Raw genomic sequence first — 137,616 nt, 5'->3', positions numbered from 1 at the left:
TACACTGTAAGCACATCCTCAAGAAACATAAATCAGGACCAATCAATTTGACACAAACTTTGAAATGGTATGAATAAATTTAACTGTACACGTTTGTGCATACATTTGATTGGAATTGGAAAGACAGCAAGTATAGTTAATCTGTACTTGGAGCTGAAGACAGACAAGGCAGTTTTTGAGCACTGGGGGCCATGAGGGGTTAGAATAAATTTGCGGAGAGATTTTCCTCAGTCACTTCCATGCAGCTCTAAGGAGAGGTCAAAGTTCAAGGGTAGTCTGAAACTGTTCATTGCTCTTTCAAACCCACCCCAGTGAGTGAGAAAAAGAGGCAACCATTTATTCAATTTTACTTTGAGTTATTGATTACCATACTTGTGTGCATCTCATCGTAAACCTACTGGCTCTACAGTGATATTCTACTTATTGAGCCAGGCATTGTACTGTACATGATAAATGTCTAATACCGGTATGATTGGTAGTGTGTTGATTAAGGCGTTACTGATTATCCCTGAATATGAATGCAGTTCCTAGTACTACAAATATTACCTGACATTGATGTTTTCTTTACCAACAAAATAACTAGTAATATGTTTACCTAAGGAAGCTTATAATTAGGAGCTATTAAAAAATTGCACAAGTGCTAATCAAGTTTAGCCCGATACCGTTCTTCTACTTGTGAAGTAGATTGTCTGCTACGTAAGAAACTCTGCGGTACAAATATAATTTCAATTTCAAATTCAATTCTTTTATTCATCCAAATTCACAAGAATACTTGGAAATTTGTTTTGGCCACACATTGCTAAAATATATGAGACTATATCTTTGTGTTTATAATCATAAAAGAACCTTCAAAATATCAAGGTAGACAAAGTAGAATAAGTTCACTCAATAGAATGATCAATATAAATGTATTCATTATTTCTGGTATGTGTCTTGTCCTTGATGTTTTATGGCTACTTTAGAATCCTAATTTGTTAATAAAATCATGCAAATGTAATTTATTCTAACAGAAGAAAAAATATAATAGAACTGCCTGCACTACCATACATTTAATAGTCCTCTTTTTCATTCAATGTTTTGACTTAATTGCGTATGATAATGTAATTATTATGCTTATTATTATTATCATGACAAAATATTGTTACCGTTTAGGTCTAGATAAAAGAGGGAAATTTTAGAGAACAGAAATTGGATTGTTGGCCAATCTCGCAATGTACAAGTAATTCTAGGCTAATAATGCTAGCAGTAACACTAATTTGAATGTACAGTGCGCCTTCACTCTCTACAGCCGTGCTCTATATGGCATTGAATCTTGTGATAACTCAATCATAAAAAACTGCCTCAAGAAGATGAATATGGCCTAGTCATTAACCTCCACTCGTAGCAATCTCAGTCTCCTCGTTACTCGGTAGTAACAATTCAAATAAAAATGATGCGGAGGAAAAGATGGAAGGTGGGAAGAGATAGAAAGAGAAGCAAAATTTAGATAGAGGAGAAAGATGAGGGAGAAAATAGTGAGAAAGGAAGAGAGAAGAAATGATGAAAAGGGAAAGAGAAGAGGGAGAGGAAGAAAGAGAAAGGGGGAGAGAGAGAGTTTAGAAGAACTGTAGGTATACGCTTTCTCAAGAGCACCCTTCATTTGATAGAAAGAGGAAATTCTATTAGTGCATCTGTAATTAACTGTTACCCGGTGATTGTAAAATCAATGCTGAAGAGTAGGGGTTCGTATTAGCGTAGGGTCGGTGTGCTAATTGCATATGCTCCGCAATTTGGAGCGCAACCTTGTGATTGTCTGAGAAGGGAATGTAAGTGCTAATTAATTTACTTCATACGAGACAACCACTACCACTTTAGGCCTAGATCACTCCCGATTGAATATAGGTATTCTTGCGGAAACACAATTACAGATTTTGCATTCTAGATGCATCCGATGATAAGAAATAGATAGAAGCATGTTATGTTTCGTCAGGTTAAGTCAAGAGCGTGTTCACATAATGTTTTACATGGTATTTTGATAGTGTTCTGCCCTCAGAGTTGAGGGGACACTTTGCCATGTATATGTATTATGTAAATAAATTAATGTATTGCTTCCTTGGTATCTTCCCTCAGGCCATCTATGGCAATGAAAGAAAATATAATTATAAAAGCGATTTCTGACACCCATGCTTGAGGTGTTCAAAATCTTTACAAACCACAATACTTCAAAAATTCCCAAAGCTGACAGTGCATTGTTATCGAGAATTATTAATGTACAAATCTTACCTAGAATATTACTTTACTTTCTCGTCATTATATTATTTTACCGGTAGTTGAATGATTTTTTAAAAATAATGTTAAATTTGTATAACCAATTTCTTGAAACAGTGTTGAAATAATAATTATTGTGCATTGTACTGTATTACCCCAAGGTTGATCTTGTGGAAGATTTAATAGTTCATTTTCAAATGTGAGCAGGGTAAAGTCTGTTCGTTTCAGGATATGATGGTCATTATTAGTCATTAAGTGGATCTTGTCGGAACCATAATCTAATTAAGATGCGGGCTGTAACTTGTCTTCCACACCAACACTACAAGAAACAATACAGTGATGGGCATCAGGTGGAAACAAATACTTAATATTGTCAAGTATTTATTCTCCATTACATAAGAGTAAATAGAAATTATACATTTGTTACAGGGTAGATACGTGTAGAGTAGGTGTAGGACTACTTGTTAATGTACATTAAAGAAAAGAAGAAAAAAAATGTTTTTGGTACCAATTTGGTGATACAGATTTACTGATGAAAATTTGAGACAGACATATTTAAAAGTAAACCATACATAATAATAATAATAGCTAGTTCTTATATAACACTTTTCAGGACCAAAGGCCCTCTCAAAGCGCTTTACAGGACGGAAGGCCCTCTCAAAGCGCTTTACAGATTTATATATTACAAGATGTATACTAAACAAACTTTTATTAAGCTCTTGGGTTTGGTGCTGAGTTTGTGAAGTATAAAATGAGAGGTTGCTTCATGGTGGAAAGTTAAAGTCCTTGACAAAATGTAACTTACCTTTGTTAACGTTTATGTGTATATTCCCATCATATTTCTTCTTTTGATGAAGAAAACAAACAATTGACATATCCAATTTTCATTCCAAATTCGTAAAAGGTCACATGCCAAAATGTTTCTTTTCCAAGTAAACCTAATTTCTTTTCTTGATGTAATTTTGATAAGGTCTTGAGGTTATGATTCAAATCAATAGTATATTTATGATGTGAACCTACAGATGATTTCAAGAACAACTATGAGAGATTTTGATCAGAAGCAATTAATTATTGCCGATGACGGGAAACACATTTATCAAAAGCGGCAGGAAAAGGCTGAAGAAAGTTATGCCCGTAGAGCGCACCCTGCCAGACAAGGAGGATTTTATCTCCTTCATATCTTCCTCTACTTTTCACTGACGACATTCATCTTCATTACCTGCTTCAAAAAACCCATTTTCCTCCTCCCAAATTGTCATGACACATTTAATTTCCTAATTGCGTCAATATCGATTGTGATGCAGGCTGAAAACAAAAGAAATACTTTTTGTTGTATTTATAGGAATGTGTCCCCAGATACCTCGCACAACATGTGAGGAGACTGATAGTAATCTCTTAACATAACACGGAATGGATTAGTTTTCTACATTTGTAAAGAATTTTTTTGATTGCTTCCGTACAATTTATTTCTATTTGGGTGGGTTCCGCAAACAGTCAATCTCCAATCAGATAAGATATTATCTTTAAACTTCTCAATTATTTTGGCTGTTGCACATACATGTACATAATGACTTGAGATAAACTCTGGATAGGTTTTTTATTGCCTGTTCAGTTTTCTATGTTCTTTTGTCTGTAATCACCTTCCCTTTTCTCCCGAAAAATGAAGAAAATAAAACTGTTGAGTGCCAAAAATATTTACATTTAGCCTAACATATATTTTTAAATAAAGGATTTGCTAAACTTTTAATTCAGGTCCTGACTACGTTTCATTTTTCTTCATCGATCTGGCTAAATAAATATAGGCCCTACATGTAATAAAGCAAGCAATGATAATCACACACAATAAAAGTTCTAAATAATTGTCTTCATGGAAAGACTACCTGTGTACAATGTATCATTATAAGGTACATTTAGCCTGCTTATAACTGATTTTCATACGTTGCCCCACATGTAGCCATACATGTATGGTCACACTGGTCACAGGTGCATAATAAATATGAAGATGATGTAGGCTGCTATCCTAAGTAAGGACCCAGTGATATATGGGATTACCAAGGCCATTTTTTCTGGACGCTTAACCGGGTGTAATAAATCACTTTTAATGTCATGGTGATACAAATACACTTCAAGTTTTACTCCCACTTTGCTATAGAATAGAATAGTATGCCTTCATCCCCACCCATAAAGATTGGCGTGTGTGTATACACTAAACAGTAGCCTGTGTTACAGGATTTTTTTAATTTATGCAGTAGCTAGTACTACTATTAGTGCATGTGTACTACGCACAGTAGGTTGCTCATATACAGAGAGAGATTGAAAGCCTGTCTACCGTTCTTTTGTAGTTTTTGTGTGTGTATGAGTGTGCGCACATGACATTGTGTATGTGTGCGTCTGGCGTACGCGTGCAAGGAGTCACAGTCCAGTGTGTGCGCACTGTAATATTGTGTGCAGCTGTATGCAAATGAACCCCCTAAAGTCTCTTTTTCTTTAATGTCCTCATAGTCTATTCCCCATGAATCCCTTTTTATATGTTTCATTATAATAAGCCCTTGATTTGTTGCATAGTGGGTCAGGTTAGGGTTATTGTGTACAGTGATTGTCAACCAGGGTTTGTCTCTACATGAGGTCGTCCACTTATAGCTTGTTTAGCTGAATGCTGCCTGTGACTGTGTAAGGTGGAATCAATGCTACAGGGGCTTTCAGTGGGATAAAGAATCACCATGGAAATGGGAGACTGTTTGAATAATATGAAGTCAATAATGAATATTGTTGGACTGGCACTGTATATTTTGAGGTTATGATTCATGCAGTTTAGATGAACTTTGAATACTTAGAGACTGCAGTGGTATTATGATGTGAATATGCGTAATGTCCATGTCATATCATATGTGAATAGTTATTAAATTTAACTGGTCATGTACAGCAACAATCAAATGACCTGTCAAAAATATGATCCTTCTTCATTGTCTTTGAAATTGTTAGAAATATAGTCCTTAGCTTAAACCAAGGGAAAGTAGATAAGGGTGAAATTATTCAAAAATTAAACTTCAATGACACACTGGAACTTCTGGAAGGAATAGCCTAATATATGATTGGCAAAAACGTAGGTTAAAAATATAACAATAAGCCTTCTTTTAGATTAAGAAGTAGGAAGTTCTTTTTTTCCTATCAAAAGACCACCCAACGTATTTTTAAAGATGCATGTGCAAAAAAAGGAAGAAAAAAGAAAGAAAGAAAAAGGACCATCAAATTATTTATTTTTCAAATCATGTTGATAAGAATTAACAAAATTGAGATAACAATGATAGTTATATTTAATAAATTCCTAATACATTGACGTTTATAATCTCGTAAATTTCAGATTGTGACACAAGTCATTGAATCTACAGTGCATAATAATCATCCAATATCAGTGTATTATTTTGCATGTCTGTCATCACCTCCGACTAAAATCCTTATACAGCCTTGCCTAACCCCTTGGTGGATAAATAGCGCTCTAACAGGGCTCTACTAAAAGCCCTAATTTGATTAATTTCCCTCTCGCCTCCGAAACTTTTTCTTTTGTTGCAGTCACATTCAGGCTGAGATCCCGCAAACATCGTGATTGTAGAGTCTTAATAGCTAGCCTCCTTCCTCCTACTCAATATCCTTGCTGCAATCGTGTTGACAGAAAGCTAACATGCTCTCAAACCTAAACACTAATTAAAGAAAGACTACAACTGTAGCTACATGTACTGTACATAGATTTTAAATGACAGTCCATCTTGGGTACATAATTCATTTAGGCTATGATGTATTGTGTTTGATTTTATAAAGTTTGACAGAAAGACAGAGAGTGGGGATTTTTTCCAGTATAATTTTACCTTTTTGTATTGATTTCAGGCTGAAAGAATTCTTTGACTACCGTAGAATGAATATGATGTACTTCACATATGTACGTAGGAAGAATATGGTTCATAACTTCATGTGATGTACAATGAAAGAGAAGCAATAATATTCTCTTATTGTAAAAAAAAAAAAGGATTTTTGATTTGTTTGAAAATATTTTTTTAAGCAGTCAGAAATATATCCAGTATTGATTTTTTAAATTTATTTGTAATGATATAGTCTTATTTTATTCCTTTCTTTTCTAGATATCCCTTAAATATTCTTGTACAAAATTAATCTTATAATTGCTGTACATACCGGGTACCCCCAAAATCATGGTATATAAGTATATCTGACAAATTATTTACTTTAGACTTGTAAGGAAATAACCTCTGATAACATTCGTTTAATTGTAAACAAAAAATATAGATGTGCAGTAGTCCTTTAAGTTAAAAATCCCTTCGGTAGCAGCATGACTTTCCTTCTCTCAGATGAGCAACTTACAAGCTGTAATATCCGGGATAATAACTTATCTCAAGAAATTCGTCCTTGTTAATTTCAAAGCTTATCAAGAAGATTTGTTTATTAGCTATCTGTTTCCTCTAATCAGATCTTTACTCATTTACCAGAGAAGGCAAAATTCATTATAAAGCTTTAAAATATTTCTCTTTGTATATTTATCTCATATTATTTTTTAAAAAGGAGAATAAAAAAGTGTGCAAAATCTATCACAATATTTAGCATCTCATGAAAAGATAACTGCAAACTTAAATCCCGTGAGTTTAATTCATCAGCATTTACTTCATATTTATAATATTATGTATTATATTATGTAGTATAAAACAGTGCACAAAACCTATCACAATAGTTAGCATGTCATGAAAAGATAACTGCAAATTTAAATCCCTTGAATTTAATTCATCAGTATTTACCTCATATTTATAATATTATGTATTGTACAACACCTACGTGGATCCTTGTCATTTGATTGGACGATTGTTGGTCACATGATATTCAATAGATGGTATATTGCACGGTCGTGCATTTTTGGTTATATGCGCCGTGCATTTGTGGTTATATGCAGACTGCGTACCTCTCTGCTGCATGTGCGCGCGCGTATCCCTGCGTGTATCTGACGCGAAGGCAAGATCAAGAAGGCTTGACTCGAACTGTAATTTATCTTTATAAGGAGTAAAGCATAATTTGTTGATTAACGTTCTATTAGGTCTTCTTCGATGTCGTATAAAACAAATAATGAATGTTTTTCATTCGTTTAATAGTGCAAATATTTTCATTCGTTGAAAGATTAACGTTAATTCTATTCAACTCGGCTGACGCCTCGTTGAATAGAATGTTAATCTTTCAACTCATGAACATATTCGCACTATTGAACTCATAACCATTCATTATTTGTATATTATATTAAAAATGATACATGCAATAGTACTAGAAAATGGCACACATAGGAAGAGGCTGAGAGTCGAGAGTAGGATTACTTGGTCTTGCGGCTCAACACTTCACTTCAAAGTAAGCAATCAGCATTCCATTGATGCATTGCATGATGGGTCAGCCGTTCAGGTTCAACGAACGGTCCTGTATCCCTTCCTCCCCTCTTGTATTTATAGTCTTCTTACCAGAGATTCATTTTTATTATATGCTTCTGTTTAAATAGAGAATAATACTGTGTGATCATTCTGATCCATATCTGACTACTGAGTGGATTGAAAAGTGATTAAAAAAATGATACAACAGGAACGTTACCTCAATAATGTTAACTGGATTTGAATTTAATATTCACAATTTCTAAAGAGTTGAGTGGTATGTATCGAAAACTGTAATACAGTTGTCCCTTCACTGTATAGGATAATTTTGGCCTTCTTTAAATGTTTTAAATACCAACTTATTTTGGGGATAGATTAAAAAGAAAGACACCTCCTCATGTCACATTTTTAAAATTAGGTCATTAGTATCTGCCATCTCATCTGCATCGGGATGACTTTTTCTATATATTCTCATTATCTGTACCGGTATGTATTTGTTACATGTTTCCCTGCCTCATAGCAACGTCTTCCCGATGAGTGTTGTAATCACATTGAGTTGCAACGGCAAGCTCCTCAGACCCATCCTAGCAGTTTACTGCCAACCCGAGGTTTAGGTTGAGAACTCTCTCTATTGTCAGAATAGAAAGACGGTCACAAAAGCTTTACCTTTACAACGCTTGGGAATACGCATGTCATTGTCATGGCAACCGTTGTTTCCCCATGTCCCCGAGAGGATTTCTTTTGCTTCAACTTCTGAGACCAGATTGAGGTGTCTTAAATCTTGCGTGGCATGCAGAAGTTTGTAGTTTGTGAGAGATAGCTGAAGAGGGGGCTTGAGGCGTAATTGAATTATCCAAGACAAAGAAGACTGGCTGAGCGCAAAGGTGTGAATGGTTTCATTATACCCCGGCCGCATTCTTTCTCTGAAAGAAGCTTTGCAGGAAATCAAAGTGCCTAGAGGCAGTATTTTAGGTTCTGAGTAAAAACATAAACGGTTTTAATACTTTTATAGTTCATGAATACATTTTAATGTCTTTAAAAGAGTACATTTGAAAGTTTTTGGTGAAAAAGTTATCAACCACATGTAATGTGTCAAAAGATAATTCTGGCTGTGTTAGTAAACACACTTGAAAAATATTTCAATCTTACAGTACATCTTTTTAAAAAAGAATTTATCTGGTGCTTGCTTTTGTTGGCCATCTTACTGTCCCAATGCTTAAGAGAGATACACTACAGTGTTCAGTATGTCATATTCCCTAAATGTAAACAGCACCTTACAAAGTACTATTTGAATTCGTAAGTAGCATACTGGTAAGTGACCAAACCATGCCAGACTAGGAAGAATCCTAAGAAAAGCAGGGATTTATCTTCTTATTAATAGGCTTATCATACTTTATTTACAGAATACTATATAATTATGCAAAATATTATACTCAAATGTGATCATATGCAATGTGTGTCAGCCTTTACTTTCAGTAAGTTGTAGCCTTATATCGATTTGAAAAGGTGAACACAGCATAATATCTTCTACCAATTTGAAGGTAGGAATAACAGCATGGGGCTGCATTCCATTCCACACACCTATGCTCCGACTATACAGGTACCTTTACCTGTGCCTGGGCTAGCTGTGTAGGGGGAGGTAACTGGGACTGTGTGTCTATGGTATGCATTCTTTTGTATGGCTTGCAATCCTCCCATCTTTTGAGCCACATCAAGTGGGGCCTTTTGAAGAGACCTGCCTTTCTTTTGTTGCAGAGGTGTGAATGCATACTCCGCTGGAGGATTGAGCAAACAAAAGGTGGCACAAAGCGCCCCTTTTGCACACCTTTATGACACCTTGACTCGTTCCGTTCTCTCTGCCCTTTTGATCACCCGGGCGGACTACAATAGGCACATTTTCACCTGCATCAGGACTGTAGTGCCCAGACCAATAGGTGCCAATGGGTGTTGTTATGTAACAGCTCTCTCAACTCAAGAATCAGCTCAACACTCCAGAAAATACTTATGTGCTCTGAAAAGACCGTTGCTTGCCTCTCAATCTCTCATTGATGCAATCCTTGTTGGTCGGTCTCCACCTTCTTTCGTAATAACAGATTAGCATGACCAGGGTGTTCTCTTTCTAGTGGTTAAGCAGTTCTTCCTAGAAAATTCAATACTATTCATTTTGATGAATCATGCTCATACCTGAAGAAATACACCAAATGTACTTGTGTTAGCATTACCAAGTAATTCAGTAGAAAGCACTAAATTCATTTTGCTGTCCTTTGGTTACAAAATTAATCATAGCTTTTTAGTCAATACAACTCCATCTTTACACAAACTTATTCTGCAATATCCATACATCAAATGTGCTATCTATTCAGGTGTAACGCAATACAGAAGAAAAAGAAACACTTTCAAAATATCTGGTACATCAAATTTTATTGCCCATTGGCATTGATTGATCATTGAAGTATAGGAATTTTTTTGGGAAAAAGTTATTAGTTTGCATCTCTTTCGGTAACTATGAACGTGGAAGTGTCACAACTGTTATTCAAAAGGTTTGATTGCTCTGTAAGGGGCTACTCGGTATTTGAGTACATGTGTATATCAAGTCCAATGATCTAATATTGATTTTGATCATTTCTGTATTAAACTGGTGATAAAAACAAGTTGTGTGGCCGAAAGATAGAAACCAAATAGTTCAATCAGAAGGCAAGCAAATAATAAATGCACTTTCCTCTTTCATAATCCAGTGAATAAATTTGTGAAGAATTCGGTCTGCAGGGCCATGCTGTTTACCTAATGTTAAAGCCTCGCAATGGTTGTCAAAAACCAACATTCCTCATGTTACAAAACTACAATGGTGATTGTGCGGACCGAGGGAGGGAGTATCCACTTTCGAGAGAGAAATCAAAGACAAAGTCAGGGTTACTACTGGCTCAAGGTCTGTCTTCCGCTGGAGACGGAGAAGGGAGTGAACTAAGATTAGGAGAGGTATATACAGGTATCAAGTTCTTGATGGTTTTGGTAGGAGAAGGCTCAGCAGGAATTTGTTGTTCATGATGTAGCAAGCTCAGCAAAGTCGCTGCCATTTAAAGAATAGAATGTACTTCTGGAGTTGCTTTGTGACTGGGATGGATTGATCGATAGAGAAGAAATGAAGCAAGTAGCAAGATGGAAGTTTCACGGTGAGTGAGTTCTTGTAGATGCAGAAATACATTAGAATGGATAATAGCAATTCTCTGTACCAGTAATGCAAAGAACTATGTAGGAAATGACTACATTCACAAAAGATGATTAAGTATTTAAACTGAAGAATAAGTAAGGACATCCAGGAATTATTTTGTTTACTTTTATGCATATTTTTGTATTTTTATTGCAATAAGTGCAACAAGAAGATTTTTTCTTTTAAGTTTGTCATTTCAGAATATTTCAGTCTAATCCAATCTGTTATTTCACTTTTGGCAGGGTCATATTAAAAAAAAACTTTGTGAGGGAAATATCTTAACACAATCAAAATGATTTATTAATGAGGATTAATTTCAGCCATCTTTTCCTTTCATTTTGCATGAACCTACCAATTTAAAAATAAAAACATCTTTTTTATGAAGCCTTGGACCATTCACAAAGCTCTAGGATGTAACGTGGTACCCGGTTCACCCCATTTCTAGATCGTCTCCCTAAACCTCAAATTCAGGGATGATAAATGGGTTCCTCTGTCTGTTGTGGGAGCTTGACTTCCATGACCCGACCTCTAAACATCTTAAAGTGATGGTATGACCCCTACAATACACACACAAAGCTATGTGCTGCTTCTTTGTTTCTCTCTCAAATCTGTCTAATCTCTGTTTCTTAAATGTACGTGGGTTTACCCTTCTATGTTTGGATTTGATTGTTTTGCTCGTCCCCAACAACGTTTTCAGTTAGATAGAGCATAATATTATGAATGTCAATTGTATCTAATTTATTCTCTCTATAATGTATTGATACTTCTTATTTGTTTTATTATTTGCACATTATTTAAAGAAAACAACAATATCTCAGTATTTATACTGACATGAAATCATTGGTAAAAATGTACTGCATGTTCTCTGCATGATAATGCAGCTACATTCTATTATCTATGAATCTTTAAATCATGATTTTTCTGCTTTCAGAAGAAATCACATGCTTCCAGTTTCCTATCTGGTTATTTGCATATTGACCAAACACATTTTAAAACAGATATTTTTAAGATTAAGTAAGACTAAGAGCAGAATACCATTTGCTGTAAAAGTAAAGGGGGATGAAGAAAGAACTTTCTTACAGTGCACTGTATGAAACTGATCTAAAGGCCTGTCCTCATCAGCTCGAGATTGCCAAATAGCCTGCTATTTCTGATTTGGGAAATAAACCGGAAATTACAAAGTACGTCTTCATCAGCTCAAGACTTGACTTGAAACTTGAAACTCGAGCTCGAGATATTTTGCTCAGCGTTCGCGCATAGTGCGAGTCTTCGGGCTGGTGAAGACACAACGAATAAATAGCAGGATAGTTTGCCAAATAGCGGGATAGTTTGCAAACTAGCCCAAGATATCTTGGGATGATTATCTCGACCAAATATCTCGCTAACTGCAACTTGCGATGGGGATAGTTCAAATAGCCGGATATAAGGCAATCTCGAGCTGATGAGAACAGACCTTATGTGAACTCCTCAAAAGAGAGCGCCCCCAGAATTGTTGCCATAGTTTTGATTACTGATACCGAGAGTGTGTAAGAGAATGATCAGATAGAAACAAGTCTTTGATATCCCAAACCAGGAAGCTATCACTCATCATAGTTCACCCGTTGACATTCCTTCTCCTTCTCTTCTGCAGCCCCACCAACACCTCTATGCGCTGCATTTGATATCAACTCCTAATTTGTTGTTAATTGTTGCCTGTGGAGGATGCCTCCTGAGTTTTAATTATCGAAATCCATTAACTTTTAAAGGTTTTGATGAGCTTCCAGTTGATTCGTTTGAACAAATAGTTCTCAGTTTACTGTAAAACCAGAAACTGATGTGAATCCTCAGTGACGTACATTTTCCTGGTGAGAAAGTTTTGTGTATTGCAAAAGGTCAGTGTTTTTAATCAATAATTTTTACAACATTCAGCTTTCATGAGAGTTCCAGATTCATATCAGTTTTCATGTTGCAAAAATAGCTGATTAATGAAATATAATTTTTAAACAATAATACATCGCAAAATATTAAATCACCTACTGTACAGGTGTAGATATTTTCATTTTCACACACAAAGGCTTGGGATTTACAGGTTTGTGTTCATTCACTACCATTAACCAGGACCTGTAATCAGTGTACTTATTTGTCGATGACATAATGAATATAAGTGCAGGTACTACTATTTTTGTGATAAGATGATGTGACGTGTGTGGGTGTACATGTAAGTGTACAAGTGTATTATGCACTGTAAACAAATAGACTTTGGCTTTGGTAGAGCAACTAGGGGTACATTTGTGGATCTTTTGACTCACAAAATATGTGATTTTCTCCCCCCCCCCCTCGATTTTGAGAAGAAATCATTGATTTAATGACCTTTCTTAACCCTCTTACGAGTATGAAAGGAAAACAAGTCTTGAGGGGTATACTCTCACTTGATCGTGAGGCTCATGGAAGCTAAGTTTGACCAATTATTACCTCCCACATGTATTTTTCTTTGTGATTATGGGCGCTTCCTGACGAAGCACCTCCGCGAAGAGACTGACTCTGGGGCAGGTCAAAGGTGAAAGGAGTATATCCCATGGGTGATAGGGGTATACACATCCGTCTGGGCCGGGATAGGGTGGGATCACGTTGGTTGTTGTACTGGTTTGTAGAGCTATATCATCTCAGGTTTGTATACGAACTAAGGGTGGTGATGATAAATCACACTCACTTAGTCAAAAGAATGAACTTAACTTTCCAAGAATGAATTAAGAATATTCTAAATGAAAATAATTTGCCTCACAAACAAGATGTCCATTTTAAAGACACTAAGATTAGAGTCATTTTTGTCTGTCACTTTGTTTTTTTAGGGGAGGAGCTTTAAAGATATACAACTTTCTCAAACCGAGAAAAATCATAAGTTATGTCAACAATGAAACAAAGCACGTTATGTGCATATAATGTGCTTTGTTTCATTTTCCCTGTCATATATTAGAGTTAGTTGAGGCATTTATATTCTTTGTCAGCGTGGTAATATGTGGTCATACCATGGGGATTGCTTACAGTACACTTTGTCACCATGTAACTAATCCTACCAACCAAGCAATTAACTTGATAAGAAAGGTGTGATATGTAGACATTCTGTACAAGGATTAGACACATTAAACTTTATTACAGGTATCATTCAAGGAATTCAACAACAAAAACAACAAAAACAAATACTTGTTGATAAACTTTTAGTGGATGCGTAACGTGAGATTATATAGTTTCCTGTATATGAGGCCTTCATGAGATTGAGAGGAAAACACAATCCAAAATATTTTTGTATGATATTTGAATACTATTTCTCTCTATGAAATGTACATTATCAAATCAGTTTCAATTTATGAGGCTGTTTTTGCCGATTTCAATTTCTAGTTTGTTATGGACATGGGCTTTGGGTTCAATGACACCCAAGAAATTCCCCATTAATCAAAATGGGGAGTTATGGCCCAGAAAGGCCAGTTAACCTTTGACCTGATCTGAGAGGGAGGGTGATAAGCCCAGTCATTATTACTTGTGATATATGTGAGTAGGCATGGACATATAATAACAGAGAAGTTGGGTTACTCTACAGCAAGACAGATATTTGTGTTCTGGGACTGCATCTAATGACAAGTTGATCTAACCGGATGATGACATTCTAATTTATTTACTAAATTTTGGCAAGTGGTAAGTGCATACATGTAACTCTTTCTTTGCTATTGCTGAATTTGATGAGTATGCTAGGAAAAGCTTTAGAAGTTACTGCACTTGTTACACATGGTCATGGATATTGAAATTTAGTATTGATTGAGTAGTTCCTTTATTATGGTAGATCTATCAGTATAATATACTGGAGGCATTTAACAGGTTATTCCACACAGTTCACTGCAGAGGAGCAATGCAGTGTGTTGATGTGAGGTGCAAGTACAGTAGTAGTACACTGGAGGGTTATGTGGTGAATCACAGCTTTTAATATGTAATCACCCGTTTGCAAGACAATACCACCGATCTTAGGGTTCAAGTAAAAGCCTTCAGCTATTTGTGGCTTCCAATCCCATCATAGTCCAAACAATTTACAGCTAAGATTTGTGGCAGGGTTTGTCACGCTCACCCACCCCTCCCCTGGTTAATTGCCCGGTAACCCAGTTATCGGTATCGCTGATTTCATTACTAGTCCGGCCAACGTTTACGCTGCATCTCCCAAATAGGATTTGTTGTGTTAATTTGAATAATCGTGCAAACAGAAACCCCCTTAACCCCTCCAGCACCAATTTTCTTTCACCCATAATCTGAATCGAATGACCTTTTGAGCGGAGGGGATGCTGCGGAGAAAGAATAACCAACTTTGGGTCGGCAGTATTTTTTCAGATTTAATATTGCTGTTTGAGAATTATTGATCAGGCGGTGTTTAGTGTTCTCCAGGGCGACAAGCTCATTGGTATAATCTAATCAAGCGCACTTGAGGATGCCTGTTTCCCCTCTTGCGCTGCTTTCCTTCAGAAATGCTAATTTCGAGCCATTCTGAACAATTTTTGCTTGCAAATCAGTTTCCATTTCACGACACATTTTACCTGGTCACTTGCTGCACTTTGGGTAGAGTGAAATTCGCATCTATTTTTAGTAAAAGATGTGAAGAATTAGATGTGTTTGTGAAACGTGTGAAACCTAATCTGGATGATCTTTTTAATAGTAGCAGCTAATGACTGAGAATTTTTATATTTTATCATTCACGTATTCACAAAGTCCCTATTTATTCCTATGCTGATATGAAATGAGTATAGAATAAATTTTTAATCATATACAATGCAATATAAATTGCAAGATTATACAAAGACTGAATTCATGATCATGTACAATGTATATGGAGTACATACTTTATAGTACAGAATTTTCAGAAGAATATTACATCTTTGATAAAGTCTCTATAAAATACCAACTTCATACTCCTATTAACACGATCAAGGCATGTTCAAGGACATTAGGATAACAACAATCAAACATGAGTAGTTAAAAAAAAAATTAGTTTTAAAGCTTATTTATAAAACAGTCCGACTCTGCACATCACATGAAAGAACCTGTGGCAATTGGTTTTGTTTACAGTAGGTACTTGGTAATGTACTGGTACATGTAATATTGAGCGTGGGCAAATTAACTGATCCCTTTCTTTGTATGTTAAGTTATCAGGAAATAAGCATGCTAAGTTCGTGGAATTCACTGAGTAGATTTTCACTCCCAAATTTTAACTTGTTTTGGCCAATGACCTGTAAAAAGGTTTTTATACAACATTTGATGAAGGTGGTTTGGTAATATTCATGGGGTGATAGGGTTTTATATGTGGTAAAAATTAGCATTATATTTAGTTTTAAACAGAGTAAAATTATACTAACTCTTAAAAAAATATAAATATCTTTCCATAGAAAGTATGTACAAAATATGGACCGTTCTTGAATTCTCTTTAACGTCACAAATTGCTGAAAATGATACTTGAAGATGGGTTAATAGGGAAAAAAGGGGGAAAATGTTTTTGACATTTTTCCTAGGACTGATTCATATGCTGTAGGCTTAGTCTTTATTACAGGATTGGATCATTTGAGAGATAAAAAAAAAACCTCTGTTTTACTTACATTTATGTCAGCAAATTTATAATGATAGAAGTACATTTTGTAGAGAATTCTTGAACCTATCAAGGGAATGGAGTAAATCACACAAGTGTAACACATATACTGTATTTCATGAATGAAATTCAAGAGCACTGGCTCTAGTCTAATTGTTGCTTGAAAACCGAACTTCATAGTAACCACTTTGCAATCAATTTAGTTTGCATCTCATAAAAGCATTATTGTTAGACAAGATGTGCAACATATGCGGTTTGTTTTTTATCCCCGGCCCGGCGCTAGCTGAATTCAATCCTACTGCGGTAGCGATGTTTGGGAGTATTGAGTACCTCTGTACGGTAATCTTTGCCTTCCAACAGAAATCAATAGAGGCAAGATGGGGGTCTATAGTATAGCTAGCTGTTCGACTGTATCTTTTCAGGGAAGATGTCAGAGCCATGATGTGTTCTCATTGCTTTCTGCCAAACTAGTGGTAGTCAGAGTTGTATGCATATACATACTTGTATCTTAATACACACACTGTCAATGTTGCACAGATTTGTCTTTGGGATAGAAAATGCTTGCTGTTTAAAGCTGAACTTGTTATGATATACATGTATGTGTATTTACCTGGAGATTTGTATTTTTATCATAATTTAAAATATGAAAAATCTAAAAGACTGATCGTTGTAATTAAACTCAGAAAATATCTGAAAGTAATTTTCTTTCTTTAATTACAAATACAACTGTCGGAAATGCCAAACCAAATTACAAGCACTATTACCTTATTGCTTTAAAGATATATAATTAAATGAGAAATGAAAATGTGTTTCTAATGAACAGGGTAATGGTTGGGGAATAGAAAAACGAATAGATAAATAAAAAAGTAAGTTTTTTTCTACTCAGTTTGAATAAAAAGGAAATGAACCCTGATAGGAGCACTGAAAGGAAAATCACAAACAATTAATGGAAACTATAATATTGTGCTAGTTTTTCACTCAGCGTATAGATTTTAGACCTTGAATTATGACTCAAGAATAGGGGTTTGTCATAGCAATAGAATCTTCTTACACAGCTAATTCAAGGGCCCCATTTATTTTGAAGGCAGATTGATTTGATTTAGGTCTAAGTCTTTTACAGAAGTAGGGTAATCTCTACCCTAAATAGTAGATAATGCATTCTCTACTCTAGTTACATGTCAATTTGCAGCACCGCCTTATTACAATGTATCTAAACCTTTGGAATGAGGTGAATATATACAGTCTCTGGCAATTTCAATTTTATGTTCATGGTATTATAAACTCATTTTCAACTTTTTATTAATTTTCTCATAGTAATGAATTTATTATCAGATGCTACTCAGCCATGAAATGTGATTATGAATAGATCTTTTCAAATAATTATTAAGGGTTTGGTATTTCTGTTCATTTGTGGTTGGAATCTGTATGGGAAATAACTCTTTTCAGCTTGAAGTTGAATAACAGGATACAATCTAAGATTCAGCTTTTGAATCGTAAAGTTACTGATGAAAGAAAACAAGCAGTATGCGTTAGGATTATTAGGTTAACGCTTAAACTCTACAATATTGGTCTGGTTTGTAATGAGAAAATTATAAAACTTTATGAACTAGTCTAATGAGGATATGGATGCTTGATCAAGTTTGTTTAAATGAGCATGAGAAATAATTCACTTGTTTTTTGACTAGTTCTAGATCTATATGAAATGCATGTTTTTACATTTGATCATATTCTTTTATTTCTTCTTCTTTAATTTAATCATCTTGAATGCAGTCTTTAAAGAGAAGGTTGAGTTCTGGGAAGAGGTGAGAAAGAATTTGTGAGCATTATCATTGTATTATGCAAGTGTGGAAGAACATCAGATAAAAAAATGTTCCCTTGAAAAGCATGGCTCTTCAAATGCCGTAATATTCTAAATATGGCATGTAACATGATAAAAATCGGGAAGGATTATTATGCCACATGTTTGTGTAGTCCCACATCTTTCTGTGTACAGTGCTTGTTAATTCATGAAGACTCGGCCAAATTTCTTATCATTTTGATGGTTCCAGAACCTTGCAGTACACACCAATATTTATAAGGTAGATGATCAACCTTTCTGATCGATTCCACAACGTTTCTTTAACAATGCAATCGCATGACCAGAACTCAACTTTATCTTTAAAGAATAGAATCACAACTGTTTGAGACGAGACAATGCCTTCTTGCTGAAGCACTGTCTGTAGCTTACCTCACCTGAATTACCAGGGAAGAGGCATGAAATCAAACAATGATAAGTCAACTATTTTGGGTGCAACATGTAATGTTGCTGGTACCTGGAAAATACATGGATAAGAAAGATATGGACGGGAAGGGTGGAGAAATGATCAAAAGTTTATCATCTTTGATGTAATGAAACTGGAAAAATATCCAGAATGAAGTGATTCTGTAGCCCTGGAGATGGTGAAGCGATTCTGATGCACGTTTCTTAGGCAGATACGTTATGTGGTGGTTCTAACCTAAGTTGAAAGATGTCAGAACACATACTGGTGAATAAATTTAAACTCTGCTATTATTAGTAATCATTATACTTGAAAACCACTGGTGTATGAGACTATGGATGTATAGTTGACCTTTGGCCTGATTACATAAGGAAATGGATTTGTCCTGATTTGAGGACAAGGGTGTGAGACTAGACACCCTCCAGCCTTGTTATCATATGCTTCATTAAATCTCAAAAATCCACCCTGTATTTCCAGGTGGAGATATAGGGACTTAGAGCAGATCATTCCTTATGTATGGCTTCCTCTATTGTTTACTCTGGCAACAGTTATATGTCTAGTCACTTGCTTGATAGGAGCTGTATGGTAGCTTTTGAAGTTTTTATTATGAAGAATAATCTTATTCTTTAATCTGTTCATAAGTCAATCCGCTCATCTACATGTAATTCAAACTACTGTACCTAATAGAACCAAGTAAGATGAGTTTAACATCCATTGTAATGCTTGCAAAAGTACTGGTCATTTATAGGCCTATACACTTTTCTTTGAAGCCACACAGTGGAATACAATGTTTGTTTGTCAAATGTTAGTCATATTTGTCCCTACACAGGACTACAGATATTACATAATCATTTTAGGTGAACATACTTCATTCATACAGACACATGATTATTAGTTATTAAAATAAATATCATTATTTTGATTACACCACCAATGCATGTGAATTTAATGTAATGCTTTTCATGTCAGAAATCTAGCTTGACATCTTGTTCCAGCAGTGTAATCCATATAGCTCAAGAATAATACCAATAATGTAGTGTTGAGTAGTGTGCATGGTATACCACTAGCCCGAGGCCTGGCTGAATCTCTTTCTTCCTCTCCTAACACCATCTCTAATACCCCTGCTCATCATGGCTCACATCCCTGCCCGTCCTATATGCAATATTAGGTGACATTTTGCGGTCATTCGCTCCATCTAGTAAGGCGATCCCTGCGCGCCGCTCGTGGGCACAGAAATACCGTATGGTTTTGGCCCCACGCTGTTGAGCAAGCAGAGCAGGGACTCCCGAAGGTCATATCTGGTTACTGGTCCCACATCATAGGCCAGCATCACTGAGCCTGCTCCTACACCCCTCGGCCAGGCGATCGGCCCTATACGCTACCCCAGCTAGGGGGAGAGAGAAGGAGCGCACCTTTCAATACCATGGGTGTCCCACTTTCTGCAGGCAGACAAGTTCACAGGGCCTTATTAGCTCAATTTGGGTTGTTTTGAAAGCAGGAGCAATGAACTCAAGAGAAGATTTGGTTTAGGGAAGTATGCGAGATGGGCTCTTTCGGTGGTCTATTGTTTCTATCAGTGATATTTCCTTTCTACTTTTCTTTTCTTGATCCCAGTACACTTCAATTTATACCAATCATCCCTCGCAAGCCGCAGTTTCACCATTTTCTCTCACTTTGTGGGTATTGATTTTCGTGTTTGTTTCGATCATCGCTTTCTCTTGCCAACAGGGCGCTGGGTGCCTTCTTTCTCTCTCTTCATGGTGTGGAGTTGTGGAGGGTGATAAGAGATATTATGCTCTGATGTTAGGCACTGGAGTAATATTTATTTCATCTGAAATGGCTTTCAGAGTGCAATTCAATTGAATGCCAGGAGGAAACTCTGTAGAGTTTGGCAATGGATAGACAGGGATTTTCTTATGTATTTGAATAGATATCATTCACACCTATAAATTGGCTGTTAAGGAGTTGGAATGCAACTTTGTCTTCCCAGAGTATAATCAGAGGTGTTTGTTGTGCATTCTATTGTACATGTACATGTAGGTTAAAATAGTTTTTCAGTGTAATCTACAACACTTTCAAACGATAGCTTGAAATAAATCCAACTATTCAAATGATAAATCAATTAAAAAGCATTTTTATTCAGGTAATATGTCAAATATAAACAAATTGCACATTTTAATCACTGTTCCATCAGATAAACTATACATGGGATACATTCACACAGTGGTAAAATTGTCTAGCTATGATAGAAAAGGTTTGTCTTTATACAGTGTCTGCCATGGGGCACACATCTAATACTGAAGAAGCAGCAGCAGTAAAAAAAAAAATGTTGTAGCTGATGTTTTTTATTGTGTTCAGAAAAAAGAATTTTAAAGAGACCATAATTTGCCTTGTTGACGAGCTGAGAGTAATGACCTTACTGAGTGTCCCTGCACCTCAATTCCCATGGTGAATATTCTAGAATTACAGATTTACAGTCCCATCATTCATTTTTTCCATTTCTAGGGGAAAATTGTTCTTTTATTTCCTTGAATACAGTCATTGCACTGTTTTATCAATACTCTTTTAATAAATGAGGAAACCATCACACAGTCTCATCCATAAACCCAAGAAAGAAAGAGGACAACAAAAATCAAATCATTGGGAATAGTGACAAATTTCCGTTTGTAATCCTAGCCACTTCTCTCTCCTAGTAACTCTGGGCTAATCTAAATGGGATTGATTGCCAATGATGTCAAATTCTCAGCAGATAAGAGAGCCAATCGAAGGCATCTTGAGTGTCAATATTCTGTCCTAAGTTTCATCTCTTGGTTATCATATTACCGGGGTCCATCTCATCATATCTCATCATATCTCAACCTCATACCTGAGAGCACAAAGCGTATCCCATGTCATGCCTCTCATTCTTTTAATGTTAGGTTTAATAGAGCACACTCCAAAATCCAGGTCATTTCATGACTTTATTCCTGCGAGACGTACCATTATTTTATTAATGTGTAATTATAAATAAAGATAAGAAAGGAAGTTTACTGTTTATTTGCAAAGACAGACTTTTTGCTTCTTTTTTTCTTTTTACTGCTATTGCATTTCTAAATATCATTCTCACATCCTTGTAAGTTGATATAAATTTCAAGCATAAGTTTGAATGACATTTGCTGTGATAAGTTGATGTTGTGTGATATGAGCAATTGATGAAGTCATGAAAATTAACTTTACCTCTTTAAATTATCTCTTTTAATTTAACAAAAATTGGCCTGCTCACTTTAGTAAATAAACTTAAGTTATGTTATAAATCAGGCTCCATCTGACATGTATCATCTCTTTCCAAGTCCTTTCATCTTCATGGTTTAAACTTTAATTACATTCTTGTACTACTTTGAAATGAATATCACCGGTGGTTCCTCTGTCTTGTCTTGGCATGCCTGTCTCTTCAACCCTAGCTAGCTACTCCATCTCTTGGTGGTTCCCATTGAGAATGAAGCATCGCTGCTGCATTGCTGAGACCAAGTCATAGCTAAGTGCTGTTTGCCCATGCCAAGCTGTTCAAACGATCCAATCACCAACAGGGGTAAAAACACATTGGCCTGGAAAGCATAAGTGAAATGAAATCCCCCACTGACTTAGCTGACAATCTTGTAAATCATGAACCTCGCTTCTTATTACTTCTCAACTATTTTCATCTCTCCCTGATCTTATATTTCTTTCTTAGCGAGAGCTAGAGCATATTTTCTTCATGATCGAGATATCGATGATGATGGTTGCCATGGGAACTGGCTTGTTCTTTTATCATAGGGTTAGAGAGCAGGTACCGAGATAGATTCTGTTGTTGAGGAGATGATCTAGTAGTGTATCCTTTGCCGTGGAACCATGCTGATGTATTCACCAACGCTCGGCCTAATCAATATTGCAGCTTATGTTAGGCAGCATATACTTCCTAGATATTTTCGTAAAAGCTCACGAGATCCTTCCAGGCGTTTCACAAAGAGTATTTTAGATCTCTCTCTCTCTCTCTCTGGCTACCGTGTTCACTCTCTACGTTTGGTGTGGTTCCACAGAAGATTGTGCCTGGTTTTCATGAGGCCGAGCTAGGAGAGGTAGAGTACATTAATGTATTTCTATGTACTTTGTGAGGTCGGACATCATATTCTTGATGTGACATTTTGTATGGCCTTTTTAGATTACATTTGCAATTTTATCTAATTTTATCTAAAAATCTAAAAATAAATAAAGACATTATTCTCATGTAAATATTGTGCTAGTCTGAATGTTCATGTGTACTTATGAGAGGTTTTCATGAACACTTACATGTATTTTGCCATCAATGCAGATAAGCAACAGCCATTGCACATAACAATTTTTTTTGCCATCTTAAAAGTTAAAAGTGAAATGAAAAAGGCTATATAAACACATCATTACTAGGTATAATGAATTGTTCTTCAAATATAAATCCAGTAGATATAGATATTTTCTATGACCAAGAATTTGCTTCTTGTCAAGTAATTATAACCCCTACATAAATCTTTCCCCTCTAAAAATTAATATGTTACCTGTCCGGCTTCTCATCCTCTCTCTTTCAGGAATGCAAAATCATTGAAAAGATGGGAGCATGTCTGATGAGAACAGGACTTCCTCTCCCTACTCCTCCTCCTCCCCTCTCGATTAAACCTACCTCACACCCCCTCTCTTCATTCAGTTCATATTTCTCAAGTCATTTTGCCCTCCAGCCATCCATCTGAATGGGATATGCCAGGATATTACCCCAATTACTTGCCAGAAAAGCAGCTCCAAACCAGGGGCATGTTTATTTCCGAGTGTGCATGTTTTCACAAAGCTCGGAAAATATGTTTTAAAAATGAAGAAATATTATATTTCCTGTAGTGCGTCCCTTGACCTTGCTCTCATTCCAGACTGGATTTTCAAAATTATTATGTCTTTCTGTTTTTTCAGCAATTAGTCTCCTGTGGATTTTCTTCATCAGTTAAAACATTTATTTAAATTTGTCTACTTAGGGATTATATGAGTCTGCCCACTTTTTGCATGCCTTATCTTTGTGTTTTGTAACAAACAAGTCAATACTCCTCGGTGATTGCGGCTATTATGGAAAAACAGGGATTTACTTTCTACCCTTTTCATTGTAAAATATTTGTGTGACATTGTTTTGTGGTTCAACAACCTACCAATTAACCTATATATTGGTTTGAGACACCCCTGCTGTGTATAGCTATAAATAATGTTTTCCTCTTATTAACTTATTTATCATGCTTTCACTCTCTCCTTTTAGAAATGCAAATCTGTAAAAATAACCTTTTGTGAATGTTGTTATTGTTGATGGGGGGGGGGGAGGGGTGGGGTTGTGAAAAATGCTGGAATTTTCATCATAATAAATTTGCTATTTCACCGAATATACCGTACATGTAATACTTATTGTAAAAATTTTGTGTAATAATTGCTTACGCTGATTGCATTTATCGAACTCCAACTCTTTTTCTAAAATTTTCCAATCTATTGATTTACATTGTAAGTTCCCTCTTTGATGATAAACTGGAAAGTAAAGTCGAACACCTTTTTTTGCATTTAATTGAATACACTAGAGATCTTTTTATTTAATGACATACTACATGTAGCTCTGTAATTCAGATGTCTACTGTTCAGCAAAGATGATACATCACCTTTTTTTATTTTGATTAGTCATCTTGAAAGACATTTAGAAGCAATTAATACCAAATTTAAGAATGCTGCAATATATAATTCATGTTAATTTCTGATACATATTTTTGTTGATAAAAACATTGTTTCCCTATAAATTTCTCTTTTTCGTTCAAGCTAATCAGGCATTCTCTCTATAGATAGTCTAATGTTCATTAAAAGTTTGTGCTGTGCGTGAATGGTAGCAAAACAAACTAACGTGCTATACATTTTGTGTAGCACTGATGTCATGTATTAGCAGTTCTGGTGCTCCGATAATGCCCAGTCTTTAGCCTGGTTTTTACTCTGAACATTCTTGGAAATTATCTACTACACCCGAGTTAAGAGAGACAAGTGCAAATGAAATGCCTTTCTGTGCATGTTAGGGGCAAAGGTAGTAACGGCTTTCATTTTTTTGATTGAAATTGAGAGGTAAATGAGTCAACCTTAGGCTTAGCGCTGGACAATGTAACTCCCCAAATGTAGTTCGATCCCTTTCACCTCTATGGTGTGATCTTGGTAAAATGTGCACTTTATATAACCCCCCCTGTCTGAAATATCTCTCAGATACTGGTTAAATGGTTAAGTTTGGAGGTTAGAGGTTATCTACTGGTCAATTTAAAATCTAGAAGAGGTGTAGAATGAAAGACTAAAACTGATTTCTAGTTCATCTTGAGTAGAAGAAGAAGAGGTATAAAACATAAGACTAGAGCATGGAGGGTAGAATTTGAGTTTAACCTCAGGAGCTGGAAATGGCAGCCATCATTGGCAGGAATCCTGTCTGCCAAACCAAGTTCATGTATGCATGTAATTGTTTTGGAATGTGTGGTCATTGCCATTGTACTGCACTGCGCTCACACACACACACACACGCACACACACACACACACTCACACATCACCCACTAAACCATCTCTCACAATCCAGTTTGCTCCAACCTTCACATTTGAACTTACGCTTAAAGTGACGGTCTAGTTTTCTTCCATATCCACCAGATTGGTAACCACATACACATGTATAACGTTATACAGTCTACTCAACCAGCAGTTAGTAGATTGGAAATTATAAAGCAGCCGAACACAAAGCCATAGTTTAAACAAAATTACTGATCATGATGAGAATAATCATATTGACATCGATTTAAAAAAAAGAGACATTTCAACAAGATTATAGAAATTATAGATATAACCTGTAGATGAAAAATTAAATGTGAGGAATAATTTCGTGAAAGAAAACATGCATGTATGATTGAATGCTCATGCAGGTATTCCAAAGGAAATCTTAGAAGGATAGTGTTCAGGGCCCGTTGCCTAAAACTTACCATTGATGGTAACTTTGTCATCAATGGCAACTACCATGGTAACAGGGCTCAACAGCCAATCAAAATCAAGATTTCCATGATAGTCACTTATTTATATTTTCAGAAAATTAGAATTTTGTTCTTACTCTTCAACATTTACTCTCAACATCACCTTTTTAAAGTCATGAAGAGTTTCCCAATGACAAGATCTTCTTGTAACCTGTGTGGGGGTCTCATTGCTTACTTTATAATTAAGCAATAATGATATCATTCTAGCTCTTCTTAATTTCAGTTTGTTGTCAAGACCATAGAAGCGAAGGAGTTTGGTCAGTGTGTTGTTACTTGAAAGAAATGCTCAAGATCTTTGAATGTACATTTTACTTTCTACAGTGTCTTAGATTATTCATCACACTCTTCTCAAATTCTTTAGGCTTCCTGCCTCAAGTTCATGGTTTAAAAGTCAAGGATAAGAATGAAGGAAACAAAGCTCTAGTAGAATAAAATAGCAAATTGGTTTAATTGAGGAATGGCAAGGAGGCGATAGCCATGGCTAGCCAAGCCTGAATCCCGGGCTATGACCGCACATCCAAATCACCGCTCGCTCGCCTAAAACTAAAATTGGAGATTTGTAATTGAAGTTGGTAATGATATGCCTTTGAATATTAAACCTGCTGTAGGGGAAAAGGAAACTGTGCAGAGTGCAGCATGTGGATGTCCCAAAGGGGTACAGATAGATGACCTTCACACATCATACTCTCATTATGATGATACTAAGCTATGACACTCTCAACAACACACATTGTTAGTAAAAAAAAAATTATCTAGGGAGTTCAATACATGGTGTAGTCACTATAAATTCCCTCGCACTGTTATCTGTCATAAATGAGTCAGTTTGATATTATAACTTGAAAATGTGTACCTCTACATACCTTGACAATATTTGATGAATCTTTTTTTTTTAAAACACAAATTTGTCATTAGATTCATTTGGCTGAGCGTTTTTTTTTAAATTTTAAACACAAATTTGTTATAGATTAGATTGATTTGGCTTAACGATTGACAGTTTACATGAAAATTAAATGGAAATGAAGAAGAAGAAAAGGCTATTATAGAGAATTATGGAAAATAAGTATACAAATTGAGTTAGAAATCTATCCTGAATAGCTAGGAGATAGATATTGGTTGATAAAATGAAGAAGAAAAAAGATTTTGTGGGAAAAATTGATTTGCTTTATCTAAATTCTGTTTGATTTAAATTTGATTAGATTGAAAAATGCACTTGAAGCAGATGAAAATGCAAACAAATAACGGTTGAGTAATGAGGTTGGTCCTCTTTGAATTGCTTCTGGCAATGAGCTGTTTATGCCCTGATGATGGTTAATAATAAATGAGATATAAGTGGTGGTGGACAGTGGAGACAGGCTAGATGGTTCACTGGTCATCAATCTTCCATGTCATCAAAGCACCCAAGAAATACCACTTTAATACTACCGGTATTCTACATCTTCATGCATTTACATCTATACAACACTGTTTTCCTGGTAACTGTGGTATGATATGTTACCACATATACATTTGTCGGCCCTTGTGAAGAGACTTGTTTACGGGAATGTTTGAATTATTATAAGGCAAAGTGTTTTGTTGATACTCTGTAACTGTATAATTCAGCCCTTAAAAAGATTCTTTAATGGGGCTCTTCAAATTTTCAACAAAATTCGCTCCTACATGTATAAATCTCAGGTAATTTATAGATCTGCAGGGTTGGGGCTTGTCATTTAAGTTTCTAGGTAAAGTCAGATTTTGGCTATAGTATAGCAGTGTATAACTGGAAGAAATCTGTACTTCTTGCAGCTTGGTTATTTCCTTTGTTGGTCTAAAACTATCAAGAAAATGATTGAGCACCACATTACCTATGAAATTGAAGTGAAAAGATCTAATGTTTGTCAAATCTATGATATGCTTTAAAATACTTTTCCTCATCTTGCAATGAATAGGGGGGGGGGGGGGTAACAGGATTTATGAAATTGGAAGATGTCGTGAACAAAGATGCACATGTATGTAAATGAATAAATGAGGGATTTTGATTTATAATACAAGTTGTTTGGCAGTAAGTACCAGAGAGCTTCCGGCGACTCACACGATAAAACTGAAATGTTTGATGGAAAGGTTGATGGTGGGAGGAGTTTGATGATCATTACCTTATTACCCGTTTACACCCAGCTAAACATTGATTGATTCCCTGCCCTCAAACCTAGTCATGCTTCATTTCTTAGCAAGAAATTACAATTTAAGAAATCGCTTTCCATCTCACTGAGAATGGGGACGATGCAAGCAGTTTAGACCAAATACGTTCGTGCGCCACTCTTGGCATGGTTGCATATGTGTCGTGCTGCATCTCTGCCTTGCAGTGAAGCGAGTGTCCCCTACGTGCATGATCATCAATACATGCGACACACTGTAAATCATCTTTGATGGAGTGATTTTGTTTTGAAATGTCCTTCTCTGATTCATTTTGGCTGGTTCCTTTAGCTCATAAAGCTCATTTCTATTTCAAAAAGATGATATGCCTATTTTACTGCTTTCCAGTGTAGCCTAATATTGTCTGTTTTATTGTGTTAGCAGTCAAGGCAAAATAATGAAAGTTGAGACTTCACACTTTTTGCTGCTGTGATAATTATATTGTTGTTCAGTGGTGTATCTGAAATTAAACACTTCTGAAGGGTCATTCCATTCAATAAGATTTCAGGACTGGCTACTATTATGACTAGACACCAACAATTCTTAGTCAAGCAACATAAAATGAATATCATATACAATATCAAGTGAAACATACATGTTGTTCCTGCTCTTTCTAATCTTCATCTTGTTTCTGATTATATGGTCTGTCCGACTTACAGAGATCCATGTAGGGCATTATTGCCAACGATGGCAACAAATTTGAGAGGAAACTTTGTGTTATAGCTGTTGAGTGTTTTGTCACCACAAATTTCTCTCTAGTGGCGGCTACTCATGGGGATAGAGCAGAGAAGTTGTTATTTAAGAGTAACAAGTATGAGCTCACAGGTTTAATTGCTATCTGGCCAGATTATCTCTCGGTTGACCTTTTCATTAACTCCCTGGAGCTGGGGCAGAGAAATACTTCATATTTTCAAATAATGAACTAAACTTCGTCCGAGTAGCCCGGCCCCCTCCATAAATGGGACAAAGCTTTTTTTAAACAAGTGAAAAATGGGTTTACTGTTTTAATGACAAAACTTGTATGTTGAAATATCCTCCTTCGTGTTGGACACTAGTTAATCTGTATTTTCCTTTAATATTGCATACAAATTTAACAAAATCTTTTGCATTTTAATAGGAGATTGAGTGTTGTAAAATAAGTTAATAAAGAGAAAAACATTAGCGTCTCTTCTAATTAAAGCTAGGCTTCCAGTATGTGTTATTTCATATTCTAATTTGAAGGGAAAAACGAGTGAGTAACATCCATTCTGCTATTGGTAGTTTGTTGAGTAATGAATATAAATGAAGTTATCTGTTTCCACTTACTTCTCATTTCCTAACCGTATAACCCACTCAGACTTACAATCTGCGTTTAAATCTATAGCAAAATTGCCAAGTCTATCTACATGTATGCATGATCATAATGCTTCTATACATTTAACACAAATACATACAAACTTTACAATGTGTGGATTCACGTAATAACAGTTTTCAAGCAAACATAAATCAATTTGCAAAGTGTGCTATTTCTTTTCTGTACATCGTTTGACTTGTAAAATAATATATTTTTTTTTGACAGATAAAGAGAAACCATCCAGATCGTAATTTGATTTGTTATTATTCATTGGCAATTTCCTTGTCTGTGATTTAAGCATTCATGACTTCTGTATAAAGAAGCCAGATAAAGTATGTTTGTTATGTAATGTGCCCCCAAAGGAAATCTTTGATCTAAGGGTGTGATAATGGTTCTTAAAGGTGTGATAATAATATTTGAATTCCCGATTAGCTTGAAATAATCTTGCTTACATTCTGTTTGCATAAATCGGCATGGTTGCTTGTCTCATTTTGGAAATGTTTAAGCATTTCTGACTGCCTCGTAGCGAGATAACAATCTTACCAAATCACATTGCAGCATTCTACCAAATCACATTGCGGGGTTCGGTAACAGTCCTCATCCCCACTGTAAATTGAGCATTGTATGTTTGTTTTTAATGATATGGATGGGTTAGGAGTGGAACCTTTAAGATTAGTCTTGACATTTGCGCGACACTGTTAGTAATGAAGCGGCTTCACACCGTTCCTCAGCAGTGAATCACTCCATTAGCATCATCCCTCCATCCGTCATAGCAACCGCATCACTAGGATGCTGGGGATGCTCAAGGTTTAAAGGGATAACACCACATCTCATTACATACATAGTGATCAGAAGGTTAGGGTCATGCTATCTTTGTAGCATGCAGGAATCGGTTCAATTAGAAGCTTGCTGCTAGATCATGCAGGATCCATGCTTGCTTGGCCTGGTATGAAAAAAATCACTTGAGATACCCTGTAATAAATGTATTGTATGTTGTTAGGTATATACTGCTTCAATGTGAATGAATTATTTTAATGTATAATATTCAGCAAGAACGAACATAACGATGGAAGGTTGATAAAATACTAACAGTGTTGTATTTCGCTTTACACATTAAAATTGTGTACATGTATGTTGTATTTTGTAAATAGGGGAACTTGTATGAAATATTCATTGATTTTTGTTGAGGAATGGTGAATTGAGTGCAACTTATTTTGTTTGAAAGCTTTTAATGTTATCCATGTGATCTATTCAATCATAAAGAGTGGTGTGAAGAGACACCTATTAGAGATGCCCTTTTAATAACAACAATGCACTGCTTCTTCTCTCTGACTGTTTCACTGTTACACATGTAAATACAGGCACATCCACAGATATATACATGTAAAAAATGATAATAATTGTTGATTTAGAAATGTGTACACCGGGTACTCTGCTTTCCATTTACAGTATTACCATATTTTGCAGACAGGTGTACTCTCTTTATATGTTGTGTTGTTTTCTAATTTTGATGACATACACTGCACGCACTGTATGACAAAACCAGAAAACATAACAGAAAGAAAAGACATTTTGTTTTGACCTGAAATTAAGTTTTGCAGAATGAATGGTCTTTCTGTCATTTACACCCAGATTCTGAAATTGCTCTTTCTAAATATTTCATTATTTCTCTCTATTTTTTGTATTTTTGCTACAGGTATGGATGGCAGCAGCTCAGCCTCTAATTGGAATAGTCAAGGCCCAGCATATGATACAAGGGTAAGAGATACATGTCAAACAAACTTTGCTCTTTGCTTAATTCAATTGGTTAAATATAGAGGTGATTGATAGTGGGGGATTTGTACACAGATTAATCTCAGACATTTGTCTGGCAAATTTATATCACACATTTCACCATACTTTCGGCATTAGGGCATGTGGCTATATGTATGATATGAATCATATTCAGGGAACATGAGGCGTAAATCGAGCCAATGAGCGTAACGGGTACATATTTGTGTTTACCTTATACAATAATATGATAACATAATAAAGCATAAAGATGATAGATTGAACCATGAAATATAGTTGTAGTACAGATGTATAAAGCTTTATATACAAAAAAGAAAAAAAGAAAATAGTTTTAAAATTATACATAATTAAAGAAAAAATAATTCATAGTGATAATTAGGTATTAAAGAAGTATGTTGAAGACACAAAGTAAAACTATTAGCATAGAGTTGATAAAATGTAAATTTCCAAGATATGATAATTTCAGACGTTCAAGCTGGCTATCGTATGTTTAATGTTTCCATTTTTTTTAAATCAGAATATATATATATATATATATATCATTAACAGAAAATTAATCAAGAATGCTAATATTATGTCAATGTAAAGGTAGCTTGATATTTTCTAGGACTATATGCAACATGTGTATTAGCAACAGTATTGAATGTGTAACATCCATAGAGAGATTGTATCATAGAAACATTTTTAGAATTATATCTTCAGGTGGATGAGATGCAACATGCCTGAATGTAATAGAAGCGTCTGTATACTCTAATTGGCCAGCTCCATGGTGAGGCAAGCCGTCATAATCGCAGATTAAACGAGCCCGTTCCCTTGCCACACTTCTCCATTTTTGCTGCTCGCGGCCATTTTTCTTGGATTCCGTGTTAAAATGAGAGATTGCATATCTCATCTTCTCGGCTGAAGTAGCCATTATTTATCCCCCCTCGGTGCGAAAATCCTATTTGCCTTTTGTGGGGCGTAATGGCGTTCATTTAAGCGCCATATTGTCAATGACTTCCCAGGGGAGTCCCCCTTCCCCTCTCTACTGCATGGAGAGGGGGAGAGAGAGGGAGAGAGAGAGTGAGTGTGCCACACATCTCAAATGCACTCTTCAAGATTAGATTTAAATCCTGTAAAACAACTAACCTAATGGGCAGACTGGAAGGAGAAGGAGCCAACCTTTGTTTGATGAAGAGAAGAGAAGAGAAAAGAAGAGAGTGAAGAAAGTTCAGTACCTGTCAGAGTACCTCAACCGTCATTGATCGAATTTGATCCGCCTTTTCTAAGATTGTCCAGCGAGGTGCGGATATCATTTAATTTTTACCGGTCAGGCCCCTTTGGGCCCTGCCACCTTACTCCATGAAGATTGTCTGTATTGAAGAGTTGATGCAACTGGCTCTTCACGCTACTCCTCTGGGATGGCTGACAATGAGGAGATGGGAATTAAACAGCCACAGCAGATTTGCAAGACGGTTTATCTCAAGTAATTTATGCAGTCTTTCATGCAGGGTTCAGCAAGGGATAACGATAAATCTGGCACAGAAAACTGGCATGTTATCCAGCCTTGTAAATTTATTCAGTATGAGGCATTATACATCTGTAATTTAGAAATGGCATTTCATGCACGTAGAATCATCGCATATCAGAAAAATGTCAGTTACTGAATCACTCAGAGAATGTTTCTGTTGTTTATGGTTTGTTTAAAAAACAAATCAGAAATTTCAACAATTCAACACAAAAGACATAATCTTATGCTGTTTGTTACTGAGACATTTATTGCACAGTAAAAGAGAGATTCTTATAGGCTGACATAACTTCACAAGTATCTGTGCTACTTGTTTCCCATGTGGAGAATGTTGGTTTTAACTTTTAACCTGAAATCAACTTTTAACCTGAAATCAACATGATAAATAGCTTAATCAATAAATTGCTCCTGTGGAGTATCTATTGTATTTAATATCACACAAGACTGCAAGTATGTACGTTGCATCTCCCAGAAGACGAGAATTGCATGAGGCCTATTCCTTTCCTGTACTATGCCACTCCATTCAGGCAAACACGATGCAAACCTGAGGCAAACAATAACACTGTCCCTCACCACCTAAATAAGAACTTGGTGAAAACACCCCCTCCCCCCCCCCCCCCCCCCCCCACCTCACATCCTCATCTCTATCCATCCAGTCTTGGAGGACTCATGAAATATGAAGAGGACTTTGAAGTAAGATTAACAGCGTCACACTTGAACTTAACAAGACCTCGTCAAACGGAGCATCGCCTTTTACTGATCACAAAGCGTGCAGTCACGAACGTGATATGTGGAAATTAATTATGCTGTAGCATGAGTTCAGGTGGAATGAGCTGGCACTAATTGCCTAATCTTACTGTTGCCCACAGACCCTTGATAAAAGACATCTCCTTTTTGTAGAAGCCCTGGAAGAAACCTCCAGGCTGTTCTTTGTTTTTAAATTCATGGATGACATAGCTTTGTTAATCTCCATTTTTTTATTAATTAGAAAATAAAAATCCTTTCATTGTTTACCTACCCATGAAGAAGTTGAAAATCAATTTATTAGGTTTGATACATGTTAAAATGGGGAAATTATTGAATTAAAAAAAGCGATATGAAAAGTGTAAAACTGTTTTGTATCTTTATTGTTGATATTCACCTCTTGTATTCATAATGAAAGTAATAATGGAAATGATTTGCTTCATTACTCAACTTACTCAACTCAACTAGGACTCAGGAGGGGATAATGGAAAAAACAAGAAGTATTTTTTTAAGCCAGAAAAAGTAAGAATACAGAAAATGAAAATAACCGCATTGAAAGTGTGGCATACTGTATATCTTGGTATGTGCAGTTTTTTAAATGTTAATTGAAAAGAGTTGAATGTCGTTCTAAACAAAATATATTACATCCTCTGCATCATGTTTTGTATGTCTTTTGGAAGGGGTGTGGAAGTGAGTGTAGGCAAAGACGTGCTGACGTGGTAATCATGCATTGATCAATGGAGAGTATGCACATAATGAACATTTCTGTATTTCTCTTTTTGTTTTTCATGTACAGGTACCATATGAGCATGGGCGAGCACCGTATAGTGACAGCATTAGTTCAAGAGGGATGGAAAGTAGCTACATGGATTCATCTAGCTCAATAATGGGTAGGTAGAATATTGGAAGAAAGATACATGTATGTCCCGTAATCCTATTATATGCTACATGGAGTTAGGCACCACCAAATGAAGTTCAACTGAAATTGGACAACATGCATAAATTGCACCAGGCTTGAAAGTTGATAATCTAGACTGCATATGAATATGTAACGTTTTTTTACATCAATTTGCATGCAAAGTACATAGATTATGGATAAGCCCTTCACAATCTCCCCCAGATATCTCGCATATCTCACATGACAGTTTTCAAAGCGATTATTTTAAAAGCACAAGGATGCCATTCCTTGGCCGGTACAACATGTTGCGGGCAAAATGTAGATATTTTTAGTGATACATAGTATCATCGACAGATCACACACCAGTGGCACAATCCTGTTTAGGAAACCAATTATCTTCCAATGACCTCCCGGTACTTCACGCACAGTATGCTGTAAGAACACATGTTAAAATCCAAGACAAAAGGATCCAGTTCCTTGTAGAAGCTAGACGTGTTACTATTTCCCCCCCAGCCCTGCCCTGCCTGGCTGCCGTAGGTAGATGCGTCAAACATGCCAAGTACCTTGTGAGATTGGGATGAGGGACCGCTGTGAACATCCTTGTAGGGTTAGTAGGGGGTACCTTAGCCAGCTTAAGGTTTGGTGTGACAGTAGAAAACACCAGGAATGGTCTTAATTACTTTGTGGGTAATTGATTTGACTATATACCCCCCCTGGGGTGATTATGACATGCCTATCATCTAGGTTTAAACTAGTCTAAAATCTGCAGGCATTCTCTCTCAAGATCAAGGGCGAAATCACTTCTATGGCACTAGAACTGTCTGGAATGCTAAGCTCAGTAAGTGTTAAGGCCTAGGTATTACATTGTGCTCATAGCAGAAGATAACCGGTAGCTGGAAGCAGTGTAATTTATGGGTAGTCTGTCAGGTGAATTTAAATGGAAAAATCACATCATCTGCCGATTTACCCTATTAATATCTCCTGTTATAATTTTTCAGCAGTCCATTTTCTTTTATTCGTGAGGTCTTATGTTTTGTTGAGCATCTCAGAATTAATTGTTCTACTCAACCAAAGGGAAAAAGTCTCTGATCCGTGCTTTGCTCTGAGCAACCCCGGACGGAATGGTATCCCAGCCTGAGTGAATGTGATGCAACATTAAATGTAGGCATTTCTTATTGGAGCTCCAGCAAAACTGTTTTACAGAGTACAATAATCAACTAAGATGATTGCTTGTTCTGTCGTACAGTACACAAATATTTGTGCAACGTCTTCGCCATATTTTACAAGAATTTGAACAGTCTAGAGACGTGCTACAATAGATTTAGGATACTGAGCCTTTGTTGAACTAGAGAGTGTTATTGTAACCCTGTCCTGTAAAAACACATCTTAATGGAACGAGAGAAGAAATACCTCACAGGCAATTCATTCTAAGAAATATGGATTGGTATTGGGGGATTAATTCCTTGTTGATCATCGTATGATTAGAGTAAGGGGGTGTCGGGTTTGTGATTTCACAAATTAATCTTTTCAAAACAAAACCTGAAGTACATATATATTCTGAGGATAGCTTGCACTGACTGTACTTTCGGTTGGTCTTCGTGATGGCAAGTGTGAAAATCAATATTTGGTTCATGGGAGCTAGTCGTATGGTATGGTAGTAGACAGCCTAGTTAGGACCATGGAACAAGTTTTTTGTAATTCCTGCCTTCGTACTACATGTATCTTCAATATTTACCATGTCATTTCCCATATACCTAAATCAAAGAGAAAAAGAGAAAGTATGAAAGTTTCTATTAATTTATTTCTTATTTTAGGCAGCGAAATGTTCTGCACTTCCTTTTCCTTGATGATTTTTCCCCCTTATTTAGGGGCATTTACACTTTAGGCAAAATAATATTGGTTTTTCTCACATTAAGGAGTTTTGGCAAAAGTTGCTCGGCCATAAACACAATGCTAATGCGTGCAGAGCAGTGACAAGTAGCGCATGTGCACAACTCACCAAAATCCCAGAATTATCAAACACCAATGTTTTTTTTATGTTGTTTTTTTATGTTGTTTTTTCCCCCTGTAGAGAACATGTAAATGTTTTTTTTAAAAAGAGGGCAGAAGGATTTTCTGCAATGTTAATGGTCCTATTACAAAAAGATTATGACATGTAAGTAGCCTGAGTATACTTGTCTTGGTTTGTTCTACTGGACAGGGTGGATTGTGTCCTTTGTACAATTAGAGCATGACTGTGGCTGGAGAACTCCTGCTGCTAGAAAGGCCATAGGCTGTTAGTCTACCCTATTTTATACGAAATGTAGTACTCTCTGAAATTAATATCTAGTTTTGAAGATGGTTTACGTTACTCTTATGTGGGATTAAAGGGACTGTCAGTGTATTTTGTCTGTAAAGAAGAAAGTATTTCATTTGCTTATAAATTTTCAGTTAAAATGCATAAAATTGCTCTGGAAAGTTGAAGCAAAATATAATGATTTTAAAGAGCATAATGAGATCATCTGTCTTCTATTCATACTGTAAGAGTTTTTATTTATTGGATATTTTTTCTCAAATGCAGGTGATATTATGCCAGAAATATAATTTTTCCCTCGTTACATAACTGGTAAACAATATCCCCACATTTATTGACATGATTCCGACAATTGAAAAGCCATACAACAAAAAGCTACGTTACAAGAGCCTTTCAAATCCATTTTAAAATGCTAGGTAACAAGATCCCTTCCAAATCCATTCGTTCAAAATGGTGGCATTGCATCTTTCTAATAAATCCAAACTTTCTTGGTCAAAGGATTTAACGGCTTTAGGAGGCCCAGCTCATCTTCCATTAGACAGCAAGATCATTGTATCTAGTCTTCTTGGAAGATTAAGCAACACTCTCTTGAACTTGAAGTGATTATTAAGATGATGAGTGAATCATGTTGACCTTCACAGGACTATCAGTGACATTATGAATCATCAGGGCTGGCTTCTCATGTAGTATACACTCATGCTCGTGCTCTGAGATTTCTAAGATAAAAGACGACAACAATGAAGTAATGTGTTTATTGCTGTTGATCCATTTGTTTCCTGTGTGAGTGTTGTCACTGTTTTTCTTCTTTCTTCAATCTATTTGCTTTCCATTAAACAACTTATTTCAGTTTCATACTGAAATAATGTTGGGAATTTACAACCCTTTTTTTTTGGGGGGGGGGGGAGGGGTGGAGGGACAGTTTAATCAATCTCTTGATTTCAATTTAAGTTTTATGATTTAATCTTGTGGAGGCTCCAGCAAGCACTTACAGTTTATTATGTATAGTGTATTTCAGGAGGTTTCATGTAATGTTTCATGCTTCCAGCCATTTGATGTGGACAGTGGGCATCATTTAAACATGAAGTTTATTATTACACCTATAATTGTGATTCTACTATTGAGATATAAATATCTAGTTTTTTTTATTAGACAATAAGAGATTTCCTGTAGGTTTATATAGTGGCATAATTTTCCTTTGTCCAATGAATTAGGCAGGCTCATGCGGTGATTCATTGCCCTGTGAATGCTTTACCAACCAATTACATCAGCAAAATTATTGATCTGTGTATTACCAATTCCGCAGCAAATAGTAACCACGGTCTGTTACCGTGGCAACATAATAGATGATGAAAATCCATTACAAATCACACAAATCCGTGCATCACCCAAAAAGTGATGAAAAGGAACAGAATTGTTTTCATGTCGTCAAATTCTTTGTCTGATTAGAATTTACATGGCATGAAAGACTAAAACGGATCAGATTAGAAAGTGTTTTCATGAGTCAATTATATTGTACACCCCATGTCCGTCCCTTCTATCAATTAGTTGAAATGTACTTTCTGTCAAAAAGGATTTGTTAGTACGTGTTATCTTCATCTTAGACCATCCCCCTGGCAATTAGTGCTCAATCAAACCACTCCAAAGGAGTTGCACTTTCCTCAAAAGTCCGACGGAAATTGTTTGTGATAACATCTTAATTAGTGCCATTTTTGTCTACCTTCCTGGGAATTTTTAACACCAAACAGTCGAACCTTAGCTGGGTCATGCTGCCCAAACAGCAAGGGTCTAATGGTAATTAATTTGTTTCTCCCAGTGACCCCAGTGAGTTCTCTCCGTCTCTTTCTTTCGCTCTCTCTTTATTTGTTTCCCTATTTCTCTCTCTTTTTCTCTCTTTCTCTCTCTTTCTCTCTCTTTCTCTCTCTTTCTCTTCCCTTCTATTCCGTTTACTCTCTATTTTTATCTTTCACTATCTGCTCTATTCTCAACTCCTTCAAGTTTGACAAAATATTAAAGGGGTTTACTTTAAACTTTTTCCTCAAGCAACCTTTTTAAAATGCAATTTTACGTTGAAATGAATAGTTTAGCATAGTCAAGTACTCTCTGAAAGTGAATTATAATTCTTCAGAAGATTTGAAAAATTCCATGTATTTAATTTGCTCTCGAGTTTAATTCCTGACAATAGCATAAAATGTATATGTTACTAAAAAATTGCTCTCTATCTCCAACAAACTTTACATGCATGTTCTGATGAAATATATGCTATTATGCTTTTCTAGTATTCTGTAAAGTACAAGTTCTATGTTTAAAGCTATCTTTGTAATACCACATCCAAATACTTTTGGGATATGATGTGTGATGGGAGGTAGTACAAAGCCCTTTTCATGGTAGATGAATTATTTCTAGCAGAGTGAAAACGGGACAAGGCGAGTAGTTTCTCACTCGGCTGGCATCACGCATAAGTGTTGTCCTTGGATGGTTAATGGGTTAGCGAGTACCTCAATCCAAATACCAGCCAATAGCAAGTCCCCAGACACCCCTAGCCGCGTGTGAATTTAGCCCCCTCCTTACCGTCAGAGCATGCAAGTGGCTCATTAGGACGGCATTAAAACTTAATTAGTTCACTCACTTGGGGGAGCCATTCACAAGGAAGAGTTGACCAAAAAAAGAGGCAACTTTGATGTGGTCACTTAAAAAACTTCAAGGAATAATAAATGACTCGAGTATTGCGTATAGATCAATTTTTGTTCCACCAAGTTTTTTTAATTATTCAGCATTTATATAGTTAAGTTGTTGGCTCAAAAACAAGATTAGGCCTTTATAAAGACCTTTAACTTTCCATTTGGGAATTATTGCAATTCAAGCAACAATAGAAATACATTTGATTACAGACATTCAAACTAAAAGCTACAGATCACATGAGATAGAGAAAGTTATTCGTTATCAAGAAGTAATGGCGCCATATTAAGATACTAACAAAGATTCCAATCTGTGTGCTGATTTATAGATCCTGTACTTCTGCAACTCATGCTCGTAGTAAAGTACTTCACTCATGCTGATATCATTAACTGTTATGATACTTGTCTTACTCTCAGTCAGTGTGAACGATAAATAATAGAGATATATAAGTCAAAATAAAGGGCACTTGTTAATTGGTTCCTTGGGCGCAATCAAAGAAAAAAAAGTATTTAATCTTGACTCCAATCGTTTCCTGCGTTGCTCCAAGAAACAAACAACAGGGGAGCACACCTGTGAAGGAACGCTCAGTTATTGTACCTAGGCAGATCTTTTTATAGAGTCATCACATCATAGACAATTTCCCGAGTTATGGCAATGTTTATCCAAGAGCTTTAGCAGTCAGGATGTTTTATTCAACTCTATTTTGATTGGAGGAAAGCAGTTGGTTGTAGAAACACTTGTCAGGCCCTCCTTTATCACCCGTCATCTTACCCCCTTTTCTTGTTGTCTCGCTCCCCTGTGGACCCCGCACGTTCCCTCTGTGTTCGGCAGGGTTATTGTGTATATCCTCTCGGTGCTTAGCCGTTTGCTCTGAGGGAAATGAGACATATAGAGCTCCCATCTACCATACAATCTAGGTTGGACTTCCAATTCTAATCATTTCCCGCTTTCCTCTTACTATATTTGGGCAAGCATATTTGTTATTTTCACCCAGGGCCATAAGCAGATAGGTGAAATGGAGATAGAGAGTTAGTTTTTAGATTGATTTGACTGAAATTATAATTGAAAGGAAACATGGAAAATGAGTTTTGACTGCATAGAATCTACCATGTCTCCAGTGCTAGGAGTAGAGATGTCCTATTAACTATAAACATTTCCAATGCGTGTCCTTCTCATGCAGGTTTCACCAAAATTAGTTAATTTGACATGAATCCATACAAAGGTGTGGTTCATTATTAGCATGTTGTTATAAAAAATATACAAATTGCATAGGCAATCATGTAGTTTTAATGAATTTTTCTAAATATAAATCTGTTGGGACCAAAAATATTTAAAAAATAATTTCAAGCCAGGTCTCTGCATCCTCAGAGAATGCCCTCAAATTTTGAAATCATTTTTCTTTCCTGATGCTCTTTTGAAAAACACCATTTATATTCATGGTTAAAAAATCCCAGTCCATTCAAACTTTAACTCTTCCAAATACATATCTTTAAATACATAGTTATGCAATTCATTTTTTGTTGTTGTTTTGTTTGTTTTATTAGAAAAAAATAGTATGTCTTTTGCCATTTTACAGTAAGTATTCAGTTCTTCTGCTACTAATGTTCCTTTTTTCATGTTCTTTTTTGTTATGCCAGGAAATTGACATAAGCTACTGAAAATTCCTGATTCCTAATCTTTCCATGTTTCTTGTTTTGTATTCTCCGTATCCAGGAAAATCCAAGGATCTGTATTCAATGCCATCATACTCCTCAATATCAAGAGAATCGGTAAGTGAAGCTGCTTTCCTTGGGTAAACCCATGCAGGCTCAGGTCGAGTCTATCGTTGGAGAGGATTGTTGTTGAGATGGTCGTAGAGGAGAAGTGTGTTGGACACTCACTTGGTCAAGTGGGCATGGAGAGATGGAGTGGGATGAGTGGTAAAGAGCGGTAACTCCATTTTGGAAGCCTGGAGAGAAAATGGTGATTGAAATGTTAGGAATGTGTGACGAGCTAACAAAAATAGGGAAATAATATTGTGGTTTTGAGAAAAACGTTCGTTTGCATGCATATGCTTGCATGTAGAGTGGAAAAAAGATACTGATATATGTGACGAAATAAAGCGCTACTGAGCAGAGTGAATGGTGGTTTCTTGTTTTATGATAGAGTCAGGAAATATTAAATAAATTATTCTAGCACATTTGAGCACGCTTAAAAGAGAAATGGCGGTAAACCAGGAAAAGAGGATGATGAAATGTTTTTTTTATAGAAATTTAGAACAGGTAGCTATTTTTAGTTGATATAGAGGTTATCAAATTTAGCCTTTGTTCAGTCTTATTAAAAAAGAATAATGCTCTGCAAATTTCCTTCATAGCAAAAAATTGTAAGTTTAAATAGAAAGTAAAACAAAAAAGAGGTGTGATGCAATAGAAACATAGCTGAAAAGAGTGCAAACAGAGTTATAAAAGCAAGAAAGGACATCTAAAGTTGAACCACAGAGAGAGTGCTTGTCTTGGGGGTTCATAACATTCTGGTTACACTCGGAAACAAGAAAAGATCCAAGCAAAACAACATGTGTATCACCGGTAAAAAGTTAAAATGGGATATTTGACAGCCGACGGAAATCTTAGTAGGGATGTAGTTGGCACGGCAACAGCCCGCGGCCGGCCAGCCTCAAGTCAGAGTTACGGAGGAGAGGAAGGGTGTTGGTAGCTCCAGCTGTACAGCGGTTGATTAGCTTTGAATTTAGTTGCCTGTTTTGGAATGTCACTTCTTCCTAAGATGTGAAGTGAGTTGTCAAGGCTTGTCTTACTAGTTCAATCAAAACTAGGTCCAACTCACTTTTTTTCTCTCTTTTCCTCCTTTTTTTTAAGCTGTAGAATTGTGCTTAGTGACTTCCGGGAACTAGGAGGGGGTTAAAAGGGTAGTCCATCTTTGAAATGCTGTGTGCATTCAATTTCATTACTGAAATTTATTTTATATGGAAAATGACCTGTTTTTTTAAATGCAATCATTCATTAATCATGTTAATTTCATTTTTTAAACTGATTAATCGAAGAAGACAGGAAAGTAGGCGAGCACTGTATCATTATTGAAGATAATAACAGTTGTGGTAAAGATGTGATATTGGAGAGCTACATGTAGAGAGTGAATGCTGTAGTAGGTAAAGTGATTCTGCTTCCACTTCTACATGTATATGAAAGGAGGTTCTAATTTCTCTGTGTTCTTTTTAAGATTTAAGATTTGCCTCTTTGTAAATATTACTTGCATCCAAGAAGCGATGACTCTTCGCTGACTAGCATGTATGTAATGATATGCAAGTTGAATTGCATGTTGTGGTATCGTGGAAAGTCATTAGCTGGAGTATTTGGCAGCATGGTTTATCATGTTGCCATATGGATGTTATAATGGTTGGCCTGCTTTCTGTTTTAGTTCTGTCACAGCAGCTCGGCATTGACACTGCAAGCATAATTTGACACTATTAATGCATTAAGCAGGCTTAACTGTTACAACCACACAGCTTAAATACTCACAGCTGTACATTGATGAGATACACAGAGTGGATTAGCTCTCTTTGATGTGTATGGGGCAGATGGTTTGGGTACAGGTGTTCTAGAGGGGGATTTCCCACCCAGCTGCCACTGAACTCTCCAAGCTAATTTAACTTGGCATGTGGTAGGGGGATCCCCAACCAACACATGTGGGCTACAAGCCAGGCCTAGTAGCGATAGTGTTTATACTGACCTTCTACTATCAGCTGGACATTGTAACTCGGAGAATCAACATCTTCTTCACCTACATGTAAGTAGGTTGCAATGACAAATAGACTGTTAACAATTCTTTGCTTTGTAACTTTTGCAATTTTTGTTGTTGGAAGAACAATATTCCAGCTAAGAAAGTGTTTTTGAAAAAATATTGCACAATGCTTTTGATGTTGGAGGACACATGCTTGTAACAGCACTTTTGGTTGTAGGAGTATTGATGTAATGAAAGGCAAAGTTAGAACGACTTTCACACTCTTGATCAATTATCCACTTTGTTGTTTTTAATTAGAAAGTAAAACTACTGTGGGTTATTTGTTAAATTTTGTATGCATTTTAAAGGAAACTGTAGGGAAACAGCCATGGTAGAGTCCATTATCCAAATATCTTAATCAGGTTAACACTTGGTCTATATTGGGAAACTAGAACCTGTCACTGTTTAGATATTCCCTGTCATATTAAACACACAAAAAGCAACATATTTCAGGCTGTGATAACACGATTATAGAAATGACAGCTGGGATCATTTTCATGTGGAGAACGTGGATACAACTGTCCACAAACATTGATATTTTTATATTATTTTACCAATATGAACAGGTGGAGGAGATACACAGCAGGTTGTATGGGATTTTTTTAAAACTCTCTTCCATTCAAGTATCAGGAGTTTTAAAGTTATAAAGTTTATTTCATTGTTTGTTTCATGACTACAGTCGGATGTAATACATGCGGAAAAGTATTACAATCCCTCATCAATTGATTACTCTATTCCGATGCTCTTTGATTGATCATATTTAAACTGTTTATGTAATAATCAAAATTACTCCAACAATCCATGCAGCTCTTTTCTGTAATTTTGAAAGTTTTTGTCTTTGAAATATTCTCAAAGGGTCTTATGCAATTTACACATATGTTTTATGAGCAAAAGAGATTTAGGAAGAGGGAAACAAGAAGAGAGAGATGGATAGAGAGAGAATTGAAAGAAGAAAATAAAGAGTGGAGAGAGAGTGAAATAGAGATAATAGGATGAGATTAGAGAGAAGGGATAGTATGACCTTCTTGTAAAAGGATTTTGGAGTTCACTCAAAGCTTAAGTGACCTGATGAATGCAGATGCATGCGCTAGCTCCGATTTGACTAATGTTACCGAGATGAGAGCAGGGGTGAGAGATGAAACTGTATACATCAAGCCGATGAAATCTTGCTGAAAAACTCCCCATTCTCTTAAGCGGTGACCCTAATGCCTGGGTGATGAGCTGATTGTTGATAGCAAAATGTAGTGTGTGGAATTAACACCATATCCCCCGATACCCCCCCCCCCCCTCCACCAGGCTTGAGATACCCATTATGCAAAGAGCTCTCTCTCGTCTTGGGTTTGGTCGAGAATTCAGTCATACCATGTCTTAGTCCCTTTGATTGCCAATTGCATTTATGCGTTAGGAAGGCTTGAGTCCTGTCTGTAGAGACATGTTTTGGGGGATTGGATTGCCGCAGCGCTCAATCATACGAGTGCACCACCTGGCCAGGTGCGCTTTTTGTTAGCACAGGGACAATTGCTTGGTTGACTTTTGACGAGGAGGGCTTTCAGAGGCTCCTCGTCACGCGACCCTGGCTCGCCGAGAAAAGAAGTGCAGCTTCATCTTCGTCGCCGATGGTGATTGACTTGCCCATAACTGTGTAGATCTGGTGCTGATGTGAACAGAGTGCTGCTGGCGTTCATCGCAACGCATCGCCCGGAATGCCCGACAGCTAGCCCTGCTTCTGGTTACCTCACTGCAAAGCAAGATTGTGCAAGAAAATAGGACTGATGGCAGATGTAAATGGGTTACAGGACCGTTACAACCGTCATTTGGGTCAACCTTTTCGTAGGATAAGTCTTTTAGAAATGATGTTATTTGTTGGAAGGAGGTTTCCTGAATGGACAAACAGTTCAACTTTGATGAGTCCTGGGCCAATCTAAGATGTCAGAGGAGACAGGTTGACTGTCCCCGCAGGCTTCCAATACTCACTCCCACTGCTACCCTCTACAATTTACATGTAGTTAAACCTCCCACTGTAGACCCGTATACATAATTCATTGAACTTTTATCTATTTCAACCTCCTACTTTTGTTCTCTTCCTAAAGAGTTCAACTTATACCTGATTTTTTAAATGGCAGAAAAATTCTGAGATACATTTCAAGACCAAATCTATGACGCAATCGTCAATGAAACACCAAGAGAGTGATATTTGAATATGAACATGAATAAATTGAAATTGAAAATTGAACTTGAAATAACAAAAAAGAGGTCTTCTACTTTTGCATTATTATTATTTCTAAATTTGCTTGCAGTTGTCATTGAAGTATATTTAATACCTTTGACGTATATGTAATATTAATGCTGAGAGAAACAGAGAGAGAAGGAGGGAGGGAGGGTGGGAGGAGAAAGAGAGAGAGAGAGAGAGAGAGAGAGAGAGATAGAACAGTCAATTACTTCAGTGTCTTATGAAAAAAAAAAAATGTCTTCAAGAATAATTATAAGACTTAAAGCTCATAACTACATTTAATACGGAAGTTTGATGCTAATGATCTTTAGTCAAATTCCCAATCACAAGATTACACCTGATGTCCGCATTAAATCAATGATATCTCCCCAATTGTAGATGACTTAGATACATGCTTGCTAGTAAATCACCTATAGCTTAATGAACTGCTAGAGTGATCGTTAACTCGCCTTTTCTAATGAAAACATTCAAAATTGTTGAAAGCGTTTTGTGCATCAGGGTTACAGGAGAGAACATATCATTTCTTTTGAAAAAAAAAACAAATAGAGTTAGAACCATCTTTACGATAAGCTTATCTATATCAATTTGTCAAAATATAAAGGTCATGTTTGCTTGATAAAAATAAACCACCACAACAACGACAAAGCAGCAATATACTTATGCTATTTGAAATTACCCTTGAATTAGCATCCCCATTTAATACTGTTTAGTCCATTAGAAATTCTCTTTTTTTATAGAAATATATAAAGATAGTGGAAGGGACGATTCAAAATTCAATATTATGAATTAGTGTCTGGTATAACATTTGACATGTAGAATTCATCTTCAATGGAATGAGAAACATTTAAACACAAATGCTTACACTCTATACAGATTGAGCCAGTGCCCAGCCATCCCTGTAATATTGATGTAAAAAATAAGGCAATGTGAGAGATGCAAGAGAGAGTGAATGGCATAGACTGTTTGTTGGAGCACTGCCTCGCAAACACAGCTGGGAAATCAACAGCTATTTCTCACGATTAGCAAATCACTCAGGTTGTATTGATCTATTATTCCTGCGTTGCTCTCAATACAATTTTTTCCCTCATTTTTGCTTATGATTCTAATTCTAATAAGCATATTTTGATTGTATATATATACATTATACCAAATCCTAGCCCTTTCCATAGTGTCCTATTCCCCCTAATGATACGATTGGTGTTAAACATTGATATTTGTATTTATGTCTTTCTTTATCAATGTACTCTGCTCTGATAATATATATTTGGTAGCAAGAATAGAAGCATGGATAATAATTTATAAAGCTCTTTGAAAGCAGGAAGGGATTGTATATCCTAGTACATTGTATGCAATATACAAGAATGCATCATCATCATCATCATCATCATGGTCGTCGTCGTCGTCATCATTATCATTATCATCATCAATATCATCATCATCATTATCATTTTATCATCATTATCATCATCATCATCATTATCATTTTATCATTTTATCATCATTATCATCATCATCATCATCATCATCATCATCATCATCATCATCATCATCATCATCGTCGTCATCGTCATCATCATCACCATCATTATGATCATTATTATTATCTTATGAATTGTTACAGTGATTCACACCTTTATTAATTCATTTGCATTTTCTTTAGCCATTCCTTCCACAAGACCCCCCAAAAGCAAAAAGGAAATTTAATGGGAGTCTATTCAAAGCAATGAAAACATGCAGTTTAAACCTTGTTTATTGTCACTGAACCAAAGCGACATGTATTTAAGCAATTATTTGTACAGTCGCTTTATTCATAGTCCATATTAAATAGATTTACATTTGAATACCTTGGTAATAATTTATTACTATAGTGTGTGTGTGTGTAAGAGAAGATGTGCATAGTGTAATATTTGGGTGTGCGTATATATGGATTGCAGGAGAATACAGCAGCTGTGCAGTTCCCATGGTAATGCAATGTATCGCTACACTAGCTCAGGTTGTTATGGGTGTTCTATACAGTGAAATAACCTCTCACTTACATCAATTTACATAGCAATCAATGACCACTGTGGTGTTATCCAATATTCCCCAAAAATTTCTGAATAAACAAATGGCTTATATTTTTAACATAGAACACAATTATATATTATTAAGCGAATTGACATGATTTTGAAATCTTGAACATGAATGCTTGAACATTAGTGATATGCATTGAAGGTAACATTTTAATAGTACCATGTCTATTATAGAATGTGGTTTGCATATCATTATGTCTGCACATATCAATGATTGATCTATGCCCAAATTTGATAATTGGATAGGAAAGTAACATACAAAAAAGTATTTCAGGTATTTTCTGGTTTCGTCACTTCCAAAGTTGTACAAAAAAGGAATAACGTTCTCAATAAACCAAGACTACTATTCCTTCTTTTTGTCTTAGTAACCCCGTTAGTCAACATTCTAAATTTTCTCCATGAGTTTTTAAGGCTGATCACGCAAGGAATTATATTAAGTTAGGCTTATGAATTGTAGTATTTATCATGAGCGAACAGGTTAAAATCTAAATATAGCTAGCAAGATTTAGATTATTATCATTTCAACTTATAATTGACTGCATGTTATGTGAACAAATGTGATTATATGTTGTGTGCTAAAGTTTGTTGAACTGTGATGAGAAATGGATTTTTATGTATTGCACGTGTGAATGAATATATGAAAGAATGTGCGATTTGAATGAATTTAAGATACGAATCTGATTCCCTTTTTTGTGTATGTGAATGACCCTATTGTGTTACTCGGCCCTCTGTCACACACACATGTATTCAATTTTGAAAGCTTGCTTGGAGTGTTATCCTCTCAATCTTAAGATTACCAAATTCCTGAGTTTCTTACCTGGTCTTTATTACCCCAAGCAAGCACCAGGTAACTCCTGTTTTCGTAAACCTTCCACTACTTCCACTAATACCCCCAAGGTGTTGTTTTCATTCACCTTTCTTTCTACACATACCATCCCTTTTCTCTCACTCTGGATTGAGGAGAAAGGGGGTGGGGTGCTGGTAGGGGGTGGTAGTGTTGGTAGGGGAAATTTTTACCTGATCCAGAAGTTGGTTACAGAACTAAAGGCAGGTAACTTTGGTGCTATTCTGAGCCTTCACAGATTATTTTGAAAGTTCTGAAGTTTTGAAACAGGTTTTTCCTATTCTTGTAAGAATTGATTTCCAAAACTTATTTAACAAGTATCCTGTTGATATAAAGCAAAATTATATGTTTTCCAATATATTTCATTGTGCACTTGTGTTGATTAGGTGGAAGAAATGAAAAGTACTTTCTCAAGGTTCATTCCCCTTTTGCAAGCATCTTAACTGTCCTTTCACTTGAAGTAAGAGACTCAAATAAACAGCCAGGAAAGGATCTATAATATAATTAGTGTTTAAAACATGGATAACCTTAAGGGTGTATGAGGAGTTTTCCTGTCAAAAAAAGAAAGTTGCTATTGGCAAAGACAAAAAAACAAACCTAGATGAACCTGAATGTAGATGATTGTCATATGAAGTATGACAGTTATCACCACAAGCTAGAAGGCAATTTGCATCTCTCTGTTTTGTAAATATTATTCCTACTTTGTAGGTTCAGAAGAACCGGCGATGAAGGGCACTTTAAAGTACAGATCTGGGTAAATTGGAAAGCCATAATCTCATCAGCACACAATCTTTAAGAGCCAAGACAAAACATTTACATTCTAGATTGCTCTAAAATTTGTCAAGTGAGTGACAATTGCGGAGAAAGAACGATTTTTGTTTCCTTCTCGAGAAGAAGTTGTAATTAAGTTTGTGGTTAATGGCTCATCATCACGCTCTCTTGGCAGTGAGGAAACCAAAATGAATAATTCATTCACTCTGTCTTTTATTCAGGTCACTCGCCCTAGATCTATCTGTGAGGAGGAGACTCATAGACTCTTTTCATTTCTATGTTTGCTAACATTTATTGATTTCACCTGATTTTGAGCAGTGATTACTGCTAATTTGATTATAAGATGAACAATTTTAGATTCTGTGTACATTTCTTTTGGAAAGAAATTATAAGGTACATGTAATGAGTTGAAAGTAAACCAAAGTACCTTTGTTATGTTAATGGTCATGTGATGACAGAAATTTCCAGAATTGGAAAACAGTAAAAATTAATTTGACAGGGAGGACTTTTCTTGTATAAAACTTAAGAAATCATTGAACAAATTCATAAGGAAAGTATGATAAATATCAGCTTTAAAAAACACTACCTGTTTACTTATCATTTTTATGGGTGTTTTTAGAAGTGCAACTCTTTGCAGGTTATTAAGGTGTAAGTGTGGATTGAGAAATTATGTGATAAAGACTATGACCATCGTGGGTTCTTTTTTTTTTTGTAGTGAGAAGAGAAATCTAAATACACGTAGATTTGATTTGAAAGGTAAATGAAAGCAATGATTCATCGGGCTTTGTTTCACTGGATCCAAGAGAGAGACGGGAGCCTTGTTTATAGGGACGGACGGACGCTGCTGGAGAGAGAGCAAAGTACGAGGGGAAGTAGACTGCCATTGTGATAGTGAGAGGAGTCCTTGAGACGTGTCTGAGTGATGCAGTGTGGGTTCGGAGGAAGAAACCAATTCTGGTTGGTGGGTTGGTGGCAGCATAGAGAGAGAGAGGGAGGGAGAGAGAGGGAGGGAGGGAGGGAGGGAGGGAGGGAGGGAGGGAGAGAGAGAGAGAGAGAGAGAGAGAGAGAGAAAGAGAGAGAGAGAGAGAGAGAGACACACACACACACACACACACACACACACAGAAAACGACAGAGAGAATGACAAAGAAAGACAGAGAGAGAGAGAGAGAGAGAGAATGACAGAGAGTGTGTGTGAGAGAGAGAGAGAGAGAGAGAGAGAGACAGACAGACAGAGAGACAGACAGAGATAGAGAGACAGAGACAGAGTGAGAAACAGAGAGAAGTAGAAGAAATCTTTCCATTCTATTTGTGAGCACATGTACACAATGTTCACTTTTTCACTATATTGATTAACACATTTGTTGTGATTTTGTATCAGCACCATTAATCAGTGAAATTCATCCTGAAGAGCTATCATTTTTTAAAGATCTAGAACCAAACGAATCCCAGAAGATGTAATTAGAGGTAGAGTAAGTCAAAGGGAGTAGACTAGACACTTGGTTTTTCCTTTTAAATGCCATTAATTCTATATTGAACCAATTTGATATTGTAATAGATCAAAGGGAATACAGCTAAGAATAAGAATCAAATAGCACAATCATACTCATAAAATAGAAAGAAAAGAATGGAAAATGCAGCAAATATGAAAGTCCCATAGATACTTAAAGAAAGGGAGACGAATGAAGAGAGTGGGAGGAAGGAAGGGAGAGAGAAAGAGAGAGAGAGGGAGGTGGCTGGGGTGTTTGGTTAAAATCACAAATGAATAATAATGAGATAACAATGGAAAGTAAAACACAATATATTAGTAAACAATGGACAACAGATGTGAGATTTGCTATTGGTCAGGAACTTACTGCTTGTAGATAATTTTGACGATCATGCATTACAATTTGTGATTGCTGTGCCTAATATTTCTACATTATTTGCTGTCAGTCTGACTGAATTGGCATTGTACATTTAGTTTATCTTGTCAAAATCTTTTTTAAAACAACTATTAAACATTTTAATGCCATATAATTAGCGAAAAAATTTGCATTGATGCAGGGCTTGACACTAGCAAGCGCCCATGACACATGAGTGCCCAAAATCTAAGATGTGACCCCCAGAATTTTGAAGTTATTACATAGGGCACTTTCATACAGGCTGTCTAAAGTTCAGTTGGTACCCCCATTCCAAAAAATATTCATGTGGAGCCCTGATTAATGCCATAACAAGTTTTGTAGTATGGTTTTTATCTCAAACATGTAAGAAACCACTTACTTGTTTATATTGTGTTGAACATGACCCAGCTCATATTTGTTTTTAATGGATCCGTGATGGGTTTAGACAATAATATTCATGGATAGGAAGTGATTTAGAAGAGCATAATGAATACTTGTATAAAATTTAATTGCAGTAATTACATTTAATGAGCGTCTGAACCCTCTTTACTTTTCCAATGAATTCTTTTTAGACAAATTCATGAAGTGGGTGAATGGGGGATTTAGAGGAATCAAAATAAGGGTTTTTCGCTGCAAGTCCGCCTAAGCTTTTGTGTGTGCCAGCAGCAGGATTTGGAATGTATTTGTTCTGAAAACATGAGAGCCCTTACACTTTGTGAGTGTATGCCACGCTCTGTGAGAACCAATGAAACTATCATAGATCGTTCATCTTTATACTGGTATTCGGATGAAAATCCATGTGATTTTTCTCCATAATTTGTCATTATTCCTATGTTTTGCATGGCAGACTGCCCATTCATGGAGATATAATACCTGCATTGACCTGTAGTTGTACATTCAAGGGGTTGAGTATTTTGCCTCGGGTTATATACAAAATCCTGGATTTATGCTGCAATCATAATTATAAAACCTTTTGGTCAGTCAGGAATTCCATTACTTTTACAAGCCTATTGCCTGTCTGATTACCGAGATATTTATGATTGGAAATTAAGATTTCAATAACCGCTTTCGTAACGTTTTTTTATAACACTACAGTGTATTGAGGGAAATGAGTATGGTGAAAACGGTCACTCAAAGATTTTACTATTTTGAGGCACTTTATGATCATTTTAAAGCGCATTTTTTGTTAAAGGTAAAGACCAGTTATGGTCATGCGATTGCATTGTGAAAGAAACGTTGTGGAATCGATCAGAAAAGGTTGATCATCTAGCATCTAGCATCTGCAAGGTTCTGGAATCATCAAAATGATAAGAAATTTGGCCCATTCTTCGTAAAGTTACAAGCACTATACACAGAAAGATGTATATGGGACTACCCTATATCTCTCACAGACCATGAGAGAAACAAATTTACCAAATATATGAATTAGTAGGCGGTTTCCTGGCAAATTTTTTATCATCATGTATTAGTCAAAACATATTCTTTCACATGATTGGTAATGAGAGCTTCCATTTCATTTTTTGAAATTAGGGCGTTTCCAATACTGGTCTTTACCTTTAAGGGCTTCAATATTACATCATATCACAGACACTTGATAACACATAGGGCCATGCATCTCAGATTTAACATTGTCAAACAATGCCTTGAAAGAGAAATTGCAGTGAAAAGGCAGAGATTCTTTGTTGTGTGGTGATGAAGGTAGTTTGTTCATTGTGTGTGTTTGAATGAGAAGTGTGCTGCTTAGAATCAGGATGAGGAAGATGAAAGAGGAATGGATGTTGAAACCATGAGAATGATAAGATACAGGCTTCCAAATATGCATGGTTGGTATTTTAATGAGCAAATTTATGCTGGATATGATGAAAATAGAAAGTACATTGAACATGTATGTGAAAAGTGTGTAAAAACATAAAGAAATGGTGTTTGTCATAATAAATGTTATTCTAATTGTTTTAACAACGTGATTATCATTATTAGAAAGTGCCATCATTAAATTTGATTTGTATGTCATTTCTATAATGACAGAGCGAATGTCCTCTAATATTGTAGTTCATACATGGCAGAAAATGAAAAGTAGAATTAAGTTCTGGTTAATTAGTTCACATTTCATTTTTGCATTTTGGGTGCACTACAAAGAAAATTGATTTTTAAAAGGGAAATGGCACCTTTTGAATTGTATTTTAAGGTAGCTGCTATGAAATAATTGATTTTGATTTTCTTTCATTGCAGAACATGGGCGGTCAAATAGGAGGCAATGACTTGTCCATAACCAGTCCCAGTGGTTCGGTTTCTCCGCACAACAAACCGGGCTCACCTTATATGTATAACCGCAGGCGGTCTTCACTCATGCCCGACCCTCCTTCCTTACTACGTAAGTATTTTATTCTCATTGAACGAAAAAATATATATGATCAAGAAGATTATGATGAGGATAATTCATCCATCTATCTTGTAGTGTTTATTAAATTCAAGTTTATTCAAATACAAAGTAGATATATTAAATTTGATAATTGCTTTACAGGTAATTTCTCCAATTTAAGAAATTATCAAGGGTAGTTTTTATGGTGGAAATTATCTTAACTAGTTAAACAGATCAAAACAATTCATAAACCCTCTCTTTGATGCACAAATTAATTCAACATAATTGATGCCGGATAAACTCTTTGATAGTTGGGGGCTACCAGGATGTAGCTGAAACCACCCACCTAAAATTCAATATGTGAGGGCCAGCCATTATGCACCTATGATGGAGCATACATTTTATCAGAGAGCATCTAGGTCTTTCTCAGGAATCTCATTCCTTTGACACTTGAATAATTCATCATAGATGATAGTGGGATAAGACCTATACTTTGCACTTCCCAGGGAGATGCCATTTCATGATAATAAAACGAGATTTAGATGTACAAATTATGGCCATACAACAAGTAGAAATCATTCAAGAGAGAGGGAGAGGGGGAGAGAGAGAGAGAGAGAGAGAGAGATTTTTGATGGAGATTTCCAGTAATAGAGGCCATTTATAAAGAGTGATTGATCCTAAACGCATAGCGTAGGATGAAGATAAAGGAAAAGTACGGCGAACAGGTGCATTTGAATAATCAACGTTTCCCCCTAACTGCTACCACAGAGTCGTTAAGAATGATGCTATACAGCATGGACTGTTCAATATTTAATATATTCAAGGATGGGCACAAAAGCTGAATTCTTTGGGCTTTGGCAAGCTGAAAGACAAATCAATTTTTTTTGCACATCTATGAAGAAGAATTTGTTTTATGTGCTGCAAGATATTTCTAAAAGCATAAGTGCTTGAAAGCAACCACCAAGTGTTGCTAGTTTGATTAATCAACACATAAAAGGAAAATAAAATCTCTAAAATGGTTTATGAGTGTTCCTGCATCTTTAACAAGAAAATACTAGTATTTAAATGAAAAAAGTATCATTTTTTATTGTTGCTTTTGTAAAGGGAATGGTAAGGATTATGGATGGATTTTAAACCAAGTTTTTTTTGTAGGTTCTGAGTAACTGTTATTTTGACGTCATGAAATTTATCAGCGATGAAAATGTGCAAGAACAAAAAAGGAAAAATTCATCCATCTATCCAGCCAGCTAGCCAAGAACAATGACTTGATTGTCTGTACTGTAACTATAGAGGGCACTGTTCAAGAAAGGATGATCAGCAACAAACTTTGTCATCCTGTCTGCTCAGTCTTTGCAAATCAAATTATTACTTATTTCAGCCAGCCAAACTCAAGTTTGTTCTCCTTCTTTTGGGTTTTCTTTTTTTCAGCGCACAAGAGAAGGAAAGCTCCCGGAATGTCGGTAAGTGCATTTTCCAAATGTTTGAGATCGCTCCTCGGGTAATATATTGGTGGATGTAGTGGCATTAGATGCATCAATGTGTATATTTAGCGCTGTGTGTTTTGTGTTGTTTATAAGAGCTCTGTTAAGCTGAAGAGCGAGAGAGAGTTTACCAGTGATGACAGTGTCGTAGTGTACAGGGCAGTAAATCTTTCATGTTTATATCTCCTAAAACGTTATATTGTTATCTCAATATCATGCTAAACGCCCGTGGCTCACTGTAGCTGTGTTGACATGTTAAAAACACTCTAGTGATAGGACGATTAGCTTTCACCTTGGTGTTATCAATTATTGATTGATTTACCTAGGAAAGATACTTGATATTAAAAATATGTCTTTGATATCTGCATGCATTGATTTGAATCCTCAACCCCACCCCCCCCCCAACCTTTCCATTAGCCGTGCATTGTTTTTGAAAACTTGATCAGTCGGTCAGACTTGCGTAGTGGAGGAATAATTGATTGTTGCTTGGTCAGGCTGCTCAGGCGGGCAGGAAGGAAGGATGAAGGCTTATTGCGATTGAATAGGTGTAGTGTTTAGTCCCGGTGGGATGAAATGTAGTAGGGTAAGAGATAATGGGATGAGACGAGGTTTGTGGAATGTAAGGATCGTACCCTGATGATGAACTCACTCACACTCTCCACACACACGCACACACTCACACACAACATTCTAGCCTAGTTTCAGCCTCTTTGTGCAGTTTCTTGGTCTGCATGTCAATGTCTTGGATTCAAGAAATATCTTTCACATATCGCTGGAAACTCTTAGTTTAAGGTAATTCCTGGCTTCTTTTGACTTGTAATTGCCTAAGTATTAAAGAAATTGTGTTATTGCGTATTCATCATTTCTAGTATCATGTATGCTAGATTATCTACACTAATAGGTTTACTTGATACAGATATTAAAGAGGAACTTGCAAGTTACGTCACTGTGTTGCCAATTTGTGTTTCACTGATGACAGCTTACACAAATTCATAACTTTCCTATTTTTAATCGGATATTGCTCAACTTTCACTAATTTGTTTCTCTCATTTTTCTGCTTTTATTAAAAAAAACCTTAATATCAGGATGGACTTCCCATTTAAAGAAGTTTGGCACAAGCTTTATGTGGAAAAAGAACAAAGATATTTGCAATTCAATTTATTGTGATCAAACTCCACATATAAAAAATAGCCCTGAAAAATGTAGAACGATAAATGATACAAAATAAACATTTTATGAACCTTTTTATCACTAATAATGGTATTGTAGTTTTTAAAAGATGATTGGAAAAAGAGAATATTGTTTTATAAAAGAGATATAACTGCATGAGGTCCCCCCCCCCCCCAATTCTTAAGTAGGCATCTTAATCATTCAATCAGAGAAAAAGACAAACTATATGTAATAAGGACGAGATGTCCACCTCCCAAAAAAAAATTGATTCTCAGTTGAAGCTTGTTGCACAAATACATGAATATTACTTTAATTTTCACATGGTTGTAAAAAGTAGTTGAACTAGATTTGACTCGCAACCAGAATTTAAAAAAATAAAAAATTTAACAAAAAATTATCAATTTATACTAAGGAAAATAATAAATTGGTTTTCAATATAGGAATGATAGAAATTAAACTTCTGCATGAGTACAAACAACTTTAAAATCATAAATATCAATAAAGCAATAAGAGGAATTTCAAATAGTACCATAGCTTCATTTCACCTCAGTGACTTAGGCGCCAACATGTATTTCAAAAGTTAGATGCTACCCTGAAGAAAAATATGACAATTTAGCAAAGTTTTGATTTTAATTATGCAGTGTGACATGGACTTATAATGAGGGTGTATTCAAAGAACTATCACGATGTTGACTGTATACAACATTGATAGTGGAATCAGGAGAGAGAATGCAACTCTCATTATAGCACCGGTGCTCAGGTGCTGTTTTTTTCCTAATTGGTAACGACAGACCCTGTGTAATTAAATGTTGGGTTACAAATTTCTCTCTCTCCCTCTCTCTATCCAATTAACTTGCTATGACGATTTCTTCCTTGCTTTGATCAGAAGCCAATCCTGGCGTCATGATTGCTTTTGGCCGGCCGGCCAGCAAAGAACAAATTGTTTGATACAGTTTGCTAAGGTGGCCTTTGTGCGAGAAAAAAAAAGTAGGCAAAGTTTTCCACTGTTTTTATATTGTTGCTTTGACTTGTTTTTGCATATTGTGTATTCTTGAGATCAGATATGTGTAGATTTTGTGCCAGCCAGTCTTACAGGAGAATAAAGAAATAACGAAAAGGATATAGTGGAAGGAGGAGTTTGTGGTTGTTGGATAAATTTCATTTTCCCTTTATACTATCACTTCTGACTGCATAATATTGACTTTATCACCACTGATTTGGCAGACTTTCTGTGTACATATGACAGGCAAAGTACTTCCCATATGTACACTCTTAAAATTGTTTTATTGAATCTAGTCTGCATGGATTTGATTTCCACTTGTAATTGTACCGATTCAAAAAAGTATCCCTGCAGATTTCGGAGACAGGATAGATGTGGGTATTATCGAATATCCAAATTAAACGAGGCCAACAAGTAAATTTGAACCTTTGTTCACAAATGTGATGGTACTTTGAGAAGCTGAGGGGGTTTGAGGTTATGTAACAACCCTCTGAGAGGAAACCTAGTAATGTTGCATTACTAATCATCATACACTACCCACCAGCTACATTATCAAATCAATTCGTCAGTAATGTATAGCTGCTACTAAAAATAAAGGAGAGCAGGGATTATCTAAGAGAAAAGTAGTGATTGGCTTGTTGTACCACACCAGAACTTTCTTGACTGCAAGCGGATGAAAGCAACCGTAGATATCAGTCTATCAACTGCCTTTTAGAGCAAGTGGATTGATTGTTCCTTGTGTAGTGTGTTTTTCGATCATCTTTGGATCATGTGGTGTGGAAATAGTTACTACTCTCACTCAGAGTTGGACCAACCAATGTGTATATCATTACAGCAGAATCCGGCAATGTCTGTAAGTATGACAGTTTGATATGACTGCTCAGATTTCAGATCAAAGAAGAAGATATTTCATAATTTGTCTCATAGTATACTGAGAGAGCAGTACAATGATGAATATTTCAATTTTCAATCTGGACAGCAAAACTTTGAGAAGTTATTTTTCTTTATTTAATTCAAATTCTGCTCTCAACCGCTAGTTTTACTGCTTCAATTCAAACTATTCAACTGCACTTTTAAAACATGGATATAAGTACATACATATATAAGTATGTTAGTGGCGAAAATGGTCTTGATTCATTTGATATCTGTCGGGCGAAATGTCACTATCTACCTTTAGAATGTAGCAGCGCACATCAATAAAAGATAATTGTTTATAAATCAATCCTCCTGATTGGAGTAAAAACAATATAAAGAATTTAACAAAATCATTTTGCTATTCCAAATGGATCATTTTGCTATTCCAAATGGATCATTTGAGTTTCAACCAAGTTTGTATTACATGAAATATTCTATCAATTTAAACATTTGAAAAATGTAATTCCCACTAACATTGGATACATATTATTAAAAGGAGGTGTATGCTACTTACCCATACCGGTTCGCACTTTGAAGACTTGTGAGAGTGTTGATACAGGCCCACTGCTGATGGATGCTCAACCAGCTGTGTTTGGGTTCTTCCTTGCTGAAGATGGCCTGGATAATTCTCTCTCCTTCTCACTTTCTCTCTTTCACACACACTCTCTCTCTCTCTTCCCATCTGTCTCTCTGAGGAGGGTATTCCCCCTATGCTCGTTCGTGTTTTGATTCTGTATCACAACATTGGGGGGTAGGGCACCATTGATGGTGCACCTGTGACCGAGTCTCACTCCTTGCCGTCCATGTGTGAGTCCCACCTGCTTGCCCGACTGCATTACCTGACTGTAGTATCACATGCTATGCCAACCCCTCTAAGAGACGATCCCTCCCGATTGCCAATGAGCAGTATACTACGATTCCACCTGTTTCATTCACTGCTCAAATGTTAACCAGGCTTTGAGCAAAAATTCAATGTTTCCCATGCTGTTCAGAGGATGGGAAGTTGTACAAAATGTCAAACACCATAATAGAAGTTAAACATAAATAGAAATGAAATAATATTAATAATAATGATAATAATAATAATAATAATAATAAAGGAAGCAGATATTGATTACTGATCTTCAATGTGTCACTTATTTTCTTTCCAGAAAAATAAGAAAACAGTTATACAAAAATCAATAAAAATAGTAATCATGATAATAATAATAAGAACTGTGTAAACGAAATGTCCCATAATGGCAAGTTTTAGATCAATAGGATGAGTTATGCAATCTTATTCATCTTTTAGGTGTAGGTTTCTTGAAAAAAGTAATTTACTTGAAATCAATCAGTCATCAATCATTGACATGATATTTATTGTGATTTCTTTATTTACTACTTAATTGATTGTAAGTTAAGCATGGAAGAAAGAACAACTATTTAATTTGTTTAGCCTTGTATCTTTCAATTTTCAGTTAAGTGGAATGAAATATGACTAAAAAACAAAATGATAGGGCTTACTGGTGATGCTCTTGTGCTCTTTTTTAAATACCCAGATGATTAATAAAGAGATCATCTGGTTCCCGTACTTGACAATGTGTTATAAGACATTTACATCTAGATTTAATAATAAGGAGAAATAATAAACAGAAACCAAAATTGTGTGAAAAGATAGTTTTACCCGTAACCACACTTAGTGTTTTCAATAATGTGATGCCCATACAGAGTTATCCCATTTTTTTTATGGCATCCCCTACTTAGAAAATCAATAAAGAAAATTCAAATCTGTGAAATTTAAAAGTTCTTCCTGTTTAGTCTTTTAGTCACTAACTATAAAATGAGTTCTGTGAATTGCATGTCTAGACACATGTATATGTTTAGAATATGAGCTTGAAGAAGAAATAAAGGAGGATGCTTTAGAGAGAAGGAAAATTTATAACTTGGTATTTGCTCAAGTTCTTATGGAAGTTACACAAAGTTATAAGCAGACGTCTTTGGAAGAAAAAAACACCTTTATGTTAGCTATAAGAATATCGACTCTCAAGACAAATGCTCATCAGGACGATTGTCCAGGCTAGGTTACTTTTTCTTGACCAATGAGGGAGAATTGTTTGTTTGGTCAGACCGCATGTGACATATCAATCTTTATTTAACTCTCAGACTGGCGCAACAGATTCACAGGCGACTTACTAGATTAGTCGGATAGTTCATTGCCCTTGTACTGGCGCACACTTAATTGTCTTTCCCCCTCTCCTCGCCATGTAGGACCCTTCTCCGTGAGAGAGCTAGCTAGCTGGCTGTATGTTCACTATGATTCATTGTGAATGATCTAGTAAAGCAATTAGATGATTTAAAGGGAATGTTATGACATGATTAATAGATAAAATATGAATGAAGTGTTCATGTCCAGATTGGCTTCTTTTGTGATGATATCTTCTTTCTTGAAGTTCCCTTGTGAGTTGGAAAGCAATTGGCTTTCATTGGAGAAAAGATTATCAAAAGGAAACCAAAGTTGGGATTATGGATTTATTGAGCGTTTGCCATAAGCTATTTGGAGTCTTCATCTCAAGGTTGTTGAATTTTATTAATAAATTGAATCTGGTTATGAGAGTGATGATGAAGATCAGGACTAGATTTGACAATACATATAGCCATGCAAGTCAATTTTACTCAAAGTTGCAGTCGCAACATTGCAACTTTGAAATACAGAAATAGACAAAATGCTGTGTTGTAGTATTGCTTTTCCGATAGTTACAACCCAGATACAAGAAACATCAGTTTTCTTCTCCAGGGTGTGGTATTCTAGATGCACAATTTTGCTTTTATAAACCCATGGTTGTTTTCCGGTTACATGTTCCCTATGTAAAGCCCCATGTTGCTGTTGCATTGCTAGAGGCATGGATGACAGCTTCATGCAACCTTCTCTCCCGTTTAGAACCTTTGCCTGCACTCTGGCCGCTAGTGTGAAATGCCTGGTGCCAGTCAATTATACCAATTTCTCCATCCCCCCTCCATAACGATCGATTGCGAGAAGCTGGCAAGGGGGAGAGGAGGCAGAGATTCAATTTTGGATGGCCTTTTTGTTGCGGGCGGGCGATTGTTTTGCATGCGTAACGAGATATTAGAAATGGAAGGAGGATCTGCGGATTTGACAAGTGTCTCTGGTGTGGTGCATACCCCCAGGCCGCTCCCATCGAGCTACGGCGGCTTTGCTCCTACTCACCAACGCTTCGGCTTTTTAGATGGGAGAATAGAGAAGTGACAAAGTGCTTGAGGTGGTTGCCAAATTGTTGCCTCATCCACATCAAACCCAAATCAATTAGAATGAGGAACAGGGGGACGAGGAAGGGGGCAGTGAGATGGAAATAGTGTCTAGCAGGTTATCTTAGGAACCTATCATTTTACACACATCATTCATGAGGGATAAAAACTATCATTATGTTCAACCACCATGAAAGATGACTTGTAGGGTGTCAATATCTCTACAAACAGCGAGAGAAGGCCGGCTGATGGTTTGCAGCAACTCCTCAAAAGAAAATCAGAGAACCAGCACCCTTCCCCCCCCCCCCCAAAAAAAAAGGAACAAATGAAGAAATAAATACAAGCTAATAAACAAAAACATAAATGAGTACATGTATATTGACTTGCATAAACACAAATATCACCTTTTTTGCAATTGTCAAGTAATTCAGTATTCACTACTAGATGTTTTATACATTTATGCATTTTATATATTAATTTCATTCTTTAATACAATTCTGTAAATCCATTGTAATAAGTGAGCAAACGTGATAGTTCATAAATTTCAAACAAGGATTACTAATAAACTTAATTTCCCCCAAAATAAGATTTTGGGTAAAGAAAGAAGAATTAATGTCGTTGTAAATGGTTAAAATAATGATAATTAATTAGTTGATATCATTGGTTCTGTTACACAGCTGAGCCCACTTTGTAATACGAAGGACAGAAGCAGAAATTGGTCATTGCCCAACCCACCAAAAAATTAATTGGAGAGACATGAGTAATGAGTAAATGGAAGGCAGAAAGTGGTGCAGGAGTGTTGAAAAGAGAGGTGTATCTTTAGATCTAATATTAAATTGGCCTAATACTCGTACAATTTCTAAAGAGTAAAGGTTTTTGTTTAGAGTATATACATGTAGATGCATAGTTACAGATATGGGGAGAGCCAGCTAGTCAGCTAGGTAGGTGGATGGATGGATAGATTTGTATAGAGAGATGGAAAGAGATAGAGAGAGTGAGAGATTACAAAATATGATTATATCAAGCTATTTGATACAATTTCATATTGTGTATCAAAGTTTTTCCTTAGACTCAGTCACTCAGCCTGGGTTATCTTGCGTTTAAGATTCAATGGGTTAGAATTTTCAGTAGTTTAAAAGAAGAACTTTTTTACATAGCTTTGTATGGTCTTCATACTGTAAATGAATGACGAACAAAATTCAGGGAAAATGTACTTTTAATAATACATTATCAAAGATAAAAAGTGAGGAGTGAAAGGGATTGGATTGTGTCAAGTTTGAAATGGTATTTCATATGATAGAGTGAAATGCTGGACTGAGAAAGGTGCCACCATGATATCGTAAGCTGAATTAATTTTAGGTGTGCCTGATCTGTAGGTTTATAAGAGCCTCGGGCCCAAATGCAGTGAAAAATAAGAAATTGCATTTTTATGAGGAGAAGCACGTTCCTTGCTCTTACTTTAGCTCCTCTTTCTTTCTCTCTCTCTCTCTCTCTCTCTCTTCTTCAAGCTCTTTCTCTTTTACCATCTTTCTGTGAAATCAAATCAATAGGAGTCATCTTATTGGCCAACGTGTATCGGGGAAGAGTTGCAGGTTTAATACGGGGCTCAGATTTTTGAAATTCTTGTGCAGTCATCGGGGGTCGATGGCACACGCTCCCTGTGCTCAAATTTGTTCTAATTTCTGCAATACAGTAATCAATCAGTTTATTTGATTAGTGGAAGATGCTGCACGTTTGAGGCAAGATGAGACTCACTGATGTAGCTGTTTGTATTCACAGCACTACTCAACCTGTAAAAAGTGCATCGATAAATAATCTTTTTCTTTTTTGGGGTACAAGTTCTGCTCATTTCTCCTTATTTCATCATTCTTCCTTCCCTGTACTTGCACACATTATTCTCTGTACTTGTTTATATCCGGAAAACGTATTCCTATCAGTTTTAGTGGTGAAGTTTAAGCCAGAAAAGCTGTGAAAATTGAATGACTGAGGATGTAACTTTAATAAATATATCTTCACATATATCTTGAAACTCTTGATTTGTGTTTCTTTCTATTCTGTGTTATTTTACAGGAAAAATAGGTGAAAAATCGTATTTTGTATGAAATCTTTGTTTGAAATGGGTGTTTGGGGAAAAAATGGAATTCTCAAAATATCTTTTTGAATTCATGTGTACTGAATAAGCTCATCCATAAGCCTTGTACAAGTGTTTACATTGTCATTTATTCTTTTAATCTAAGAAATGCAACCTTTCTTAAGTGCATTTCGCCCGCCCCTCCCCATATTATACTTTTCTGGATTTCTTGAAGATTTCTGTTGCTTTCTATATATTAAATTTTTGTATTTTTACTCCCCCTCTCTCTTTCTCTCTCTCTCTCTCTCTCTTGTTCTGCTAGCAGGTGTATTCTCCAGGTGCAGAAGACTATCATTCAGACCCTAATTATTCATCACCTAAACCTCCAGGCATGTATCCAGAATATTTCATGGGTGAGTACCTTTGACCTTGAATATTGCTTACCATTTCATATAAATAGATTATATGATTAAATATATTTGTTTTGTTTTGAGAACAAAAAAGAATGTGTACTCGTGCTCTGCTTAAACATCTGTACACAAAATGAGGTGGTTTTCGATGGTGAAATGTTTAATGTTTAGTTGTCAGTGAATTCTGCAGTTGGTTATGTTTTTTGTTTTAGCTAAAGTTGGACAAAACTTAAAGATGTGAGAGAAGAAAAGAAGTCTGGAAGTGAAGTTGGCCCTGGATTTCCTAGAAAATGCCAATCAAAGCAAACCGTAGTGTAAAATGTAAGAGCACCCTGCTATAAAACCCTGACATATTTGTTAAAGAGAGGAAGAACACACGCCATGAAGACAACAAACTAGCTCATCAAAATACATGTGATAATGATAAAGAGAGAGACGCACTAACGGCATGAAAGTGATCCGCTCCTATGTGACGGAGCCGAAACAAAAACCAGCTCCCGGGACAGAGTCGAGGATCAAACGAGGCAGGTGTTTGGAAGAAATCGCCCCGCGGGACAATTTATTCAGACCCGAGAACGAGCACGAAAATGACTACTTGTTGCTGGAGTGCTCGCCATGGGATGAAGTTTCCAATCGATGGAATTCGGTTCTTGATTTCAACCAATTTTCATGCGGAGAAGGAACTAGGGTAGGGGATGAAGAGAGATGAAGATGTTTAAACGGATGTGGAGTGGATCTTTATTGGTTTGCGGGAAATTCTGAGTAATATTTTGATTGACAATGCTGTTAGGCATCGAGTATTATTGACATATCATATCTCAGAGATTTGCTCTTGTATTTCAAGGCCTTCTTTCCAAGCTAGTAATTGATAATAGAATATTGAAAGTAAAATCAAGGATAAATGGTTTTCTTCACTATCCTTTTCAAGAAAGACCTTTTTGGTTGGTTTTCCTTTGGGTATTATGAGATAAATTTTAATAAGTTGGAAAGATTGGAGATTATTTCAGAAGTGCCGTGAATAAAAGCGGAATATTTTTTAAAAGTTTTTTCTGACTAGCCTTTTTAGTCAGTGGGTCATTACTTTTGTTGATAGATGCAAAGTATCTGGTAAAGAGATTCTGTTTCCATGGTTATGTATAGCAAACAGATGGTAAGTTACTTGCCTCGTATGAGCTGCTGATGCTGCTGCTGTGCCCTTTGAAAGGCGCTAAGGCCTGTGACAATACCGGGGATTGAGGGGAGTGGGAAGCGGTCCCTAGGAACACCAAAACAAGGCTTTATTGTCTGGAAAGCACATCCATATTTCCATTCTTCTCTCAAGTGACATGCAGAGAGAGATTTTGCGAAATTATGGAATACTTTGGTAATGAATTTCACAGATCATGGGATATTCTGATTTGAAGAGTAAGAAAGGATGTGTCACCAAGTATGAAACATGGGCTTATGGATAGCATAATAAAGACCAATCAGTGTTTAATGAACAGAGACTCTTGTTGTTTTTGTCTTTCTTAGTTACCAAAGATAAATTGCTAAATATTTGTCTCCACAAGTTACATATATATAAGCTTTTATTTATTGAAATGATAAATTGTTTATTTAATTATTATGCTTTTGACGTTTTATAAACACTTTCTGGTATTCAATATGTAATGTCATGATCAATATGGGTGATTATTCATGATTGTCTCTTGTTCTTTGTTTTCTCCTAGAAGGCTCCCACTCGCAGGGCCACTCCCAGGGCCACCCCCAGGGCCACTCCCACAGTAGTACAAATCCATGGAGCAGCAATGGCATGGCGCCGACGTCCACTAGCTTCCATTCCTTACATAACTCCAGTTCATATTCTCAGGCAGGGGAATACCCTACACATGAACCTATGGTAAGTTTGAAGAAAAACAATTTACTGGGATCCGTTTCACAAAGCTTTTTTTCAATGACAAATGACAAAACCAGTGACAAACCAGCTGATAGCCAATCAGGAGCATGGATTTCAGTAGCTTTAACAAAAACTGTCATTTGCCACTGATAACAAGTTTTGTTAAACGCCCCCCCCCCCCTCCCAGAATTTGAGATCTTACTCCCATCCTAGGCAGGGTATACTGTACATTACTCTACAATTGTCACTTTAACATTAAAGTACACATATATCCAAGGAATTGGAAGGAAAAAAAAGTTGATGAAATTGATTACATGTACATGGGGCACGTAAAGTTGCCACAAAAAGGACCCTTTTTTCCCCCTTCTCTTTTTCCTTGATTTTTTAATCTTTTCATAATTTAGATGGAGGTGGTTAAGTTACTCATAGCAGGAGTATTTCATGTTTCATTTTATAAGAGGTCATTATGACCCCCATTGATACTGTGACTCCACTCAGCTCTCATTAACTCTTCATTGCTCCCACATCCTGCCGACTGACTGACCGACCGACCCGTCTAACCAAACCTACTCTCTCTGTCTTCAGTGTTCCCACGATCCTCACACTATTAAAGCACCTCACTCCTGGCTCTGCACTTCACCTCCAGTCTCTAACCCCAGACCTTGTTCGCTCCTTTGAAGTAAAAAGTTTAAGGGGCCCTTAAGCAAATTATACCCTCCCCTAAATGGGCTGGATCCTGAAAAGAGCCCCCCCCAAAAAAAAAAAAAAAATAAATAAATAAAAAAAAAAAAAAAAAAATAAATAAATAAAAAAATAAAAAAATAAAAAAATAAAATAAAATAAATAAATAAATAAATAATAATAATGATTATAATTTTTAAAAAATATTTAAAAAAAAGAAAACTATCAATAAGTTGGCTATCTAAACAATCAAATATTCATTTTAATATATGAAGTAATACTTTTGAATGATGTCAGTCATTGTTCAAGTTCTGAAATACTTTTTTGGTGAAACGACTTGTCTAGGGACTGGAACTTCAGACTAGCATTCCTGTTCGTGCTAATCCTAACCTCAATGACCTCTATGGGGTCAAAGCTTCCTCTCTCCTCTCTCCTCTCTCTCTCTTTCTCTCTCTCTCTCTCTCTTTCTTTCTCTCCTCTCTCTCTCCGACACCCTCCTCTGTCTGTGTGTGTTTGTGTATCTCTCTCTCTCTCTCTCTGTCCGTCCCTCTCCCCATCGCCCCCCCCTATTCCCCTTCCCCCCCATTCTCTCGACCCTATTCTCTCTGACAACCTCCCCTCTGTCTCTCTGACATCCTCCCTCTCTGTCTCTCTGTCCTTCCCTCTCCCCATCACCCCGCCCCCCTACCATTCTCCCCCCCCCCCCCCCCATTTTCTCTACCCAATTCTCTCTCTCTCTCTCTCTCTTGCTTTTGGGGTCTCGCTCATTTCTTTTTTCCCCCACTACGTTTGTGCTGATGGGATGGTAAATAAATTACCATTGGCCATGAGGGAATACCAAACTCTATGAAATTATAAGCCCAAGCTCTTACGTGGCTACAAACTTTTACAGCATCAACTTGAATCTTACTTGAGCCACATGCATTGTTTCCTTTTAGGCTTTCGAGATCGTGAGTGAGCGTGCTTGGATGTTAAAGATATGTGTCCATGTATTCATATCACTTTAACCTAGAACTTTGAAGAGGTTTCCAGGAAATGTTGCTAATTTTATATCAGTATTTTTGTTACAAATTTGATGAGAAATCTAGAACGATATTGCTCTAACCTTGTTCAATTGATCCCCTGTCCTGCCAAAGTGTATGTTACAAGTGTTTTTAAATACGGGTATCGGTAGTCAAGGTCATAGAAGAGATCAATATATACTAGAAGGGGCCAACATGGACTATTAAAAACAAAAATCAGATTTGTTAAATTTAGAAATTACTTTTCTGTTTTAGATTCATAATGAATTTATCTTATGATTTACTGGTGATAATGCGGTATAGTCGCCTCATCTGAACTCATAAAACATGGTGTTACATGAAAAGTGGATTTAATTATAATTGGGAAACATTTTTTTGTTTTCATAGAACAAAGAAGGACAAACAAAGAAATGTAACAAGCAAAATAACTGGAAGTAGAGTTCAAGTTTAAGTTCAAGTTCAAGTTCAAGTTCAATTTATTTCTCCACAATTGCAAAACATAGGGAGATACATAAAATAAAGAACATACATACAATACAATAATAGAACATGTACATCATATATAAAACGACTCCAGTTGGAGCAATGTATGTTTTAAAAAGAAACAAAATCAGCAAATGTGGAGATAGACTGAACTAAAAGAAAAAGGCTCAAATTGAGAGGATGAGAGAGCTGGCAGGTAACACTGGTCAGACATGCTAGGAGGAAGGGTAAAATTTACATAATCAACAAGAGGAGGAAGGTTCCGTTTGGCAGACCACCAGGCTGCCAATTATTACCAGTTATTCCCTCAGTGTCACTATTCAAATAGAGTTAGCGCCAGTGCTTTACATTCTAAATCAATTATCAAACATAACCATTTTCAAACTCTTGTCAGGGGGCTGGAAAGTTTCCATTTTTTTTTGGTAACAACCCCCAGGTATGACGACATAGGATGGGAATGAATAAAACAGGGATGGAAATGAAGGTAGACGTATGCCCCACCAATAAGACAACATCAACCAATGCGAATTCTGAAAATACCTCGTATTGACTTGACTGGTCGTGAGCCAAATTTGGAGCAAAAAACTATGGGTGGTCAGACTAAGAGAAGGGCCGAGATATGTAAACAAGATTCCAGTTTCAAATTGACACTTGGAGATGTTTTCACATGAAATTTAGGAGATTTCAGTGTTGTGAATGTACTTTGTTGTATCATGTAAGTGGATAGGAAGAGTTTTGTGTGTCACTCAGAAGCATTAGAAGTAAGAATGAGAAAGTACACTAAAGTATACAATGTACTCTGGAGAAAGAATGGGAGGGGGTTAAAGGTCACTGACTGATAATAACTGGTTCTGAATAATGAATGAATAAGTCACAAAACACAAAATTTGATTATGATTATGCACTCTCAACAAAGGAATATAGATTCCCCTCTCAATCTCATTCTGTCTCTCTCTCCCTCTCTTACTCCCTGCCTCTCCTTTGGTTATGTCTGTACCTATTTATATTTCTCCCTTGATGTATTTCTCTCTACCTTCTTGATTGTTAATTAAATAATCCCTGTAAAAAAAAAAATGTAGAAAATCAAGGTAAACAGAGGAAGCGTAGGGTTTAGATGAAATAAGCATGGTAGATAGGGTTCTAAGACAACCGCTCCTGTGTATGGTTAAGATGAAATGCTTGTCAGAATTCCTAACAGAGACCCAGATCCTGACACTACACCTAACCTTAACCCTAAACCTAAACATAACCTGATTGCAATTCTATCCCTTACCCTATAATCTTGACAAAATAAAGCCCATCGCAATAGTTGCTGTGGCTAATATCAGAGCAACAGGTATTTGGATGTTTTTACTATTGGTAATAATGTGATAATTGTATATAGATACGGGTATTCTAACATAAAACCAAATTGCAATGCTATCCCTAACCCTATACATTTGACAAAACAAAGCCTATGGCAATTGTTGCCGTAGCTAATGTCAGAAAGCACTGTTACTTGGATGATTTTGCTAATATTAATAATTGTAAATAAATAATCTTGAATTGTGTATTTTGTTTTTACAGTATCAGAGTAGCAGCGGCGGTATGTCGGCAGGTCAGGACCCTCATAGTCTTCCTCCCATGACGAATTTCAGGCCAGGTACCACAAACACTGCCCCATACACCTCATCACCGCCCCTCAACGGCACAGAAACAGTCATGTGTAAGTAGCACCAAACAAACCCAACGTTGAGTGATTTCAAGTTGGGTGTCAATGTTAGTGTTAGTGTTTAGAGCAGTCAAGAGCTCTTAAATCGAGCTTAAATTTTGCTGATGAAATTAAGAGCCTGATATCGATATCAATATCGATAGCTTAATACCAACACCGAACTGGAAATCAACATTTGCTTAATCCTTAGGAGCTAGTGTTAGTGAATAGGACATTTGTACATAAAGTATTAACACCAGCCACAAAGGTCGGTTCAGCAGACGACAATTTTGCAAAATTGACAACACTAGCTACCGGAAGTAGATGATATTCAGAGGTCAAAGCCTTAACACCAGCCCTAAACACCAAACTTGAAATCACTTGTTGTCTTAGTAGGTCTGTCCTCATCGGCCCGAAGTTGCAAGTTAACCCGCTATTTTAACTAGCCCGATCTCAAATTAGCCAGCTAATTTGCGTCTTCATCAGCCCGCAGTTGTAATTAGCGGGCTATTTGGTCGAGAAAATAGCCAAAGAAACCTTGGTCTTGTTTCCATAACAGCTAACTATTTGGGAAATAGCTGGTTAATTTGCGTCCGTCCGATCTACTTTGTGATGAGCGTATTGGTCTGGTGAAGACCCAATTCCGAGCTTCGGGAAAATATCCCTAGTCTAAAAATAGCGGGTTATTTTGCAGCTTCGGTCTAATGAAGCAGGCCTATTGATTATACTTCTTATAACTGATGGATATCACGTATCTGTCTAAGGCTACTTGGGAGGATCGTGTGAGAACTTCTGCATCTTGGAATTATCATCCTTTCATAGATTGATAAATGGAAGATTTGTTATTCAATTGTAAGACATGAAACACAATCATATTTAAGTGTTATGAACAGGAAAAAAAAGATATTGAATATTTTTCTCAAAAAATCAAGTTTAGTTGATGAAAGAGAAACTTTGTAGACAGTCGAACATACACATGTGTCTGCTTGATAATTAGTTCTCTCACATCTGATTGTTTGAATGCTGATTAAAAGTATTACAATTAATATTAGTGCTTGCAGAAAAATTACCCTATAATTATATTCTAGAATATCCTGTAATTTCTTGATTTTGAATTGTTTCATAATAATCATTTATTTGTGTTCTTTGCTTTTAATGTTACAGCGAGTAGTAGAGGGAACGGCACAAATAACTCATCAGGTTCCAGCTCACATACAGGAGCTGCACTTGGCAAAGCCCTAGCATCTGTAAGTACAATAGTGGCTGGATGAGATGAGATGATGGTGATTATTTGAAGCCTGGTGATGGATGATAGTTATGATGATAGTTATGATGATGATGATTATGATGAGGAGGAGGAAAAGGAGGATGAGGCTATTGGGAGCCATGATAACAGATTCTTGAATTGGATGAGTGAGAGTGGTGGCAATCCTGCACCCTCAAGTTAAACCCAGAGCTGGAACTCTCGGTACAAGAAACACAGACACAATCCCTTGAGTGGATGTTGGTCACAAGTTAAATCTGTCTGCTGCCATCTAGTGGCCAAAACAATCCAACACTTATGTGCCTGAGCAATGGTGATAAAGAGAAAAAGAGAGAGAGGATAGTGATGTACAATGCATGCACTCTATTTGGGATGATATTTATTTTCTTGAACCAGTTTGGATTGTAGGATAATCATACAGAGAGGAATGTATGTTAGCTTAGGCAGGTTATGTAAATACTGATGCATCAGAAAGCTATTGAAATCTTTATACATTGAGGCCTATACCAAACTTTTCTCAGTCTGACTATTTTTTCTCGCCTCCTTGTTTCACTGTCTATCTGTTGACTGTCTCTTCCCTTCTCTCTCTCTCTCTCTCTCTCTCTCTCTCTCTCTCTCTCTCTCTCTCTCACACTGTCCCACATCCTCTACCAAAACTGTATTTGAAAGGTAACTCAATGAATGTTACCCTACATTCATGTACAGGATTATGAGGGTTAAGTCTTACAATGTACAGGATCTAGAAGGTGACCTTTAAACTCTAATGGAATAACCATCCTCCATGTCCGCCAAGTTCGTACTCTGAGCTCATCATTTCCAACAGCCCGGACTCCCTTGGGGAATATAACCATAGTCAGGGTGTCTTGGTAAGGTTTGGGGGGTAGTCGTCTCTAGGGCTTGGGGCATCCAGGCTAACGGGAGAAGGGGGACAAATTTAATTGCTGAGGGAAAAAATAAAGATTCTCACCGTTTCCCGTGGTCTTTTGTTAGACTTTAATTTGGACTATCTCCAAAAGATTGGTCTCACAAAACCGCGCTCATACTGCCATGATTCACGCTGGATATTCGAGATCGATCATAAGGCCCCTACATAGGACCTACACTGTTATAGGGTACTTTTGAAAAGTATATGGAAGAAAAACATCTCATATTACTGATTGAATTGCAGGTCATCATGACTGGCCTGGTATGATGATTAGTTTAATTGAATACCATGAAATGTGAAATTTACATGAGCGTATAATTGGCCTGCTTTTGGGTTTTTGTCTCGGCAGAACCCGTAGCCCAAACAAGAAGTCCCTGCTTTTGGCATTGTCCTATTTCCTTCATGTTACAATATCATCAATAACCAGAAGGGGAGAAAAACAGGATCATCAAGAAATAATAAGTTGCTCGATTGGCTAATTGAGAAAAATATTCAGAAACTTGAGTTCCATCAGCCCGGCAATTTACTGATTTACGAGCGCTAGCGCCACCAGAATAAACATGGTAATAATTCTGAAATCCCTTTGAGGATGCGATGTGTACTTTTCTCATATCACTCCCATACATATTTGTCTATCCTGGCAAACTGGATTTCTTATCAAGGAAAAAAAGGAAGAATAATCTCATGATATTGTGGATCAATCTCAACTCAACGAAAATTATAAAATAATGCAAATTTATAAGAAATAGTTTGATACCCCCAGAAGAATTGATATGCAGCTGTGTTGGAAATATATCATGAAATACCATCGTAGCGATTATTTTGATTTAAACACTGAAAGTCTCAAGGCCTGTTTTCAAAGACTATTTTGTACTTGCTCTTCATTCATTGGAAAACAGCAACATGTGGAAAAGTTATTACAGGCAGCCCTTTTTTCCCCCTCCCATCTTTATCCTCTCTTTCCTTCTACCCTTTTTTTTTATTTGGTCATTAACATCTTACTCCCTGGTTATAATGTAATAGAAATATGGGAGACTTTAATTGGACACTTCCATTACCTCCATGGGGGTGAACAAAATCAAGAAAGCGGGATGGTATTTTGCATGCCCGCAGCAGCTACTACAGGTCTTCACCGTAAATATGTTCGTAAAGATCTCATCAGAATTTTTATTTCATCAATCCTGACCTATGATATGACAACGCTACTTGTATTTTTCAGTGTTTGGATAGGATTTATACTTCAAAGAAATGAAAGCAAAATTATTAGAAGTAATTGAAATTCTGCTATTCCTTACTCTCCTATTTATGTAGGCTTATTGATCACTGTAATATCCCAATAATTCTGTTGTCACTGACAGTTTGAATATTTCATAAAAGATTTCTCTTTCAGGGATGTACGGTAAATTTGACAGTCTAGTGTACTCTGTCGGAGTGATGATTCAGATTTTCTTGTCAAAAGTTTTGTGTTATATGTCAAAGTATGAATTTGATTTTCAAAACTACAGGTCGTACTAGACTTCACTGACCCCTACTTTAAATTGGGAAACCTTTATACCAGAATTTGACTTTATTTCATTAATATTTTACTGGGTATGTGATGATAGCTTTATTCAACATGCATAATTTTTTGTTGCTTCATTAGAAGATTGCATACATCTAAATAAGTGTCACTTGATCTCATTCCTTGATCTATGTTGTGCACATTGTTGCGAGTGTGATAGAGCTCACGGTGCAGTGTGCAGCTTTAAAAGAAAGAGGGTAGACTGTGAGTCTAGCATGAATCATGATGTGCCCCTTTAATAATAAGAGTATAGACTATGTAGTCCCATCCATATTGGTTTGTCGTGGCTGTGAAATGTCAAGGCGTCAGGCCTTGTCAGCTGACAACCCATTGACTGATAAGTAGCAGCCAAGATTTTGACAGAATGCTGCTAAACCATGGCATTCCAACAGGAGATCCACTCCACTTGGGAATCGTATGTTACATATCAGAGACCCTACTCAATAAATGACCCATCCGTTGAAAGCGATTGTTATGGTTCTTGAATTAAACCAAGGGATATTATTGACAAAGAGATAGGAACATGAATTTGAAGATACGCTTGAATGACATTACTTCATAACTTTTTCAGTTAGGCTGAACAGTAACAAATATGTTCATGATATTGCCTAATATTTAGTCCATGTAAATACTTTGTTTTCCTTTTCGTTATCCCTTTTTTCCATTTATGGTATACTATTTTTCCCCTAATGCATTTGTCTCTTGCCCTCTCCCTGTCACTTTTCACAAAATAACATTTCACAAATGTATGGTGATAAAAAGTAGGGTTTTATGAGGGCATTACATATTTGCTTTTAAAGAAATTTTAAGAACGAAAGCTACGCAGGACATTTTGTCTGGCGTATGATTGGGTACTTGGTCTTGAAGCAGCAGCAACATGGTTTGTCCCTGCGGACAGTGTCTTTGAAGAGGAAGTATGATGGAGACTGTGAGTCCCACGTTTGTCTCTTTGATCACTTTATAGTCTAGTAATCAGGAAAACATCCAAGGACAGACCTCAACTCACCAGCAAGAGGAAGGCACCGGTTTGTTCTTTTTCTGCTCAATTTACTTCCATGACATTTTTACCTTCCTTTTCGAATCGAGATTAAAGATAACCATCAACCCTTATCTGATTTCTTCTTTTCCTCCAGGAAAGTCTAATCCTGTGTCATAATTTTACTTGTTAATTGCAATCATTTTTTCTTCTTTTCTAACAACTTGTAACAGTTTTCCCAGCAGAGAGGTGAAAGATTCATAAAGATATTAAACTCTTTTGGCGGCAGCCTCATAAAAATATAATTGATTTAAAATCAGTTTTGGTGATGTATTGATCTGGTTGATTGCCAATTTGAAAAGAAATTTGATGTGTATTTCACAAGAAGATTGGAAATATAAATCTCCAGATTAGGCAATTAGAATCTTCCTGTACATTAAAGTATTTCCTAAACACAGAAGATTTGTATCTAAGTTCATATTGATTAAAGGTGTTATGAATATGTTTCCTCGTATGAATTACAAGTGGGAAAGGGTAAGAATAACATTAAGAAATCGTAGCAAAAATGTCTTAGTTCCTTATGCTTATCCAAATCTTTATCAAAACGAATTAATGAAGTACTTTTTCCTTTTTTGCATTGTCATTACATCATGTTTTGAGAAGGACATTTGTCAGGAAGTAAGGTGATTTAATGACTTGGTATTATTACTAGTCTCAGGATTGTAGTTTCCTTTCCCATTTTCTCGGAAAACAATTTCATAATCTATACAACGAGTTTGAATGTCCAGTGGTCATTAGTGAGGCAGTGTATGTTTATATGGTTAATAGCCTCACTTGTAGTATTTCATTCTATATATAAGGAGAAGGGGGGGCATGGAGTAGTTTGTCAAAAAAATAATTGAGGGCAATTTTAAAAGAAGAATAGATTTTGCTGTTGAATCCAGTAATTTAATGAAATAAAAGTCATTAACATCATTTTTTTGTTCTTTGGAGCCATTTTCTCCCCATTGATATTGGTCCTTTTCAGAGGTTTTAGAGCCAATTGCCACATCACCCTTGTTTTGTTCTCTTTGCTCACTTGTCATACAATATATAATTGAAACAGGAGCTTTGTAAGATAAATAAGAATGCTAAAAAATGGAGGATTTCTAGGATGTAACACTCTCCATGTAAAACTCTGACTATGACATAGTTGTGCTTGGAGCCAGTGGCCCTCATTGACAAGCTGTGGGTCAGGTTGCACAGAGCAGTACATTGTAGTGTGAAAGAGGTTCTTGCTTCTGAAGTCAGTCCCACTCAGCCATGGAACTAAACCCATCAAAGCCTAGCTGAAGATTTAAACTTAAATTATCAATCACATTAAATTCACACTAAAGTAAATTCACAATAAATGTGGGTTGCTCAGTGTAGTCTATGGTACAAGTATCTTGTAGTGTGAAAAAGGTTCTTGTGTCTGAAGTTAGTCACCACTCGGCCATAGAACTAAACCCATCAAAGCCTAGCTGAAGATTCAAACTTAAATTATCATTCACATATAATTCACGCTAAATGTGGGTTGCTCAGCACATTCTGTGGTACAACCTTCTTGTAGTGTGAAAGAGGTTGTTGCGTCTGAAGTCAGTCACCGCTCAGCCATGGAACTTAATCCATCAAAGCCTAGCTAAAGATTCAAACTTACATTAGCAATCACACTAACTTTACACTAAATGCGGGTTGCTCAGCGCAGTATATGGTACAACCTTGTAGTGTGAAAGAGGTTGTTGCGTCTGAAGTCAGTCACCACTCAGCCATGGAACTAAACCCGTCAAAGCCTAGCTGAAGATTCAAACTTAAATTAGCAATCACACTAAATTTCCTGTGTTGACATGGTTCTCACTCTGAACTTCTCAACATTCATTGCTCCACATACACAACTCTTACATGCAAAAGAAAATAAAACAGGCAAGACTGAAAGGAGGGAGAGAGAAGAAATATTCTAAAGAAAGATGTAGAAAAACATGTTTTGGCTCTTAAGTCTAAGATATGATTAAATTTACTGACAGGAAATTGTTCTCCCACAAGCTCTTACTTTGTTGTTAAAAGTCTTTTTTGTTCTCACTACAGAAAGATTGTCATACCATAGTTCATCTTTTGCAAATCTCACCAAGTTCACCCATTTTTCCTTCATTTATTTAATTGATGGAACATGAAGTTAATTGAAATTTAAAGAAACATGAAATATGTTCTGTTCACATTTGGACAATTTCAATGTGCGGACATTTTTCAAAATCTAATATCTGTTGATGAGATTGAATAAATTGAAGCATGTGAGACGTAAAACTTCCCAGAAAGCGTAATTTCCAGTTGGGTATGAACTCGCCCAAACGAAAGGGAAATATTCGAGCAAGAGTCTTGCGAGATCTCATCACATCTCCAGATGTTGTTTGTGTATTTGATTACCAAGGCCAAAGCTATACCAAATACATCCCAAAGCTGTTAGAAATAAATATATTTCAGACAAACAGAGGGAAATCAAAACCATTGATTTCAAATCACTGCCTTGCAAGTCATTTCATCTCAATCCCACCAGGAAAAAAAGGAAGAAGGAGAAGAGAGAAAAAAAAGAGATCCTAATACAATGTGTCCTTTCTTTATGAATGAGAAGACAAAAAATTGCAGCACTACTGCCAAAATATTCTGATTATTATTTTTTTTTTTTTAAGTTGCTAGTGGTCATCTTGTTCTTATGATGATTTTGAAATATATATCTAAATAACTCTGTGATTTTATGTTTAGGACTCACATCATGTTTGTTATCTAGCAATGCATTAGTACCAAATCTCCCCATTTATGATAAAAGCGTGAGAATGGATCGTCCGGTAGCAGCATAGCCTGTAGCCCCATCTAGCCAGATCAAGGCATTTATACTGCTCTTTGGTCGCCCAGTCTATGTCCACACTATCTTTTCAAACAATCATCTTGCCATGATGTTCATGCGCTAGAAGAGAGCCTTCACTCAATTTTACATGGGGGAGCTCATATTATATAGTAAATCCAAGAGTTTTTTCTTCTTCTTTCTTGCTGCTGCTGTTGTTATTGCATGCCTGTCCCAAACTATGAAATAAATACAGTAGAAGAGTGCAGGGTAGTACATACTGACCCCCCCCCCCCCTCGTGAAAATGGCCAGCTTTTGTTACAGATGCACGTAGCTAGCCTCAAAGTAAATTTGATGTCCATGGAACAGATTTTTTTTTTTTTTGGGGGGGGGGAGGGGGGAGGGGGGGGGGGTAGGAGTTTGGTATGGTATAATAGCAGCTGTAGTCAAGATATAGCTTGTGCATTAGATTGTCTTTGTTAGATCATGGACCATAGTTAGATGGTGTCAATTGGAACATGTAGATATAGCCCTCTGTAGGTAACTGAACCTAAGCCCCCCCCCCCCCCAAGTGTATAATTTTTGTTAAAGGTGAACAAAATCATAAAATGTGGAGCATCATGGCAAAAGGTTGCTATAAAGGGAGTGTTATGAAACTAGACTGTATTTAAAGTCCCATGGTGTAGATAAGGTAGGCTGCCTCATATTGGGGCTCATTTTGCATTTTTATTCAAGAAAAATGAATTGGAACAGGAAGCTGAAACACATGGTCATAAATGAACTTGGTGGCCTCTTTTTGTTGAGAGCAATAAAATCTCATGAAGCTGTTTTAGTTTCCCTACCCACTTGATATATGAAGGTCAGATGGTATAAACATACCTGCAAACAAGGTAGGATATCATGGCTATTTCAAAATAGTAGTGTGAAATTATGATGCTTTTGTGCATTACATAAATAGATATTATAAGGGTGTAAACTTAGCGTACTAACCACTGCCCATGATAACTGAAGCCGCAAAAACTTAAATCTAAAGTATTCCAGAGTTTTAGTCAAAGCGAAAACTTTAGGTACTAGAGAGAAAATAGAAGAATGGGGAAATACAAAGACAGGAGTTAAAGGTGATGATAGAAATAAAAAAGTACAGGGAAAGAAAGGGAGAGTGAAAGAAAACAAAGTGTTGTTCTCAAAGCACAGAAGTCATAATTCATCCATGGACTCTTGAGGAGAGTCAGAGATTGCTCAACTTCCTGAGGGGAATTTCGCTTCAATAATTTCATTAGCGGAATGACTAGGCTTTGTGTCTTTGTTTTAATGCCCTTTGACCTCTAAAACCACTATAAAAACAGTTTATCACAATTTCCGTAAAGTTCTGTATTTGGATCATGGAAGATACTTTGGAAAGTGTGCCAAATTACAAAGGTAAAAGAGGGGGAAAAAAGGTATTTGTTGATGATTTAGTAGCAAATGTAGACTTCAGACATTTTACCTCGGTCACTTTTTTACAAGCATTATGTAGCATGTTAAAAGAAGAAAAAGCCATATATAAGCCACCCTAAACTAGATGAAACTTCACAGTTATATTCATGAGAACATGAGGTAAACAATACAATATTTCCTATGTGAAATGTTAGGATCAATAACCTTATAGCGATATCGACAAAAATGCATCATCATTTCTTTCCACTTAGCACTACAGTGCACGTTTTAAAACATGAATATATTTTGTTGCATCCCTTTTGAATCTAATTTTGTTCTTATCCACCCTAACTTGAACATACATGCACCCATTTGTATCAAATGTCTGGGCAATGTGGTTTTATCAGCACCATTCCAATTGAATATGATTGATAATTTCTAAATAAGGGGTATGTAGAAGCCTCTCATGTCTCACCCAGTTATCAATGTGCTTGTCATGATTAAATGATGCGCTGAAGACTATCGGCATTATTTAATTAAATCTAGTTAATGGTAATATCAGGTCTATGTAGCTGCTTCAGTCAGCGTGAGGTGTAGAACATCTTCGCGCCATCGAAGCGTGACGTGATGAGAGTGAAACGTACTTTGTGAGACAGAGAGGGAGAGTGATGGCCTGACTGTGCCCGTTTTTGTCGTCGATGGTTGCGTAATTGGATTTAAATTACTGAATTGTTTTACCAGAGCTGTTTATTAAATAAATAATGAAGGGTTACCCGCTGGGAGAGCAGTGATGCCATTAATCATTCGTGATCACAAATTGAAAATGAATGTTTGCTAAGAGACTAAAAAAAAAAAAAAGCAATAGGCATTTGTAATATTTTAACAGAATTTGAGGACATTATTATGTTCAGATGTAATACCATGACAAACACTATTGTTACAAAAAGAATTTTTTAAAGGCAGGATACAAAATATCATTTAAAATTCACTTTAAACACAATTGTTATTGTTATAAAAAGGTGTTTTCTGGATAGGATACATATTTAGTCAATTTAGCGATCATGGAAAGAGGCCCTTGTGGTAACAACCAATACGATGTAGGAGGAATAAAGGAAAAATGATAAAGAGTAGAGTAAGAAGAGGTATCTATGAATTACACATGTAAAAGCTATCATGATACGTAAAGCGTGGTGTGTTGCATGATTCAATTAGTTCACGATAGTCACCCTGCCCGGTCAGGAGTCTCCCCGCCGCTACTATCTATAACTCGATGTGCCGCACTGTTTTTGTCGTTGCTTTTGACATTGCCTAGTCGTTTGTCCCCTTCACGACAAATTAACACGGCGTGTCTTCAATTTCAAGTTTTTATCGCTACTCAATATCATCTGTCATCCCCAGAGAATTCTAAAATCAATAATGCATTGCCTGTGATAGATAAATATTATGAGTAGATAGCACTATGCTACTCACTTACACTTCATGCTCTCTTACTCAAGAATTCAATTCTCATCAAGGCTCACCTGATATGTGTATCGGGATACCTTGTGCGAGACCTTTAGATTTAGTAAAAAGTTAAATTTTCACAAATATGTAAATTGATGTTTTTATCTTTTATGAAGAGTCCATGGTTACATATTCATATGGAGAGAGGGAAAGAGAGAGAGAGATTATCATTATCCCCATATTAAGTTTGGTTTAGCCGTGAGCCTTGCACAATGTCAACATTTTCTAACAAGAATTAAGTAGTAACATTTTCAGAACAGTCCCTTATTTCAATCATTTTTTTCTTCTTCAAAATTCACCTTGAACAACCAAGCTTTTCTCATAACTCTGCATAGTCTTTCATTTTGTCTATTAAAAAATGAAACGAGCATAGCTTCAATGCTGCCAGATATTGTCTAAACTTCACCTGAAATAAATACGAGTATACTATAGTACTCTGTAGAAGACTGATCATGCTAGGTGGTAGCTGTGAGTCGCTAGGGAGTGCAGAGAGAGGAAGTTCAGCGTTGCCACTTCCTGACCTTAGGCTAAAATACTCCCTTTACTCCTCCGATCATTTTCCACCCGCTTCTCAGAATCAATATACCGTATTCTCTCTTTATGGGGAAAAACTCCTTTATCTATTTAAAAAGAACAGATACTATAATTATACAGTAAACAGAGTCTTTGAAGGAGAAAAAAGGATTGGTTTACCTGATGGAAATTTAAAAAAAGGGGGTTCCTCCCCCTTTTGTGTGTGGATATTTTATATTGTTTTTTTTTTAAACTAAAACATTCGGATTTACCTTAGACGTCTAGGTTCCATTCGAGAATTCACCATTAAAGGGATTGGATATCTTTGCCTCAGATTGTAAAAAAAATCCTGGATTTAGCTCATGCTGCAATCATAATTATAAACCTTTAGGTCATACATGAATCCCATGATTTTTACGCGCCAATCACCTATCTGATTATCAAGATATCTACATTATAATTGGAATTAGAAATTTCAGAATTTGTTTTCCAAACGGTTTTTTATAACACTACAGTCTACTGGGAAAAATGAGTATGGTAAAACCGTCACTCCTAGATTTCTACATTCTACTTTTTTGAGGCATTTCATGATCATTTTGAAGTGCAAAGATCTACAACTTACAAGAAGTTAACAAGATTGTAGTAGCCTGTCTTTTGTTTTGTTATGATAACAGGGCCAACTCATTACCCATGAGTTTGATAATAATGTTATTAGAGAAGAGCACACTGCGTAAATTCTCATTTTTGAATGATCATTCACATGTCATGAGGCAGTGAAAAGTAAAGATGGATTGATAAGTAACTCTTTTACTGTCATCTAGTCTAAATTCACAGACACAGCCGTTCGTGTTCTGGCTTCTATATAAGTAATACGCTAAGGCTCCGCGGGGGGCGCGACGTCTCGGCGAGCCTTTGTATTCTATTGTTTTTTAATGAGATCGCCGACCCAAGTTGGTAGAGCTATCTCCTCCTGAACCCTGCCCTCGGGGTACCCGTGCCCGGTGCCATCGTCCGCGGGAGAGTCTACTCTGTGGAATTGGCTATACTCCGCCCGAGGTCCTCCTCCGTGTCGACGTCCAGGGCGAAAACAGACGCGACATGCATAATGCAGGATATGCGTGACGACAGAGATACCTCATGGATATGCAACATGACATCCGTAGACACACGACCGATGACCATCCACTCACATTAAGTTGCGTATTAAATGCTCTATGCAAAGGGCGGGATTACCGAGAGTAAAGCATCTTTCTATAGGATGTGCTTTGTTGTAGCTAGGATGTGCTTTGCATGGATTTGCATGTAGTAGCTGCACAAGAGATACACGGGGCTTCCCGTCGACGTCCAAACTTAGAGACCTATTTCCATCATGATTGCCGCGATTTTTATATAGTTTTCGTGAATGGAGGTATGAAATCAAAGCTTATTTTGTGATTATTACGGCCATGTGTACTCAATTTTGATTATCATTTTCTAAAGGGAAAGTTTTGACAAGAAAACCATTGGACTGACAATTCAGTCGCAAGCTAACTTCAGTCACCACACATCACAGTGCAGTAACTCGAGGAATCTCCAACACCGGCACCGGGCACCGCAGGCGTCCGAGGCCTGCGGCGCCTGTGTTTGAGCTTCGTGGAGTTACGCTGGAGTGTTATGTGTGTGAGTAGAGCTGAGCTGAGCTCGAGTCGAAGAGATTTGACACTTTGAAATTGTTATCTGTTGGTTTGCATCATTATTGCCGCGATTTCAATATAGTTTCGTGAATAGATTTACGAAACCTGAGCTTAGAATTAGTAAAAGTATTACTAATGTCTACGTTTTTAAACGACTGTCTGATTTTCTTGTGAAAATTTTACTTTGAAAAATAATTATCGAAATTTATGGTCAGAAATAATCACAATCTAGGGTCTATTATGTTACAGTTCTTGCATCAAATCAATGCATGAAAACTTAGTTATTGAACTAGAAAAATGTTTTTTTTTTTAAATAGGCAATTATGAAGAAGGAAACCTGAAACCCTGAGTTGAGTGTATATTTGTTTCAAGGGGCCATAAACCCCCAAAAGCTCGGGGGTTACGTTCTTCAAAGTTGAGAGATCAGATCGCAGCGAGTTGAGTGTATATACAATATAGGCGTGGGGTCCACGGGTTTCAAGGGGCCATAAACCCCCGAAAGCTCGGGGGTTTTAGGCGTTTAATTAGGGTCAGATGAGCATATTTTTAATACTTTATTTGTGACACTTGCGGGTCACTAATTGGCGTGGGGTCAATACGTAGAGTTGCGTAGTGTTGCTACCAACTACGCTGGCCTACGTTACTATATGCTGAGGGACAGAAAGGGGTACGCAAGATGAACGAAAACAAGTCAACATGTTTAATTTTTTTCGCGTACTTTCAGCGTAGAAACTTGACGCAGAAAGTACGCCTTTTTACGCAACACTATGCTACCCTACGCCAGATCGTCAAAGCAGTAAAAGCTTTCCACACAGTAAGCAACCATATAAGCAAACCTGTACGCCAGCCTACGCATAACCTACGCAGGGACTATTTTCCCATTAATACGCAGCCTAATTTCTGCGTAGTCGGTACGCCACACTACGGAACTCTACGCAGTTCCAGTGGCTTAAAGAATAACTACCGGTACAGTTGGATCGTTTTTTTTAATTTTTTTATATAAGGCCAAATTTAAAAAAAAACATGTTTAGCGTCCTGTTTTTTCTGAAAAATGGGAAGGAGGATCGAGGCCCTTTTTTTTTTTTTTTTTTTTTTTTCTTTCAAATGGCTGCTCCGTACATTTTCCCTGACATTCAGGCTATTTTTCAAGATGGCAGCCGACAATTTTTTTCTTTTCTTTTTTAAGATCAGAAATACATTTTAGCAGTGCTTTTCATGTTTTTTTTTCTTTAAAAAAAAAAAAAATCAAAAAAAATCAAAAAAAAAATTCAAAAAAAAAAAAAAAATAGGAGAGGCGGCCCCCAGAAAGGAAGCGGGTGGGGACGCTGTTTTTTTTTCTATTAAAAAATTTTAAAAAATAAAAAAATTCAAAAAAATTTCAAAAAAAAAAAAAATAGGAGGCGGCCCCCAAAAAGGAAACGGGCGGGGAAGCTGTTTAAAAAAAAAAAAAATATAGGAGGTGGCCCCCAAAAAGGAAGCGGGCGGGGACGCTGAACATGTATATTTTTTTAATGGCCTGAATGGCAAATAAAGTTCTTGAAAAAGTAGCCCCCGAAAATTTCCCAAAAATTGGAAATGATCGAGCCCCCGAAATGAAAAAACTTAATTTTTTGCCTGCCCCCCCCCCCCCTCTAGAATAATATAGGCGTGGGGTCCACGGGTTTCAAGGGGCCATAAACCCCCAAAAGCTCGGGGGGTTACGTTCTTCAAAGTTGGGGGGGGGGGGGGAGAGATCAGATCGCGGCGAGTTGAGTGTATATACAATATAGGCGTGGGATCCACGGGTTTCAAGGGGCCATAAACCCCCGAAAGCTCGGGGGGTTTAGGCGTTTAATTAGGGTCAGATGAGCATATTTTTAATACTTTATTTGTGACACTTGCGGGTCACTAATTGGCGTGGGGTCAATACGTAGAGTTGCGTAGTGTTGCGTACCAACTACGCTGGCCTACGTTACTATATGCTGAGGGACGGAAAGAGGTACGCAAGATGAACGAAAACAATTCAACATGTTTAATTTTTTTCGCGTAGTTTCGGCGTAGAAACTTGACGCAGAAAGTACGCCTTTTTACGCAACACTATGCTACATGACTACGCAACAGTACGTACCCTACGCCAGATCGTCATAGCAGTAAAAGCTTTCTACACAGTAAGCAACCATAAGCAAACCTGTACTCCAGCCTACGCATAACCTTCGCAGGGACTATTTTCCCATTAATACGCAGCCTAATTTCTGCGTAGTCGGTACGCCACACTACTGAACTCTACGCAGTTCCAGTGGCTTAAAGAATAACTACAGGTACAGTTGGATCGCTTTTTTATTTTTATATAAGGCCAAATTAAAAAAAAACATGTTTAGCGTCCTGTTTTTTCGAAAAATGGGAAGGAGGAGGCCCTTTTTTGTTCTTTCTTTCTTTCAAAAAGGCTGCTCCGTACATTTTCCCTGACATTCTGGCTATTTTTCAAGATGGCGGCCGACAATTTTTTTTTTTCTTTTTTAAAATCAGAAATACATTTTAGCAGTGCTTTTCATGTTTTTTTTCTTTCAAAAAATAAAAAAATAAAAATTATAAAAAAATATTTTAAAAAAATAAAAAATAGGAGGCGGCCCCCAAAAAGGAAGCAGGCGGGGACGCTGTTTTTTCTTCTTTCAAAAAAAATTTTAAAATTTTTTTTAAAAATAAACAATTACAAAATTTTTTTAAAATTTAAAAAAAAAATAAAAAAAAAATAAAAAAAAAAAAAAAAAAAATAGGAGGCGGCCCCCTAAAAGGAAGCAGGCGGGGACGCTGTTTTTTTTTCTTTCAGAAAAAAAAAAATTCAAAAAAATTTCAAAAAAAAAAAATAGGAGGCGGCCCTCAAAAAGGAAACGGGCGGGGACGCTAAACATGTATATTTTTTTAATGGCCTGAATGGCAAATAAAGTTCTTGGTGGTTTTAATTTAGGCAGTCTCTATATATCTATTTACATCCCCCGCCCCCTCTAGAATCCCGCGGATTTCCGCGGGTCCTGCTAGTTTTCATATATTTCTTTTACAGGCTCAGTATTTTTCCCATATTCTTGCCATTTTGTTTACTTCTAGTCGAATACAGGATTGGCTTATTTCAGGTTATTCTTTTACAGGCTCAGTATTTTTCCCACATTCTTGCCATTTTGTTTACTTCTAGTCGAATACAGGATTGGCTTATTTAAGGTTAATTGATTTAAAACTCTGCTCATTATTGATATTTACATGGTGTTTGTATTTGTAGACTACATTGGAATAAGTGATAAGACAAGAGGTATCTAACAGCTGAGACATATCATGTCTCTGCCTATTACATAATACTTCTACCCCCTCTCTCTCTCTCTCTCTCTCTCTCTCTCTCTCTCTCTCTTTCTCTCCCCTTCTCCCCTGGGACCCTGCAGCATGGCTGATAACATAGTCCTAAATCTTTCCCAACTCAGCAATAAATGCCCACATGTATTACGCTACAGCCTACAGTGATTGGTGTGGTATTGGAAGTGGTGTAACTCACTTTACCCTAACTTTCATATTGGAGCACAGAGGACATGTTATATACTCTAGCTTGTTCATATTTCTAGTGAGCGGTATCTGTTGAGCTGGATTGCCCTACTACCTAAGCTAACCAGGCTAGAGATTGGTGGAAGTTGGTGGTAGAAGCTCACATCAGCGTTGGGCTAGCTGTGAGAGCGAGAGAGAGAGAGAGGGAGGGAGAGGGAGAGCGCTGGGAAAGTGGAAGTGATGTGTAACTGGTGGAAGCATTTACTGCTGTGCGATGCGATAAGGTTGTAGACAGAGGATCAGAGAGAGAGAGCACATGGACGTAGAGTGAAGAGTGTTTACATCAGTGCTTCAATTCTCTTCTACAACTAACTAAACAGTGTGCCCAAACTGTCTTCTTCTTGGTTGGAGTGAAGCTGTATGCTTGCTACCTCTTCTGTGGAAATTGGTTGGATATACAGCACTGATTCATTTGTTAAAGTTTGATGGAGTGGTTATAGCTTGGATCTGGAGAGAACACCAGAGTTGCTGAGACACATGATTTGGAAGTCAGCTACATTTGCTTGGAGTTGGAGTTTGAGGTCTATACCAACTAGCCTGACTAGCATCTCATAACGACTACCTGATTCAGTCTGCTCATCAACGAATGGAGATAATTAGTGGATCTATGTGAAAATCGTACTTTCAGAGGATCCAATTAGTCAAACTAAAAAAATACTTGTTCTTTAAAGTTTGGGATAGTGGCAACGAGAAGATTTTTAGAAAGTTCCAATTGATGAAAAAAATATTTTTTTCCAATATATCTATGGTTTTGGTATAGTATTGGTCCTTAGCAGAAAGGAAAGGTACTAACCAAATCTAGCAGAGCTGCAATTATGAATTAGTCAGAACAATCAAATCGATATTTGTTTTGTTTAAGCTCTATAATTATCTACTTATCACGATTCTTGAAGACGGATAGTGAGCTCACATCAAACTGAGTGTGCGATTAGATCCGCAATTGCCCAAACTCTTCCCGATTTCATCATAGTATACAAACAAGTAAATCTTGATTGATTAGGATCGGTATCTTGGCCTAGACTAGTAGAAAGGCAACAAACAAACAATCCTCAGCTCAGTGAGATCATCAAGATGTACAGTCAAGCAGCCCACGCTATGCAGGCGGAGTCAGGCTACCCTGTCCCGGTAGCTGTGACGGTGGCTTCGTACCATCAGCAGCCGTCCATGTTTCTACCCAACTATGCACATGCTAGATATCCATGGGTAAGCAACCTTCTACTCTCCCGCTGGCCTGGCCGGGCCGTGTCTGTTTGTCTGTCCTCATGGTCTCCTCTTAGGATCGGGAGAGGGATTTGCTTGGTAGACCTGTAACGCATTACATCCTTTTGTTTAAAAATTGGTGAAATGATGGGATGTCTTGTGAATAGAATACATAAATAATCATTTACCTTTTGATATTTCATTGTTATCACTGTTTACTCTTTTAAAAGTTTTGTTTGAGTTTTGTGTTACCATGCCAAGTCTTATTCCAATTTGAGTATCTTGTAGAGCAATCCTTGTTGGGACGGGGGGGGGGGGGGGGGGGGGGGGGGGTTAGCAGCTTGGCTAAGATTTAACAATACTTCTTTGGTATTATGATATTTCAATTGTTTTCATCATTATGTCTACATTCAATCTTTTCTATATTGAGCAGGCCTTCAATTAGGCGTGTACAAATCACTTCTGGTTCCAGCCATGCATCTAAAATGAGGAGTTTTAGAGCAGTTTCATGACTTTTTTTTTTACGAAAGAGGAAGGTCATCTCCCATGGATAGGAAGGTCACAAAGGTTATGCTAATTTGACGATGTGGAGAGGGTAAGAGAAGGGATGCATTGAGTTGGGGGGGGGGGGGTGTTTGGACGAAGGTGGGGATGGGGGGTAACCTGAGGCATGCATGGTCCTTGTAATTCATGGAGAGCGGCCAAACAGAAGTAAAGTTTCCAAATGGGACTGGTCAAAAGGAGTCGTCTGGTTTGAGAGTGGAGAGACATATATGAGTATGTTGTCCCTAGGGATAAACTGGCAGAGGAAATGTTCATTACCTCAATCTGATGTTATCCTTGAATGTTGTGACCATTAGAAACGGATATTTCCCATGTATTTCTCTGTAGGTTTAACAGTGATGAGTTGTTTATGCTACACTGGAATTTGCTATAACCTGGATTACATAATGATATTTCCCGTATTCTTGTTCAATAGTAATCTACCCTGAGCTACTATCAAAAATTGATTTTGAATTCTTTTAATAGAACATAATTTTTCAAAGGCCGAGTTATATTGGGCTTAGTTTGACAAAGTTATCTTTATAAAAGAAAATCTTTAAATGAAAATAATTGATTAAAACAAATGAGAGAACATGAGTAGAAGATTCCTGTTTGTGATTACATTTAAGAAGACGATACAATCATACAACCATCTATATAGAACCATCGTCTTTAGATAATTTTATGCACTTTTTAAAACAAAGTCATACTATTTTCACACTGGAGAAATTCTCAGTATTCCTTCAAAGAATTAATCGCCAGTTTAAACTCTAGAATTTTTTTTATAGTGAAAATTAGCTGTACAAGTATGTTACTGTAAACATTTTGGTTTTGGTTTTTGTGAATGGAATTTATTCAACCAGTTTTATACAATTTTATTTGAGTAAAACCATAAATTTTCCAAAGGCTCCAACATAACTTTTTTTAAAGCTTAAAGCTTAAAGCTTAGTCCCGGTAATGGTTTATAACAAGTTATAAAAGGTATTACAAAGAAGTGTTTTGGGGCTAAATTTTCTAGTGCTTATAATACATCCACAGGGGCATCCAAATGTATCAAAATTGTAAAGAATCCCTATCCAGCCAATTTTCGAAATTTCCCAAAACTCTGTATTACCTTTAATGTTACATTTAGGTATTAGAACATAAAAACTTTTATAATTTTGGCAGCCATTACTCATATATTGATGAGGGGTTTATTTATTCATTCACCATTACCCTATACATATAAACATCAGTTCTATCTGAAAATCAAGATAATGCTCAGCACAATTTTACCTTTTGCTGTGTAATTTTGTGAAACTGACTTTTTCTTAATTCCTAGACCCAGATTGATGTTGGCAGCAACACCTCACTTAATCACTTTCAATTAAAAGTCGGAAACCCAGCCTAAGGGAATTTGAAATGAGCAATATCATCTTAATTCAAAGTCCCGATTGTGAAAAGAAAGCTCAGTAATATTCACCAAAGTCATGACATCTCGTGAGTCAGTCAGTCAGGGATGTGTCACGTCTTTAAAAAAGATATTAAATTGCATTTCATGAGACTTGATTTAAAGTTCTTTGAATATTCACATTATCAAATAATGTGTGCACTGAGTCATCGAATCTACAATGACAAATAAGGATTACACAGTAATTGATTTTGAATTATCTGTTTTTCTATCTTAGGCTTCCAAAAATTTTGAGCTTAGTGTTAATCTCAATTAGTTATTGCATTCAAATGTGTACCATCCCAACAATATTATTTGTTAAAACTAAAAGGTATGATATTTTGATTAAAAATTTGATAGATTAATTAGAAAATGTGTAGGCCAACTTATTTAGTTTTTATGACAGTAAGGGAATTCAGTGAGAAGTGTCTTGTGGGTTCATGACCAATTGAAGAGGATTGTGATTCAGGTCATGAACAGTATTTTGGCCTACAAACTGTTCAGGATTATTTTCTTCAAGTAATATTTCTTCTCTTGTTCAAATAACCCCATGATATTTGACAATCAAAACTATTTAGAATCTTTTTGACAGTTTATCTCTAACTGCAGCTTCCTGCACTCCATACTCGAGATAACCTGTGTGGTAGGCTGTGGAGTCATAAAAAGTATTTTTTCAGGAAGGACATATTCTGATATTTCTGCAACTCTTTTTTTTCTTCTTTTATGTATTTCGTTAGCTAATTATATCTTACTTTTTATTGATTTTGCATATAATATAGCCCATAAATACCTGATAAATTGTAATATTTGGAAATCATAAAAGAACAAGAAAATATTAACGTAGCGTGTGATCTACATGCTATTATTGGACTCCGGTCACAGGTTCTGTAGTCGATGGTCCATACATGTAGCCACAACTATCGAGAACAATTTGTAGCACTAGATGGTGATCTTATTGCATGAGGGCAATATGTAGAATTGAGGATTTGCTAATTAGTACTCCCAATAGATGGGGTCTTACCACCGTCACTGTTCCTTCCTCTCCGTTATTACCTCGTGTTGCTTGGTTTCCTAACAACATTGAAAGATAACTCTATTAGGGTTTGTTGGGCACACAGGAAAGTCTGCCCGGCTCCTTCTTGGCGCTGATAAAGGCACCGATAAAAACCCTTATGCATGCAAACACTTCTGCTTACAACTTATTCTCTCTTCCTTCAGATTTTAAGGCACTTTATCTATACATGCTATCTTTGCAGTATATACTGATTGGCATCAACATTTGTGTGTTTCTCTTTTGTTTTTTTAGCATTCTTTTTTTGTAACCTCGAATTCTTAATTTAGTCTTCTGATCAGTATCACAAGTTATTTTTTATTGTTAACGGAAATGTGTCAATATTATTAAAGTGGTATGTCATTCATAAAATTGCAGAAAGAATCCACTCAAAACTCATTGACATAAACATAATATTTTCATTTCACAATTTCACATATAACCTTTTTCACTTATTTACTATCTAATTATGACATTTTTAATAGAAATGTTTGTTTTAGGCCATTGTAATGCCAAAATGAATATTGCACTCTTTTGGCAGTTATAAGTCTGGATATGAATTACTGGTAGTTCACTTTGTATCTTTTAATACATGGTTTAGAAATGTATAGGTTTTGTTAAAATCATCAACAATGCAAATGGTATCTACCTAAATGGAGAAAAATATAGTTGTGTATAATGATCACATTCTCATACATATCACTTTATTTTTGCCTGAAATAATGCAGAATTGTCAGACCATCATCGTCAAAAAGTTTCTATGATGGTTTCAGTATTTAAGATCCTTTCACTAGCTTTAATTTCTCACCTGTTTTACACACTGTTTAAAGCTTGTGGTCATTATACATGTAGATGAAATATGCATTTGCAAACCTTGACTACTTTGAAATAATAAATAAATATTTTATGGGTCCCTGTGGATAGCAGGTATGAACCCTGATTTTTTTAAATTTTTATAAATAAAGTTTGATTAATAGAAGCAAACTTATCACTATTAAACAGAAAGAATATATTTCTGCCTTTCTGGTTCTACTTAATTTGTGAATACTGAATGGTGATGCAAAGCCTTTTCTTCCCTTTTAAAAAGTTTTTCACCATTTCCCCTGTATTGTTCTTTGATAGGCCAGGCCCTTGGTTGAGTTTGGGTTGTTGTTGGTTAGAGGAGGGAGGAGGGTGAAGCAGGGGGATGAGAAGTGTCTGGTGTGATGGGGATGATAGGAGGGCTAGGGGGGAGGAACCAGATAAGTCCAGCTTGGATTTCCTCTGGATTTCTCAACCAAACAAACGAGTGATCCTCGATGCGGCCTCTCAAAGGCAATCAGGATGGCAGGCAGGCCTATGAACATGGTGCAGGCTAGTGATAAGAAGATGGAGTGGGGTAGCTTTGCTGAATGAATGGCACAGGACTACTCAACTACCTGATAAATAATCGGAACTCAAGAAATTGTTTTGAAAGATGAAGGCCCCAAATCTTTCCTATGAATTAGGTCTTTTGCATCATTGTTGTATGAAAATGTGTGGAAAGTGAAAGTTCTTTATATGAGATCTGAATGACTGTATTATTTTGGAATTCAATATCATTACAATTTTTGTACAATATTCTATCAAATACAGAATTACATAGGTCTTCTTGACTAGCAGAAGCCATAAAATTGGATTAAAATAAGCTTATATAGTACCCTTTACTTTAGTGGTGCAATTCTACATAGAGTAAAACTATTAATAATATGAAAATGAATGGGCCTATACATCCAGATCATTTTCCATGTGAAGGAAGAACAACAGATTAGATGTACAGTTTTTTTTATTTTTTTTTATTATTTTGCTTACCGGTATAGAGACTTTTTAACCGAGGAAGTAGGATAGGCCTATTTTCCTAAAGGAAAATAAAAATGTCTTTGTTGTGTGTAGTTATTTTACTTCAGAATAGAAAGCTGTAGGTATGCCTCATTGTATACCAATGTAACCTGTCTTCCTGAGCTTTGGAAATCATTTGCCATTTATTATTGGAACTGACATTTACACACACATCTCTACTTAATTTCTAATATACCGTGTCATGAATTTCACTCTGCATGAAAATATATGAGGCTTTGAATTGAAATCTGATCCAGATCCTCTGCCTTCCATCTACTACTGGGTTCTCACGGGACATATGGGAAAGATCTCTGGTGGCTGCCGTGTTCAATAATTGTTGGAAACCACTGATATTGTACCGGTCCCAGTATCTCCCTGCCTCATCTTCCTCCTATCACTTTCACACATGTCCTAGGACCATTGAATACTTTGTTCCTTGGGAGTGCATCCCCAAATGCGACTAAATTGGCTTGTAACAAACAGACTGCAAATGCATTTCCCCCATCATCTATCATTAATGCCTCTGCTTTTCATTCTCGTTGCGCTTTGCCTGCCCTCCACCGGAGTAGACCGACCGGACGACGCGAGGAAAGAGCCTTTTAACCGTCTACATACTGAGCTCATTGTCTCTTGTCTCATCAAGCTAAATCAATTTCACAAATAATTTGCATTGCATGGGTTACGCGCGAGAGAATCAGCCTAGAAATTCCAACCTAAATATCAAGCATCCAGGATGAGAGGGCAAAAATGTTGTTTACAAATCCCACGCCACAATGTTACCCAAATTTTGACCAGAGTGGGTCGTACTCTAGTGTGTACTTTTTCCCTTCCTTTTTCCTCTTTCCTTTTCTTTTCTTCGCCTTCCTCCCGGCATGAAAAGTGTGTGTGTGTGTGTATACTGTGCATTCCTATGTAGAAAACTTGGTAGGAAGAAATGGATTGCGTGTGAAGCATCGCTTGTTCAAAATGCACTAATGACTTTTGCAGATGTCTCGGAGCGCCATCTTTTTTTCTTTTCTTCCTCCCTCTAAAGTTGATAGAAGAGAGCATGAGAGTGATGTGAGGATGTGACAGAGTTGAAGTCATGTTTGCTGTATAGATCAGGTCACAGTCACACACGGCTCACTGACAAAGATTAGAACTGACAGTCAGTGGAAATTAGCTGAAATCACAGAAACCTGTCCACTCTCTCACCCCTCCCTCCCTCCCTCTATCTTCCCTCCCTCACCAATACTAAACAATAAGAAGAGAGGATGCTAGTATAAAATAGCCACCAGGGAATTACCACCCTGAACCCAATCCCTCATTAGAGAATATATCTTCATCTTTTTCTAGATATCCAACGTGTTAATTGTTCTGACATGCCTGGTTCATTCAAGAAATGAACAGAGTATTAAAGACACTGGTCTTGTGTAATTAGTGAGTTCTTTCATCAGTCATTACCAGCTAGGTTGTTAATGACTAAGTAGAGTGACAAGTTGAGAATGAGTGGTATAACACCTTCCAATGATCTTTATTGTGACCCTTGTAATTTTCCAGAAGATCATCATCAACTCCCACGTTTCTGAGAAATATATCAACTGATATTTGTAGGACTCTGACCCATTGCCGTTTGGGATTCATACTTTTGCCTTAGTTGGCATTTATGATTTACCAATATGTTTCTCTGAATTCGCTTTCTGTACTATTTTTGCTCTTTTCTTCAAATTAAATTGGTAGCTTTCAAAGTCTTGCAATCTACTATGAAAGCATATAACTTTTCTGAACCCTTGTTCATAATTAATTCATTGTTTTTCTTCTTTTTTCTCTGTTATTCCCACAGATTTATTCAGCAGATCACCCTAATAGCAGTTTTCCCTCCAATCCTTCAACGCCTGTTGGTTCTCCACCTCCTATGCCAGGTATAATATATATCTCTCTATTGTCCGAGTATTTAGTCTATAATGCATGTAAGTGTTAATGAAATTATTTAAAGGTTTATATCTGATTGCTAATTACACCAACTACAAGGTAAGTAAGAGAAGGCCTTATATTAAAAGGGAAGTCCGCCCTGATGTTAAATTGGTTTTGATAGAAGTTGAAGAAAAATAAAAGAAACAGGGCGGTGAAATTTTGAGCAAAAACCAAATAGAAATAAGAAACTTATGAATTTTTGAAGGTGCTACCAATCAAACATAAATTGGCAAATCTGTGACGTATCTTGCCAGCTCCCCATCCCATTTGCCCTGTATTAAATGTAAAAAACCCTGAACGAAACAAATCTATACCATCATCAATACCATCATCAATAACTAAGAAAACGAAAGTTTATGAGAATTTTTTTTTTGTCTGTATGGAGCAAATTCGAGAGGAGGTTGCAGTGTTGCCAATATGTGTTTCACTGACAATTATTCATAGCTTTTAATCGGATATCGGATAATCAGATAATTTTTAATCAGATACTGCTCAAACTTTCACTTATTTTTTTCTCTCATTTTTCTGCTCTTATTAAAACCAACTTAGTATCAGGGTGGACGTCCCCTTTAACTATAACAAATATGGATATATTGATATTGTATTTTTAATTTTGAAGGAAAAGAAAGTTTCATGGTGAGGCAGTGGATTTAAGCCAGTTTTTCAAAGTCTGGTATTAATGATGATTGAAAACACATTTGTTTGTAATTCCATTAAGCGGTGATTTCTGGTTGAGATGGGAAAGTGATTATCCCAAGAAGTTCAGCTAAATCAAGGTAGAAAGAGATGGGGGGCCAAGAAGAAGAAGAAGGAAAGATAATGCTAATTGACTGTGATTAGTAACAGCTGTTTTATAAACCTGACTGCCGAAGAGATCAAAGTCAGTCGATTGAAAATTTCATTCATTGAGAAACTTTTTGAAGAATTAGAGGCATTCATAGATGCTCGGTACCAAAGTTTCTTGTTTGATACTAGCCTTGAATGAAGGAGACATGAAGAATTTAGATTCTTGTCTGTATGTCGCAGGGAACTAATGCAACATGAAATAGAAGTCGTAGCGGCAGTTTGCATAGATCTGCAATCGCCGGCCTCAAATTTAAAAGAGACAAGTTTTGATGGTATAATCACACTTTTTAATGTAACCAGGGTTCCGTCTTATAAAGAGTTGATATTAATCGCAACTTACTTAGATTGTGCGATCAATATCAATTGCAAAAATGCACATAAGGAATAAGAGACTGCAAACTTGATGTTGATTGAAAGACGTGCGATTGATTTGGATCATTCGCAACTCTTAATAAGAAGGGGCCACAACTCTTGAATTTTTGTTTATACATGGAACTTCTAATTCCATTTGTTCAATCAATTACCGGTATTCAAATGTTATAGATGTTTTAATGTTAGCGTTTCTTTAGATTAGAACATTACAAATTAGCCACACTTAATGATATGAGACTGATTATACACACTGTATTACAAGAAATTTCAATATAAAAACTAGCCTCTCATTGTAGAAAAATGGAGTGTTTTATCATCATTTTCCCACAGGGGAAGGGAACGTTTTCTCATAAAAACCCTTGACCCCTCTTAGTATTAGGGGGCGTTGCTTCCTTACCTGCCCACTCCTCAAAAAGCTTCCCTGAAAACCTTACTCTTTTCTTGTCTTCAAAAGTTGGTATCTCTGACATGATAGGGTGCGATGTTATGAAAGAGAGTTTTAGGTTAGATATAAGGGTCTACCTGGGCAGGTAAAGTAATCATGTGATATTGGTTGTGGATTGGAATCAACGCAACGTCCAATCACAAGCCTCGTGTGACAAACACATTATCTTTTTCTGTACCACAGAGAGAGAGAGAGATGAAAAAAAATGTAATGATGATCATAACATACATCTATTTTTTATGCTTGATGTTGGCTGAAGAGTGATAAGCCAGAATGATGATTAAAGTCATTGAGATAACTGTGAGAACAAACAGATCAATAAGTGGTTGCTGGCCTAGATATTACTAACTAATAAGTATTTTGGGGTATTTTAGGGAGAAACAAATCAACAAATGACAATTTTCTATGATTTCTATGCAGCTTTATGAAACACTACTACTACTTCTAATAATGATAATATTACTTATAATAATGAATTTGATAATAATGATCATAATAATAACAATAATAATAATGATAATATTACTTATAATGATGAATTTGATTATTATGATCATAATAATAACAATAATAATAATGATAATGCTAATAACAATAATATTAATAATAATAATAATCAGAATATGATGATGATAATAATAATAAAAATAATAATGATAATAACAATAATTAAAATGATAATGATTATGCTAATAATAATATATGAGATTTGTAAGGTGTCAACTCCACTTAGAATCAAATGCTCAAGGCTTATCAGCCATTATCACTTAAAATGAAATACTATAAATATCGAAGTATGAAACTATGAATTAGAATATCCTGATCAAAATGCCAAATAAGTTATGGGGGAAACATATGTCACTTGTAGGACGACTGCCCATATTTCCCCAAAAATATCTCCCCCCCCCAAATATCTCCCTGAAACCTGTTACTAGTAGGTACCTAGGTTTAGTTCTTGATGTGTAGAAGCTGGTGCTATGTTGAACCTAGCTCTATGGCCAGCTAACCAGCTGATGATATAGTTCTTACGCATTCCTGCTAAGCGTTTGTCAAGTGACTCATGTACATTGACTTGAGGAGAAGCACATTCCAATTGTTAGCAGAGTACAATGCCCCTAACCTGACTACTGATTAGTCGCCATATTTATTAATGCCATCAGAGACCTGGCTACATCTCAAATTAGTCTGTCCCTCGATCCTCCCCTCTCCTTCCCTCGATCCCCAACTAGCCTAGCGGTGGCACCTCTAGAAGTGGCACCTCTCTGTCTGTCACTGCCCTTGACAAACTCGATAGCTCTTCTTCTTTTATCGTTAGCTGTATTTTGAGAAATTTGTTTGTATTAAGAGTTTTATCAGGTATCAAAACAAAAATCAGTTGGTATTAATATACCAACTGATTTTTGTTTTTAGATACTTTCAAATATTGTTTTATAATCTTTTTTTCTTTGCCCCTGCAGTATGAGACAAGAGTTAATTCATATTTTATCTGAAAGTTTGATTCAAAATTTAATCAAATTTAGTGATCACTGAAATCCTTTAAAAATAAACAGTTGATTCTTGTAAAAAGGTTTGATGGTCCCTAGAACATGTTGGATTAATCACTATAATCCCCCAGACTAGTTACAGAGAGGGGTCTGAGTAGTGGCCTAGCCTAGGTCTTTAACCAAGTAATGTCACTCTCTCTTGTAGGCAGGGCCATGAACCGCAACTTGAGAGCAGTACTTGTTATCAGTCAGTCCCCAGCTGTTGTTCACTCATCTCAGTGTTGATTAGTTGTCTAATTGATGCTGTAATTAGGCTACGGCCATCGTCAGCCAATGACTTTTCCCCCTCAGGGTAGCTAATGAATAAGTGAGTGATGCCGAGTGCTCGGTATGCCGTTGCTGCTAGGTTAGGTGACCAGGGTTGTTGGTTGGGTAGATGGAATTTGATGTGAGCTGAGCCTGTGGCATATGTAGGCTACCCATCACACTACACTCCTCCACCCTGTCCGTACACACAGAGTTCACCTACAAACACCATCACTTAAATACCCGCCACCCTCGCTATTAAGGGCAAGTTAAGTTGACGGCTTGCGGCTACGTGAGAGGAATGTTCATTAGTGAGGGCAGTCTGTTTGAATGGGTCTTCAAACATGGACTGAGCACCTAAGATGTGCTTGAACTCAACCTTGGGTCTACTCACTGTCGCAATCCATATCCATCTTTTCCCATATCTCCCAGTCTCCAATGTCCAATCTCTCAATGACAATATTCCATCATGAAGCTTTTTAATTTTATTTTCACATTAGAAAAGAATTGATTTTGTTTTCAAACTCTGATGAATGTGAAGGCATTATTAAGAGCATTGATGAAATGCCCTGATGTGTGCTCAAATCAACACAAATATTTGAGATATCGGTAGTTATTAAAGTAGGTGTTCACTGAGAAAGTGTTGTGGTATTGATAAATGTATGAATCGCAAAAGATATTTATGAAATAGAAATGTGGCAATGTGTTCTATTTATTATTGCTATATATTGCACAGAAGACAACACAAAAGTTACGATTGTAAATGTTAATTCTTTGTTTTCTGTGAACTGCAACCTCGGAGAGGACCGAAAGCCGTCGGTCCTCTGGTTGCTTACTAACAAGCATTAATGCTTTATTAGCAGTCAAGTAAAATAACCACCACAATAAAAAAAAACATTGTTCATTTCTCTTATTTTTGATACAGCATGGCAGCAACGGCAAGCAGATCCTCAGACATCACCGGGTCCCTACAGCCAGAGTCATTTACATTCATTGGTAAGTTTATCATTGTCTGAATCCCCCTCCCTTGGATAAGTGTGGGGTGGGGCTCCCCCTTAACCCTCACAGGGTCAAACTCTGGTCAAGTCGATCGTTAGGTTTGACATTGATAGATAGATGATCAAGGTCATGTTGTTATTCTAGATTCTTGTTTGTGAACTTAGCCTTGAAACAACTGATCGAGCCCATGCATAATAGATTATCTCGAGTTGAAGTGTTAAAAATACAATTAGGAATTGGATACGCTAAAAGGCAACCATACAATTTCTCGAATTAACATCCAAAGCAATCCGGTCACTTTCGTTGGTTTCCAAGAACCACCGCTAAATAGTATTGATGTACAGTATAGAAATTAAACATACCTGTTGACCTGTCCTATTAATACTTGAGAATACATATCATGTTGTCAATCGTGGGTAAATACTTGCTGAATTTTGGTAGATACAAATGGTTTAAATGGAAACTTTAAACAGCATAACGAAGTAAAGTGAGTAATTGGTAGAGTTGTTATGAAATTAAGGTCCGTTGGATTGTTTCTTCTACAGACACGTTCCAATTCTTTGGATTCAAGGCAATCAGAACCGATAATTCAGAACTTGTATGGTGGGCCTAAGCAGATTGGCAAGGTTGGTTGAACTACAAAAAACAAAGTCACGCAGGAACGAAAGTTCCGAATATCAAAACTCTTCTATTCCATATAAATATAAGTTCAGTCCCTTGCATGTTTACAAATATTATTTATATATATATATATATTCATGTACTTCTTGGAAGTAGAATACAATAATTGATAGTTATTTATTTCTTTGTTTTGTTTGTTTGTTTTGTCTGTTTTGTTGACAAGGGGGTACATCAGTATGGATAGCCAACTATAGCCTGAAATGCTATAGTGTAAATCATGCTAAAACCCCAGTGCTGCTAGAAACCCTATACATTTTTTGTCAGTCATCTGTGTACAAGAAATCTAAGCGCCACTTTGAGTGATGTGCAAGCGAACTGGAACCATTGGCTTCAGAGAGAGGAAAATTGACAAGAAAATTGACAAGAAAATTCTTGTGAAGTTTCCGTAATCTATTTGAATCGGGGAATTGCAGCAGTATGCTAACTGAAAAAAGAAATAATATTTTGAATGTGTGAATTCTTAAAATATCTTTTCTGTATGGAAAACAATATGACACGCCACTCGTGATGCATTGTATTTCAAATATATTTTATTACATGAAAGTGCACAAATTTTTCATGTTATATCTTTCATACATTTGGCAGTATTTACGGATGTTTCATACCCAGAGTCGGGTTTTCAGGAAAGTGTACGATGACTCACCAGCTTTACTTTTCTGAGATGAAGTGAAGAAAAAAGAAAAAGATGAGAATTTTACTTCTCGAGAGTAAAGGCATCAGTCCCATGATATGCACATTTTCCATAGCTAAAATGAGATTTGTCTGTCACCTTCAAATGAATTACACAAATTGACTCACTCTCGAATCCCAACGAATTGAGAAATTTGGTGATTTGACTGATTTCCTCTGAAATTAGAGAGAGAGAGAAAGGAGAGTGGGGGAGCGAAAGAGAGGGAGAAAGAGAGAGGGAGGGAGAGAGAGAGGGGAAGAAGGAGGGTGAGAGGGAGGGAGGCAGAACTAGGACTAGGATGTATCTGAGTTGAAAGTCAAAGTCTGAATTGGGGGTTGGTTCTAACCCCTCCCATGGGGTAAAGCTTGTATATCATCACCCATAGGCACATGGATGGTATCTCAAAGCAAATGCACAGACCACCGCCCGCCCGCCCGCCGCCCCGCTAGCTGGCTGGCTTGCATCATTCAGAGACACCTTCATTTCCCCTCCAATCCAACCAAACTTTTCAACTTTCTCTCTTCTAAAGATTACTATTGCTCTAAATTTGATCTAGCATCACTGACTGCTTTCCAATGGAGCTCCTAAAACAAAGAATTTGTTGATTCTTATGGACATAAATTAAAAACAGTCTTATAAACTTGACAATGACAGCGTCCATTATTAATATTGCTTTCCCTTTAAATTTTTTTTTTTTTTTAAAGACAAAATTATTAATTTTTAAAGGTCCACAGATTTCTGTCCATCTCAAATCATATAGGAAACATAACAATCCTACCTGAAACAACAAATTCTTGAAGATGACAAAGTTTTATGATCACCCAGCCTTACTTTATTCTACATATATTTTGTCATGTGTAAATTTGCAATATTTGTTTGTTATATATTTGTAAAAATGCAAAAGAAAAAGAAAATCAAACAGAAATAAATAAATCAAATCAAATTAAATCAAATGAAAATAGATCACCAAGCTATTTAATTGCAACTTGCAAGACTAACAATTGCACATTTTGGGGTATTTGTAACTTGTATTTCTGTGGTCTGTATGACCACAGCCAAAATTAGTTTGTTAGTTTTCGGATAAGTTTAGGTAATCCCTTTGAACGGGGACTGGTCATTATTGCCAACATTGACCTAAATATGAATGTTTGAGTGAAATAGAATGTGATATGGGATGGGTTTGATTGGGAGATGATAAGGGTGAGGTTCTGCTGTCATGTCATTGTTCAGACCTAGGGGATTCGAGTAAGAAGCTTCGGATATGAATTCATCTGACACGGTAATTAGATGGCACCATCTTGGACCAATTTACCCCAACCAACCTATGGGACAATCTCTGCTAACCCGCTTCCTCTTCCGATCTGCCGTATTATTAGAAACTCGCGGATCAATCACGGACTTTGGATTATTTTGGATGCGCCCATGGCGGGCGGACTACTGTCCTACATGACAAGGCCAATCTAAGATTCTGCACCCCTGATGAGTAAATTTCTCTCCTGCCTCCCTCCCTGGCTGACTGAGGTCCTTTCCCGTCTCTGACATTTCCAACTTGGCTACCCTAGTTAGTATCAGGCAATTAAAGCATTCAGAGGAATCACTTTTGATTTGCGATGTGGGCTTGATGCTCCTTGGAAATAGAATATCTCTAGCTAGCTAACAATAGTCTGTGTCTGTTGATTTTGTTTTGGGTGTATTTGATGCGACCTGATAGGTTCGTTCCTAGTGATTGAACTTGAACTTGATGAAGACGTCTCCCACTGTGTAGAGTGACATAGGGAGTGATATCAGATCGGGCAACTTCACAGGCTATGTGTGAACTTCTTAGCACTTACTAAAGCGACTAGATTCCGTGTTGGTGGTTGAGCTAGTCCTCAAGTCGCTTTCTTTAACTTTAAGTCTGTCTGGTTCACCTTCTCATTCTCTCCTCATGCTGTCTTGAAAGTAACACCAGCGAGTCTAGAAGAACTCTCATTTCTAAGTAACTTCGCCCAGGATTTTGAGGACAGTATTTGCCTTGTTTGACAGAGAAGCTCTCTAGGACTAGGTAGCAGTCAGTCCCTGCATACTTTTGTTCATCTTTGTGGATAGTGACAATCTCGTCCCCATCAAGGTTAAGACTTTGCCTTTCATTATGTATTGTCTTCCTGATGCCAGGTCATATAGAATGTACTACACAGGGGTAAGTGGAATGACACCGGTTGATTCTGAATAACCTTCATTCAATTATCACTATTTAACATACCAGACTTTGGCAATCTTCACGTGCACATTCTTTCTGTTATTTTAGTAGGCTTATAGAGTATCTGGTATGTCTTTATCACGACTTTTCTGTATTACAATGCATATGATTATTTATGCAGTGTTGTGTTCGGATTGGAATTAAAACTAATTCTTTTTAACTTAATTTATGGGACGGAAGAAGTAAATTCAGGGGTGACGGCAAGCCTTTTTTTCTCACAGGAATCATTCCGTCTTGTAACTCTTTACATTTGGCCGACAATTGATCAATTGACCAGTCTACGGACCTTCCAGTCCCTCTCTAGTTGTCCACCCCATGCCTGGTTGTCCTAGCCCATGTACATATTAGGCACTTCTCATCCCCCAAATTCAGATGCATCTCGCTTTGCCCCTCCAGTTGTTTTTCCACCTGCTGACCCCTCGCGACCCCGTGAAAACAACCTACCAACCACCCCTCTCTGATCATTGAGTGGAGGGAATATACCCTATCGGCTTGCCTTAGAGCTAGCTAGGCAGGGAGCGAACTGAAGCCCAAAGGTGTACAAGTGGGTTGAGTGCTGCCGTTAATAGGCCCTATTGCACACAGATCAATACCTTCTGTTTTATACTTTTTTGGGGGAGGGTGAAATCATCGAGGAGAGATGCAGAAAACAAGAATTTTAGAATTATATTTTGACCATTTAAATTCATATTGATGTTGTCAATGACAATGAAGAAATACGACCAAGATTTCTAGCAATTTTGTTGTTGTTGTTGTTGGTTTCTAGTGGAGGTTTAGTGAAAGTAGAGCTTATTTCTGCAATCCATGCATTCATGTGAATTTTGGTGTAGGCCTTGTGATTGCTATTAAACCAAAAAATAGGAATAATTAATTAGGCCATTTCTAAAGTAAGGATAATTGGTTAAATGGTGTATTAAAATGAATACCGGTACCTACTATCTTTGAGGATATTGACCACCATATTGTCATTATTGTGTTTAATAGTGGGTGGTTCATTTGAAATATACACTTGTAGAAAGTAAATCACAGGAACATCCAACTTCATTCACAATATCAAGTCTGTGGGGAAATTTGTTTCATATCCAAACCTAGTTATGAGGAGATTTATTGGTCTCTCAGGATGGACCATTTTCACATGGGTGTTGTTGACGAAAGCTTGTGTAATCTAATCCTGTATTGAAAAATGGAATCTAGCATGTAGGGAATATTTCCATGTCACCATTTAATGTCATATGTTTATAAGCCTAACTATTAGGAGTTTATTACAGGAAAAGATGATAAAGATGATTATTATGCAGCCTCAACATTTTAGGGGGGGGGGGGGGATAGATAAGTTGGTTTTTGAAGGATACCGACCCCTGAAATGCACTTGAATGGAAATCGATTTAGGTCGGGAAAGAGATTTAGAAAAGTTAAATCATATGAAAGTGAAATTGCCTCTGAGGAAATCTCACATTTCCCTTTATAGTATATTCCCTTCAATAGGTGAAACATTGAGAAGAATGAAAAGAATACACAAGCAAGACTCTATCCTTGTGAGATGATTTATTGTAAATGAATTGAATTTATAACAAAATTAATAACAAAACATAGCAAAATGACAGTCTAAAAAAACAAAAAAAACATGGAAGATAAGCACGTACATATTTTCCTGTATATGGAGAAGCACTGCAGTCGCAATAGGCCATACTATAATCAAGTTCATTGTATTTCAGTATTCAGGCTATTCAGAATGTGAATTGAATATATTATGTGTTGTTAGGTAGGGCAAGCAACAATGTTAGTCCTACCTAGCAACAATAAATGTATGCAATTTGCATTCTGACTATTGAAATACAACTTTTCTTAAATACAGGTGAATGAAATAATTTGTAATGAGGCACTTAACAAAGGTCTGTCCATTGAACTTGATTACATTATGAAAATGGTCTATTCAATATATTACTCTGGTACCATCTTACAACTAACTCAGAATAAACTGATATTCCTGCAAATGAATTCAAATAATATAAATTATATTGTTAAGTAGGTTTTGAAAATAAATTCTATTCTCTTTGTTTCTTACAGCAAACTTGCATTCAAATGATAATATAAATATATTGTTAAGCAGATTTCAAAATAAGTTGTATTTTCTTGTGTTTCTTACAGCAAACTCGCATGGAGGAAAGGTTAGATGATGCAATCAACGTGTTACAAAAGCATGCCCAGAGCTCGGTGGATTTGGGTCTACCGGTAGGACCAATGGGTACTAGTGGGGGTCTCATGCCCGGTGCCGCACCTCATTCTGGTTCAGGACCAATGGGGGCTAACATCTCATCGTACACAGGACAGTACCTAGACTCACACATGGTAAGTCATGCCAAACTGTTCATAAGTAATAACTTTTTACCAAAGTACATTATTTTGTCCATCATTCATTGTGATTTTTGTCTATGTTTCCTCTTTGCAGGTACAAGCTGTTATGCAACTAACCAAAGATCCAGTATTAAAGGGGAATTAACCTCAAACTACATGTTAATTTCAGTTTGTAGGCCATTAAAAACATTATATGAAAAATATAAAACATCATAAATTTGACAAAAGGCAGGACGTAACTCTTCTTCAGAATCCTGTCTTTCGCGGCTCTGAGAATTTTCAGAACGAGGTTAATTCCCATTTTATATTTGTTTTCAGTTATTCATGTAAGAAAATGGTTTATTTCTACATAGAAAATTGTCTGTAGGAAAGGCAGAAAGATACCATCATGTAGCTTCCGTTTTCTTTCAAACCAGAAAAAGCCTTCTTTATGTTTATTGGATATAGGAAAGTCTGATACTACTTATAGGTAGTCCTATCTAGCCATGTTGTTCGTAATAATAATTCCTCAAATTAAGTAATAGGATATTGAAAATGATGGATTCATAGAGAAAGGCAGTTTTGAACAAAAACAAACTTATAGACACGCCTGTTTGTGAAGGCCATCTAATGGAAAAGTAAATACTAAAGGAGCGAGTCCAACAGTGTAAGTTTTTAGAACTCTCAAGGGATAAGGAAAAGAGAACCAGGACTATACAAACACTGGTTTTGTAAGTGCTGAGCTGGGAATGAACTTGGAAAGCGGAAATTAACTTTGTAGACGGTACTTGTGATCTCTTTAACAGATATTCGGCTAGCTCTACTTGTTTGGTCTTGACTTGCACAAGACCTGTGTGTGTTTGTATAGCTAGGTACATGCTTGTCATAGTCATGCATTTGCTTCCATGGTATGGCTGAATTGATTTGAATTGTATTAAGGAATCGATGCTTAACAGCTATCACAGTTTGGAAACGCTAATTAAGAATGATTTCAAGTGAACCGAGTATGATTACATTCTTTTCAAAAGAATCTGTTTAAAATCAGACATTCGCCCATTCCTTTGCAGAGATATGGTAGACTAAGAATTTCACTGTACTATGAGCTCTGAATATGTCTCAAAGCAGCAAGCATCTTTGGTCGTGTAATCCTTCTGTAGAACTACAATTATATAAAAAAAAAAGTAATTAGTTAAGAGAGAGAGATAAACGATGCATCATTTTATAGGTTTTGTACAGTTATAAAAATTGAAGATATCAAAAGTTGGAGCTGAATTGTAATTAGTAGAGCACATTAACATGTGAATAGGAAAGACATAAAGGGAAGTAGGACAAAAGGATTTATGGAAGATTGATTATCAACTCACAAGCGGAACCTTGTTGCCCAACATTTTCTTAATACCAGGCTAATCGTTTGGAAGATCTCTACTAGCTCTTAATACAAGGGATCTATTAATAAAGGAAACTATGAGGGAGGTATTCTAATCTGCTCGTCATTTGCCCCGGCAAGTGCTGGCATGGTGTAAGCAGCCCATCAATCCTAGCTTCACCCCAAATACCGTCATATTTTAGAAGATGGACTACTACGGGTTAGCAGCTGCCCTTCTAGTCGTTGGAACTCTTCAAGTAGCTTGAGAGTTTGACAATTGATTACGGTAGGACTGGCTGTTCAGTCTCGTCTTGGCTGCTCAAACTCAATGGGATAGGATAGCTGTATGGCTAATGGTTCAAAACACAAGAAAACTTCAAGAATTTGTACTATTACTTCCCATACCGCAGCTAACCGTGAAAAACCTAAGAAAAGTTTGGGGCTTCATACGCAGTTTGAATCTTTTGTTTCTTTGCCTACGAAGATGAGAGATAAAGCTCCATTTTGCAATAAATAGTCCTGTTTATAAGAAAAATTAAACTGAATATATTAGAAGATGAGAAGATGAGAGATAAAGCTCCATTTTGCAATAAATAGTCCTGTTTATAAGAAAAATTAAACTGAATATATTAGAATTTTTAAAAATTCTCTTATTTATCTCTATCAGATGTGATATCAACTTTATAAAGGTGACTTGTTGTTAAAAACATAAGGTCACTCCCTCAACGTTTTTTGTTGATAAATATTGCAGCGTGATAATAAATATATATGTATATTTTTTTGTTTAACTCTTTACAGATTATAAATTAAGTGCTTTTAGAGTACGAGTAAGATTAACAATAAAGAAAGGATTACAGTCAGCATTTAAATATCCTCATGAAAAACTTTCACTTTAAAAGTATTGTAGTGCCCACTGTCCACAATATTGTAATGCAGAAAAGTTTTTTTTGTATAGCTTTCCTGCTTCATGCCTTGAAGCCCTGTTGTTCAATCACATGCTTGTTAAGGAAAAGGAAATCTGGTAGATTTCTGGTATATATCGGCCATTGATCTCACTGAAATAAGAAAAGCATAATAAACAGATGATGTGAGGAAGTATTCTAGTAGTAATGGGCTGTGAAGTCTAGAAAGGAAAGATAGTAAAGGAGGTATTGTCTTTCAGTATGGTGGAAAGAGGGAGGGTATATATAGTGGAAATGGGTTAATCGTTTTACACTAATCTAAACCGCAACTGTGTTTAGGATCAGTTGCAGTGCTGCCACCACCGCAACCACCATCAGTCTGCAGATAGTGACAACTCTTACCACAACCACAGATACTCATTATGGATGGATGGAGGCACAGAGACCTTTAAAAGAAATCTGTTGGGTAAATCATCATTAGAGAAAAGCCTCACTGGCCTTACAAGTGCAAAGTGAAGTTTGCCAGCCAGAAAATGTGTTCTTTGCAAAAGACCAGAAAGTGATTTGGCTTCTGTTTGAATTTTGTTGTCCTTCTCTGCTGGGTGACTACTCATCCATCCGCCCTCTTTCTCTCTGTCTGTCATCTTCTCTCTTTCCCTCCATCCCTCCCTCCCTCTCTCTTTACTTCCCTCTTAATTGTTCTCTTTTCCTTCTCTTCCTGTTTCGTACTATCTCTCTTTCTCATTCTCCATTCATTTCATGTTCCTTTTAACTCATTTGGGGTCTATGTTCTGTTTTCACCTACCGGTATTTTTGCTTTTTCTTCAACATCTGATCCTTTTCTGAGCAGTTTCACAGTAACTAATTGAAAAAAGTGTCTTCACTTCCCATATATGTTAACAGTATTCATCAAAAGCAAATACTTTCTCGATAGGGAGTAGTAAAAACTAAGATGAAAGACAATCATTTGTATAATATGAGTAAATATGAAAATAATAGGATTCTCTCGCTCGAGAGTTGTACGAAATATATGCAAAAAAGAACAACTTTATTATTTTCAATGTATTTGAATTGGTCTTGGGCCTTTACATTCCAACTAAAAAAAAAATACAGAGAGAAAAAATACAGAGGGAAGTTTCTTCATGTGCAAGCAGTTAATGATTATCCTTCATTAACATGTTTAAGCTTCATATCAAGTTATCAACTCTCATTTCCACATCCAGATTGATGTGATGTTTTTTCCTCAACTTTGCCCAATTTAGTTGGTACAGTTCATTAGAGGTGTAATTGGAGTTCAAAGTCAGTCGAATCAAGAGGCTAGAATAGAATTATTACTTGTGTGAAGTGATGTGATGGGCTATTGGACAAATACAGTCTCAGAAGAGGGAAAAGTTTGCTTGTTGGCAAAGTGTTACCCTTTCTGACAATTATTTCAACTATGGAAGGAAAGATTTGTTTTTCTTTCTGAGAGCAAGATAACATTTAGATTGATATCAAGTTTAAAATAAGATGGAATTGTCCTTTTTGATAATTAGATTGTTCAAACATTTTCAAATAAAGTATTACTTTAATGCTTTATGAACTAAGGAAAACGACAATAAAATTGAATTCCTTAAGAAGCCATAAGAATCACATAGTCTATCATTGGTTGTAAGACTCTTCCAGACAAAACTCTGGCTCCATTTAAATCACCGAAAATTGAAAACAAACTTTTCTTCTCAACTCCTCCCCTCCTCTGTGCCGTTGAATGCCACAAGGCTTCACTCACGTACATAACTCATACAATACCAACACTTCCAAATAAATTTCCACCCAAATTCATAAATGTCAGCGGCGATTATGAATTGGATTTGAAATGAAGGAGCCCCGCAGATCAGAGAAGGAGAAATGCAGAGAATAGTGGGATTAGTTAGATTATTGTAGAAATAGGAAGACATAAATAATATAGCAACAGTTGTGTGCGTGTTACGTCTAGAGAGAATTGATTGTCTGGTTTTACTTCTTGAATATTGCGTGCCGAAGGGTAGTATTCCCCATGACGTGCTTGTATCGTCTGCTCCCCACCTCTCCCCACCCCACCCCTACAAGAACTTGAGTGTACTATTGAACCAGATATGAGCAGGATTTCTTGTCTATTGTTTTGATTTTTTCCTTTCTGTTTTGTGCTGCTGATTTCTGCATTCTTTTGTTCCTGATAAAAAGGAAATAGAAAGAATTCAAAGGAAAGAGTCCCCTGTTTAGAGAGCGTTATTTTATAACTTGGGAATAGTTATGTTCCTTTTTTTTTAAATGTAAGATGTTGAGTTTATTAGAATAACAATATTGCTGAGTAGATGTTTGGAAAAAAATTCAAAAAATACTCTCTCTTAGCCTTAAAGATTTGGAAGAAATGTATTCTTGTTTAGGCCCCATAGCCATTCCAGTGATTAATAAAAATTCGTTCGCCGGCTAGTTGCCTTGGCTTGTTGTAGATGCACTCAGATCTTGGAAGCTGTCGTCATCCCTACCTCACCTTGGCTTCTCAATCCACATGCATTTATTTGTCTGTCATCATATCACTACAGCTTGACAAATTTTGCTTGTCTCACCATTATAATTCCACTCTGTTATTCCCTCCGATCCTTTTGTTTTACCCCTCTCTCTACCCTCTTCCTATTATTCTTCTTCATTCATTTTATTTCACGTTTTGGAAAAACCTTTTAAATTCTTTGCCGTCCGCCGCTGTGAAGTATTGCCACCAAATGAAGCAAGAGGGGCCCAAACCCCAGAGGATAAGAATGAGCAAAGAAATAAGCATAGTTCTTAGATCGGTTCAGTTTTATTCATCTTTCAGGAAATATATCAAATACATTAATGTAATGATATCCATTGATATACTGAAAGTATTTTTTGTATACAAGGCAATGCAATAATAATTTATTTGGAAGTGGGAGGACCTGCAGAAAAATCTGCCCTTGTAAAAAAAAAAATTCTCAAGGATTTTCTTTTAAATTCCCACACCACACTTGAGCAATTCACGAGCTAAAATATGATCAATTAATGTTTATGACATGAAGTGATATGGTTGCAGAAGCAATTTGAAACCCACTAAACTGGATAAATAGATCAAATATTGGAATCTGTTATCATGTCTTCATTGTCAGTCATGCCATATTCAGATCCAATTTTCTCTGCCACATGTCCATAATTTCTACCATTAAGAAAATCATCCTTGACAGTAAATTGACATCTAAAGTAACCTTGTCAAAGTCTTTTGAAAAACAGTTTCCATTTCCATACAATGGAGAACCTACTCAAGACTCCATACTTTAATAATATTCCCTTATCCTTTTTATCCATCAATTTTTTTTTTTTTAAGTTTCACTTATTTACTAACAATTTAAAGTACTTTTTGATTCATTTCTAGGTTCTACAAAGTGGTATCTGCTATGATTAAAGTTTGTCTTGATGAAATTTATTCATGGAAATTAATTGTTGATCATTTATTTACAGAGCTCCCTTTTATATATTAAGATGTCAAAATCACTTATAAGCCTATGTAATCTGCACCAAGTCAGTATTGCTTCCAGAAAAAAATTGATAATCATACTGACTCTGTGTCATGTTTCGCCAACAGTTATGTGTGTGCATGGGCAGGGGTGTTTTTTAAAATTTAATTAAATCTTTACAGTAGATTTGCATATGAAAATGAATACCAGTCTAGTAAGTCTAGGTTTCATGCAGGATTTTGTTTCTAGGCCAGGGGGTGTTTCACAAAGATCTTGAGTTGAACTTAACTCTAAGTTGTACTTAAAGGTGAAATTCAAAGAAATTCACAAATATGTCGACTAATGTATCACTAGAAACTGGTAAGCTAACAGATGGCCATCGGACAAGTTTTAGGTCAACTACATATCGGGTGATTTATAAAAATACAAATACAACCACCTCCATAGCAGCTGGGATATACGAGAGATTCGCCAGAAAAGTAACGATGTTTTAATGACGTCACTATATGGACCAACACTGCCCAAGCAGACGACATCCCATCGAGAATGAACATAATTGCAAAGCAATTATTTGTCAAATTATAATGAGTTTGGTGTATATAAATGTAATGGCATGTCAAACCATTCATAAGGGGATATGACCCGATTCTGATAACTAAAATCTTTTGCTTGTAAATACACAGGATAGGGGTTACTTAACGATCAAAGAAACCAGACTTTCAAATTGAAAAGCCCCGGAATGATATTAAGGACGGCATTTGTTCCCTCTTGAAACGCCGAACATACCCCGGTGTGTGCAGCTGAATATACAATGGCGTCTTATTTTGTTTACAAGCGACAGATTCCTTTATTTTTGTATCGCTGCATTTGTCATCAAAATTAAACCATGCGCGGGGTTTAGAGTGAGGCAATAGATCATACATTTAGCCTGCCAGTAGTGAAGTAAGAGAAAGAACTCAAGAGAAGATGAAAACACAGGCACTGAAAATGTGTGGGTTGTCATGGGACATCGTCTGCTTGTGCAAGTCATGTCCATACTGTGATCTCACACATCTCAGCAGCGTTCGGAGAGCTCTTCGGGTGCTATGCCGGGGCTGTATTTAAGCATTTTTTAATTTATAATAATCGTTACTTCGAATGTTTCCAAGCATTGAATTTTGATAACCTTGTCGAATCAAAGTTTCAACTTTGCAATAATGAAAATAAAGCTAGTTTTTAAAATCAATGAATATCTACTTTAAACATTATGGAGAGCCATTTGTAGCCTTAAATTATTTTTTTTTAAAGAGAAAATTCCAAGTATTTTAGACATTTTATTAATTCCACATCAAGAACATGAAATCTCCTTGATAATAGAATGATTTGAATCAATATTTTATGCCTTTTAAAATAACTTTTCATAACTGTTAGTGTTAAGTCCAACTTAGAGACAAGTTAAACTTTGGATCTTTGTGAAACACCCCCTGGTCTCATACGGTTTGTTGTCTGAAACTATTGACATGTTTCCTCTGGTCTTAAAATGATGAGCAATTTGCGTGTTTGGGAATGACACACGAGGTCAGCGTTCTCATCAGTACAGAGGAGGTACTACAGACATAGCAAAACAATCCTTTTACTTTCACTTGGAATACGGCCCAAAACACAGGTCAAATCCTGTAAGCTTTCTCATACTCAAACTCAAGACTAACGTCAGAGTAATGTAGGACTTCTGAGAAAAAAAAGTGAAACCTTATATAAAGTAGGCTATGACTAAAAGCATTGAATACATTTTTCAATTTCCAACTATAGACTTATGTTTGAAAACTTTGAATGAGATTACAGAGAATATATTGCATCTCAAATGACCTAAATCACAAGACTTCATGAAGCAAAGTAGAATAGTGTTGGTCATTCCTGACTTGGATACAAAGTAGTCTTTTTCCAATAATAAGATATTCGCTCAATATGGAGAGTTATATTTCATGAAATAAATGTTTATCTCATGTTAGTTTTGGTATGGGTGTAAATTTGTAACCATTGATAATGTAGAAGAAAAGATATAAAGCCACTCTGACAACTACATGTAGAAAAAAAAAAAACTATTACAAAAAATTAAATCAATTTGAAGACAGTTGTGTAGTGAAATAAGGTTGTACTAATGCAAATGTCATGATTTGAGGATATTTCTTACGAAGTTTGAAAGATATGATTTGTGATTCATTTTTGCATGAGTGAATGACATGTTTAGTAAAGTTTTGACGATGTGAGTAGACACGATTCCTCCTCGCGGAGCATGACCATGACCCTGTCTTCCACCATGCCTGCTACTCCGGGTAGGAGAGAGGAAGAAGAGGCGCCATGACATGATGCTCCAGTATCACAACATTTGAGATTCTTTCCTTTTCTATTAAATAAGATAGTCTTGATTTGTCTCAGTTGAATTGCAGTTTATGACCTTACAATGTCAACAGGCTTAATATTACTTGTATCTGATATTTTCTTCCATTTTAATATGCTACCGGGTAATTTCTTTTCATTTCTTTAAAGATGTTTAGAAATGTGTGTCTGGCAAGGACATCTCTTTTCTAAAAAGTTACCTTATAAAGATAAACCAAAGCATTTTGTAATTGGTTTGAACAGCTGATCATTCATTATGATTTAACACTAATGTTTGTTTTGCAAAATACGCATTTTATCTAACATTTAAAGGTACTATGTCCCTTTTGCAGCCAACCTCAAATTCTGTAGAACTTTGCAGGAATTATGAATATGTCATGTATGTCCTATCTGTGAAATTTAAACGTTAGCAGTGTCCTCATATTCAAATTACCGTAAGCAAGGAAACCTGTTTACTTGCTAGACTTCACTGTCAAACACTATTGAGTGACTGACTGGCTTTTTTTCTTCTTTGGTAATAGCAAACATTAAAAGAGTTGTAAAGGGTACATGAGCATTTGTCTACATCAATAACCCACTTCTTGTGATGGCCAAGATTAAACTGATTGAATCTTTGCGCAGCATAAAACGTATGACCATTCAGTACAATTGTCTGAAAATCAAGACTATTACTTTTGGGCTCTATAGCCCTAAAGTCGATTTGACAACTAATAGTCATTATTTTCCCACTTGATGACATTTTCAAGCCCCACCTTTTATAGGGAAGTTCTAAATAAGTATTATCTTTCAAATGCAGTTGGAATTTAACTTTTTCATTTTTTTGGCCTGCAAATGGGAAATAGTACCTTTAAGCAAGCAGAAAATCGCAAACTTATGTTTCATGAAGTCTCTATTCTTTGTATTTTTAAAAGATTAATCCATAACCGATTAAAGATCGAAAAGTTTTGTAAAACAAAAAAGCTATACATTTTTTAAAACACTGTTATTCAAGAAAACGAAACATGCTTTATTTGAACTATGTAAAGATGCGACGATGTAATTTCAATTGATTGTGCATGATTGTTTGATTTGTTAAAAACATATATTTAATAATAAATTCAAAAAAAAAAAAAAAATGCTAATATTTGTAATATATGAATAATTAACAATGTACTGGTATACAACTTTTCCTCTTGAGTCTAGAAAATACTACAAACTGGAGATAACTATGCTTCATATATATGTTGTTGAATATATGGCAATACCAGGACAATTTTCCTAACAATTTATATAATTCTTTCTTTGTTTCACAGCCTGGTGGTCCACAGTCATTATCGGAGAGGGGAGGCATGCTATCACAAGACCTCAATTCTGGACAACCATATGGAGGTAAACTATTTGTTTTAACAAATTCTTGTTGATTCTGTTTGTTTGTTATTTGTTTTTTGTTGATTTTGTTAATATTTATTTTACTTTTCTTATTGGAGAGTTGGGGGAGGGAAGGGGGCATTGAGCAAGAGATATTTACAGAGGTCATTGATTCATAAATTCAACTAGAGTAGGACGTGGTATATTTGTTTCCCAAAGTGATCAGATCCCAGTTTTATATTACACTGTTTTGTATTTCTGGATTGTAGTTGATTCTGCTACGGTCACCTTGTTCTAATTTGATTCCATTTTGTCCAGCTCAAAATATCATCACCTAAGAAACAGGGACTGCCTCCTCCGAGCTTGATGGAGATGGTCCTAACTGCGATAAGGGTCTCAAATATGTGGCATTTTCATCCATGGATTTGGGCTTCTTGTGATGGTAGATCATTCACACATGGCAATCTCAGTGTATTATGGCTTCATTTTCACCTCTCAACCATTCTTTTATCCCTGTTAAAATTTCAAGGGTGAAGGATCTAGGTGTAGTTCTTAAACATTTAAAGATATTTATAAGTATAAAATGAGTTGATGAAGAACACGCAAACCTGAGAATGAGGGTTGTATCAGAGAGTTACAGTGACGAGTCTGACTGACTGACTGCATGAAGAGAGGTTGAGTTTAGAAGAGGCATCTTTCTTGTAACCACACATGAAGCGGAGTCTCTGTTTTGAGAGCGTATGTTTATTTTCACTGTGCTTGAATCAGATTCTCATCTCCTGCTGAGAGACATCCTCATCTTCCACCTTAAGTCCTCTTCACATCTCATTCTTAATCCTTATCTTCACCTAATGTCATGTTCACATCTAATCTTAATCCTTATATTCACCTAAAGTCCTGCTTACTTCTGATTCTTTTTCCTCATCTTCACCTAAAGACCTGTTCACATCTCATTCTTAATCTCTATCTTCTCCTAAAGTCCTGCTTACATCTGATTCTTCATACAATCTCATCATAAATTTCTTCTTAGCCTGCACATCTTCATTGTCATGTAAGAATCTGTTAATACGTCCGACTTGAAATTTTCCCATCATACACAATCTCATTTTCATCTATAGTTTCATTCATATCATATTTGTCAGTCTGTCTCTCTATAGACATGTCCATGTTTACCTTCAATCTAGTGAACATTACAGAGTTGCAGACCTAATTCCAACTCATCACAGATGCCCTCATATTCACCTGTAGTGCAGTTCACATCTCAGTCTTTATGTCTTCTCAGCATACACATTCTCATTATCAAACACGGGACCATTCACATTGTTGTTTTTAAACCTGTCTCGTGAGAGACATCTTTATTTTATCCTTGGTCCTTTTCATATCTCAGACTAAGGCCTACCTCAACATTATTACTGTGAAAGCAAGCAGTTACCCCATTAACCCCATTAACTTTTTTTTTTTGGGGGGGGGGGGGGGGGGGAAGGGTTCAGGTTTAGCACATAATCTAGGAAATTGAGGGAACAATATCTTAAAAAAGCCAAATGGCATACACCTATATTTCTGAAATTCACTGCCATGACTAGGAAAGGGGAAATACACCCATATACTACGTTGGTTTTTAGAACAGGTCAGTGAAAGTTTTAGCAATATCCAATTTAAAATAATGAATGTTCACCTTATAATATCTTTAGTTGAATATTGCACACCTAAAGTAAATGGTGAGAATAACATTCTCTACCCTTGACTCTCATGATAAGTTGGTTTGTACCTGGTCATGGTGAAATCAAGGGGGCGGGGTTGCTGCGGCTAGGTGTAAATGGAGTTGTTGATTCATTTATCATGCGTCATGGCTAAACTATTGCTGTCTGAACTAAAGATGAATCCTGGTTTCTTTGATGGAGGATTGGAGGATGTAATTATTTGATTTTGATTTTGAAGTAATCGACCATGGGATGGGAAGACAGTCTGGATGGGGGATGGGGGAGGGGTAATAAATGATAAACCCCATTTGTAGGAGGTTTATCCTCCTTGCGTAGGCATTACGCCACCTCAAGGGCCAGCAGCCGACAAGGGTATAGCATTCAATCCTTTATCTCCCTCCAACGTCTGACTTCAATTTACACCCAAGGTTGTGGAACGCGCTAGGTCCCTTCCAGCTCCAGGATGACTGACTGAATGTTCTTTGTCTATTGTTTGAAAGGAAGTCATGTTGCATACCTGTGCTGTAATAGGAACCAGTCACATACATTCATGTTCCCAAATAAAGCTGGCAATTAGAATTCACTTCGGTGTAGATATTTTTATAAACACGAAATTATGTGAGAATCATCAGTCATGTTATGGTCAGTTCATATACCGATAGATTAATATTAATTTTTTTAATTGAAAACCTAGTTCCACTCATACTCTTGTTTTGAATAGACGTATCATTGATTTTTACCTCGAAAATACATTATTGAATTCTTCCACCTTAGCCAGTCTAAGTTTGAACATATTTGTCTCTACCTACATCCAAGAAAGACTTGTCCCCCTTCTGCGAATGCCCATCATGCATTCCCCCTTCCTTGAAGAAAGTTGAGGAGTTGTAAGGAAGAAGATTTCCATCTGGTGACAGACATGAATTGCTTCATCCTATCTCAAGTCTGGTAGCTAAGCATATTCCTTGTTACATTGAGAAGAAAGAAACCCCCCTGCAAACTGGTTCCAGATTTGTTGTGTTGTTTGCTGATGTCTTCCAAAGCCCTAAAGCATGTGGCTTTTGACAAATTGATCAGGCATGGGTTCAGCTGTCTTACTGACAAACTTTGGGATAGGTGGGACTAAAGCTGTCATAAATGGGCTACCCATGTCACTAATTTGAAATGAAACTGCAACCTCGTTCTTACTCGAGAATGAAAGAAGTATGCAAATACTTTGATGATGCTTGTACACGGGTATTATGCTTCACTGGTGCATGTTATAAATAGTTCAGCCCGATTGTATTTGTTTAGTGTGGCCTATATCAGTTATATGTGATATAAGTAAAAGTGAAATATTGCTTCTTGGCAGTCAGGCTTGATTTCGTAAAGTCACAGGGTGATTGCAAAATTTGTAATTGATTCCACCTGTCTGGTTAAAATAGCCCAGCTTTATTGATTTATCTGACACTTTTCATGCTAGAATATTATTCACAATCGTGGTATGATCTGATCATGAATAGACAGTTACCGTGGTTACAGGTCAGAGACAAACATGACTAATTAATCAGTAAATCAAGAGCTTAATGTCAAGCTATTAGCAGAACCTTTGGGGGTTCCATATTTTCTGCAAGTCACTACATGAGGGAATGGAATGCACTTCAGAAATGAGAAAGGGTTTCTTTCTGAGAATGCAAATGAGGGAAGTATGGGGATGGTTTTGAGTGTGAACAGATGAGAACGTTAGATGAAGTTTACTGCTACTCTGAGAGTCATTACTTTGATAATGAATCATGAGATAAATATTTTAGGGACGAGGAGGATTTTCATATTTAAGAGGATTGGAAACAGCTTAATTTCGTCAGCCAAATTTCAAAGAGTTCATCTCATCGTGTTTCTCAACAATGTTTCTTGTCAAAGTTAAAATACTTTGTTTTCGAATGCACTATCAAATGTCCATAGATGATGATTAAGGTTTCAGCCTGAAAACTAACATGAAGCAAACAAATGGATGAGTAATTAATGTAGGGCCTCTGATAAACCATCACAATGGTGACAGGAAAAGTCTTATCATATAGACATGAATTGTAAATATTTCTTATATTTTTATTTGGCAATATGTTTAAGGGTGGAGGTTGGTTACCATGGTAAAGAGGTCATGATCAGAGGTCAATCAACCATTTCTCTCTTTTCTTTACTTCCTTTTCTTTTCTTATTTCTGTTGGTAAAATACATGATAAAAGAAAGAGAGGTAGAGAAAGATTCTACACAGCTGGAGTGAAAGCAAAAAGTCTAGCAACCTGCTGAGAAAGCCCAGCTAATTTGAGCTAATTTTCTCTGCAAGACATACGTTTAGGAAGACAGCAAAAAAGAAAAGAAAAAAAGATTTAAGTCAGTGACTCATGGATTAAACACAATGCCCCCCCCCCCCCCATCCATTTTATTGACGTTTCTTGAAATACAGTTCCTTTTGCTTTCATTTTAGTTTTGTTTCATGACTATTACAAACTTTCATGAAATAAAAGGAGGTCAAGTGCAGGAAAGCTGACTCATATCAACCAGGCTATATTGTAATTTCTAAAAACCAATAGTTTTTTTTTTCTTTTTTACTATGGTTACATAGGTTCAATGGCTTTATTCGGTAACATACTTTACACATGTTTTTCCAATACATGCATACTGTATACTCTCATATATTTTCTGATACATTTGTTAGTTAATAGTTTGTTTCCTGACTGAAAATTGGTGAGACCTCAAGTTCATGTGTGCCTTAGCATCCGAGCCTTTCCCCTTCCCTGAAACACAGATGAATCCCAGGTGGTACTTCTCAATCAAATCTCTCCGGCATTTCTAGAAACATTTCTCCTACTCCAGAACAGGGATATGTTTGTGAATTTATGCAATATGCTCCGGAATAGACGTGTAGTTTTCACCTCTACTTTTCTCTCTCTCTCTCCTGTGTTATCTCAACCTCAGTCAAGTCAGACAACATGTTTTGAGCCCAAGTCCAAATAAGCCATGGATTTTTCCCTTCCATCCGAGCCCAAAGTACTTTCAGATGACAAAGTTTACAGCATCTGTCTATTTTGCATCTTGCAAGGAGAGCAAGAATGGGATGTGGGGTGGGGGAGGGGGGGGGGGGGGCACAAGAAAAAGGAATTAGTTAAAGAATATAGACTAATGTAGGGGAGAGAGGGTGGGGTTGAGGGAGAGGGATGAGGGTTGAGGAAGGTCATGAGAGGGGCAAGGTGTAAGAAATTAAAATGGAACAGAGCTCGAAACATAAATGGAGAAAGTGTTATATATAAAAGCAGTATAATTTTGTGTAGAAATAAAGAAAGGGAGGGGGGAGAAGGGGGTCAAAGGGAGATCATTTAATGTAGGGAGGAAAGTGAGAGAAGAGAAAGGAGGTTGTGAAGAAGAGAGAGTGAGTGACATAAATAGCAACGAACACATATTTGATTATTTTAGTTTTTACAAAATAAATAGATTAAAGTTAAAAGAAAAACCTCTAGTATCTTCTGTTAGGAAAAGTTTGTTAGTACCTGTACGAAATCAATCAATTATTGGTTATTGTTAATTATCATGACATTAAATAATACATTAATGAAGTCTTTATTCCATTAAATTTCACATTATTATAATTTTTCATAATTTCATAATTTCAGCCCTATGTAGTCATGGGGGAAGCAACATATATTTGAAGGAAATGCTTTGTACTTGTTTATACCTTCTGTAATGAATACGATGAATCATTGTCATATATACCTTGAGGGCATTTGAATAAACAAGGATCTCAGAATGTCATTTCAAAAGGAAATTCAAATTAATATGAAGGATTATCTAGATCTCTCAGAAGAGTTGTTTGGTATTTGAGGTTCTGGATCATAAGTAAATAGAAGGGGAGAAGTGTGCTTGGAAACTTGCTCACTGATATTAATTATTTTCCACGACAGCTGATATTTAAGAATATATGCATTTCACATGAATTTAATATACATTGGAAAAGTAGTGTAGGGTACTATGCTACTAAAAGGAAGTCAAGCTCCTTGTAAGTCTAATTTAATATACCACCAGGGGGTAAAACTTGGAAGGAAGGAAAGAGAGAGAGAGAAAAAAAAATGCCAGTCTTGTTTGGAATTGGTATGACAACTGTGTTTTGAAGAGTTCCAGTGGAAGAGTTCTCAGGACCTCACATGCATCTAATGTTTCTTGGGGTATGGTAGTAAATGATACTGCAGTAGGTCTACAGTTGTTGAACCCACTTGGAAAGCACTAGGGCAGTTACCATGATAATCTTCTATTGAAAATTTGAGAAATGGGAGAGAGAAAAAAATCATAATTAGGGTTAAAAGTATTGTATTTTGGTCCAAAGGATGTTAACTCTGTTCGGTTAAACAGGTTCCATAAGTTGACTCTTTTCTGGCCCCCACAGATGACATAACATGTATATATTTTTTACAAGGGCTGTTTTTGACACTATAGCATCACAGCATTCTGACAGTACCCTCCCTTTTAATTTACTCATCATTATGAACATTTAAGAGGTAAATTGCCCTTGGCTTCCAGCTTTTCCCCCTTCCTATTGAAGGTGAATCTAGGAACCTTCAAGTTAGTGTAGCCGGATGATTATAAGGCCTACACTGTTTCTGTAGACGATTGATCAAGATAACTCTATTGTATCCAATTATTCACTTTTGATGCTGATCTTGTATGTAGGGGCTGATGACCCTAATGACCCAGGACCTGTCTTCTCTTTGCCCCCCTATCCTATGCCACCATCATGCATGTAACCACCCTCCTGTGCCCCTCACTCATTGTGAATTGGTGTTAATCAGTCTTGGCATGTTATGGGCATGGGGTAAGTCATGCCCTCCTTACTAGTCATGACAAAGTCATATCAGTGCATATCAGAGGAGTAGGGATTCATATATGAAGAAATGTGAACAGTTTTATAAAGAGAGAGAGAGAGAGAGAGAGAGAGAGGGGAGAGGGGAGAGAGAGAAAGACAGAGAAGGCGGCCTGTCTTCATCAACTCAAGTTTGCCAGATAACCCGCTATTTTCAGACATGGGATATTTTCCTGAAGCTCAAAATTGCGTCTTCACTTGACCGATACGCTTAACACAAACTAGCTCGGACAGGCGCAATTTTTAGGGGGCAAACTCGAGCTGATGAAGGCAGGTCTAGAAAGAGGGAAAGAGGGGGAGGGGAGAAAGAGAGAGGGAGAGGAGAAAGAGAGAGTGAGGGGAGAACGAGAGAGGGACAAAGAGAGAGAGAGAGAGAGAGAGGGAGAGATGGACAGAAAGAGAGACAGAACGAGAAATAGAGACAGAGACGAAGGAGGAAGGGGGAAGGGACTACAGATAGACTGGAGAGAGAGATGGGGAGAGGGGGGCATATCCTGCTATGTAGCCTATGTTTGGTAATAAACTAGAATGACATCCTCAACGACCCCCTCAATGAGGGGAACGAGACATTTCAATTCAAAGAGGAAGTTTTTGGCCGCCTCGACCTCCGGAGTGGAAAAGGTCCTTACAAAATTTGTCAATCATTGGCACATCCAACTATGGGTAGAAAGATGGGACGATTCGGATCAACTTTAGCTTCAATAAATAAGAGTTTAAAGAAGTAAACTGAAATTATATGTCCATATTAAGAAATAAGCTATAAGGAGAATATGTCATATCAAACTAAATAGATAACACCCTTCTGGCTCTCAGGACCCGATTTGAAACCTACGGTGCCTTGAAGCCCTACTTTAATACAGGTAGAAACATTTTCAAGGGTATATCAGTATGAACAAATTCAAAAGGTAAATGAAAATTTAGATATTTAGATGAAAGACAGAAGGAGGGATTTGTAAAAGAAAGTTGAAATGGAGCAGCAGTCTTGGGACGCAGAGAGGTGAAGATAAGCCAAGTTCACATGGCTGGCGTAAGACGAGGAGGATTGGATGATGATTCTAAGGAAGTTCACCGATGAAATCATAATTCGATAGCGGAGGTCGACAGAGATTCAGTTTGAAATTGAGGCGTAATTCAATCAGTGGCCGGCCCAAAATTTGGGATATAAGATTACTTCTTTAGTGTTGCCCAAGCACTGGAGGTGTAAAGGTGATAAGGCAATTTATTGACTTCCCAAACATTTTAGTGGTTTATGATTGCAGAGGGAAGCTAATGCAACCGAAATGAATGTTTCCTACTGCGATAACTCACATATATCTGAGCCGAGGTTTTGAAGCCAGACATATTGCCGTTTCCTAGGTTTGCAAGATAAATGCCTTAAATGTCACACTCCTCATGAAATGATTAATGTGAAGTTTTACCAACACGTGAAGAGCAAAATGCATGTAAATACTGTATTTCTTATTTCTTGTCCTCTATAGCTTACCATATCTAAATCGATCTCTGCTCCTTTTTATTTGTTTTCTTTATTACACTTTTGTTCAACCGTTACTTTATGATACGAATGAAAGTGGTCAATGTTGTCATGTGAAATATTCTTTATTCCATCTGGGTCCTTCAGATGCATTAACAATTGTACCAGGGACCATGTTCAGAGCTTCAGTCATTTTAATTTTGTATTACCCTTAATCCAACACCACCTAAGGATTTAAGCCGACTAGCTTTCATTGAACTAGTCTCACTGCTATTTCTGCTCATGTTTAAATGTGACAATTCATAAGGTTGCTCATTTTTTTCCTAAAATGGTGTAGGTGAAATAGTATAAACAAGTTTATAGCAAAGTATATTAATTTTGAAATGACATTATTTTGTAGTGATGTATGTTTTGATGATGTTTGATTTTGTTTGTTGTTACAGTGCATGCGGAGATGATGGGGAGTGGACTAGACAACGGCCTCAAATCACCTACCAATACCAACACAAAGAAGAAGACCAAACCAGAAGAGAGCAAGACGAAAGGAGGTGGAGGAGGAGGAGGAGGAGGTGGCGGCGGTGGAGGAGGATTGATGCTGGATAATGAGAGAGAAGACGGAGGTCCACAGTCCACGAAGAAAGGAGATGCTGCCAATGCCATGAAAAACAAAAAGAGGTTCAAGTATGTACAATAAGGCTCTTATATTCTCTCCTTCGTCAGTCAACATTGACTTTATTGTCAATGGCAATTTGTTACTATCTATGATTCTCTATAGGAGTAGGGATATCTCAATTTTTTACTGGAAACCGATACTGGTTCTAGAAGATAATCACCATAGGCTTCTTTGTGTAAAATGTAGGTTTGCTGGCTCTAATTTTTTTATTTACCGACTCTTGGCTTTTACACTACTCGACCTGTAACAGGGAAATCTTACATTAGAGAAATTGCGGTTGAAGTCGGTTGAGGTGATTTTTCTCCCAGTTACTAGGAGGGAATGACTATCATTATAGGAATATAATCTTGTAGAGAAGATTATACTCAATCTTCACAAAGCATGACTGTTCAAAATTCAAACATTAATGTGTTCATCTCCTTGCTGAAAATGATGAGAGGAGGAAAAACTTATTGATGTGACCTGTCACCGGCAGCTTATAGTATTGACACTGTGCTTGGGATCGGGTATCGGATGTAATTGAACTCTGAGAATGACACAAGACTATCAGGGTGATTCTTCCCTTAACCCTCACAGTCTCAGCATTTGAAGTGCTATCAACCCAAAAGGCTTCATCTTTTTAAAAGGGCATTGAAGGGCCTACTTGATAGAAACATTAAACTTGTAGTTTCGCTTTCAAGTAATCTTTTATAGCTTGAAGGGATAAGGTGAGGTAAAAGCCAGGGCGAGAGTACCGCACTAAATTTGATATGTCAGATACATGTACGATAAGAAGGATGGATGGTGTCTAGGGAGTTAAACTAGAGCAGGTTTGGAGGCGCTTGTGTCTTCTGCTGACAACCCTCTTGTTGTTAATCCCTTCTAATTACCCTGTTATTACCCCTCTTAATCCCTCGGCTTCCTCTAATGAGACAGAGATGACAGGAAGTCTACTGGATTATGGGTCCTTCCCCTTCGCTTAATCCAAGTCCCCCTCAAAGTTGCTCTAGAAAGTTTGTACTTGTGTGTGGGTTGTAAGGGATGAAGTAATCGCCCATTGGGGTGCATAAATCACGTATACGAGTACAGAACTTTATAATTCGCCAGCCTACCACATTTCTAGATGAGGTAGCGAACAGTTTGACTGTTTGACCCTTTCTCTAGGTGCCGTATGAAAAAAAACATGCAGAGACTTTTTTTGTGATTAATAGGTTTAATAGTAGGCTTGTTAGGAACAAGAATGAGTTCAATTCAAATGTTCAAGCATGAAATGTAATGTACATGGTTTGATTTTCTGAACTTCGATTACCGCATGGATAATTATGTAATCTATCTATTTAATACTCATGTGAATCTTCTAGAGCATAATGATGAAATGTTTAACCTGCTTCTTTCGATTGAATGGGGAAGGTAGATACAAATGTGACTAACCCCATGCCCTGGTTTTATCTCATCCAATTCAGGAACGACACAAGAAGTGGTGGTGGTGGCGGCGGCGGCGGTGGTGGTGGTACCGCTAGTGCCGCGGGGCAGCTGCTCTCAAGCCTGGGCAAAAGTCTATTGCTCCTCAATCCTGGCTCACCAGAGTTAGTACTCTCTCTCTCCTTTACCTAACACATTGTCAGAGCTTTTCTGACCTAACACCATGTATGTCAGAGCGGAGCATGCATGAACCTAAGAGATCTAGACGTGACTTTCAATCAGTTCAGCCTATGACTTGCTTGAGAACCACTTATAGGATCCTACAGACCGTATTATTGCATTTAGGTCATAATGAGTTGGGAGTATTAGTATGATGTAGGCATAGACAAACCAACCAAGTTTCTTTTAAAGACATCATAAAATTATACACATTATGAATTACATTCATTTTGATGGAGGCATATATTTGTTCCTTTTAAATATACAGTCAAAAGCTGTAAATTTTAATATAAGTTGATCGCCTCGAAGGGAAAAGAGATTGATGTGCCAAATAAATGCGTATTTTTTCCAGTCATTAGCAAGGTTACTACACCATATTTTTCTCATAAGAAATTATTGACCTACTTATCCAAAAGAAAGGAAAAAATAGAGATAAGACAAAACAGGAAGGAAGAAATGGAATAAAGAGAGGACTTAAATGAGGTTGGTTGTACTCGTTGACCTGGTAGTGAGGTTTTGTGGTATTGGTTTACCATCTTCGTCAAAGGCTGACTTGTACATTAAAACAGAGCCACTGGCAAATAAGATCTATTCCTTCTTCCTACTTGATCAATTACATATGATTATTACATTAATACCCACATTTAATGAGATGAGCATAATGAGCAAATCGATTTTTCATGCAAGATTTTTGCCCACCCTGGACTGCTTGCTAATGAAAATGGCATACAGTGATAGGTTTATCTTGAAAATAGATCAAGAAATTAGGTACACACGTCTGTAGGCGGTTGGCCCTTACATTTCAGCTTGAATTGGTCATGATTTGGTCTATATTTCATAAGCTAGGGCATGATGTAGAAAAGCTTGTTGTCTTTTCAAATTTGTGGATCTGACTTCCGTATTACCTGGTCTTTTTTTTTCTTCCCCTTTTTTTCTTCTTAAAGATGTTTACCCCCAATTGGCCCCAAATACACAGTTCGAATGACTGTATCATGCAAAATATTAAGTCGTTGGTTATAATTGGAACCATCATTTTATATATGATAGATATTTAAAACTAAAATAGGTAGTTTGATTTAGAACCAAAATACTAATTAATTGCAAAATGATGCAAATGTGTTTCAGTGGGTTGTAGAAGCACATAAATTGAGTTCTTTTCTTTTAGATTATTCAATTAAAAAATATCCATTGAAGGAGCTTTTTTATGATAGATAATCAGGACCGTTCAGAAGACTTTCTCTTGATAATTAGATTTGTTCCGTTATTGCTCTGCCTAAAAATTAATTTAGTTTGAGAAAAATTTGTTTATTTAGCATTCAAATAATGTAATTATGTATTTTTCATATATTATTCCAATTAGTAGATCCAAGCTATTATTTGCATAGAAATTCATGAAGGTCTTTTGATTTTTGTAGGAGTGAGTCAGACGACGAAGGGCTCTCACCTGAGCAGAAGGTGGTGAAGGAGAAAGAGCGTCGTCATGCCAACAATGCAAGGGAGCGCATCCGCGTTCGGGACATCAACGAAGCATTCAAAGAACTGGGTAGGATGTGCCAGTTACACCTCAAGCAGGATAAGGCCCAAACCAAGCTCACCATACTACATTCAGCAGTCTCAGTCATCACTACCTTGGAGCATCAAGTTAGAGGTAAGTTCCTCCTCCCTCGAACCCAAAACCCAAAATGGTTTTCATTTAAAGCCCATCTGTACTAGTTTATAGGAGGGATTAGACCACCCTGCAAGGTCACTGGACAGGTGGTTATCTCATCAACTCAGCTCTCAATTAACATAAGAAAAATATTATCATGGGGGACCAATGGTCACCGATTAGGCATTTGTTTCTATATAGAGGGAGCAATTTGCTGCAAGTAGTACAGTAGGGCTTAAAAAAACTGACTATTCAATAAAAATACAATTCAACAAATTTGTGTATGTGCTTTTCGTGGATGATGCAGATCATGTACTGCTGAAGGTATGTATTGTAGAACGTCATTAACAATCAAATATTATTTCTGTTATGTACTGTTATGGGTAAACCTGTGCAAGCTGTTGGACTCTGGAGTTCATCATCCATGATTTGGAGATCTAAAAAAGTTATTATTTTCAGAAAAAGTTTTATTTTGATGAAATAAACAAAGTTTTTCATATTTATCTATCTTTGCTCAAATGCCATTTATTTGTTCAGTTTCAAAGCATGATCTTGAGCAGCCTAACTGTTTGGTTGTATGTCTCTGTGCTATTAAACAGAACGTAACCTGAACCCCAAAGCAGCGTGCCTTAAGCGGCGAGAAGAAGAGAAAGTGGAAGAGATGCCTAACAGAGGGTCTCTTGGAGGACCAGGTCCTGGTTCTGATCCTTTGGTCTCACAGTCTGGACTAGCAGGTAGGTAAGTCTCTGTTTCTCTCAGAACACCCTCTTGCATTAACTTACAAAGCAAGCAGGCTAGCTCTGATGGTTGCAATGAGACTCTTAGGTTAGCTATATTCTCTAAATGGTGGATGGGAATTCCAGTTTGTTCATAAACAGCAGCATTTCTAGTATAATCTTTATTATTGTAGAATAAAGTTTGAAACATGTTTTTTCGCATGCCCTATTTTGGAGTGAACTATTTGTAAAGTGTCAAGTAGAGGTACAGTCAGTTTTGAGGTACAAAGGAAATACAAGAGGCAGATTCAAGTCAATACTTGCAATTGTTTTGGCAAATAGAACAAACTGTTGTGGCTTTTGGTGCAGGATATGTTCTGTCACTTTGAATCTTTCTCTGGCCTTTTCTAAGTTTGGCTGTTACATCTATGTTCAGGGGTAATCGTTTTGGTTCCAAATATTTCTGACCCGGCTGTAGTACATGGAAGTGACAAGTTACAGGAAGAAATCGTTTAAGAGTTAACCCAATGAAAAACAGCTCTGCAGCATGGTGTGTCTTTGTCTGCAGTTCAGGGTGAAACTCGGGCTAGAAACCCTATGATTGTACAGGCTGATCCTGCCAGGACCAATAAACGCTAAGCTGGCTACACCAAGTCATTACTGAAAGAGACGGGTCAGGAAACAACGCCCCTTGAATTCGGTTCCAATTGCCCCACGTCAATTCCCATGAGGTGTGCAGACGCGAGCCACTGTGACTGGGCGAGGAGCGCATAACCCCAAAGACCTACCCACGAAAAGTGCTGTTTAATCGCAAGTGGGGAGACCAAGATTTGATCCTCATCCTGTTTTGAAGGGCAGTTTGTTTTCTGCTCGTAATATTTTGCTGAGGAAACTTAACAAGTAATATCGGTTATCATAGTGTTAAATTGATGCCTTTCCTGTTGAGGCCCTTTTTGTCCCTTGGAGGATTCGCGGGTTGTCAATATTTGGGAGCGGAGTGACAAACGAAATCCGATGTGAGCTAGTTTTCTTGTTAGTGTGACCCTGAGCCGTGAAATCTAACACCATAACCTCAAACTTATTGGCTGGGTAAAAAGGGAGTCGATATGTGTATCTTTTGCGCGTTGGTGATGGCTTATCATTATTGGCTTGCGGTGTGGTCTTGTGGCATGGGTTATTGAGTCAAGTGTCATTAGAATCAAGGAAGATGTCTAGGTGTAAGACCTAGATGACTTGAGCCTTCATTAAATCTTTTAACATATTCAGATTATGAAAAGCCCCTGTTTATGAAAGAGATAGAAAATTAAGAAAAAGTAAAACTGGGTCTAACCTTTACAGGTCAATGTCGCAATGTTACGGATATAAAGAAAATGGAGCAATATCATTCATACATTTACCGTATGTGTTTTATATGCATCCTGTTCAAATGGCAGCATATTCATTTCTTATGTATACACTTTGTATGTTTGGGAATAAAGGAAAGTAAAAAGACCAAGCTTTTTCAGCCCTCCTTGTTTGCTGACAGGGCTACAATAACCTCATTTCCATCCACATACTGCAAACCAGACTTTAATCATGTTGCTCCTGCTCAACACTTGTTGGTTGGTTGGTTTTATTTTCTGTATAAAGATTCAAATACATACAAGTGATTGCCGGTATTCGGAAGAGCCACAATGTTTTGACCATCGGGATTCCACAGCAACCCTTGGTGTCTCATCTGTCTCTATCCGTAGCTTCATTGACTTTTTTCCTTTCTTACCTCCGTCTTTGAACTTGATAGTTCTCCGATGCAAAGATAGTTATTTAATGAATCAAATGTACCAGTGTATAATTTCCTAATGGGTAATTGGTACAGAAAATTGCTTTATTACTTTTTTTAAAGTAAATAACAACCTCTTCACACGTATCTGAGTTTCAAATAATTTAATATATTATATATTGCAAGAAAATCTTGGCTTGTTAAGTTTATTCCTCTATTTCGTTTATTTTTTGTATTTACTCATTAGGCAATAACCTCCATGGTCGGGGAATGCAGTCCTGTTTGGGGCAGTCATCGGGTGCACCAGGAGGCTACGCCAACCATCTTTATGACAACTCCATGTCCCATGGCGCCCCTCATCAGACCAATCTGGGCTCTATGGGAGGGGGACACATGTCAGCCATGGACCTCAACCCTTCCCCATCGTCTATGGGAGGTGGAGATCACATATCCAAGAGCGGTCTCTCGCACCTATCGCACTCGAATGCCCAGCCGTTAGAGCCACTCACGCCGGAGGATAATGACAGTATTGCTGTACAGTAACGGCCACTCACTCGTTTGTGAGTCTGCCGCTACAGACCCCGCTTGACCGCCAGGTGGAGCATCACTCTTTATCTTACTGTGACTAGAATAAAGTGAGCTCGCCCCTTGACAAAGGATACATGGAAGCAGTACAAAACCAAGACCAAGTCGTTTTGTTTCAGACTGCCAACAACTTTCACTGACTTTGTTCTGATGTCCTTGATCACCCGCGCGGGTCTGTACCGGTAGACCACATCTATGTATTGCAGCCGTGCAGCTTTATCGAAAAGTCTATTAATTATATATGCCTGTAATGTACATTGATGAAGTCATTAACTTGATTGGAAAACACCTCTTCTATATTTGTGAAGGAGAGAATTTTTTGTATAAGAAAAATGAATTGTTTTCCTGTCTCTCCTTGTTATTGTAAAGTATCATGATTGAAGAGAAGGATAGATTGTAATGTTTCACGTCGTCGGTGAAACCTTGGTAAAAGAGATGTTAATGGGTAGTGCAGATATCCGGTGAAGGTACTAAGCTTTTTTTGGATGAAGACACGACAGGATACCTTTCTAATTTTTCAGATGGCTTTTATTTTTAAAGCCCTGAAACATGTGTGCAGATATCATTTCATAGTATTTGGGTTTCTTCTACTTTTTGTTCTCTTGTATGTTTCATAATAGGAGTACATTTGCCATCATACCTTGTTATTCACTGTAAAGTTGTAAAAAGTTTCCAGTAAAAAAAAAACATGAAAAAAAAAAACAACAAGGTGTAGTGACGGCAGATTTATTTCTGCATCCAGCTTTATCTGGATCAGCTGTATCATTTTTTTGTAAAATAATATTTTATTTCTTCTGTGTCTGGGTAATCACAATTGTTATATTAAATGTTTCACTGCACAATAGTAGTCACTTGAATTCCCCTTCAGTTTCTCCCTTTTGAAATGTTTCGGTGCTCATTATTTGTTTTCCGTTGCCTAGTCTCAATGTACTATCAACCATTTCTTTCTCAAGAGGGTGTATACGTTTTGTCATTTATTCTCTCTTTTATCATTAAGTTTGTGTTTGTTAGGTCAGCATTGCTATGTTGTTGCTCATTTAAACTTTTTCTTGTTCAACAGACGGTGCAATCTTGTATTTAAAACACATGATTCTAACTTTAGCTCCAAAATTTGGTGGTAAATGATGTTGCTATCCTGAGTGCATTGATATTCTTCCCTGCCCATGAATTCATAATAACTGCCATAGCTCTCACGCTGCTTCTTATATCCAGTCTAAATTTCTCCTGGGTTGGCTGCCAACTGTAATGCTTACTTGGGATAGCAACTCACTCCTAAAATGAGGTCACCAAAGGTCACAACATGATAGTCACATGATGGCACACAGTAGTCACATGATCCATAAGTTTGGTCAAATGATCAAATCTAGAGCCGTGTTGAGTTTCACGAGACAAGTTAACAACTGTAGAGGCTCAGAAATAAAGATTGGAATTAATAATTGTGGTTGACAAACTTTGGCAGAAATGCTTAGAGTGTTCAAAATAGAATACTTTAAAAATGAAATTATTTAAAGAGAGGGGGTAAAGAAAGAGAAGAATGTCAAAAGTCAAAACCTTGACCTCCTGTTAATCTACCATTATGTTGGACGAATATCTCCTTTCTAATAAGAATAAATATGAAATGAGGTAATTAGGCAGTGTACATTGTTAGACCTAATCATTATGAAGTAATATAATGCAGTTTAATTAATTTACATGTCATTTAGTGAATAATCACTTTTTCATTGACCCTGATTTTATATTTAAATTATTTAAAGATTTCATCATGTACCTTATAATGCAGTTTAATTAATTTACATGTCATCTAGTGCATAATGACGTTTTCATTGACCCTGATTTTATATTTAAATTATTCAAAGATATGATCATGTATCTTGAGAGAAAGCTCTTTATCAATCATTGAGAATAATTCAGCTCGAGTAGTAGCCTTTTCACATCCCAAATTATTGAGTTACATTGTCCAGTATTGCTTTCTTTTCAAGTTGTATTTATGATTTCAGTGGTATAATTATTTGTTTATTTGTCTACTGTTCAAATTTGGTTGTCATATCAGGAGGAAGTTCATACCAGGGTCTACCCATTGTCCAGGGGGGCGTTTCACAAAACTTGTCATCAGTGACAAATGACAGTTTGTGTTATAAGCTACTGAAATCCTTGCTTCTGATTGGTTATCAACAGATTTGTCACTGATTTTTGTCATTTGTCATTGAAAAAAGGCTTTGTGAAACGGGTCCCAGGATTAAAAAAACAGAGATTTGATCCCATACAAATCCAAGTTTTTTCCAAAGTCTATATTTACCAAAAGAATGGTATAAATCTCTCCTGACATACTCTGTCTGCTTTCCTAGAAACTCTTCTGAAGACACCAAAATTGCCATTAAAAGTAGAGATAAAAACCCTTTTCCATTTTTACTTTACGACCTTTTATTCATGATCACTGTTCATTTTCCTAGAGGCCTTTTGCTACATTCAGATAAATCACCAAGTTTGTCACAAGATGTTTGATTCATTGGTACTCATGAAATATGGGACTGAAATTGTTGAAACTATTGCTCCAATTTAATAACATAAAAACTACCCTCTCTTTGCCTTGCTTTGCAATGTTTTTTTTTAATTTATTTTTTAAAGATTAATGCTCAAAATTTGCAATTTATCTCAATAATTTTGATACAATCATCTCATGAAATTGACAAATCACATTCCATATGATATGTCCATGCATTTAGTGCATAAGGATTTCACTTATGTCTTTTTTTTTTGCTTAGCAGAAATTTAAGGGAAAAAAATGAAAATGAATATTTATGAGATCGATTTTGTTTAATTAATGTTATTGTTCATAAGTGTTATATTGTTTTTTCAATGTGATAACACTATAAGTTATAATTGATTTTGCTTTTACTCAATTTTATTTGGGATAAGCCTGATAGTATTATGATTGTACAGACATGTATTTCTTAGAGGGAAACAAAAAGTGCAGTTTTCTAAATCTCGAGGGTCCATCATAATAATGCTCCGTTCTCTCTTCTTTTTATTACCTTTTTCTTTTTTCTTTTTTGCTGCAAAGGTGAAAGGGGAAAGGAACCTCCAGTAGTTAGTCGCTACATTGATTAATAAGTGTAGATTATGACATGAGTGATTTTTTGCTAAGATGCTTGTGTATGTATTACAACTGTAAATGTTGTAGATTATTGTTTCATTTAGATGATGAATGACTTACGATGAGAAATTTCTTCTGTCTCCCTATCTCATTAAGAGAGAGAGATACAGATAGAGGAGACAGATGATGTCGATTTGGAATATATTTTGTGACTCTAACCCGAGAAGGGGTTAACTTATTTATGACCAGGTAAATGAAGAGATAGGCACACTCTAAATCAAGGTTTCGGGAATTTTGTTCTTGCTCTGTCCTGTAACTTTTGTAGAAATGTGCTTTCTTCTTATGTGTTGTTAAATGCTCTTCTTTTTATCTCCTTCATTGTGTTTTAAGTTTTAAAACATGTTAGATGCTTCTTCTCTCTTGCTATCTTGGATTATGACACTTTCAAGCTATGAAGAATAAGCCATGTTGGCTGGTACAGAAAGGAAAAGGCCATTTTTATATCATTATTGATAAATGATCTCATACTGGTGAATGAATGGCCAAGCAATTTTGATTTTTATGTTTTTAACATGGTAGTAATCTGTAGAATCTAGTAGATATTTTTGTAGATGATTAATTTTTTATTTCTCTCTGTCTCTCTATACGAGGAATAACCATATTATTTGTGCTTTCCATTGTCAAATTCACCCCTCATATCTTTCAGATAAAAGATGGCCAGATCTTTCAATTCAAATCATGTAATGTCCATATCATTCAGATATTTACACAATTAGCATCCATGCGAAAGGGGAATAAGATTCTGAAAAAGCTGTCATCAAATTCCTTTTTATGAAAAACAATGAATTTGTGCAAAGATAAAATCTCTTAGGTGTAAAGCACTTGATGTGAAGCAGGTTATCTAAGTAATCAATCCATTTTGTCTTTAAAATGGTTACTCAAAAGCAATTGCCAAATATTTAGAACATCTCAGATTATCACTGTCAAGAGAAAAGAGGTTAGATTACCAAGTAAAGTAAAGGGCGAGTTATTAATTTAATTGTAATACTTTCTGCATTTTCTCCATCACATTGCATCGATAAGCAACGTACATGTAGACAATTTAATTGGCCTGGACCACATCAAGGCTCAGTACTTAAAAACTACTGCATACACACAAAACAATAACTGGTCAGCCTTTTGTTTTGAAACAATTTTTTTTAAATCATTGTCATCAAAAATATGTCTGGATTTGAAACTTCCATTTTACAAAAAGATTGGCCCCAACTTCTGTGAGCCTGTATTCTACCCCAACTATTATTCCTCCTGTAAATTTTAAATAATATTTCATGATTTCCTTTTTTTTAAATCTTATTTTTGTTAGTCTTTTAAGAAGAATCTGTCTGTTTGGTATCAACCCAGCATCTTTCAAATGTATATATGCTTCTCGTTTAGGAAATAAATGTGCCATCTCTTTTTACCTACCCTGAATGCTTGACAAGGTTAATTTCATTTGATATGTATAGAGAGAGAGAGAGAGAGAGAGAGAGGGGGGGGGGGGGGGGGGAGTCATGAGAGAAGAAGAATAACAGGCAAGACCCTTCAATTAATTTCTTGTATGTTGGGTTGAGACAGTGTATTTGTAGGATTTTTGCTCAGGCCACTTGTTTAAATTACACAACTGGAGTGGTTGCGGAGAGAGGAAGGCAAATTTTGTGATAGTAAGAAAAGAGCACTTGTATATTAAGAGAGACAGATAGAGTGAGAGAGAGAAGGGGGGGCATACAGAGAATGTGAGGGAGTGAGACAGGTACAGAGAGAGGGAGACAGATACAGAGAAAGAGAGAGAGAGAGAGAGAGAGAGGGGAGACAGATAACAGAGAGAGGGAGACAGATAGACTGATGGGGAATGGCATATTTATAATAAAAATTTAAAAAATAGAAGAGAGCTAAAGTTTGGGAAATCTGTCCACTAAAAGTAATCAATCGTACCAGCTTTGCTTAAGGTAAAAGATTTATTGAAAATATGACTTCTTAGTGCATCTGCTTGGTCTCGGATAAATGAAACTATATTTGTATATTTCTTTAAAAGTATTAGCTTTGAAAATTATAAGACGACAATAAAGGCCAACTCTTACCTTCTTCAAATACTTTTCCTTTGTGAGTCCCAAAAGGTCATCTATGAATTGTAATTTTTAGATACAATTTCTTCTGCAAGATATTCATAATTGAGTGAATTTGTCATTTACTGATAAATTTATCATTGAGGGAAAAATTCTAGAACTGGAGACTAAGAACTCCTTGAAAATACAGATATTTTATAGCAAACTCTCTGGGGTTGTGTGTTTCTGTTTCCTACTTTCACAGGTTTATTCAACTATCAGATAATTCATTTTAAAAATTAAAAAAATTAACACACCAACTTTCACCAACACTCGGCTTCACACATTCAAGTAACTGAAGAATTTATGTATCTCTTCTTATTGAGGATACCAAAATTACAAGTTATGTGAAATTCTAGGCATATTGCCATTATGATACAAATAATTCAAAAACTCTAAAAGGTACATGTATGTCTATGGTTGACAAAAAGGTATATCCACCAGCATTTGTATGGGCCGCACATATGCATGGACTGATTAATTTAAAAGAGTGAAAAGTAGTGCTTTGAAATCAAAACAATACACTAGGCGAGTACCGGTTAATGTTTAAAAAATATAAAAACATATACATTTTTTTAAATTCAAAAATTTGAATAAAGATTTGGGCATAATCGTATCGATGAATGATTGTTTTATTTTGACAAATCAGTCAGCATTTAATCAAGACTAATAGTATTTTCAATTTTACATAAACTTATCACAAGATATGTAACATGTTACAAAGGATAATACTGCTTGTGCGACGTACACATATAATTACAGAATCAAAATATGGTCTCCAAACTGTACAGTACTGAGTAGAAGTACAAATAACGAACAAAATGCTTCATAAAACAAAAATACAGAGTGAGGAAGTTTGAAGTTTGAACATTACTGGTAAATAGCACCATCCATTTTGCATCCACTTCATCACATCTGAAAGAATTGATGTCAGAAGAAATTTGGGCATTATCTTTATTCCAGAAGTACCACTATGTAACAAAAAGGACTATGCCTGTATTATCAATTTACATAATGCATATATATAACCTTTGCATTTGATTGGCCGATTGCACATTGCAGGCACATTTTAAACAACTAATGATTGCCATTTAACTCCATCCACATCAATAAAGATTTTAATGTCTGGGTATTCTCTGGATCGAGAGCAAGGGCCTCAATTCTTAACCTCAAATTAAAAATTAAAATTCCATTTTCTGTGAAAATAAAAATCATGGTTTTATATGAAGTATTTTTTAATATTTCCTTTCATGAAATGGAACACTTTCATATTAAGTGATAGATGCATTTCATTCGGCGTAGGTACCAATCAAATTCAAATTCAAATTCAAACATTTTTTTTAAATCCTGAAAGGTTTTATTTGTCAGAACATCAACATAAAAAATACAAAACATGTGTTACATTTGTTTTGTAAAAAATAAACAATACTGCTGTTTTACACATCTTTTGAACTTTAAAAAGACAGTGTCATTCATTTTAACACGATATATAATCTGACATTTATTCATTTTTATGACAGAACAAAAAACATCACAAGACACAACATGTAAATGTCATAAACGGCTATTGTCATATGCTTCTCAATTTTGTTTTTCTCATCTTTGCAATAAATTCCTCAGTGGACTTGTATGACACAATATAATATATAAACTGTTTCAGTCTGGGACTGACATCTTAATATTTACATTGCAAAATAAAATGTTTGCCAAGTAATGTAAGAACATGAAATGCCAAAGAGGCTTGAGACTTGACTTCTAGGTTCATTAATTCCAAACAAAATCTTGTCACACACAAAAAAAGCAAGTAGGGTAACTCCAAGTTGAAATTGAAAAGTGCATTCCAGAAAGCAATTGTTCTCAGACATGTGAAAAATAAAAGATTAATTGTCTCAGTTGATCAACTGCAGAACAAGCAGAGTTAATTATTTTTTCCCTATACATGCTAGCCATTCATTGATTGGTACCAAATTGTTTAAAAAAATTATATTGGGTAATGCGAAGTCTTGAGTCAACACTTGCCTGAAGGGTGAATAAATCAAACACTTTTTGCTCAACCAAATATCTCAAATATCATTGTCATCACACACATTGTCATCACACACATTACATCACTTTAACTGGTATAGATAAGTGTAGGAAGAAAACTTCATGGTATTAGCACCTATCAATTGGAGCATAACATCAAAAAACATCACTTAAAGTGTACTATTTAGTTTTATATGTATACTTGTTTCTCTAGCAAATATCTCAAATATTATTATCATCACACACATTGTCATCACACACATTATATCACTTTAACTGGTATAGATAAGTGTAGGAAGAAAACTTCATGGTATTAGCACCTATCAATTGGAGCATAAAGTGTACTATTTAGTTTTATATTAAGTAGTTCCCTTTCATAATGATACATATTTAAAATATGAGCTGCAAAAATAACTTCTGTAAAGAAATTTTGCAAGTCCAGATACACTCTCAATTAATATAAAAGCGACTTGTGCATACACTACTGGACCCACTCCTGTTCACTGCTTGCACAAGTGTTATATTGTTTTATCAATGTGATAACACTATAAGTTATAATTGATTTTGCTTTTGTCCCTCTCTTCAAATAATTTTATTTTTAAAGTATTCTATTTTGCATAAAATAAGGCCCCGCACAGAGTCCAAGTTTGGTTTTTTAACAGCAATTTTATACATTCCAGTTATAAACAAATTATATTTTTAGGTGATTGGTACTCTTTAACATCAGAATTTTGAATTTAATGAAATCATAATTATATATCACCAAACAATAACTGAATTAAATTTCTGAATTCTAAACCACCCTTGCAAAGAAAAGTGATCTAGCTTGGTTTATCACTGCACATGAAGACCTGAGCTGATTAGACTCATGATTATACTACTCAAAAACTATCTCACTAGCCACTGCCATAAGATTGAGAAAATAAGAAAATTTTATATATATTATCATTTATATAATTATATAATTATATTATTATATCATCATATATATCATTATGTATTATATATATTATTTCTGGCTAAGTAGGCCTACCATCAAACAAGACTGGAACAAGATTATCCCCATTGTACTTTAAATATATGCATAATGAATCAATCCTTTAGCCAAGCCTTATCATTTAGTATCAGCATCAAGATTAAGTCATGCTATTGCTAATTTTGAAACAATTTTTATTTTAATTTTTTTTCCAATTTTTTTGTTGAAAGGTAAAACACAGTACACTTTAAATCTTGAGAATTACGGTGATGCTATCGTTTATACCGCCGGTTCCTAAGATGAATCATTTACCCTTCTCCACGAGAAAGACCTAGTTCTCTTTGCGAATATTTTGATTTGCTTTGTCAGCATAGATCATGGCTGTGAAAGGCTCTTCAAAGTGCAGAGCTATGAGATACATAGCACCTATCAATGCAGACAGTACCATACCAGTCGGACTAGCTGCCCTGTAAAAGAGATACAAAACAAAAACATCTTTAAAATGTCTGTCTTTGAAAAAGGTACAATTATTGTTCTGAACAATTCAAATTTGAATCACTTTTAGTGTATTGCTTTCAAATATATTCAAGATATAAAATCTTTAAGGTATTAATTAACTCTTAACATCATTTCCCCCCTTTTTTTCTAGATCATTATTTGACTAGATTCCAATTGATCAGGGGGTGTTTCACAAAGATCCTAAGTTGAACTTATCTCTAATTTGGACTTAACAATTATGGAAAGCCATTAGCATCTTTAAAAAAAAATTGTAAAAGTTTTTCTAAAATGTTGATTCAAATGATTCATATTTTCTATTATCAAGGAGATTTCATGTTCTTGGGGTAGAATTTATGAAAAGTCTAAAATAATTGAATTTTTGCTTTTGAATATATTTTTTTTGTAAGGTTACAAATGGCTCTCCATAATGTTTAAGTCCAACTTAGAATTAAGTTTGACTCGGATTCTTTGTGAAACACCCCCCAGAATAAACACTTATTTCATAAATTGAAATTCAAAGACATGGAATA

At 36.4% G+C, this 137,616-nt stretch overlaps 2 protein-coding genes across 10 annotated transcripts in view; one reads left to right on the top strand and one right to left on the bottom strand.

The window, feature by feature from the left end:
* Positions 1-30,968: 30,968 nt before the first annotated feature.
* Positions 30,969-128,757, top strand: LOC581618 (transcription factor 12). Of its 9 annotated transcripts, none has more exons than XM_030985759.1 (19): positions 30,969-31,031; positions 34,112-34,205; positions 40,896-40,951; positions 52,986-53,127; positions 54,544-54,575; positions 63,321-63,408; positions 65,118-65,284; positions 69,034-69,172; positions 70,322-70,404; positions 93,310-93,388; positions 97,819-97,889; positions 98,438-98,518; positions 103,631-103,831; positions 113,241-113,316; positions 121,795-122,032; positions 123,467-123,589; positions 125,060-125,292; positions 125,892-126,026; positions 128,015-128,757. In XM_030985759.1, exons 1-19 carry the CDS (start codon positions 30,972-30,974, stop codon positions 128,308-128,310), a joined length of 2,394 nt encoding a protein of 797 aa, XP_030841619.1. In that variant the 5' UTR covers positions 30,969-30,971; the 3' UTR covers positions 128,311-128,757. The 9 variants fall into 9 exon arrangements, with proteins under 9 accessions (XP_030841619.1, XP_030841608.1, XP_030841612.1 ...); XM_030985748.1 differs by having other exon boundaries at positions 65,115-65,284; XM_030985752.1 differs by having other exon boundaries at positions 63,318-63,408.
* Positions 128,758-136,793: 8,036 nt separating this feature from the next.
* LOC115918642 (phosphatidyl-N-methylethanolamine N-methyltransferase-like) overlaps positions 136,794-137,616 on the bottom strand; it is a 2,058-nt gene continuing 1,235 nt past the window's right edge. Inside the window, exon 3 of the mRNA XM_030985732.1 lies at positions 136,794-137,055. Within this exon, the coding sequence (XP_030841592.1) occupies positions 136,920-137,055 (136 nt within the window). The 3' untranslated portion in view covers positions 136,794-136,919. The remainder of the gene's footprint in view (positions 137,056-137,616) is intronic.

The sequence above is a fragment of the Strongylocentrotus purpuratus genome, unplaced genomic scaffold, assembly GCF_000002235.5.
Source record: "Strongylocentrotus purpuratus isolate Spur 01 unplaced genomic scaffold, Spur_5.0 spur5_contig_836, whole genome shotgun sequence".
In the NCBI taxonomy this organism is placed as follows: Eukaryota; Metazoa; Echinodermata; class Echinoidea; order Camarodonta; family Strongylocentrotidae; genus Strongylocentrotus; species Strongylocentrotus purpuratus.
The sequence above is the reverse complement of the archived record's forward strand: the minus strand, read 5'-3'. Positions and strand labels throughout refer to the sequence as shown.

Excerpts from the sequence above, each read along its gene's own strand:
- LOC581618 (XM_030985741.1), top strand. The coding sequence starts at position 30,972 with ATGGATGGCAGCAGCTCAGCCTCTAATTGGAATAGTCAAGGCCCAGCA. Across the intron at positions 113,317-121,794 it reads TTCTGGACAACCATATGGAG|TGCATGCGGAGATGATGGGG; the intron begins GTAAACTATTTG and ends TTGTTGTTACAG. Across the intron at positions 123,590-125,059 it reads CTCAATCCTGGCTCACCAGA|GAGTGAGTCAGACGACGAAG; the intron begins GTTAGTACTCTC and ends TGATTTTTGTAG.